The sequence below is a fragment of the Rhodnius prolixus genome, unplaced genomic scaffold, assembly GCF_049639745.1.
Source record: "Rhodnius prolixus isolate KJV_2025 unplaced genomic scaffold, Rpr scaffold_7, whole genome shotgun sequence".
In the NCBI taxonomy this organism is placed as follows: domain Eukaryota; kingdom Metazoa; phylum Arthropoda; class Insecta; order Hemiptera; family Reduviidae; genus Rhodnius; species Rhodnius prolixus.
Window position 1 is genome coordinate 4,029,900 of NW_027411582.1, and position 144,179 is coordinate 4,174,078.

Sequence of the window (144,179 nt, forward strand, 5' to 3'; positions counted from 1 at the left end):
GCGAAACACCAGTGTTCCGCGGAACATCGGTTAAGAACCACTGGTATAAATAAATAACGTGGCAGACGTGAATGTCGGTTATCCAGTGATGGCCGCCATTAGTCACCCAGTTGGTCACGTGGCCAACGGCGCCTCAGCCGTCTTCGAGGAGGATTGGAGGGTAGCAAGTTTGCAGCTAAAGGGTTGGAATGAAATGAGAGTTTTTGGTGAAAATTTTTAAAATCGGATTTTGGCAAGTTCTCGGAGATCGAGTGGAATTTGGAGATCTGTATGTATTGTGTGTGGTTGCTAACATAGAATGGAGCGTCTACTATGCGGCGGAGTATTTTGGATTGGAGTGTTTGCACAGTCTATTGATGTTGGATTTTTTTAGCTGTTCCTTAAAGTTCAAGTCCTTAAGTTCATATTGGTGTGAGCAGAGAGCTGTATAGAGTCGTCGTTTGTTCGGTAGTGAGAGTTTTGAGCGTTTGTCGAGTAGTCTGTGGCTAAAAGTTTGCATGGTTTGTTTAGTTCGGTATGGGGGTTCCAGGTAAGTCTCTTGTCTAGGTACATTCCAAGGTACCGCACATGGTCGGCTGGTGGGATAGGTGTATGATGTAAGAAGACTGGTGGTGGAGTTTGTCGTTTGAGTGTGTGTAGACTATATATTTAGACTTGGTTGGGTTAATTTTTATACGCCAACCAAGGTTCTATTGAGTGAAGGTGGGACTGTAGTGAGCGTACTGCGAGGATAGGGTCAGAGTGTGTGGAGAGAATGGCAGTGTCGTCAGCGAAGGTGTAATGCACTCTGTATGAATTTAAAACAAAATATCTGCTGCCAACATACACACAGAGATGTGACCTGCGAAGCTAAGATGTATTGTGGTACTGGGTTCGATTCCCTCAGTCTTAGGCCTTGGATTTTATTTAATGGTCAATAAAAGAAATTTACAGTAGAGTAAGCTTGCTAGTTGCCTCCGTCCACGACACCTAATTGGTAGTTGGACGTAAAGCTCGCCTGAAAAAATAGGCGATTACTTTACTTTTTTCACACAGAGTTCCTTTAACTTCCCTTTTTCTACAAACTTAACAATAAATAATAACTAATAATTGGTAATAAATCAATAACCTCATGTGGCCCTTTACAAAAAAAGGTTGCCCACCCCTGCTTTTACTTATGGTAGACAAAAATAATTGAATAATTTTCCTCAATTTGGAAGTCACCCTTTACTACATGGAAATCACTGATCCAAGTGTTACCAGTTTACTAACGCTAGCAACTATTGGAAAATTCGATAAAATGTAAAGATCAGTGATATCCAGCTTCAACGTGGATCTCGTTCAACGTGGAGATGTTTGATCTCCTCAAGGAGTCATTGTGTTACATACAAATTCACAGGAAAGGAGTGCTGGAAACAATGTACCGAAACTTATGTTAAAAAATCTAGAAGATTGGGCATTTATTATTCAATACATAATATATAAACTATTATTTGTCTGTGGGAATGGGGGGGGGCAAGCCCTACAATCCACTTTTAGGTGGCATATATAATATCGAACGTGATTCATAAAAAGAGTCGATGTGTGAGAATTGTCGCGTTTGGTTGGTTGGACAAAAGTTGAATGGTATTTGCGATCATGTTGAGACATGTTTTTCAGCCAATATTCTTGTTGTTATATGTATTAGATAAACACTAATGATGCTGAGGCAGCCAGCTTGTTACCCGACTGTTACCTTCCCAACAACAACAACAACAACTACAATAGTCGCGCACACAATAAAGGGCGCACATCGTTATCCTCACGCCCAGCTTGACTCCTCCTCAATCTCTCTCCCCACTGTCAACTAATGAGGACTCCTTGGCTTCCCTTTTAACCTTCACTTCACGCCTATCAGTGTGCGTTTGTCCAAATGTTTGTAGTATTTCCTGTTTATTAATTATTTAAATTATTAAAACTAGTTTTGGATTTGCAGTTTTCCGGCTTGGGACTTCAGCGATGAAAGTTCAGATCTGTCTTCCGCAGAAAATTCTTCTTTCTTACAATTCCATCTCCTGTGTTCAACAAGTGAGCGAGTATGGTACCTATTAGCTGTTAAATGTCAATAAGAATTAAATTTGGCCTAAATGCTAAAGGGGTTGACAAATAGCTGAGAGGAAAAGCCAGGTTTATTGGTCGATTTCACATTTTTTAGTTATTTTTTGAAAAAAAAAAAAAAAATTAATTACGTAAAATTTCCGGTAAGAAGAGGAAGTCCTGTGAGTGTTCACACCACGATTTCCTCTTTGAGGCAAATTTCTGCTAAATTTTTTTTTTTTGGACATCCCATGAAGGGAGTAGAGGAAGGATTGAAAAATCGCTTTGCATGAGTGTGAAGAGATATAGGTTTCCGGCGGATATAGGACGTAAAGAGTGGAAAAGCGCGGTGGCCCTCCTCTCTAGTTGGGTGAAAATGAGAATCTCCTAGTGGGGGCGGCACATAAAGAGAAAAGCGCACTGATGCTGTGCACAGTAGCCACCACAGACCGGCGGTGAAATGTTTGTGTTAATTACAGGAACAAACAAAGCTGAATTAACCCGGCTCGCTCCTGTTTGTTCGTTGGGAGCCCTATCCCGCCTCCATATTGCCCTTATCTCGGTTGGCAAAACGTTTGTAAAAAGGTATCTCTCCTCCACTGACTGCCGCCTCCAGAACAATGATGTTCATTGTCATTGTCATTGCAGCCTCCGCCGCCAACTCTATCTCCAAACTTCCAACTAGGAAATACTCGACGGCCATATTCAAATTATTGCATTTAACAATTCTGTATTGTTCTTCATGGTTTTCAAAAAACTAAAAAACAACTGAAGCTGTACTCCTGCAATTTACTCTTAGTATAATTATTAGTGAGAAAAGAGATTAACTTACTGGTCTCCCCACGCGGAGATTCTGTGTTCGTGTCCAGCTTCCAGCTCATTTGTTTTTTCTCTCATTTTGCCTTTTCTAACGAGAGAACACAGGGGAAATAAGCTCCGGGCGCCAATGATCACATGTTGACGTAAATTAATAACAAAATAATTGATTTTTTTTTTTTTTAAATATTTTATTGGAATTCACAACTGCAACGATTGTTGCAACAAGCAAATGTGGTACCTGATAACAAAAAATATCACGTTAAAATCACGAGTGGAGAAGGTGTCACTCCAGTAACGTGCTCTTGCTATACTGCTCTCACGATAAGAGTAGATCACGACGAGGCCATCTTCTCTTCAATCTCCTTAGAGGATTACCTGGTAATGGGGGAGGAAGATAGGTGTTCTATGAGAGGGTTAGGATGAGCTCAGCTGTAGAGGAATGAAATTTGAGAAAACGAGTGTTAGAAAGATCTTTAATGAAAGGGATTTTGAGGTCATTATGGATAGATACATACTCGTGGAACGGAGCGTTAAGAAGTTTTCTAAGTATTTATGACTGTAATGTCAGGAATTTAATTTATAAATTTGGACTTTCACTGAATTTGTGTTATAGTTATTTGTGCCCCATTAAAATATAGTTATACAGAGAATTGGTTTGGGAGGACAAATCTACTAAGATACACCGGGGTTATCCGACAAGCCTCAGCGAACCCTACAACTCAAGATTGTTACCAGTATCGGTTGACATTGTCAGACGTATTTACGATCAATGCTACCGAATGGTAATCTACAGTAGTGATTTTGGTCAGAAGTTTGATCATATCCAACGTAATCCAAAGTAATTGCCTATTTTTTCAGGCGGGCTTTACGTCCAATCCCAAATTAGGTGTCGTGGACGGAGGCGACTAACAAACATACTTTACTGTAAATTTCTCATATTAACCATTAAATAAAATCCAAGACTTAGACCGGGAGAATCGAACCCACTAAACCAACAATACATGTTAGCATTGCGGGTCTAGCCTATAACCGCCTGACACACTTTACTATAAATTTCTCATATTAATCATTAAATAAAATCCAAGACTTAGAGATAGAGAATCGAACCCACTAAATCAACAATACATCTTAGCTTTGCGGGTCTACCTATAACCGCTCGGCTACCGTGGCGCCCCGTAATACTATTAAACTAGTACCGAGACTACCCTATTTGTGTTACCGATTTCTACCAAAATGAATCAATGATAGTGTGGGATGAAATTGATTTTCAATTTTGAATATTATTACATTTATTTCATTACTGTTATGAAAGGGGAAAAAAACACACGAATCATTACCAAACATTTTAAAAATGTTTCGGGAAAACGGTTTAAAATCGTACCATGGTTTTTATGTGAACATATTGTCGCTGCTAATGAAGTGTAAAACCATTTCCTTTCCTACGACCAATCAGCGTGGTACATCCTGTTTATAGACCAACAGGGTTTATACATTGGCAGTTAAAAAGAAAAAAAACACTGCTACTCCATTTTTATTCCCGCTATATTACTGAACAGGCAATGCTCCCACTATTGTGCCGGCAAAATGTCCCGTGGGAGTTGAACAAAAAAAAAAGAAGATAGAAGATAACTGTTGTACATTTACGTTGTTTTGAGTTTTTAAAGCAGCAGTTTAGGGGGTCATGTTAGCAGTTAAGTACGTAATGTATATTCCTTGCTTGCACTTCCGCTTTTGGTTGTTGTTGTGGTTGTGGTTGATAATACTATCATGTTATCCCTTGCTTTCTGACCTTCATTTTGGCTCATTTTTTGTATTGCCTTATTTACTTACCATTTTTAAAAAAATTCTCCTGCAATCAAGAGATTCTGATCATGTCTCTAACTTCCTTTTTATTGATATAATCGTAACAAAGGGAGGCAAAGCTAACCGTCTATAAAAGCATATTGAGGCCAGTGGTTACGTATGCCAGTGAAACGTGGGTGTTGACCAAGGAGGTTGGAAAATTGATTAATTCCTGGGAGAGGAAGATTCTGAGGAAAATTTTTGGCCCCGTGAAAGAAGGGGAAAGGTACAGAATCAGGAAAAACGAAGAAATATGAGAGCTGTACCAGGAGCAGGATTTGGTAGGTTTCATTAAGAGGGGAAGATTGAGATGGCTAGGCCATTTGGTAAGAATGGAAGATTCCCGAATTCCCAGGCAGATAATGAATGGACACCCAGGGGGGGGGGCGAGAAAAAGAGGAAGGCCGAGGATTAGGTGGCTGGATGATGTAGAGGAAGATGTTTGGAGTCTGGGAGTGAGGACATGGAGGAGAGTTTCCTTAGTGAGAGAGGAGTGGGGAAAGGTGTTAGAGGAGGCCAAGGTCCTTCGAGGACCGTAGAGCCAGAGGAAGAAGAAGAATCGTAACAAAATCTCCAAATAAAGGTTTGTACGGAAGTAATTTTTTTTTTTTTTGTCCCTTAAATAAGAACAGAATCCTCCTAGTTGACGGTTCTTCGGTTAGAGATTCCCGTTTGCTTCAGATGGTATTGGACCCCACACAATTTATCGTACGATCTATTGTACAACAATCGATCTGAGTAATAATCGACAACAAGCATTGTGGTACAACGTGCTGTAAGATGCGATCGAATAGTCCTCCTGCAAAATGGAGCTGCCACCAAAATCTGTTGTACAAAGAATTGCGGCGTATGTAGGCAGTTTGTTGGTAGGTTATTTAGTGTTAGGTTATCTTTCGTCTTTGTTTTATTTAAATTTCATGAATTAAACTGAATTTAAATTTAAAGAAATTGGAAATAATTAACTTAGTCAAAGTTTGTTTTTTTGGGTTATGGTGGACACGTGCACAGTTTGTGATAATCACTTTTACAGCATTAAAAAGAGATATTTACGGTGGAGACACAAAATCGGAATTCCGCTCGATTGCAATAACTTCTTTGGCCATATCAGATAGAATAAGAGAATGTGAAAAGTAACCATTAAAAAAAAAAGGATAGAACTGCCTTCCTGTGTTCTCTGTTCGATGTGTAACGTATTCGATAGTTTATATCGATTCTTTTGATCACAGCAAAAGCGCTTTCATATGTTCTATTGTTTTCTATTATCTAATACAATTATCAAACTTTTTGGACTAACCAAATGTGCTATCTCGATTTTAATGAATATGCTTCCAGACCGCAAGTAACCTGGATAATCCAATATGGCTGACAAAAAAAAATATATATGAATATAATAAAAGGGAAGGGAATAAACATGTTGTTCTTTTTTTTAGACGCAGGAATGAGAGTGGGGGGCAAAAAAGTTAAGTTGCTAACAAAATCCGTACAATCCTGGCAAACAATTATATCTCCCTTAGGGATTCGCTCTCTGGGATATATTGTGGGAAATATATGACACCAATATCTGTATTTTTTATTTTATTATATTTTATACTTTTTTTTTTTTTATTTAACACTGGTTTAACATTCTGTGTTAGTGTATGCAATGTGAATAAGCGATATAGCAAGAGAGCTTGCTAGTGGCCATCTGTGGAAACAGGAAACTCTACAGCATCCAGGGATTCCGGATTGGCAAGCATGATGTTTACTGCGCCATTCAATAATTGATACCATCATTTCTATTTATGGTTTAGCGCACCACCCCACTGCCCAGGGTTCAGGTTGGTTTGGACGAAGGCGAGGCGTCTGCTTGCTATAGCAACCTTATCTCTTTCTCTCTCTCACCGCCTCCGCACCGCCTCCGAGTTCTCTGTCATATCGCCGTTGTCAAACCAATAACTGCTATGTGAAAAAAAGTATAACTTTTTGAAATATTGAATAAAAACGTTCACCTGTAAAATTTTATATGAAGCAGATTTTTGAAAACTAATTTAAATTAAAGTTATTTGTGTTATTCGTTATTTTATTTGATTTTTAGGTATTCAAATGTAATTATTTATTTATTATTACCAAAGTAATTGCCTATTTTTCAGGCGGGCTTTACGTCCATCTACCAAATTAGGTGTCATGGACGGAGGCGCCTAGCAAACATACTTTACTAAATTCCTCATATTAAACATTAAATAAAATCCAAGCCTAGAGACAGGGAAACCACTAAACCAACAATACATTTTAGCATTGCGGGTCTAGCCTATAACCGCCTAACATACTTTTACTATAAATTTCTTTTATTAACCATTAAATACAATCCAAGATTTAGAGATAGGGCATCGAACCCGCTAAACCAACAATACATCTTAGCTTTGCGGGTCTAGCCTATAACCGCCTGACATACTTTACTATAAATTTCTCATATTAACCATTAAATACAATCCAAGATTTAGAGATAGGGCATCGAACCCGCTAAACCAACAATACATTTTAGCATTGCGGGTCTAGCCTATAACCGCCTAACATACTTTACTATAAATTCCTCATATTAACACATAAATAAAATCCAAGGCCTATAGACCGGGAATCGAACCCACTAAACCAACAATACATCTTAGCTATGCGGGTCTAGCCTATAACCGCCTGACATACTTTACTATAAATTTCTCATATTAACCATTAAATACAATCCAAGATTTAGAGATAGGGCATCGAACCCGCTAAACCAACAATACATCTTAGCTTTGCGGGTCTAGCCTATAACCGCCTAACATACTTTACTACAAATTTCTCATATTAAACATTAAATAAAATCCAAGACCTAGACCGGGAATCGACCCCACTAAACCAACAATACATCTTTGCATTGCGGGTCTAGCCTTTAACCGCCTGACATACTTTACTATAAATTCCTCATATTAACACATAAATAAAATCCAAGGCCTATAGACCGGGAATCGAACCCACTAAACCAACAATACTTCTTAGCTTTGCGGATCTAGCCTTTAACCGCCTAACATACTTTACTATAAATTTCTCATATTAACCATTAAATACAATCCAAGATTTAGAGATAGGGCATCGAACCCGCTAAACCAACAATACATCTTAGCTTTGCGGATCTAGCCTATAACCGCCTAACAGACTTTACTATAAATTCCTCATATTAACCATTAAATAAAATCCAAGGCCTAGACCAGGGGAATCGAACCCACTAAACCAACAATACATCTTAGCTTTGCGGATCTAGCCTATAACCGCCTAACAGACTTTACTATAAATTCCTCATATTAACCATTAAATAAAATCCAAGGCCTAGACCGGGGGAATCGAACCCACTAAACCAACAATACATCTTAGCTTTGCGGGTCTAGCCTATAACCGCTCGGCTACCGTGGCGCCTTTATTTATTAAAACCAAATTAGAGTAATTAGTGCACCTAGCAAATTATAAATGGCCCATTATAGGCACGTAGCAGGTATTAGGTAAAGAAACATGTCTAATTTACATTAGTATTTTATCACTGTTTAATGAAAAACTGGCATTAATCAGACTAATACTTTAAACACTCATAAAATGGATGGTAGTAACGGTCAATAAACGGTTTAAGTTCCTGTAACTGATTGAACTTAGATCGAGTTGTTTCTACAATTGGGCCGTCTTGTTGAAGGTTCAGGATACTCTCGAGGAAGACGCCTTTCTTGAGGAAGTATTATATAATCATGTGGATGGCCGAAGTTTGAAACACATTTCCACTATTAGACCTGTTTAAAAATCCCTCTGATATCATTCACAGTGGGATCATCCCTTTTCTTTTTACCAGGTTCTGGTAGAATGAAAATTGGTGGTTAGATGCTCAGTTCACCGTATGAATGCTTAGAGTCTCATATCAGTCTTATTTTATACGAAAATTTGGTTTGTAAAACTAGTCCTAATAGTCCAATATGTTGGTATCTCCAAAATAGGCACGTAGCAGTTATTGTTTTGACAACGACAATATGTTCTTGCTTCCTCCTTTCCCCCACCAGCACACAACCCACTCTATGATCCAATAAAAACTCATGGTATCCATTAATTAGCCGGCCATGATTGAATATGATTGGCTCGGTAGGTTTTTGTCTTTGTGTATGGCTCTAAAAGATCAATTTTTTATCCCCTCCTCTTCTTCATCCCCTCCTTTACTCACACTCACACAATGGCAGGGTACATTCTCATTGGAGGTTCTCTGATCTATATTCACTCAAAACGCTAACACTAACAAAGCAAAAAAAGAAACTAATGTGTTCACTCTCATGACTTCCTTTTACCACTATTTACGTAATTACGTTGCAGTTTACCCTGATTAGTGACGTTTTTATTATTACTAATAATTTATTACGTATAATCTTACAAGTTATTGAAATGATCGATTCATTGATTCAATTATGGACTTAATATGTGTGTTCAGCATGACTAAAAATTTGAATGTGAGGGAAGATTGATTCAAGAAAAGCCCCTGATGCAAATTACGATAAAAGAAAAATAGAGGGCCCCCACTAAATTCATTTTCTTCAAACTGAAATTAAATTTTAAAAAATATCTATAATGTAATTATTCGATACAATTTTAACTAGATCGATATGTTGTACGTTAAAGATGAACTAATAGCTGATAAGCAATTTGAAATATAACAGATCCTACGGTGCTTTAACAGCAGACCAAATGACCACCAATAACAGGCTCGGCTGTTAGCCCAGTCATCTCATGTACTATATATATAATCTGTTATCTGACCGCCAGTAATTAACAACATCTACCGGCTGCTGTTAACCCACCTTGTCAACAATACATGCTGTTAGCTATTCACCATGCTATTTTATCTTTTACTCTCTTAATGTATGCACATAAATACATTTAAATATATTCTCTGCTGTGCAGTAAATTTATTTAAAATTAAAAATTTTGTAAAATTTTGGACTCACACGACTTTTTTTTGTGTTACTGTCAAAGTTTCTGTAACTAACAAGACAAACCTTCTTCAAACAACAGTAGTTAATTCTTCTTAGCAACATTATAGTCCATTAAAAATGTACTCCCAATTATAATTTTACCATTTCAGGACAATGTTCGGCTCTCAGTCTTTTACATTACAAAATGGCTTGATAAATTCTGACTTTGCAATAAGTCCAAAAAGTACTACTTATGGAATGGAATTTTCTCTTATCTCTGATATTTTTTCTTTTCTTTTTTAAGAAAATGCCTCCTCTTTCTTTAAACTTTGAATTTACAGCAAAAGTTTTTCTTTAAAATAATTTTTCCGGAGCTTTAAGCATTTATGAGGTACTTTATAATGCTTACAACTCGAGCATTGAACTGAGAGTAAGTCATGACACTATTCTTCATAGAATTTTGTTTTTTTTTTTTCTAAAACATGGAACTTTTAAAGGCATCTCCACTGATATCACTTGGTTGAATTGTAGCGGAAAGAGGTGGTCACATTTGTACAGGGGGCACACCTTTGAACAGTTTTATTTTCTCGTCAAATATTCAAAACATTTATGATTGGTAATTTTCTCCATTATGTTGGTGGTAGACCTGTTGTATAATTGGCAGAGTTTCCCCTTCGTTTTCATTGTTTGGTAAAGTCCAGAATTGAGGAATGTTATATTTTGTAAGGTGGAAGTAAAAAAATTTTTGTTGCAGCTTTAAAAGTGTATTGTGAAGATTTGTAGTGGACAAGGTGTAAGTATTGTTAGTCCTTATTAACATCTGGGATTCGTATTTTTAAATCTAGTATTTACAAAAAGTGTTGGATATTATATTTTCTTTTATGGAAGGAGAGGGGCACACATTTCAAATTCAAAAAAACCGAGACCGAGATATCTCGACGAGACCGAGACCGAGACGACACTTGAGCAACCGAGATCGAGACATGATATATATCTCGTCGATAAATCTCGGTCTCGTCTCGGTTTTTCAAATATTAATTTTTAGCTACAAAATTATAAAATTGTGTTCTTTATTAATAAATAATCATTACGGGTATTGAATTAATTATTAAAAGATACGACTTTATTATATATGTTCGCTATTACTACATCTATTTGACTTCGAATTACATAAGTAAAGTAAGCAAAGTAAAGTAATCGCCTATTTTTTCAGGCGGGGCTTTACGTCCAACTACCAATTAGGTGTCGCGGACGGAGGCGACTAGCAAACATACTTTTACTGTAAATTTCTCATATTAACCATTAAATAAAATCCAAGGCCTAAGACCGGAAATCGAACCCAGTACCACAATACACATTAGCTTCGCAGGTCTCGCAGCGCTCGGCTACCGTGGCGGCCCCCTTCGAATTACCTAATTTTTACATAAATTCACTAAATTTCACTATTCATATCATTCATTCATTCAATTTCATAAATTTCACTATTAATAATCTAATACTTTGAACTTTGATATTATTTGAATTATATTTTAGAATTTTGGAATTAGTGAATTTGAAAAAAAAGACTATCTATGCACCTAAAAAATATTGCCACAAATTTTCGTTTTTAAGATACACCTTGCCCAAGCATTGATACATAAAAGAGCTTTTACTGAGTCAGAAGTTAGAGAAGATCTTCTATTGGTCATTATCATCGCAGCTTGCGAAAATAATCTTTCCGATGGCACTGAAGTTGCACAGATACTAAAAATATCTTTTGCCATTCTAGACAAATTTTTGAAGGAATTCTCAAGTGTTTTCCACCATTCTAAAATGTCAACGTCTACTGGTGCTTGGTCTAATTTGGTGTAATTAATTATTTCTGTCTTCCATGCTTCGGTGACATTTGCTGATTTTTGAGCAAATGGTGCAAAAATATTGATGCAGTCGTCGTCGTCGTCGTCAAAAGGTGAAGGTCATCAGATTCTTTATCTTCACCAACAGCCATAACTAATGGAGCGGGAAGTTTGTATTTTTTATTTCACGAATCGACTTGTTATAGGAGGCAGATATGTTATTTGGGTCTTTCATTTGGCGCGTTTTTAACATCTTTTTGAAATTATATAAAGATATATAACAGTAATAGTAACATATGATGCATTGAAGTGTAAGTAGTTGTCTTCTTTTACACACATTTTCATTACCAATATATAAATTAAAATAATTATTAGAAAATAATAACATTTTTTGAAAAGATTATTAATAGCAAACCGCTTTTAATGCTTAAACAAAAATTCAAAAAAACCGAGACCGAGATATCTCGACGAGACCGAGACCGAGACTTGAGCGACCGAGACCGAGACCGAGATCGAGACTGCATAAAGTCTCGCCTCGTCTCGGTCTCGTGCAGCACTATTCAAACTTCGTAAACCCATTGGCTACAACATCCCCGAACTGAGAGACATTCTTGATTTTTTGAACTAGATTTCAGTGGTTTAAAAGAGAAAGTAATTCTATTAGTCGAGAGAAATAACTGATAGAAGGTAGATTCAGAGTAAAGTAAATATCATTTCTTTATATTTTATATTGTGTTCAAAGCTACCCCACCAGATGGGGCAGATATTAACATTTGGCACAAAAAATCTTTAAATTAAAAAAATATAGATATGTATGTAAAGTAATTATTGATATAGATCTGTTACAGAAGACTTGAAAGTTGTAGAAAACAAAATAAAAAGGTTCAATAATTCGATTCTGTGCGCACTCTGTAACAGAAAATGTAAATGTCCCAGTTCTTTTCTGGTCCAGACGAACAATCATTAAAAGGCACTTCATTAAGGGAATGTCCCATGTTAAACCAACTCTTTCTAGTTTGTTTCTTAACGGTTATGTGGTTAATTTCGTGCTTTACCCCCCCCCCCCCATTGCCTTTCTTGTCTCTTTCTTTTTTAAACAACCCAAAGATTGGATTTCCAAAATGGAGTAATTGAAAACTTGATCCTTAAAATTACTATTCACTAATTCAATTATATTACATAATCCCTGGGATTTGGTTTAGGGTTATTATTATTAGGGAATACTCCCTTCACAAAACTACCCTTATTTATTATTTTTTGTTTTGGGTGCTTTTTATCCCCCTACCCTGGTTGCGTTTGAATTAATTTCTATAAATCTGACAGGTGGTAAAGTGATTCGAGTAAGAGGGGAAAGGGGAATTACGTGAGGGTTCCGATCATCTTGCACTGTGGTCGGGGCCAGCAAGTAAGTGATATCAACGTTTGTAATCAGCTTCCTTGTTTTAGGGGACGCTTTGGTCACGTGACTTCTTCTCTTACTTCCTCACCGGACGAACGTCCAGTATATCCCCACCCTTACTTCCCCTAATCTAGACACTAGTGGATTTGACAAGAGTAATTCTATACCGGGGGAGGGGCACTTTCCACCCTCGCAACTGTAATTGATTCACTTCCGGTATTCTTTATAAATATAAAATCTGATTAAGGACGTTTTTTCTTATTTATATCGCTAGAGTGCGTAACTTTTAGATTTTCTGCAATGCTCTGAATTGCTAGATATATTTATCTAATTTGGAAAACTGCACATTACACGGAAATGACACTTTAGTGGAAATCTACCCCCCTTCTCACCTGGAAAACGAATTTTCCTTCAAAAAAAATTATTATATGTTCTTTAAAGAAATTCGTTAGAAATATTTTCAATAAAATCTCCATATATCTTCAAGATTATTGCCCCTTAAAAATAATTCTATTAAATTTTCTTTATCTTTTATTGATAATGATGTAGCTTTTCCTAAATTTTCTTCATAGAAGGGGGTTTCAAATCCAATTATCATTTTTTTGTTTTCGGGTTTTGGGAAAATACTCCATGAAAGACAATTTTAATCCTGTTAAATGTGCTATTATATTTTCTCGTATATCTTGAGACAGACTAACCTTATTACTCTGTACATATTAACAACTTTACTGTTTTAATATTATTAATTAAAATAATTTTTATGAATTATAGAAAAAAAGCGTTTCTATGATATTTTTATGATTTAATTTTTAATGTCCGCCATTACTGATTATTTTTTCGTGAACCACCAACCAGCAACTCGCGTACCACCAGTGGTTGGGAAACGCTGTTCTAGATAAATCCTATTGAAGTATCTTTGTTATCTGTTTCAGGTAAGTTGGCTTAGAAAAGTACGTATTCAATAATACGCTGATATGTAAGTAGGCATTTTTTTTGTAATTAAGACGGATATACAACCACTTACATACACAACAACTAATAAAAACCATTTTTGCAGACTCAGTTTGACGTCTAACTACCAAATTAGGTGTCGTGGACGGAGGCGAATAGCAAACATACTTTACTATAAATTCCTCATATTAACCATTAAATAAAATCCAAAACTTTGAGATAGGGAATCGAACCCACTAAACCAACAATACATCTTAGCTTTGCGGGTCTAGCCTATAACCGCCTGACATACTTTGCTATAAATTTCTCATATTAACCATTAAATAAAATCCAAGACCTAGACCAGGGGAATCGAATCCACTAAACCAACAATACATCTGAGCATTGCGGGTCTAGCCTATAACCGCCTGACATACTTTACTATAAATTTCTCATATTAAACATTAAATAAAATCCAACGCCTAGACCGGGGGAATCGAACCCACTAAACCAACAATACATCTTAGCTTTGCGGGTCTAGCCTATAACCGCCTGACATACTTTACTATAAATTTCTCATATTAAACATTAAATAAAATCCAACGCCTAGACCGGGGGAATCGAACCCACTAAACCAACAATACATCTTAGCGTTGCGGGTCTAGCCTATAACAGCCTGACATACTTTACTGTAAATTCCTCATAAAAATATATAAATAAAACTTTAGCCTGGATTTCTTTCCCCTTTTCTTTAATTCAATTTAAATTTAATCAACTTAGAAATTTCTTTGATATTTCCCCCCCCCCTCGAAATTGAGGTTAATTCAATCAACAGGATATCAATTGAATTTAAACAGTCGGTAGGAAGTAAATAGTATGTTCAAAATTCAGCAGGAGTAGCACAATCAGATCATTAAAAGTTTAATAGCAGGTGATTAATTGGTCTCATGGAAAATTAAAGGACATTAAATCTGGGATTGAAAGTGAACCTCCACTCCCTCGCCGAATAGTAAACATTGTTTCCCTGTGGTTGATTTGGAAGGGACTTTGTACGGTGGGTGGGGGCGGAATTTGGGGCTCGCAATTCTCATTCTGTATAGAAGCGATAATGAATAGAGTAGCTGGTAAACTGGACAAGCAGGTAGTATGTGCGCTAGATACTGTATTAAACACTGCGGAGAGTATGAACCGTGTATGTATATCAAGGCTGGGTCCCTCCAAATATCCCTTTGGGGGCCCTAACACCGGATGTGTGTGTGTGTTATGATATTGGGTCTACACTGGTAATGACTGGTAGAGGTATTGGAAATTTATCAAGCCTTTGGTTGGTACGTATATACCTGGGGTATATCCGTTACCCAAATTTCACGCACACCTAGTTGGTATACCTAATTTCTCTGCTTCCTCTGTCGGGGCCCCCACCATAAACCATAATGTTGGTCTCCTGTAGATTCTCCACAGTTAGTCACAGGCACGCATACAAACAGAGTTCTCCGCTCCCACAAACACTCTACAGGTTCTCTGCGGTTCATAATTACCAACCAGTATTGCCAATTAAGTTTGATATCGTCAATAAATCATGCGTCAAACCAGGTTCACCACCCCTTAGCTCATTTCCGTTTTCACGTACATACACAGCCGCACTAACAGTGCTTTAAATATTAATGCTAATTACTGGTGTCGCTACTGTTGCTCAATTCAATCTCTCTCTCTCTCTCTGGTCCTCCTTGCCGCCTCCAAATCAAACTATAACCTAGTGCGCCACTCACTTGTTTCCGCCCCCCACAATAACAACGTGCTTTCCCTCTACGCCCCACTCTAATTTCTGCTTTTTAGTCTATAAGGAGTAATTGGATGGTATGAGTTACCCCGGGTGCTATTGTCAAATCACCGCCTTCTCCGTTCCAAAACCCTAATTGCCAATTAATTTTATTTGACAATTAGCCGACGTGATATTTTATTTTTCATTAATTTAAAAAATTGAAAATGGGGACAATTATATTAAAATAGCATGCGTTGACATAAGGCTATATTTAACGGACATCCCCTTTGGCCCTAACTTAAGGGAGAGGGATTCTCCCCTTGCTGCGTATCCTATGGTCAACCCTCCGCTGCTTCTGCTTCTTCTTACATCATTAAATGTTAACCAGGAAGGTCTGTTTACTTCCACAAGAAGAAGCGATTGAACCAGTCAAAAATATATATACATATGTATGATTGCTGTAAAGTTTTTTTGAAGTCACACATCATTAGGTAGGTTCCTCCATTGGGAATTGAGTTGCGATTCATGTGCGAGGACCATCTGTGCACTTCACGTAACGGTCCGACATTATGTCGTGATGGCTTTAGGTTGGATAATTGACACTAATATTGGAGTTGAAACGGCCGACACTGATCTATACAGCACAGTTTTAATGGCCGTAATATCTCTCTTTGCATGTCATGGACTTTGCCGGCTTCCTCCTCTCTTTTACGTAATGCCTGGAACCTTTTCCCATTTAATGGCAATGTGGAATCCCACCCTATCTGGTAAATATGGATTATTGCAAAATTATACGATGTACGAGTCGTATTTTCAATTATTTCCTATATGACTGTGGCAAGTTTTACGAAATTGAGTTCCTTCTAGAAACCGTGGGGGCAGTGCATCTCTTATGCAACGGAAATCAACATACATGAAACGCTCGAAGATTAACCTTTTTTTACTGGGTCTTACAAAAGAGGAAACTATGGATCTTTGGAGATTTAAGCATAAGAGTCATTCCACGTCAAATCAACACAAAAAAAGACCTCACCATCTCGGATTTTCTTGAAATTTGGCACATGTGTACTATTGGTATAGACTTGGAAAAAAAATGAAATTTTACTGTGATATGTCAACTGGTTTATGAGTTACAGTGATGTAAAGTTGCCATAAACGGGCTGAAAAATAGGGAACACCGGTTGTTTGAGTTACTGTAGAAACTTTTCTAATTGAGCTACAGACTTGGGATTGGTGTCACTTTATAGCATATATAATGCCCTTTCCTGTGATATGCGACACCATATGGGTTAGGATAAATAAATGTTTTAAATAGATTATAATCATATTGGTACTGTAAAAGCAATAAGCCGTTCACTCAAATGAAGAAAAATTTAGTTATCAAGTCAGCTGTGCAGTGTATAATTTTGCTCGACTGTTTTGTTGTAACCCTGGCTGGTTCCCGACTTTCACCTGAGGTAGATTACTTCGTTATTGAGATTACGACTTCCGCCCCACACTAAACTTCCTAACTGAGAGAAGTTACAAAGAGAATCCGGTGTTTTCTACTTAAAGTTCCTCGTTTAGCTTTGAGAAGGTGAGAAAAGAAAAGCAAATAACAAAAAAAAAAACAATTTGAACAAGACGTAGAGCATTGGGCGACCAGCGTGTCCAAAAGATAAATGGCCTCAGGAAGAAGAAGAAGGACTTGGTGTCCTGCTCCCTTGGGGATAGATCCACCTTGCCCTTTACACACGACGACGGCGACGGCGCAGTAATCATCCTAACCCAACACCCCCCAATGTTGCCAACCGCCCCAGCATCATCATTATCCTTAACCGATATCACATTTTCATCTCTCTCTCGAATACTCTTTGAACAAAAATAATTTTCTCTATAAGGTCCTTGGAGGGGAGGGAAGGGACGGCGCCCTGTTTGATAGCAGAGGCACTGTTAGACCGATAATGAGGCAGATTTGCCCAGGCAATTTGCCCATGCTTCTCCACTTACATGATATATAGTATAGGACCAGGATACAGGAGGACTGTATAACTAGTGTTGCCAACCTAACACTTTGCTATATCTATCATGTTTCCACTGGTATAACACCCCCCACACAACACGTAATATTGGCTATGGTGGTAATTCTGGCTCCAGGATACGAAGAGTGAAATCTATTAAAATAACCCCCCCAATTTTTTTTCGGGCGTATATCCCAATTAATTAAAGTATAGCGTCCTGGAAAAAATTTATTAATTATTAAAAATGAATATAATTACAAATCAAGGACTTGAAGGGTATTTTTAAAGCTTTATTGTAAAGTTACTACCTCTCTTACTCGTACTTCACTAACTGGGCGGAAATGAAGCGATCAGATTGAATTTCCGGAAGTGCCATTTTGAAAAGATTTTACTGTTTGGCCACTTTTCAGAGAAAACAGAAAAAACGATTACAAAGATTTTTCTTTAAATTTAGGAGTACCTACTAATTGCTAATTCTGAAGCTTTAGAAATTTTTCTTTGATACAATTTCCCCACTTTAAAAGTGCCATTAAAAGGAACCCTTGTTACTGTCTAAACCGGAAGTTCCCCTTTTTTCCCCCCCCCCCCAAAGGATTGGTAAAGTTGCCCCCGGATACGGCTCCCAGGATGGGTATTAACTTTTTAACATTTTTCTAAAAAAAAAAATTAAACCGTTTCAGTGCAGTTTATTGTTGTAAACATTTTATTATATGGATTTACGATTTTTGTAATGATTAAGGTTTATAAATATCTTTTGTAATTCAGGCGCCACGTTAGCCGAGCGGTTAAAGGCTAGGCCCGCAATGCTGAGATGTATTGTTGGTTTAGTGGGTTCAATTCCCGGTTTCTAGGCCTTGGATTTTATTTAATGGTTAATATGAGAAATTTATAGTAAAGTGTGTTAGGCGGTTATAGGCTAGGCCCGCAATGCTGAGATGTATTGTTGGTTTAGTGGGTTCAATTCCCGGTTTCTAGGCCTTGGATTTTATTTAATGGTTAATATGAGAAATTTATAGTAAAGTATGTTAGGCGGTTATAGGCTAGGCCCGCAATGCTGAGATGTATTGTTGGTTTAGTGGGTTCGATTCTCTATCTCTAAGTCTTGGATTTTATTTAATGTTTAATATGAGAAATTTATAGTAAAGTATGTTAGGCGGTTATAGGCTAGACCCGCAAAGCTAAGATGTATTGTTGGTTTGGTGGGTTCCCAGTCTAGTGTTGGATTTTATTTAACGGTTAATATGAGGAATTTACAGTAGAGTAAGCTTGCTAGTCGCCTCCGTCCACGACACCTAATTGGTAGTTGGGCGTAAAACCGGCCTGAAAAAATAGGCAAAAAAAGAATCTTTTGAAATTTTGGAAGTTTCGAATTTGATTTATTTATTTATTTATTGTAAAAAGGATGTCGTTTGAGTTTGCAACAGTATTTTAGTTTTTATTTTGATGAAAGCCTTCTTTCAAAGTAGGCTGAAGAAAAATTAATTGTAAGTAGAATTTGTGTATTATTTATACATCAAAATTTGGAAACTAAATTAATTATATTATCAAATTAAATTTGTAAATGCAGGAAGGAAGAATTAGAAATAATAATTAATTTGTTTCAAACATCCCGATTTTCGTCCTGCAATTTTTCTTTTTTTTTCTACAATTTTTCACTTTTTCCTTCACTACTAAGTAAGAGGAAGTACCTATAGTAATAGCGCTGATAATCGATTTTGATTTTTCACCGGAAATAATCACGTTTTGTGGTTCTCTTGTAAGTATGTTACGTATGTAACCGAACTTTGTTGTTCCGAGCTAGTAGTTCTAGGTTCGGCTGGAATAAGTGCCGGGTCATGTGGGTGGGGGATTGAAGGAAATGAGAAAGCTGATCATCTGGCCAGGAATGGACAAATAACCCTCCTTTCATCGGCCTAGTGTCTGTCCTTTTTTTTTTTTGGAGGCGATCATGACAAGCTTTTGGTCAAATTTGATCAATCCAAAGTACAAAACTTGTTTTAACAGTATTTATACGATTTTCCCCAAAAAATCGTCTACAACAGATTTTTGTTTAGACATTTTTTTCTAGTTGTATAACTGTTTTTTTCCGGAAAATTCGATTTATGGTGCGGATTCTTCCTTCTGAGGTACAATTGAGGTTTAATGCTCGGTCCCTCTAATAAGGAAGTGATATTAAAATTGAGTTTGAAAAAAATTCTTCAAACGGAAGTAGCTTTTCACTGAATTTTCCTTGGCTTTTCTGTTACTTTTCGTATATACTCATGGATTTATGCCTTTTTATTGGTTCATTTCTCTAAAAAAAAAATGTCCTTTTTAGTGCCGCACTCCGGAAATGGTTATACAGACTTCTCCAGTAAGGTTACATTTCAGTGTAACTTACGCTTACAAACTTGGAATAATCTTGGTAAGCAATGTAAACAATGATTCCAAAATTTGGTGGAATTTTGAAAGAAATGCCTGAGATGGAACCGTGCTTAGCAAGCAGTATTCACACCAGCTTTTATCAATTTAATGTTAAGAGAAATTAAAAGAAAAAAAAAAAATTATATTGAAGAATAGCAGCAGCGATCTCACAACAGTGAATTAACGAGGCCTGTATAGATTTGAGCCTGTATTAGCTATTGAATATTAATGAGTAGGTTTAGTTAACAGAATGGTGAACTGCTCCTGGAGATTAGAGAACATCCTAAAACAGCCTGCCTGGACCACCACATCGCAAACATTTTCCTTCCTCCCCACTTCCTTTGTCCGGAAGTTTCCCCCACTTTCTGCGTGTTCCAACTTGCAAGCCTTAACTTCCCTTTTTTCAGGCCGAACAACAGAACAACACCAGCTCTTTCAGACACCCCCACTACTTGCTTAATTATTTACACATCTGTTATTTATTAATGAAATATTAGGTAGGCATTTGCATTTCCATTACCAGCTGGCTGTGTGGCAGTTGATCAGCTGATTTGGCTCTCTAGTCACCAGTTTGGGAATTGTCACTTATTTCTAACTAAAGCTAAGCAATAAATTTTTTTTTTACTTCCGCTTTTGTAATCTTGCGAATTAGTTATTTTCACCGGAAATACAGTTCAAAGGTTCCCTAATTACGTTAAAAATGTTTATACGCTTTGGTGATCGATATACAGGGTGAACCAGTAATGTCTTACAGGCCAGTAATGTAGTACATCTAAAGTGGAGTTCAATGACGTATTAGCCAACTTCGTACTCTCTACCGTTCTTGAGTGACGTCACTTAATTTAGTACTTGTTTAAAATATTTTCTAACATTTTCTCAAGTACTTCAGAGAGATCAGAAGTAAAAGTTTTAAGTACTACGTATTTGTAACCTTTGACTTCCTTATTTTAAGTCAGCCTACTTAAAAACTGACTACTGGTCCATCTTAAAGAGTTTTCAATTAATTAAACAACTTGATAAACTAACACTCTTGAGTGCTCGTGAACACGTTTTCTTGTAAAAACAAGACGTAATTTTATCTTACGAAGATAAAGGGAATCCTGTAAAATGATGGAAAGCCCACATTAGACAAGGAAACTTTTACTAAAAAGTGGCCAGCACCTAGGTCTGATAATGATCACGTAAGGGCCTAATGAGTTTTCTTCAAAAAATTTAGATTACTTTTATTTTCCCAGTATCCAGGAGGAAGATTGAGGCTGTTTGGAGAATAACTTATGCTTCGAAATGGTGTCAGTTTTTAGGAAAATCTATCTGTCTTTCTAACCGTGCAAACAGAATCGAATTCGGACTAAAACTTTCTGAGTAATAACAGTTTTATTGCCAAAAAAAAAGTAATGATTTTAGAAAAAAAAAAATTAAAATGACGTCACTCAAGAGAGTGAAAAATATGAAGTTGGCCAATACGTCATTGAACTCCACTTACACACAGTAGGCCTATGGACATTACTTACTGGTTCAGCCTGTATACACCTCGTATGTAAATCGCGCTTGTTCTTAACAGAATTGTCCTTTAAACTCAATAGAAGTACACAGGAAATACGTACTAAGTAGCACATTTTGCTCCACTTCCGATACTAAGGGTTTCAGTTTGCACTTTACAAAAATTAGTTATATTATTTTTATATTACCATTTTTTTTGTAACATTAACAATTTCAGTTATTTCTGAAAAAAAAAAAAAACAAAACGTAAAAACGTTTAAAATCCACGTTTTCATTGATTGCTATCGATTTGGAATTTTCATAGGAAATAACTGTTTTCCGATTTCCCAGAATTTGGTACTGTCTGTGTATGAAGCAAAAATTCTGAAAAAACTAATTAGACCGGAAGTTTTAAAATTTTGGGTTGGTCCTAACTGGGGGGGGGGGGTGATCTGAACTACGTCATCTTTCATTTGTAATAATTTCCTGGAAAACTCGATTAAGATCTTGGGAAATTTGGGAAATCGATCATTTTAGTAAGTATACGATTTTTGGGCCCTTAAATATGGTGATTTAGCTGGGAATATAGTTTATTCTTGAACCTACAATATGGAGGAGGATAACTGCTCGCCTGTTTAAAAGAGTTTTATAAATAATCGATTAGATTAAGGGAAAAATCGGAAGCCCAAAACCAAAAAAATTTAATCTTATTTTTAATTTAATCTTTATTTTCTCATTGTTACAAAAAGAGGAGTCTGGATTGGGTTTGGAAGCTGTCTTAAAGGACTTAATCTACATTAAGACCTCGGCCATTTACTTTGACAACGCGCTGGGGGCTTAACGTCAACCCCTGAGCCGCTATACCCCTTTTTCAAGTGTTGTTGACATCCTTTTACAACATCGATTGTCACTTAACAGCAAACAATTAAGCCGATCGATTGTGTTTATCCTAGCTGTCAGCAGCCTTTGCTGTTCCCCCCCCCCCCCCTACAAACTTTAAACTTGCTTCTCTTCCCAACGTAAAACAGGAAGGAAGGACAGAGGGCATGGTTTCTTTTTAACTGTTCCATATAACCTTATTCAAAACATTTCCATTAAATTAGTCGGCCATGTTTTTTTTTTACTATAATAATAAAATTAACAATAAAAAATAAACGCGCACACGACTTGCTTTCATCGTAATTTACTTTTATTTTTTTTGACTTCAACATGTACAAACATGTTTAAACATGTATACACACATTGTGAACAAAATTAATTAAAAAAACAAAAAAAAAGCAAGAATTTTATAGAAACATTACGTAATTGGTTTAAAAGATTATTATTTCTGTTATTATTATTATAATTAGGTTAAAAATATTAATTAATTAATTTAGAAATCAGGTATTTTCATATTAAATTTCCTTAATTAAAGATGAATTAGTATTCAAAAATTTAAAATAAACAACTGCCATTTAATTAAAATAATTTATTAATTGTCAATGAAATGTGGAATAATTAATTGTTTTTTATTAAATTTTAGCTTTAAACAATTATTTTTCCTCAAAAAATTTATGTACGTACGTTTTGTGAGTCTGTCAAATTGTGGTTGGGAGCGCTGAAGCAGTATTAATGTTGGAATAATATCAGCTGTAGCTCTGTCAGTGTGTCAGTCCGTGAACGAGGTACAACGAAATTAAAATTTGCTGACGTAGATGTTTAAAAAAAAAAAAAATAATTAAATATTTCCATGTGGGAATAATTTATTAAAAATTTAGAATTTGATTAAATTTTATGGAAAAAGTTGTAGGTATCTGTATTGATCTTGAAGTGACAATCTTTGATCTTTGGTTTAGCATGTTGAAACTTGCGTTTCAAAAAAAGAAATTGCAATACCAATTATTATTAGCTGTAGTTTTCTCAATAATATTAACTTTATTTCCAATTGGTACCTGGAGCAGTTACAGAATCTATCCCAAAAAGTTCTAGAATCTGCCGTCATTCGCTACATTAGTTGACGCTTATTAGCTACAGCGATTGTTCTTCATCAGTGTTCCGGTTGTTTCATAAATTATCCCCCAGGATTAAAAAAAAGTTAACATTGGCGATTTCTTTTCACGGAATAATGATTAATCACTTGTGATTTTTCTTTTCCAAAATATTCATCCGGTCTTCCTGTTTATTAATAAGTTAATTGTAAATTCAAAATAAATTTAACTTAAACAATTATAAGAATTGTAGATGTATTGTTGGTTTAGTGGGTTCGATTCCCAGCCCCTGGTCGTTAAATTTTATTTAATGGTTAATATGAGAATTTTGCAGTAAAGTATGTTAGGCGGTTATAGGCTAGACCCGCAATGCTAAGATGTATTGTTGGTTTAGTGGGTTCGATTCCCAGCCCCTGGTCGTTAAATTTTATTTAATGGTTAATATGAGAAATTTGCAGTAAAGTATGTTAGGCGGTTGTAGGCTAGACCCGCAATGCTAAGATGTATTGTTGGTTTAGTGGGTTCGATTCCCTATCTCTAAGTCTTGGATTTTATTTAATGTTTAATATGAGAAATTTATAGTAAAGTATGTTAGGCGGTTATAGGCTAGACCCGCAAAGCTAAGATGTATTGTTGGTTTAGTGGGTTCGATTCCCTATCTCTAAGTCTTGGATTTTATTTAATGTTTAATATGAGAAATTTATAGTAAAGTATGTTAGGCGGTTATAGGCTAGACCCGCAATGCTAAGATGTATTGTTGGTTTAGTGGGTTCGATTCCCTATCTCTAAGTCTTGGATTTTATTTAATGTTTAATATGAGAAATTTATAGTAAAGTATGTTAGGCGGTTATAGGCTAGACCCAAAAAGCTAAGATGTATTGTTGGTTTAGTGGGTTCGATTCCCTATCTCTAAGTCTTGGATTTTATTTAATGTTTAATATGAGAAATTTATAGTAAAGTATGTTAGGCGGTTATAGGCTAGACCCGCAATGCTAAGATGTATTGTTGGTTTAGTGGGTTCGATTCCCTATCTCTAAGTCTTGGATTTTATTTAATGTTTAATATGAGAAATTTATAGTAAAGTATGTTAGGCGGTTATAGGCTAGACCCGCAATGCTAAGATGTATTGTTGGTTTAGTGGGTTCGATTCCCTATCTCTAAGTCTTGGATTTTATTTAATGTTTAATATGAGAAATTTATAGTAAAGTATGTTAGGCGGTTATAGGCTAGACCCGCAATGCTAAGATGTATTGTTGGTTTAGTGGGTTCGATTCCCTATCTCTAAGTCTTGGATTTTATTTAATGTTTAATATGAGAAATTTATAGTAAAGTATGTTAGGCGGTTATAGGCTAGACCCGCAATGCTAAGATGTATTGTTGGTTTAGTGGGTTCGATTCCCTATCTCTAAGTCTTGGATTTTATTTAATGTTTAATATGAGAAATTTATAGTAAAGTATGTTAGGCGGTTATAGGCTAGACCCGCAATGCTAAGATGTATTGTTGGTTTAGTGGGTTCGATTCCCTATCTCTAAGTCTTGGATTTTATTTAATGTTTAATATGAGAAATTTATAGTAAAGTATGTTAGGCGGTTATAGGCTAGACCCGCAAAGCTAAGATGTATTGTTGGTTTAGTGGGTTCGATTCCCTATCTCTAAGTCTTGGATTTTATTTAATGTTTAATATGAGAAATTTATAGTAAAGTATGTTAGGCGGTTATAGGCTAGACCCGCAATGCTAAGATGTATTGTTGGTTTAGTGGGTTCGATTCCCTATCTCTAAGTCTTGGATTTTATTTAATGTTTAATATGAGAAATTTATAGTAAAGTATGTTAGGCGGTTATAGGCTAGACCCAAAAAGCTAAGATGTATTGTTGGTTTAGTGGGTTTAATTCCCTATCTCTAAGTCTTGGATTTTATTTAATAATGGTTAATATGAGGAATTTACAGTAAAGTATGTTTGCTAATCGCCTCCGTCCACGACACCTAATTGGTAGTAGGGCGTAAAGCCGGCCTGAAAAAATAAGCAATTATAAGAATTGTTGAAAGATAAAGGCATTGTGAAGCATAAATTTATTTTCTTGAATCATAAATAATTTTTTCCTAACTTGAAGGTGACTTTTTAAAGACTCCCGCCCGGAAATAAAGAGTCATTAGATGACGACAGTACAAACCGGAAACACAAACTTAACTTACACCGTCATGTCTCATTATTACTAGATCTCAGTTTGATTCGAACAAAATAAAATTGATGTGGCAATAATTTGGGCATTGTACAAAAAAAAAAATAACCAATCAATTCGTAGAATTTATACCAGATCATGATGAGGAAGATAAAACTGGATACGCCTGTCTGTTTTGGGGGTAAAAAAAAAATCAGTGTGGGGAGTTTCCTCCATTTGGCACCATCCATCATATTTGGGTGCGGACATCCCTCTGGCAGTGTGATCCAATTAAATAGGGTGTGTTTGTCATGTCAGTCCGTTGTTTTGTATTTCTTTGTGGGGAGGCTGCAGTGCAATCTCTGTTGGATGCCCTTCTGCATTAACCATGATGGGTATCAAACCCAAAAAGTCATTCTGCCAAAACTAGATCGATGTAATAATCGTTTTGTATATTTTATCGATCTTAATGAATCTTGGAAACAATTATTGTTTTAGGTATTTAAATACAGAATAGTTTTAAACCATGCTCTTTACAAAAAATAAACTATTTCCGCGTAATTCATATAAAATCTGACTTCCGGTCAAATTTTACAAAATAGGGGAGAAGGAGGTACCTTGGAACAGTTTGAATTTCTCGCCAAATATTTAAAACATTTATGATTGGTAATTTTCTCCATATTTGGTGGTAGACCTGTTGTATAATTGACAGAGTTTCCCTTCGTTTTCATTGTTTGGTAAAGTCCAGAATTGAGGAAAGTTATATTTTGTAAGGTGGAAGTAAGATTTTTGCTGTAGTTTTGGAAGTGTATTGTGAAGATTTGTAGTGGACAAGGTGTCAGTATTGATAGTCCATATTAACATCTGGGATTCGTATTCTTAAATCTAGTATTTACAAAAAGTCTGTTGTGCTTGCACAAAAAGTGTTGGATATTATATTTTCTTTTATGGAAGGAGAGGGGGGCACATTTCAACATCACCAGTAAAAATGTGCCGCCCTACCGAGCTCTGCAAGTTTGTGACTTTTTTTTTTTGGTTTATGCGCAGAGAAAGGGAAAGTGGTTCGAACCTTTTACATTAAGAAGCCCAACAAACCGAATATTTTGGTTCAAACTTCCTAAACCCATCACTACTTCGGGTACAACATCCCGGAAGTGAGTCATTCTTGATTTTTGGGACTAGATTTCAGTGGTTTAAAAGAGAAAGTAATGTAGTAGTGAGAGAAATAACTGATAGAAGGTAGATTCAGAGTAAGGTAATATCATTTCTTTCTATTTTATATTGTGTTCAAAGGTTTACCCCCCCGTCAGTGGGGCAGATATTTGTCACAAAAAATGTTTAAATTAAAAAAATATACGAGATATGTATGTTTTTTGATATAGATCAGTTACAGAAGACTTGAAAGTTGTAGAAAACAAAATAAAAAGGTTCAATAATACGATTCTGTGCGCGCTCTGTAACAGAAAATGTAAATTCTGTTCAAATATGCCCACCTCTCACACCGCAGCTTTCTCTTGTAAATTTTTTTTACTTTCGTAAATAAGTTCAAAGTAACGCCTTGCTTCCAAAATTCGTAAGGAATTGTGAAAATGAATCAATTTTTTTTAAAAAAGAAACAAGTTTTTAGAATTTTTATAAAACAATATTTATTTTTAACATAAATTTTTTTGGTATTTCGGATTTAATTGTTAAATTAGGGTGGCTACCCTGGTACATACAGAGATAAAATAGGAAGTTTTCTTTTGAGGAAATTGTTCTTATCATTAACATTATTTTTCTTTATTTTACATATGATATACATTTAATTATTTTCATGTGTTTTTCTTTTTTTTTTTTTGGTTGGCTGTGTTGGGCTTAATAGCGTACCGAGTAAACAATTTAAAATGAAAATTAAAACACTGGAAAAACATTTTTAGCCAAGAAAATGTAATTTCCGTTTTCCAATAACCTCTTGCGCTATTTTGGCTTTATATACGTCTTTGATCATTTTCTCCTATACTGAAAATAACGTGCATCGCAGGTCTACTAAATTTTCTGAGATACTGGTACTACTTGCTACATTTTATTATTTGTAGTGTTGGTAATACTGTACTTTAACTCTTAACTAAACACCGTTATTCAAATGTGAGAATTATTGCAATTACACGAGAACTGCCTTTTTTTATTTAGTCGTAGATATTACGATTTATAATGGTATAATAAATTAAAACCTGTGGTCAGTAAAAAAACTATAGTTTCATTATTATTTTTAGTAAGTATTTCCTAATTCAGATCCCTAAAATGGATAATGGATAGTGAAGGTCGTGGATATTATTCTACCACTCTCAGTAAGAAAGCGAGGATGAGGTGACTGGTGTCTAGTATTTCAAACGAAATCTAGAATTTCAGACGAAGAAGATGGAACTGTTTGGGTGTGGAAAAATGAACTAAATAATAATAAAGTATAGCATTTCTCGAGTATTTCCGGTATAGAGAAATCAACGCTTGTGAAGTTATGGGGACAAAAAGTTACACCGTTACCAAGTAGTCAATGCTATATTGAAAGCATATTTTGCTTTTTTCTTTCAACGCTTGTGAAGTTATGGGGACAAAATGTTACACCGTTACCAAGTAGTCAATGCAATATTGAAAGCATATTTTGCTTTTTTCTTTCAACGCTTGAAGTTATGGGACAAAATGTTACACCGTTACCAAGTAGTCAATGCTATATTGAAAGCATATTTTGCTTTTTTCTTTCAACGCTTGTGAAGTTATGGGGACAAAATGTTACACCGTTACCAAGTAGTCAATGCAATATTGAAAGCATATTTTGCTTTTTTCTTTCAACGCTTGTGAAGTTATGGGGACAAAATGTTACACCGTTACCAAGTAGTCAATGCAATATTGAAAGCATATTTTGCTTTTTTCTTTCAACGCTTGTGAAGTTATGGGGACAAAATGTTACACCGTTACCAAGTAGTCAATGCTATATTGAAAGCATATTTTGCTTTTTTCTTTCAACGCTTGTGAAGTTATGGGGACAAAATGTTACACCGTTACCAAGTAGTCAATGCAATATTGAAAGCATATTTTGCTTTTTTTCTTTCAACGCTTGAAGTTATGGGACAAAATGTTACACCGTTACCAAGTAGTCAATGCTATATTGAAAGCATATTTTGCTTTTTTCTTTCAACGCTTGTGAAGTTATGGGGACAAAATGTTACACCGTTACCAAGTAGTCAATGCAATATTGAAAGCATATTTTGCTTTTTTCTTTCAACGCTTGAAGTTATGGGGACAAAATGTTACACCGTTACCAAGTAGTCAATGCTATATTGAAAGCATATTTTGCTTTTTTCTTTCAACGCTTGTGAAGTTATGGGGACAAAATGTTACACCGTTACCAAGTAGTCAATGCAATATTGAAAGCATATTTTGCTTTTTTCTTTCAACGCTTGAAGTTATGGGACAAAATGTTACACCGTTACCAAGTAGTCAATGCAATATTGAAAGCATATTTTGCTTTTTTCTTTCAACGCTTGAAGTTATGGGACAAAATGTTACACCGTTACCAAGTAGTCAATGCTATATTGAAAGCATATTTTGCTTTTTCTTTTCCAGTGGGATGGGCATACATTTTTGCTGATTAATTAATAGCGCAAAAGGTTAATTTTAATTGAAAATAATTAAATCATTCTTGGAGAGGGGGAAAAAATTAAAAAATGGACATTCATTCATTTTTAAATACTATATTTTTTAATTTTCAGTTTTTCAGAAATAAATATTGAGTATTCCATTTTTTTTTAATTTTAATTTTTAATTTTTTTACAAAATTTACATAAAACATAACAATATGATTGGAGAACATTTCCAGGGAATTAATTCCCTTTTTGGAAAAGATTTGCCGTGAAGGGAGGGGGGAGAAAGACAAATCTTAAATTATTTTGACAAAATATTTACACAGGGCTTTTGTTTGTTTGGGGTTTTTAATATATAATCGTAAATAAATTTTTAAAAATAGATACAATTTAAATTAATCACACTGTACATAAGTTATATCGATTTAAAATTCTCTGTACATCGATTTTTTTAAAATACATTTTATGTAAGAACAGATTGTTAATTTGGAAAAAGGGTTTATATACATTTTGGGGATCGGGGTATTTTTGTCGATTGTTTTAAAGTTTTGTTTATTATTCTAAAAGATAATTACTTTTATTTATTGTATTTTTTGGAAGCTTTCACATTGAAATAAAGTTGGTTAAAAAAAAATTAAGTTGCGTACTTTGCGAGAAGTGAATATGGGTTTTCCTGTTACTTCCGCTTCCTGCTCGCAAAATGAAAGAATTGTGGTCCATTCATCAGATTCTTACTGAATTGTTTGACTTCTAAGAGCTGCAAAGCTAAGATGTATTGATGGTTTAGTGGGTTTCGATTCCGCTGGTCTATGTCTTGGATTTTATTTAATGGTTAATATGAGAAATTTATTGTAATGTATGTTAGGCGGTTATAGGCTAGACCCGCAATGCTAAGATGTATTGTTGGTTTAGTGGGTTCGATTCCCTATCTCTAAGTCTTGGGTTTTATTTAATGGTTAATATGAGAAATTTATAGTAATGTATGTTAGGCGGTTATAGGCTAGACCCGCAAAGCTAAGATGTATTGTTGGTTTAGTGGGTTCGATTCCCTATCTCTAAGTCATGGATTTTATTTAATGTTTAATATGAGAAATTTATAGTAAAGTATGTTAGGCGGTTATAGGCTAGACCCGCAAAGCTAAGATGTATTGTTGGTTCAGTGGGTTCGATTCTCCTAATCTAGGCCTTGGATTTTATTTAATGGTTAATATGAGAAATTTATAGTAAAGTATGTTTGTCTCCGTCCACGACACCTATTGGTAATTGGACGTTTTAAATTAAATAATAATAAACATTTAATAGCATCAATAAAAAATTTAAAAATAATTATTAAACTGAAGGAGTAAAAAATATCAATCTCTGTTAGCGGCCACAGAAAGTCGTCAAACCCAAAGCCATTTGTAGCTGCACAAATCAAAGTTTTGTCTTGAGACTTTAAAGTTCAATGTAAAAGCTTCTTTTACAGACAATCTTTAAATTTTAAAAAGTTTACCCCCTATCCTCCACAAAAATAGCTGTTAACTGCTTTCTTATTGGTTTAGAAAGATTCATGAAGACTTCAATGAAATGAATGGAAAATTACGCGTGAAAAAGGCGGATTATTTATTTTTTTTGGCGGTAACTGAACGGGCGGGGGCCTCTAGATTAAAAAACTTCATAAATTAATCTAAAAGATTTTTTTAATTTAGATCTTTAAGATTCTGTTTCTTTTTCTCAATTTTATCTGTAGTTTTGTTTTAAATACAGACATTATTTGTACATATAATTTTTTTAAACCTTCGCCATCTTCTTTTTTCAATAACTTTATTTGGGGCTTAAAAGCCTGCAATTCTATTGGATACAAATAAATAATTCGATCACTTTATTTTTATAATGATTTTTTTTCGGCTAATATTTAAGTCTTAAAATTAAAGGTGATTTAGATCACGATTTATTTATTTTTTGATATGTTAACGTTTTTCCCTTTCGTTTCAATTAATTTTATCGATAAAGGGAGAAATTGGCTAGCCCTATATAGGGCATGGTCTCAGACTATGCCTTACTCTCTCGTTGCGAACGCTCCTGCCAGGTGGCGCTGTAGCCTAGAAGAACTACTCTCACGCATTATGCCCTAGACCATGATGTCCGCCCAAATGATGGAAATAACCATAACCTTGGCTACTGAACGGCGGTGGATAATGCGGTGGATAGCCTAAAGGATGTGGGAAAAATCCTGGCGCTCCGCCAGCACCAGGCGGCGCCACAGTTGGACTGTTCACATCCATCCCGGGATTCTGTTTCTTCCATTTGGTCCGGCGATTTTGAAACCAGATTTTCACCTGGGTTTCGGTTAACGATAACGATAGCGCTAGATTCAGTCGTTCGCAGACGGACAGATAACGGGTGGTTTTGAATTTATTCTCCAAAGCCACTAATTGTTCATAGGTGAACGCGGTACGTGCACGTCTCGGTTTGCCGCCGCTTCCTTTTGAGTCCTTCTTCTTCCGTTTTGGATCCTTGTCGTCGGACCCAAGGTCACTGCCTCCTTCGCCGCTACAGTCTTCATCGTCTCCTCCGCCAGGATCAGAGTATTGGCCTCCACCTTCTCTACCTGTTAACATAAAAGAAGATAATTCTTTATAATTATCACGTTGACAAAAAAAGAATCTATTTTGAGGTATTATACGACTTCCTTTTTGCAATTTATGAGGTCCCTAGTTATACTTTTCTTAAATAATTAACGGTAAAGTTAGCAGCTTCATTATTTATACAACCAACTGTTTTCAAGACAAACGCATTACCACTAATTTAAGAATTAAAGGGATGTACTTAAGTGACAATTTAGTGTAATGCCGAACGCAGAAGATCACAATTTTTGGTCCTCTACCATTTTTGACGATCATTTCCGCAAATTAGAGCTTCAGTTAAACATAAATCTTTAGATCAGTAGCTGTAAAAACAAAAAACGTTGCGTAAATTTAAAACCATTTTTGGATGGTTACAGTGTGAATGACTTACACACAAAAGAATACATGAAGCTCGTATATTCCCAGTTTCCAGCTATAGAGAATAAAGGAGTTTTGTAATCTGTGAGCTGTGTGTGAGTGTGTAAAAAGGGACAGAGATAGTGCGTAGTTTAATGCTACATTACCGGTCCGAGATAACCCTATTTGTTGCCTAATGTACGCTACCTGAAGCGTTACATTGCTGCCATTATTTTTACTCCCAAACTTGGGCTACGCTCCAAAATATCATTTGCACCTCTATTACGTCACATAACTTCTGCGGCCCCCCCACCACTCTGTTAAATTAATTTTATTTCTCCTCTCTCTCCCTCTCTATTAATAAGAGAAAAGTATTGCGATTTGACTTTGTATTTCTCAGAGAAAGTTCAAATTTTGATTGGTCGTTTAGTACACAATCAACCGGAAATCACTACTACTGTACATCAGTTTTGCTCACAAATGACGTATACCATTTTCTGTAACCATGGGTACAAATTGATTGGTTACCCATAGTGCAATAACTCATCCGGGAAAATTAATTTTAGGGCTCACTTCCGTTTGAATATCAAATTACCGTTCAACACAAGCTGTACTAATTTAGGACTCAGAGTTAAATCTCGCTTTATAAGTAATAAATATCCAACACTTTACTTGAGCAGTGCGTTGCTCCCCTTCTGATAGTGTTCTCTCGTTACTGACCCTTCACTTTTCCTTCACCGCTTGGTCAGCTACCAAAAAAAAAAAAAAAGTCGCTAAGAAGAAATTATTATTAAAAACATTTTTCAGTTAGGCGCCACAGTAGCCGAGCGGTTATAGGCTAGACCCGCAAATCTGTATTGTTGGTTTAGTGGGTTCGATTCCCTATCTCTAAGTCTTGGATTTTATTTAATGGTTAATATGAGAAATTTCAGTAAAGTATGTTAGGCAGTTATAGGCTAGGCCCGCAAAGCTAAGATGTATTGTTGGTTTAGTGGGTTCGATTCCCTATCTCTAAGTCTTGGGTTTTATTTAATGGTTAATATGAGAAATTTCAGTAAAGTATGTTAGGCAGTTATAGGCTAGACCCGCAATGCTAAGATGTATTGTTGGTTTAGTGGGTTCGATTCCCTATTTCTGAGTCTTGGATATTATTTAATGTTTAATATGAGAAATTTATAGTAAAGTATGTTAGGCGGTTATAGGCTAGACCCGCAAAGCTAAGATGTATTGCTGGTTTAGTGGATTCGATTCCCTACCACTAAGTTTTGGATTTTATTTAATGTTTAATATGAGAAATTTATAGTAATGTATGTTAGGCGGTTATAGGCTAGACCCGCAATGCTAAGATGTATTGTTGGTTTAGTGGGTTCGATTCCCTGTGTCTAGGCCTTGGATTTTATTTAATGGTTAATGTGAGAAATTGGCAGTAAAGTGTGTTTGCTAGTCGCCTCCGTCCACGACACCTAATTTGGAGGTTAGACGTACAGCTCACCTAAAAAAAATAGGCAATTACTTTACATTATTCAGTTTAAAAACCCCGTAAATTACGCAGGAAATGTAACCTTAAACAAAGAAGTCTTCCTCAGCCTCAAATTCCGGAACCACGTGAATACGAATTTTCTCTAGTAAAAATGATGGAAATCATCAAAAATCTGAAGGCAGATATATCATATTTACCACGTAGATAGGTCCCAAGCTCACGGCTAATTTGTCAAAAACGTGTTTTCGTTCTCAGGAGATCTCTAACCGGCTATTTACGGTGAATCATGGATAATTGAAAATCTGAACGATTACAATACTTTCACTTACAGGTTGGAAGGGAAAGTAAAAATGGCAATAAATATTTTCATGTTGTGTTATTTATTCTTGGCAATAACAATTAAAGTAAATAAATTTTTTAAAAAATTGAATAAATAACTTCGTTTTATAAAAAGCAAAACTGTTAATTACAGAAGGTAAACAAGTTTGTAAAAGATGTAAATTGCATGCTTGTAATCTGTAAAATCGCTTTTTAATAATTAGCTAAGTACAGTGGAACTGGTAATGAATGAGTTAACATCCGGAGCCTTTGTGGAGAGCTGTGGGGGTGGTGGTGGTGGAGCCGGAGGCTTTTGTAAAGGTTTTAAGTAAGGAAATGGACGCAGGGTTGAGGAGAAAGAGGCGGCGGCGGGGATACTTGAACGGCACTTAGTGCTTTAAATTCTTAACGGCTACATCAGCACACAGCCGTGGCGTCCGCTCGGCCTGGAGGAACAAAGGCGGGCAGCAACCAAAAGCGGGGCTAGATAGATAGAGCAGTGGTGGTGGGGGAACTACTTGGTTGGAGGCGGCAATATACACCAGCGTTCTTTGGGCGGGTGGTAAACACAGGTTCTCCCCCTCTGGAGTAGGTTGTCCATGTGTATAGAGCGAGCGGTGGTGGTGGTGGAGGTGGAGCTGAGGCAGCAAGGACTCCCTGTGTCTGGTTGCCAGGCACAGGCTTGCTGGAGGCGGTGCTCCTCAACCGCCTCCCCAACTAAACTACACACGCACACTTACTTTACCCCAGCCAAATTAAATGTTAATTTATTCAGTGTAGTTAATTGAGGTAGTTAACTGTAGACATAACCGCCTACTACAGTCTAACCCCCCCCACCCAAGTTCACTTCCGCCCCATCTATAGCTAACTCTCCTGCCACTTTTCCCCGGCTAATTTCGTTAAAGTACGTTCAAGATCGTCAACTGGGTAAGCACGCCACACCGTTTTTAGCTTATATTCCTTTTCATTTACACACAAAAAAAAATTGCAAGTACTTATTCCCACAAAACTCACTCTTCGCTGCAGTTCTACCTGATGCATTTTCTGAAAACACGGAAATATTAAATTGTTCCCTTCATCACACAGTCTGTAGCAGTTGATCTAGCTGGAGATCCTTTATCCTGGGGTTACGCATCTGGACCACTGATACAACCAGCAAAGAAACAGTATCTTTACAGTGATATTCTCCAGTTAGACCCTACAAAAAATAGTGATCAATTTGAACAACACAGAACAAATCTCTGCGTCTTCAGTTTGAATCTCTTACACTAGAAAATTGAGCCTCCCACTAAGTTGCAGCAGTTTCTGTCAATGTGCCAGAAAACCACAGAGGCGAGTTCTAGGGTGAAACACTTTCACAAAGTGAAAGCCCAGCTTAAGTTTTCTAACTTAATTTTATGTAGGATATATTCTTCCTACTCCAAGACCTGCGAAGCTAAGATGTATTGTTGGTTTAGTGGGTTCGATTCCTGGTGTCTAGTTGTTTTAGTGGGTTCGATTCCCGGTCATTAAGCTTTGGATTTTATTTAATGGTTAATATGAGGAATTTATAGTAAAGTATGTTTGCTAGTCGCCTCCGTCCACGACACCTAATTGGTAGTTGGACGCAAAGCCTCGCCTGAAAAAAAATAGGTAATTACTTTACTGTACTTACTACTTCTGACTCCATTAAAAGACCCCCGGGCGGTGTCTCAAATCAAGGAATTTTCCCCTAAATGTTGATCCAAAAGAATTTCCATCACTGGGTTTTCTGGATATTCGACTTACAGGTGCCAGACGAGACGCTACTTGTCAACATTTGGTGCTAGATTCGAAATCTCTACATTAAACTGATGAATCTGCAAGTGATGCTGGAAACCGGTACAATAAATAATAAATACTAGCCAGCTCAGCTGATCCTGACCACATTTCCAAGATATTGTTGCTTGCATCGAAATGGTCTCGAAACTACTTTCTTAAAACTTTCTTGAACCCAGATGGCACTCCCAAAGTTTAGAACCACTGCCTCATAGATAGGGACTTAATACGAGCAAAAAAAGACCAATATCTGATGTGGGTACACATCCAAATGCACTTTTTACTAACAATCTGGAAGTTATATTGAATGCATTTCGTTGTAAACACAGAATTTTCAAAATATAATTCTTTCTTTCATCCTCAGAATACTTAGAAAGAGGGAGGGAAACAAATATCGATTCTACAAAGTGTGGTACATTATTGAATGTTGCGGATGTTGAATTTTATGCGAATCCGGTATATTAAGCCATACATTTAACTTAATAATGTAAAGTACCGTACATTATTCTGAATTAGTGCTTTAGTGGGTGGCGAACCCAGTCCTTGTTAGATTGGTCCCTTAACCAGAGTTAAGCGTGGAATTTAGTTTTAAAAAACCTCCCCCACAGTGTGCGGAATTAAAATCAGACAATGACTGTAGTATACACGTCGAACGCAAGGCAAAACAACCAAAAGTTTACAACGTCATGATATTCACTGCAAGCGACTTTTTCTGCAATCTGTCTCTGGGGGCTTACAGATTACAGAGAGCATTCTGTGCTCATTCAAAATCTTGCACTGCTTTCACGTATGCATTGCTCTAATTAACTAGAGACCGCAAGAGCTTTTACAAGGAAGAGAAAAGAGCTATTAAATTCTGTGCAAAATGAAAACATGCTGTGAACCTCTATCTAAAAAGTAAAAACGGGCATTGCACAAGGGTTTTGAGAGCTTCTATTTGTGTGATTCCCCCAATCTCTAATGCGGAGACCAAACATGTACCAACCACTTATCATTTGGCTGACTCCCACCGCAGTTCTATTGGGTAAGATAAAGGAAACATCCCACCAAATAATATTCTTATTTGTATTTTATTAAAATTTCGAGTAAGACTAACTTGGAACCCTCACACGAGACTCAAACGAATTGACCTTAATCTGAGGTATAAAATGTTGAAAAGACTACTCGAAAAACGTTTCAAAACTGACCCTGACGAACAAACGAACACTTGCCGCTCTACTTGCCCCAATATGGACGTACGGAATACAACTCTACGGAAGCGCTAAAATATCGAACATCAACCGACTTCAAACCTTACAATCTAAAATCCTGAGAACAATAGTTAACGCTCCCTTCTACGTCTCCAATCACACAATACACTCTGGTCTAAATATTCCTCTCGTCCCAATCTCGATACACAAAACTCCACTCAAATCTATAGACAGTCACTACAACCCTCTGATCCACAACATGTCTACCACAACACTTCCTTCAAATCCACACAGCGCAGACTAAAGCGGCGGTGGCCACGCGATCATCTCAACGCCGACCTTCTAGGATGGATGCTGCGTAAGCTTGCCAATCTGGCGAACTAAATGGCTTCCATCACTGGATGGTCGTCGTTCACTCCACTCAAGTCTCTTGGCGCACATGTATGTACACACAAATATTTATGCGTGCATGTATATTTACACCATCCCTCATCTCTCATCACTTTTGCTTGTTGTACTGCATACAGTTGCAAAATAAATAAACAAATAAAAAAAAATCGAGTTTTTTTATAGTTAATGGCAATATTTTTCACAACGAGTATACACGTCGAACGCGCCGTAACAGAGATTTGAATCAATGAGGTTCATAGAGATCATACTTGAGAGTAGAAGTAAGACGAAATCGTGTTAGCCAGGTAACGCCAGGTATTTCGTACATATTTAAACGTTTATTGTTTCATCTAATCCGATATCTAATTAGAAATAATCAAGTATTTGCTGGTAAAAAAAATTTGACTTCCGGAAGTAAACAGAGGGAAAGGAGGAAACGGCAAGTTAGCGAACAATGGCGTTACTAAGGCAGCCAAACTGTCGCTCTTTACCCCTCTCACTCTGTCCCTGTCTCTCTCTCTCCCACCCTGCCCTAAAATACTCTCACAACAAAACCACTTCAAGTCTCTACGTCACTTAATTAGCTTTAATTAACAACAGAGTGGGGGTAATTAAGGAGGTCTTTGCGCGCTGTAAGGTTAGTTAGTGAGCAAAGCGTTACGCTTGTATATTTAGGTATGTGCCAGCATAAGAACGGAGAGGCGATTAAATAGCGAGCGTCGCTATCTACAGCCCTTCCGCTATGGCAACCCTATACACAGACACACACACACACACACACACTAACAACAGTAACTTGTATTCTCTTCCAGAGTAATCCCTAAGGGAGTTTCCGCTAACCAAGATAACAGTACACTGATCCCTATTACCTCCTTGCAACAGATTATTATACTCCAGTTCTTGTACATTTGACGCTCTTGTACTGGCGGCTACACACATGCTAATAAATAAATTGCTTCTAATCGTAAACACATATTACCCACACTGTTGCCTTTATATATTGCATATACATCTGGAGGACATAGAATTTAATTAGTTACTAAATTTTTACTTCCTTTTAATCTAAGAGACGATATTATAGTTCGAAAAGATTTTCGATTCGGTGATTTCACTAGAAAGAAATAGTTTTTAACAAGATTTTTGGCGTTTATTTGTGCTACAATCAGCGCTTTAGCGCTATAAGTAACAGTGATAACAATAGAGTAACAAATGATAAGCTAACGAGTGGAGAGTAGTTACCGCAGTGGTAACACTCCAGAAACATTAGACTGTTAGTACCACTCTCTTCACTTGAGAGGAGATCACGAGGCTCCACTGTCTCTTAAGACGTCTTGCCCGGGTTATCAGGAAGAGTTTTAGAAGAAAGATTTTGAGCTAGAGGATCTATAAGAGATTGCAGACTGAAGTGGAGTTTTCTGTGTCGTGTTTTCAGCGACTTATGTGGTTAAAAGGAATGTTAAGGTCACAGGGTGTATAGTCCAGGTTGGGAGAACATAAAATGGAGCGTTTACAGCAGTTCGAAGTATTTCAAGATTGAAAGAGATTGAATCTTTTGGAGACTGGAGCGTTTGGTTTGAACCCCACAGCTCTATTCCATACGTCCAGATTGGTTTTCAAAATAGAAGTATGAATCAGTCTTTTTGTTGTCCAGAGAGAGTTTCGATCAATCGTCTAAGAGTCTTTTATGTTGAAGATAGCGTCTGTTTAGTTCTGTTTTCTTTTAACTCTAATGTGGAGGGTTTTTAACAAGAAAAATCAATTTTAAAAAAATGCTACAAATACTGATTTAAGATTTGCTTAAGTCCCATTAAAGGAGCTCAGTTAAAGATAAATCCATTTCGATCTATAGAGATTAGTGTTTAGGCAAGAGATCCAGAATTACGCTAAGTTATCTTAAGACATGGATGGCCAATTTTTCCTTTTAAAGGGCTTGTTATAAGAAAATCTAGAAAATGTATTGCCACTTTATAAATTTGCAGTTAGCCGTTCAAGTTTCCTTGAAAAATCCATTTTTCCGAGAGAGCTTAAAGCTTTTTTTAAAAAAGCTCTAAGAAAAAAATCATTTATGGTTCGTAAATATATATCACAATAGGAAATGCAAGTTCTGTTACCTAAATTATTAAGCCTAAAATGAATTAATTTCAATGGGAAGGGAAACTTATTACTTTTCTTACTTCATAAACTGGTAAAATGAGGCATGGCCATTGGCACAATTTTCAATTTAGAATTTGCACCAGAAGTCTCCGTTTTATGATCTCCGGAATAAACTGAACTGTGCATGTCCGCCTGAGCAGAAGTCTTATCCAACGTAACAACGTTTAAAGACGACCCCAGCCATAGGCTGTGCACAATATAAGTGCATATAAGTGCACAATAAGTCAACCAGCGGAAGTGTACTAAATCTTACGTACTAGTTTTTCTGAAGTTTTCTTTTCAGAATCTAAAACCTTTATTTCAAACATTTTTTCCCCGGAAAATTCATTTAAGGGATACTTTTTGGGGGGAAAACCTCAATGGATCTTTTCTTTTAAAATGATACTTCAGGGTCATATTTACGTTCTCATCAATTTCATAATCCCAAAAGTAATTGGCTATTTTTTTAGGCCGGCTTTACGTCCAACTTCCAAATTAGGTGTCGAGGACGGAGGCGACTAGCAAACATACTTTACTATAAATTTCTCATATTAACCATTAAATAAAATCCAAGGCCTAGAGATAGGGAATCGAACCCACTAAACCAACAATACATCTTAGCATTGCGGGTTTAGCCTATAACCGCCAAACATACTTTACTATAAATTTCTCATATTAACCATTAAATAAAATCCAAGGCCTAGAGACAGGGAATCGAACCCACTAAACCAACAATACATCTTAGCATTGCGGGTCTAGCCTATAACCGCTCGGCTACCGTGGTGCCTCCATAATTGATTATATTTTTATAAATTTCAATCGTAATTCCAAATTTTAGGCCATTTCCTCTATCTTTGCTAGTGCTGCACGAGAAACGAGACAAACCTCGGTCTCGGTCTCGGTACCGACATCGAGACATGATATATATCTCGTCGAGAAATCTCGGTCTCGTCTCGGTTTTTCAAATATTAATTTTTAGCTACAAAATTATAAAATTGTGTTCTTTATTAATAAATAATCATTACGGGTATTGAATTAGTTATTAAAAGATACGATTTTATTATATATGTTCAATTTTACTACATCTATTTGACTTCGAATTACATAAGTAAAGTAAGTAAAGTAAAGTAATCGCCTATTTTTTCAGGCGGGGCTTTACGTCCAACTACCAATTAGGTGTCGCGGACGGAGGCGACTAGCAAACATACTTTTACTGTAAATTTCTCATATTAACCATTAAATAAAATCCAAGGCCTAAGACCGGAAATCGAACCCAGTACCACAATACACATTAGCTTTGCAGGTCTCGCAGCGCTCGGCTACCGTGGCGGCCCCCTTCGAATTACCTAATTTTTACATAAATTCACTAAATTTCACTATTCATATCATTCATTCATTCAATTTCATAAATTTCACTATTAATAATCTAATACTTTGAACTTTGATATTATTTGAATTATATTTTAGAATTTTGGAATTAGTGAATTTGAAAAAAAAGACTATCTATGCACCTAAAAAATATTGCCACAAATTTTCGTTTTTAAGATACACTTTGCCCAAGCATTGATACATAAAAGAGCTTTTACTGAGTCAGAAGTTAGAGAAGATCTTCTATTGGTCATTATCATCGCAGCTTGCGAAAATAATCTTTCCGATGGCACTGAAGTTGCACAGACACCAAAAATATCTTTCGCCATTCTAGACAAATTTTTGAAGGAATTCTCAAGTGTTTTCCACCATTCTAAAATGTCAACGTCTACTGGTGCTTGGTCTAATTTGGTGTAATTAATTATTTCTGTCTTCCATGCTTCAGTGATATTTGCTGATTTTTGAGCAAATGGTGCAAAAATATTGATGCAGTCGTCGTCGTCGTCAAAAGGTGAATCATCAGATTCTTTATCTTCACCAACAGCCATAACTAATAGGGCGGGAAGTTTGTTGGGAGGTGTATTTTTTATTTCACGAATCGACTTGATATAGCAGGCAGATATGTTATTTGGGTCTTTCATTTGGCGCGTTTTTAACATCTTTTTGAAATTATATAAAGATATATAACAGTAATAGTAATATATGATGCATTGAAGTGTAAGTAGTTGTCTTCTTTTACACACATTTTCATTACCAATATATAAATTAAAATAATTATTAGAAAATAATAACATTTTTAGAAAAGATTATTAATAGCAAACCGCTTTTAATACTTAAACAAAAATTCAAAAAACCGAGACCGAGACCGAGACTTGAGCGACCGAGACCGAGACCGAGATCGAGACTGCATAAAGTCTCGCCTCGTCTCGGTCTCGTGCAGCACTAATCTTTGCAGGAAATGTACTTCTGTTGACCGCGGTCAGAGAAAAATCTAGAGGGCCGTTCACACTAAATTATTTTTTTCATTTTTAATTTAGTATTGGCGTCAATCCAAACATTATAGAATAATAAAAATATAAACAGGAATTCGCCATATTTCTTTGATCTTTAAACGATATTTATAATCGATTAATTGATTACTTCGCGATAAAAGGTGAAGAAATAGAAAAAAAAACTACCTTCTTTTGGCCACAATAAAGGATGTTTACTGTAAACAGGAAAGTAATTTTTAGAATTATCAGGATAAAAAAGAAAAAGGAAATGTCCAATATTAAGAGCTAACTGAAGATGCCAGGAGTTTAAAGGGGGCCGGCTGTGCAGTAAAAATAAACTAAAACAGTTGTGAAAACATGGAGCTCTCGATTTGTATCAAATCTTTGGTCATCAATGAAGTAAGTCAGATTTATCTTACTTTATTTACTGTCGGTGATTTTGAAGCAATTGCGATCGGGTCAAGGTTTAGGGGAATTAGATTTCCACAGTGTGTTTTTCCGGTTTACCGAAAAAAAAAATGCGCGAATAGCTCACCTTACATCCGGAATATACAGCACAAAAAGAACGAGGAAAGAGCGAAAGAACTTCCCGGTAAAACTACTTTTACGTACTCAGGGGGGTCCTGAAAACGGATACTTCCGCTGTAAACTCAAAAATTACCATATGCTTTTCTTAGTTTGTAAAAAGGAAAATAAACAAAATGGTTATTTTCCGCGTTTATTTATGCTACAATCAGCGCTGTAAGTAACAGTGATACAATAGAGTAACAAATGATAAGGTAACGAGTGGAGAGAAGTTACCTAGTGGTAACACTCCCAAAAACATTAGACTGTTAGTACCACTCTCTTCACTGGAGAGGAGATCACGAGGCTCCACTGCCTCTTAAGACGTCTTGTCCAGGTTATCAGGAAAAGTTCTTGAAGAAAGATTTTGAGCTAGAGGATCTATATGAGATTGCAGGCTGAAGTAGAGTTTTCTGTATCGTGTTTTCTGTGACTTGGGAGTGACAAAAGGAATGTTAATGTCACTGGTTGTATAGTCCCAGGTTGGGAGACATAAAATGGAGCGTTTACGGCAGTTCGAAGTATTTTAAGATTGAAGGGACTGAATCCTTTGGAGATTGGAGCGTTTGGTTTGAACCACATAGCTCTATTCCATACGCCCAGATGGATTTCAAAATAGAAGTATAAATCAGTCTTTTGTTGCCCAGAGAGAGTTTTGATCTATCGTCTAAGAGTCTTTTAAGTAGCCGATAGCGTCTGTTTAGTTCTGTTCTTTTAAGTTCAGTGTGGGGGTTTTTTAACAAGAAAAATCTATATTAAAACAAAAATGCTAGAAATAATAATGATTTAAGATGTGCTTAAGTCCATTAAAGGAGCTCAGTTAAAGATAAATCCGTTTCGATCTATACGGATTAGTGTTTAGACATAAAGATCCAGAATTACGCCATGTTATCTTAGTAGACATGGATGGCCAATTTTTCCTTTTAACACAGGTGGACGCAGATTGAAGGAGATTCGAATCCTTAGGAGATTGGAGCGTTTGGTTTGAACCTAACAGCTCTATTTCTATACGCCCAGATGGGTTTTAAAATAGTAGTATAAATTAGTCTGCTGTTGTCCAGAGAGAGTTTTGATCTATCGACTGAGAGTCTTTTAAGGGGCCGTACTTAAATTACGTAACGAACGCAAGGGGGGAGGGGGGTAAGGCTCGATTGTTACCATTCGTTATGGTTCGGGGGAGGGGGTTTTTTAATGCTTGTACGTAATTTTTCCAATTGAATCTATAATTTTTTGGTCATTAATGGAAAAATACTAACGATATTTTTCGCGCCAAATTCTACTATAGCCAACCTTCATACTAAGTGATAATGTAATTAAATAAGTAATAAATAAAAAATATATGTTTGATTTTAATTAAATACTATGCAATGACGATATTCCATAACAAAAAATTACGTACATTTGGCTAGGGGGGGAGGGGAGGTTGACATTTTGTTACGATCTGTTACATCGGGGGGGGAGGGATTAAAAAGCTCTTTAAATTGCGTTACGTAATTTAAGTACGGCCCCTAAGTAGTCGATAGCGTCTGTTTAGTTCTGTTCTTTTTAGTCTAGTGTGGGGGATCCAAGATAGTAATAAATATGATAATAATAATTTATTGAAAATGTTGAGTACATGTTGAGACATATGCATGATATGTCGTATGTACATATCAGCCGAGTTCAGCATGACAGATTTGATAAAGTTAGATTAAAGTACATACATACAATATGAAAGTAAATTTACAATTCAATGGAACAGAAAAAGAAAACAATCTTTCGAACTAGATAAACACTTTATAACTACAGTAAAATAATATGACAGAAACAAAACTAATCATTTATTAAAAATTTCCTCAACATTAATGCATTGCTGAAAAACTGAAATATGTTTTCTAAGTGATCGTAATTATTTATATTTAATAAAGAGGCCACATGTAAATTTTTATATAAACTCAAATATTTTTTCCTATAGAATTTATAGAAAGGGCAGTTTAAGAAAATGTGCTTTAAGGTTTCTTTCTCCTTGTAACACAGGACATACACCTCTTCCTCTCCTATGACGTGTTTATTCTTATTTACATAAAATGTTAGCAAAAAGGAGGAACTAACTCTCAGCTGGCTAATTAATCTGCTTTTATTGAAGGGTACATTTAATAAGAGGTATGAGGGCGGAGAAGTGCAAGAAGTCGCCTATTAATTCTTTATATATTGTCGAGTAACTGGAATTTTGCACCCTTTCATAATCGGCCTGAAATAGCGACAATTTGTATTTTTCTATTATTTGACCCATGGTATTCTTTAAAACAATCAGGGGATCCAAGATAGTCTTCGGTCCTAAGTAAAGCCCAAGGTAGTAAAATGTAAAGTTTTGAGCTTCGTGCGGGATTAAAAAGTCAATTTCTTTAAAGATATCAGAAAGCTTTTCTGAACTGCAAGGCTTCTGGAACATGCTTTTTTTCAGTATTCAGGCATGATGAGCTTAATTGCAATTGGTTTCACCATTGGGCAGCCGTTGTACTTGAGGCTTCGTATCGTGATAACTCCTTGTCCATGCTAAAAACGTTCAGGCATTCAAATTTTCTTTTCCTCCTTTAAAACAAAAAAAGAAAACCTCTATTCAAAATGGAAAAAGAAAAATCAAAGCGGTAAACAAGAGGTTTCCCTCATCCCAGATGTGTGCAGATTATATATTTAGATGGAGATAATTATAAATATAGGATGTGAAAGAACGGTTAGCAGTCAGCTCTGTCGAGCTTCAAGTGTTGTCAAGTTGTCAGAATTAATGATAGACTCGTTTAGAAACATGTGCAACCCAGGTGGGTTTATATATATAATATTTCCTATCTTTCAGAATATATAACTATCTCTGTCCTAATATTTTTTTACTTTTTATTTTTATCCCCAAAAATATTTGTGAGACATCTTTACTGTTCCTAATTGTTTTAAACGCCTTTGATGTAAAAAAAAAAGCTAAAAAGCACCGACCTGTAGTTTTTTTTAAAAATGTTTCTATCCCCCCGTTCAACTAATTTGTGATGCACGCTTATTAGTAACGGTTATTAATGCGGTTGACAAGCGTTCGAAAAATGATGACGCACCGTTAGGCGTGGTGAGCGAGATTAGGAAAGGAGACCCCCCCCCCCGATATAGCCGATCTACACTCAGGGTCTCTGGGAGTCTCAGGCCTCAGGAGTTTTTTTTTTTTATGGTAGGGGGGGTTTATTTTCGTATATCTAGCGTAATTAGGGGCTCTAATTTAGAGGCACTTATTGCTTCACCGGTTTTAGAGCACGTCAATTAATTATTTATGTCGAAAAGAAAAAATAATAATAGTAGTTATTTGTAAACTCTTGAGATTCTTGTTTATAGCAGCTTTCTTGAGAGAGTTAGCAAATTTGAGATTATAAATTCTCACCAGAAGTGACCGTTTTTGAGATCGCAGGAAGCCGTTTGTCTGTCTATCTGTTTTCACCGTAAAAAATCAAAATTTCCACGATCTTTTTTGAGGCACACATCCACACTTTTCTCTTTGTTCCTTTCACCGAAAAATTGACATTACGAGGAAATTAATAATGTGAAATCTGTGAAAAGTCAGTTACGCAAACATCTTAGTGTTCGTTGTTCATTATTTGGTGGTGACTGATTCATAGTTTCAATTGGATGAAAAAAATAAATGCCAGTTTTCAGTCGTGATACATTTATTATAGCCAAGCTTTCGACCTAGGGGTCTAGGTCCACCTTCAGGGCTAGTTTACAAAGTAATATGTTTACATTACAGGGTTGGTGTGTCTTCTGTCTTGTCTGTTCATGGACTTATATTACTTTGTAAACTAGCCCTGAAGATGGACCTAGTCCCTAGGTCGAAAGCTCGGCAGAATAAATGTATCACGACTGAATCTGGCAGTTATTTCTTTCATCCTATCTTAGTTTTCTGCCTTTACGCCCCCCTCTGCTCGGGGTAGGGTTTATTATTAAAAACAAAACCAAAAAATCCATACGGTCTTGAAGCTTGAATAAATGCACGCAACTTTTTCTGTAATTGGGTGTGACTCCTCGATTCATTTATCATTTAAAATTTTTTATTTAATTATTTATTTACAACCTGTACATATACATAATACATCAAGTAAATATGTTCTTAATTGAGTTAGGCTCAGATTGTAGGCTGAATCCTGGAGGATCCAGCGCCACATGTGTGGAAGGCATGCTGAGAGGAGCCAGCCTTTGCTGGAACTCTCTAGAGGTTGGAAGGCTTGTAAAAGGTCGCGGGGCTAGGCGTCGTGGAGGACTGTAAAGATGGATTGTTGTGGATAGGGCTTGTGCTGTTGGGATTAGGATGTATGGAAATTAAGAAAGCTGAGAATGGATTAGGTCATTGACAAAAGGAGGATATTGAGTTCTTGTATGGAGGGCTGAAATTGCGATACATAATAAGGAGAGCTTTTGACGATATGCCGAAGGGACTTTAGATTGAAAGAATTAGATTCTTTGGATGTTTGGAAGGTTTCGCAGAGCCCCACCAAAGCTCAGCTCCGTAGGTCCAGATGGGTCTTAGTAGTGTCTTGTATAGGAGTCAGTTTTGTTCTGTACATTCATGGCTGATCTCCGCCCAAAGCAGTCTTCGTAGTTGTCCGTATCGTCTAATGCTCTTTCGTTTGGAATAAGGCAGATTTGTTGTAGGACAGGGGTCGGCAACCCGCGGCACGCGAGCCGCATGTGGCTCTTTTATCCAAATTGTGTGGCTCTTCAGCCTGTCCAAAATATATTGTATTTTTTAATTTTATTGAAACAAATGGAAATTTCATTTATTAAAGTAAAGATATTTTTTCAAAAATTTTTTTAAATGTGATAGGTTTGAAATTGAATAGAATTATATTAAAATACAGTACGTAATATATAGGACTGCCGCCATTTTCATTCAAACACAGGTTTAGTTATTATTTATTTGTTTATTTACTTTGCAATATGTGAAAATAAATATATAAAACATTTAAATGTTATTGAATATCATAAAATAATAATTTCTGAATACAAATGATCTAAAGAGTCTTTTACACCATCATCCTTGCGGCTCTTAGTAAGATTTATTAAAATTATTTAAGGAGAAATGGCTCTTTACTTAAAATAGGTTGCCGAACTCTGTTGTAGGATAAAGGATAGAAAAGTTATGGCCGTTTTTATGGGTGAAAAACGCGAATATCGTCGGAAAAGTTGAAAAAATGTTAAATATCTTGGACACTATTGAGAATTGGAAACTCGTAGTTACCAATCAGATACAAATTTGACAATATACTGTACCCAATTGTTGAGTGAAGCTAACCAAATTCACAGGTCAATAAAACTAGTATAAATCAAAGTTGTGCTTTTATTTCCGTTGAAAAATTCACCTACTTCCTCTTAGCTCGTAGTAAGACCAAAGTAATTGCGCTATCCAAGGCTGAGTAGGTTGACTTTACTGTAATTACTCTTCAGTTAAGTAAATTACTTCGTGCCTTCACTTAAGACGATTAAAGATTAATTTCAAGGTATTAATTTTTAATATTATGTAAATAGTTCGATGTATTTCCCCTTCTTTTTTCCTCTCCCATTCTCTTCCTGTTTCCGGTCTAGCGGTTGGTAGGTAGAGATATAGGCAGTTAGGCGGGTAATATTAGCGGTAAAAGGATATCACGGTGAGGGAGTTTAGATAGCGTTGAGGATGTAAAACTAAGAGTAGAAGGGAGGGTGGAGGGAAATGATGATGATGGCGGAGTTGTGGTGGAAAACAAAGGAGCCTGTGTCAACAGTAGATACGGTGACCATGGCAACCAGCATCCACCTCCATGATCGTGCTTTACCCGGTGGCTGGCAAGTTGCTTTCTGTCTCGTTTCTCTCTGGTGACATTACGCTCAGAGGTACAAAAATCAGATTGTTTTGTTGTCTTCATTTTGTATTTCCTCCAGCTATGATGAAACAGTAAGTATTACGATCGTTTACGATTTTCTATTTAGCCTTTTCCGGAAATAGGCGTTTGGTAGTTCTCCAAAACTTAACATAGAATAAAAAAAATAATCTATGGTTTTCCTATTTAATTCATGTTGATCTATTATTAAAAACATTTGTCCAGCAAAAATACATTAAAGACATTTCTGGAGTTCCTGTTTTTGGCCATTGAGAGGCGAAAAAGTTTATAAGCTATCTGCCCAAACTTACTGTGTGGCATTACTCGAGCATGGCCGAACGGCCATGAGCATGATTGTAGGCCATTTCACTGGTCATTGTAGACTGAATAAACTCATGGATCGCACAGAACTTTTGATCAAAGCCTATCTTGGAAAAACCATGTTTCCCCAATTCTCTCGTCGTTCCATCCATATCCTTAAGCAGTTTAATAGTTCCTGTTCCCTTTTTCCAATTAAGACCCGGCAACTCCTAGTTTCCTCTCTTATATTCCCCCATTTCGACTATGGTTGTTTAGTGTATGGCGGTCTTTCTGATGATGTTGAAGCTAAGCTCAAGCGCCTCATGAACTGCTTCATAAGATTTATTTTCAGCATTTCCAGAGACTCTCGCATTTCGCCGCTGCTACGATGAGTTGAAGTGGCTTTTTCCTGTCTATCGCCGCCAATATTTTTTGGTTTCTTTCCTTTTTCAAGTCACCCTGTCTCAAAGGCCTCCCTATATTTTTCAACTCCTTAAGTTTAAATCCTCGATCCATTCCCGTAATACTAGATCTCACTCATCCGATCTCTATATTCCCTCTCACCGTACCTCATCCTTTGACAAGTCCTTCCTTATACGTGCTATCTCTCTCTGGAACTCGTTGCCATCATCTGTTCGCCATGCTCCTACCCTATCTATCTTTAAATCCCGTCTATTCAGTTATCTCCATTCTATTCAGCTTCCTCCGAAATTCTAATTGTTTTAATTTATTTCCTTAATTTCTGCTGTTATTTTTATTTTCACTTTTTGTAAATACTTATTTATTTATTTATTTTCTGTATAATCACAGGCCAAACTGTTAAGGCCTCTATTTGTACCTGTGATTATTCTTAGGGGACAATTGTCCCAGAATAATAAATTTCTTTTCTATTCTATTCTAAAAAGATCTGACAGAGTACAGACAACCTCTGCAAGGAAGAAGTTAAAACGTATTGTGCGAGTTTACAGGACTAATTTGGCTCACAATTCGGCTCCACCATTCGGCTCCACAATTCGGCTCCACAGGGAAGGTTGTGTGGGATCAAGTGATCGATTATTCGTTGGGGTTTTGGTTGCAGAGGTATCTGACGATTTACGCCGCCTGTATGAAGACGCCATTCCACAGAAACGCCCAAATCGACGACATGGAATTATCTCTCTCCAAAATTACAGTAATCAAACATGTTTTAATGTCTAGGCCCCCCAAAAAACGTGCATCAGGATATCCTTCCTCATCCTGCCCATTCCCCTTAAAGCGCCCATTTCCTCTTTTCCTTCTTCTTCTTCTTCGCTTCCTGTCTAATTCTGTGGTCCATTATGAGTTGAATTGTTTGAGAGTTTTGGTAAAAATTCTGCAATTTCAATGTGGTTACACAATAATTGGTAGACATTTTTTAATTGAATACTTCACTATCTTGGATTGTACAACAAAGTCTTCTGAATGACGTGACACTTCAGTTTCCGGTTTTTACAGATTATCTTATGAGCCTAGAACTAACAGTTCCGGACACTAATCACCTTAAAATTTCCTCCCGTCGGATTTTACCAAATAAATGGCTAGTGAAAACTGTATTGTAGGGGAAAAACTAGTAGAAAATTTTTACTAAAGAGATAAAACACTGCTTGAACAGTCACTTCCAGGAAGAGTGGCCGGAAATGAGTTGAAGTATGGAGTACTGGAATTCAGAGTGGTGTTTTTAAACGAGATAACACTCGCTTTTAGGAGTAATTCATGGAACCCAACCCTCCACAGGCTGAATTATCTCTTAAGTCCCGAGTCAAGCCAAAAAGTCCTCCTCGGCTGTGAACCGATCCCGTTAACAACAACAATTAGGAAAGTTGTAGAGGTTGGGGGGGGTCCAGTTAATTGGGAGTAACATTGGACAGCGGTTAAACTGTTCATTTCGACTGTTTTAACAGTTTGGCCAACCATTCACCTTTATAGCCGCTAAATATCCCTTGATTTTACCATTATAAGGGGGATTGATTATGTCCTCTTCAAGAAGAAGAAATCATGGATATATTTCAAAATATAGATGCCACAGAAATTTATTTTTAATAAATAGAAATTAATCAGTGGGCCTTGGAAATATGGTGGGGTAAATGTCTTTTCTTGTCACAAATGTAAGGAATTAAATTCTTTTTAAACAGCTTTTATACTGATAAAGTTTTCTTAATGACTTCCAAGGAAACGGCTGATAAATTGACTTAAAAAGTAGAATTGAGAAAGTAGAGAGCCTTAGAAAAAAAGTAACTTAAGTAAAAAATACGCTTTTAGTGAATTCCTCTCCACCGACCCAACACAAAAAGACCGACTCCGCATAAGGGACTACACATTTGAAAATGTAGTTGAGTTTGTTTACCTGGGATCTCTTGTGACAGCGGATAATGGACGTCTCCCAAGAAATAGGAAGGAGGTTGTTGTCGGCTAACTGGTCGGCCTAAATAAGCACCTTAAAAGTAAATTGCTGACAAAAGGCACCCAAACTTAGGCTGTACCAAGACCCTCATTCGGCCTGTCTTGGCATACGCCTCAGAAACCTGGACCATTTCCAAAGACAGACGAACACCTGCAAACGAGAGAAAACTACTGCGCAAAATCTAAGGCCCAGTACCAGTGAAGGCACGACCTGGCGACGTAGGAAGAATAGAGAGTTATATGAGATCTAATGAAGGAACCCCCCCCCCCCCCAGTAGTAGCCTGGATTAAATTAAACCGGCTGAGATGGGCGCAGGTCATGTGGCGAGGCTGAGTGCCGATGAGATTCCCTCCAAACTGCTGTGCGGGACCCCGGTTAGGAGACGGAGGGTAGGTAGACCTAGACTGCGTTGGAATGATGGAGTTGCCCAGGACGCGAGGAATATCCTCAGACTGCGGTAACTGGATGGCGGCCGCTAGAGATAGAGACGACTGGCGGAAGCATATTGAGGAGGCCAAGACCCACATCACTGGGTTGTAGAGCCAGGAAAGAAGAAGAAGAAGAAGAAGAGGAGAGCCCTAGGCAAATAAACTTAAGTGAAAACTACGCTTTTCGGGAATCACCCTAACCTCTACCGGAAATGGCAACGTGCCTTGCGAATTTTTAGATTGTCCGTTCGGTATAAAACTAGCTGATCACCTTATCAAGAGTTTGCACGGAAATGATGGGTAACAGTTGGTAATACGTATCCAGCAACGAATCACCAATACTTGAATTTGGTTACAAAAAAGCTGTGACTGTGTCATGGACACGGCCGTGTGTTGTACGTGAATACGTTTACGTAACGGGTTATATTATTTATATAAAATATTTTTATTTATGTATTTAGGATGAAATCAAGGAAACAAATAATTACTGTGTTACAATATAACTTTATTAATTATAGGTCTGGGATACGAAAAGTTTTTCTTTTGTTAGCTTCAATGAGCGCAGAAACCGTAGACGATCACACACATCACACTTATGTCCGAATGGATTGTTGACAAACGTCGTAGTGAAACTAGCACTAGCTGCTGCCCAATGTATCTTCATAATCGACGATCGAACACAATCTATGCCTATACAGTCCGCTGTCGATGTAGAAGCGATTTCATCATCCACTTGCATATTTTCAACCGGCCCCAGCTGCAGATGTACTGGACACCGTCGCGTTGACCCGCTCGGCCGCATTCATTCTTTTACGTTCCTAGGCGCAGCTTGAATCGGTCAAATGGGGTTTTATTAATTACCATTCGATTGTTCTTGAGAAGCCCTTTCCAACCTATATACGATCTCTGTATTTGGTTTTTGGCTTTTCGACGCGTATAGGCCGACATTATATATTTTTGATAATATTTTTTTTATTCTAACACCTTATTATATTCACTGTCACTATTTTACACTAATGTTTTATATACAATCGATAGATTGTGACGAAAGCTGACGATTAAAACTTAAACGAACATCGTAGCTTCTCGGAGTCAAAAATTATACTAATTGAAAAATCTCGATATGCAGCAAAATGATCACAAAATGGCGGCGCTTCCCCCACCACCGCGCGCGATGCGTCACAGTCCTCGCTTATCGTAATGAATTCTTTGATCCTTCGGCTATCCAGTGGTCTAATTTAATTTTGGATGTAGACGATAGATTTGAAACTATAATGCCCAAACTGTATCCCCCGATTTTGTTATCATTATGGTTTTTTGGATTGCCTCCATATGATAGCAAATTTAAAGACGTATTCACGTCAAAAAAAAAAGACACACTTTCTTTTGTGGTGATTTCCGATAACTGGCGATTTAGAAACTATCCTGTTTCTCTCTTTTTCGCCATAGCCAGGAAACTGACTGAAGAAATACTCTTCGACTTCCTTAATTGGATATAAAAAAAACTTTCCTTCCTGTCGGCAGAGTCATTTAGTGGAAGTCAGATTGGTTGTTGACAACCATTGTGGTAGTAAAACCAGTAAAGTCTTTGTTAGAAGCCAGCTCTTCTTCTTGTGAGTCGGCTGAGATTTCTTCAAGTGTAAAAGTAGAGCTACAGCTAAAATGAGGCCCCCGGAAAAAGGAATTTGTTTCCTCCTTCTCCAACTTCCTGTCTACTCTTCTTCTACTTCCTCCGAAACAATTAAAGGGAAAAACCTCTAACCGGATCCGTGTATAAAGTTAGATTGAGAAAGGAACTTCCTCTTTGGTTGTAGTATATATTTACTTCCGGTACGGTAAACACTGGTTTAACCTACTTTATGGTTTTCCTGTTTTACAAAAATCTTTTCACAGCTTTATTTATCAAGATAATTTTTTTTTAAAGAATTTCTCTTATTTCTTCCAAAAGTCAGGTAAAATGATCGTGAATTTTTTTTTGTTGAAAACATCGATATTTTCTCATAATTTCGTCCCTTGAGTTTGAATTTTTATTACTTGTTTTGTTAAATTCAATCAATGATTTCCGATATTTCAGTCAAAACCTATCGATCAGACTTGTCTGGAACACAATGAGTACTGCAATTTACGATTTTCTTGAATTTTCCAGAATAACACCAATTCCACCAAAAATTTATCGATTTTGAAAGTCGATTGATATCGAACATAGTGAAAAAAATAAAAATTAAAATTTATTCAAAAAAAATAAATTTATTACATAATGGTTACATAATAACGAAGATGACGTAATAATTACGTCAGTATTACATCTTGATTTTTCTCGCAAAAATATTCACTATGATTTTATTTTATAAAGAATAGTTAAAGAGAAAAATACTGGATAACTACTCACTTTCTCTTACGTCGATTCTCATCGATTTTTTTTAAAGAAATCGATTTCGAAGTCATTTATTTTTTTTAATAGGATGAAAAAATAATTGCCATTTCAGTCGTGATACATTTACTCGTATTCTGCCGAGCTTTCAACCTAGAGACTAGGTCATCTTCAGGGCTAGTTTACCATGAATGACAAGTCCATGAACAGACAAGACAGAAGACATACCAACCCTGTAATGTAAAAAAATATTACTTTATATTACTTTATAACTTTATATAACTTTATATATTACTTTATATAACTTTATAAGCTTACTGTTATATAGTCCCCTAGGTGGAAAGCTCGGCAGAATAAATGTATCACGACTGAAATGGCAATTATTTTTTCATCCTATTGAAACTATGAATCAGTCACCAAAAATAATAAACAACTATTTTTTTTACTAATTTTACAGTTTTTTTGTAAAAACGGAACTTAAAATAACACCTTACAGGGTAGCCAACATAATTCCTACCTGTGAACTGCTCTTAAGCAAATTTTTATGAAAAAAAAAATGATTAACGTTAAGGTTTTGTGAGTGAAATGAATGGAGATGCTGATTTTCAGCTTTAAGAGATGCTGGTTTTCTTGAAAATTCGATTTTAAAGAGAATAATTTCATGTATATGATGTTATACGAGGTGTGTTCAAAAAGTAACGGGAATTTTCGTTTTTTGAAAAAAATATTTATTTATTCATCTACATTAATATTGTCGCCTTCAAAGTAGTCCCCTTCGCATACAATACACTTGTGCCAGCGCTTTTTCCAATCCTCGAAACACTTCTGAAACTCGATCTTTGTGATAGCTTTCAGCTCTTTCAGCGATTCGCTTTTAATGTCATCTATGCTTGTAAAACGACGGCCTTTTAATGTTCTCTTTATGTTTGGAAATAGAAAAAAGTCACATGGAGCCATGTCTGGCGAATATGGAGGCTGGGGCATCGTTAAAGTTTTGTTTTTGGCCAAAAATTCACGAACAAGCAATGAAGTGTGAGCAGGTGCATTATCGTGGTGCAAAATCCATGAATTGTTTTGCCACAAATCCGGGCGTTTTTTTCGGATTGCTTCACGCAAACGGCGTTGAACTTGTAGGTAGTACTCCTTATTGATTGTTTGACCTTGTGGCAAGAATTCATGATGCACTATGCCATTAAAATCGAAGAACACAGTGAGCATAACCTTCACATTCGACCGCACTTGTCGAGCCTTTTTCGGTCTTGGCGATCCAGAATGCCTCCACTGGGACGATTGAGCCTTAGTTTCGACATCATATCCGTAAACCCATGTTTCGTCACCTGTTATAACACGTTTCAGTAGATCCGCATCGTTGTCGACTTCATTGAGTGACTCTTGATCAACTTCCATTCTCCGCTGTTTTTGTTCGAAATTCAACAATTTTGGAACAAATTTTGCTGCCACACGTTTCATACCCAAAACATCCGAAAAAATTTCATGGCATGAGCCAATTGATATGGCAACATCATCAGCGACTTCTCTGATTGTGATTCGGCGATCGTTCATAACCATTTCTTTCACTTTTTTCACGTTTTCATCGGTTGTTGATGTGCTTGGACGTCCAGGTCGTTCGTCATCTTCAACGTTTTCGCGGCCATCTTGGAAACGCTTATACCACTCGTAAATCCTTGTTTTACTCATAGCAGACTCACCATATGTCTTTATTAACATTTCACACACTTTATTACACTTTATTTCATTTTTTACGAAAAATTTAATACAAATTCTTTGATCCATTTTTTTTAACAAACAAAAATCGCCAAGCTCGAAAAACACGTCTAACCTTAACGGCTGCCACTTAAGAAGTAAACAATGAATATTACTGAAAATTCTATCGTACTTCAGGGGCATGTGTACCAACATAATAAAAAAAAAAATTTACAATCAGACTCTCCAAACCCGCGAAATTTAAAAATTCCCGTTACTTTTTGAACACACCTCGTATAGTAGATGAGGTGACGACATACGAGGAGTTAAGGATGAAAAAATTAATGCTAGTTTCAGTCATTATAAACTTTATTCTGCCGCGAGCTTTCGACCTAAGGGACTAGGTCATCTTCAGGGCTGTGGAACATATTTTGCAGTGTGTTAACAATTATATTACCAATTAATTATATTACAATGAATATGTATAATGTAACAAAAATTTACAAAAATATTTACCTAATTTACAATATACTGTATTACATAATTAGATAGTTGGTGTGTCTTCTGTCTCGTCTGTTCATGGATTGAATGTGATCGGTCTGTGTGTGATTGTGTTTGGTTGTAAAGAAGTCAGTGTTGCCAATTGTCCAAGTATTTTGTAGTTAAGTTGGCGTATATGTTGTTTAAATTGTTCCTGTCTGTTTAGAAATTTAGACTGTTTTCCGTCTTAGATACGTATATCATTTCTAGCACTTTCCTTACACAGCACAGAAAATCATCACACTATCGATTTCCCAAACACAAAGATACTTAAATCAGAAACCAACACATCAAAAAAAGGAAAGTGCTAGAAATGATATACATAACTAAGACAGAAAACAGTTTAAACTTCAAAACAGACACGAACAATTTAAACAACATTTACGCAAACTTAGTACAAAATACTTGACAATTGGCAACACTGACTTCCACACAATCTAACACATATCACACACAGACCGATCACATTCAGTCCCATGAACAGACAAGACAGAAGACACACCAACCCTTTAATGATGTAAAAATATTACATTGTCAATTAGCCCTGAAGATGACCTAGTCCCTAAGGGGTCGAAAACTCGGCAGAATAAATGTATCACGACTGAAATGGCAATTATTTTTTCATCCTATTGAAACTATGAATCAGTCACCAAAAAGAATGAACAGTAATCACAAGACGAAGAGTTAAGGTTGAGATTTTTTTTTGGACGCTGAACTATATTTACAGCGCATGTTCTATACATAAGTACAAATTGCCGATGTATGAACCGGAAAAGGACTCAAAAATATCGTAATATCAATGAAGCTCTAAAGCAGGGGTTCTTAACCGGTGTTCTGCGAATATGGTCCAAGTGTTCCGTGAACTTTCAATTTTAAATGTATTGAAATTTAGAAACTTAGAAAAGATACGAAAACAAAAAATTGTTCCTTTTTTTCAATTTGAATTTAATTTTAAGTTCTTGCTAAATACTGAATTTCAAATTATTTAATGTTAGTGTTTCGCGAGAAAAATATATACATATAATTGTGTTCCGCGTCTATGAAAAGATTAAGACCCTCTGATATAAAGGGTTGAAAATTTTTTGGGTCATGAAATTCTGTAAAATTATAGCCGTTCTATATCTCCCACTGTGAACCACGTATTCGTATGAAATTTTGTTCTCTAGTACACTTTCGTTTTCTCAATTATAAACTATAGTTATTTTGCTCAAAGATCTATAAATGTAGAAGATATAAAGGGTTGAAAATTTTTTGGGTCATGAAATTCTGTAAAATTTTGGCCGTTCTATATCTCCCACTGTGAACCACGTACTCGTATGAAATTTTGTTCTCTATTACACTTTGTTTTTCTCAATTATAAACTATAGTTATTTGGTGTACAGATCTATAAATGTAGAAGATATAAAGGGTTGAAAATTTTTTGGGTCATGAAATTCTGTAAAATTATGGCCTTTCTATATCTCCCACTGTGAACCACGTATTCGTATGAAATTTTGTTCTCGTGTACACTTTGTTTTTCTCAATTATAAACTATAGTTATTTTGGGCTCAAATCTATAAATGTAGAAGATATAAAGGGTTGAAAATTTTTTGGGTCATGAAATTCTGTAAAATTATGGCCGTTCTATATCTCCCACTGTGAACCACGTATTCGTATGAAATTTTGTTCTCGTGTACACTTTGTTTTTCTCAATTATAAACTATAGTTATTTTGTACACAGATCTATAAATGTAGAAGATATAAAGGGTTGAAAATTTTTTGGGTCATGAAATTCTGTAAAATTATGGCCTTTCTATATCTCCCACTGTGAACCAAGTATTCGTATGAAATTTTGTTCTCGTGTACACTTTGTTTTTCTCAATTATAAACTATAGTTATTTTGTGCTCAAATCTATAAATGTAGAAGATATAAAGGGTTGAAAATTTTTTGGGTCATGAAATTCTGTAAAATTATGGCCGTTCTATATCTCCCACTGTGAACCACGTAATCGTATGAAATTTTGTTTTCGTGTACACTTTGTTTTTCTCAATTATAAACTATAGTTATTTTGTGCTCAAATCTATAAATGTAGAAGATATAAAGGGTTGAAAACTTTTTGGGTCATGAAATTCTGTAAAATTTTGGCCGTTCTATATCTCCCACTGTGAACCACGTACTCGTATGAAATTTTGATCTCGTGAACACTTTGTTTTTCTCAATCATAAACTATAGTTATTTTGTGCTCAAATCTATAAATGTAGAAGATATAAAGGGTTGAAAACTTTTTGGGTCATAAAATTCTGTAAAATTATGGCCGTTCTATATCTCCCATTGTGAACCACGTACTCGTATGAAATTATGTTCTCATGTACACTTTGTTTCTCTCAATTATAAACTATAGTTATTTTGTGCACAGATCTATAAATGTAGAAGATATAAAGGGTTGAAAATTTTTTGGGTCATGAAATTCTGTAAAATTATGGCCGTTCTATATCTCCCACTGTGAACCACGTATTCGTATGTTTTGTTCTCGTGTACACTTTGTTTTTCTCAAATATAAACTATAGTTATTTTGTGCACAGATCTATAAATGTAGAAGATATAAAGGGTTGAAAATTTATTGGGTCATGAAATTCTGTAAAATTATGGCCTTTCTATATCTCTCACTGTGAACCACGTATTCGTATGAAATTTTGTTCTCGTGTACACTTTGTTTTTCTCAATTATAAACTATAGTTATTTTGTGCTCAAATCTATAAATGTAGAAGATATAAAGAGTTGAAAATTTTTTGGGTCATGAAATTCTGTAAAATTATAGCCTTTCTATATCTCCCACTGTGAACCACGTATTCGGATGAAATTTTGTTCTCGTGTACACTTTGTTTTTCTCAATTATAAACTATAGTTATTTTGTGCTCAAATCTATAAATGTAGAAGATATAAAGGGTTGAAAATTTTTTGGGTCATGAAATTCTGTAAAATTATGGCCGTTCTATATCTCCCACTGTGGACCACGTATTCGTATGAAATTTTGTTCTCGTGTACACTTTGTTTTTCTCAATTATAAACTATAGTTATTTTGTGCACAGATCTATAAGTGTAGAAGATATAAAGGGTTGAAAATTTTTTGGGTCATGAAATTCTGTAAAATTATGGCCTTTCTATATCTCCCACTGTGAACCACGTATTCGTATGAAATTTTGTTCTCGTGTACACTTTGTTTTTCTCAATTATAAACTATAGTTATTTTGTGCTCAAATCTATAAATGTAGAAGATATAAAGGGTTGAAAATTTTTTGGCTCATGAAGTTCTGTAAAATTATGGCCGTTGTATATCTCCCACTGTGAACCACGTATTCGTATGAAACTTTGTTCTCGTGTACACTTTGTTTTTCTCAATTATAAACTATAGTTATTTTGTGCTCAAATCTATAAATGTAGAAGATATAAAGGGTTAATAACTTTTTGGGTCATGAAATTCTGTAAAATTTTGGCCGTTCTATATCTCCCACTGTGAACCACGTACTCGTATGAAATTTTGATCCCGTGTACACTTTGTTTTTCTCAATTATAAACTATAGTTATTTTGTGCTCAAATCTATAAATGTAGAAGATATAAAGGGTTGAAAACTTTTTGGGTCATGAAATTCTGTAAAATTATGGCCGTTCTATATCTCCCACTGTGAACCACGTACTCGTATGAAATTATGTTCTCATGTACACTTTGTTTTTCTCAATTATAAACTATAGTTATTTTGTGCACAGATCTATAAATGTATAAGATATAAAGGGTTGAAAATTTTTTGGGTCATGAAATTCTGTAAAATTATGGCCGTTCTATATCTCCCACTGTGAACCACGTACTCGTATGAAATTATGTTCTCATGTACACTTTGTTTTTCTCAATTATAAACTATAGTTATTTTGTGCACAGATCTATAAATGTAGAAGATATAAAGGGTTGAAAATTTTTTGGGTCATGAAATTCTGTAAAATTATGGCCGTTCTATATCTCCCACTGTGAACCACGTATTCGTATGTTTTTTTCTCGTGTACACTTTGTTTTCCTCAATTATAAACTATAGTTATTTTGTGCACAGATCTATAAATGTAGAAGATATAAAGGGTTGAAAATTTATTGGGTCATGAAATTCTGTAAAATTATGGCCTTTCTATATCTCCCACTGTGAACCACGTATTCGTATGAAATTTTGTTCTCGTGTACACTTTGTTTTTCTCAATTATAAACTATAGTTATTTTGTGCTCAAATCTATAAATGTAGAAGATATAAAGGGTTGAAAATTTTTTGGGTCATGAAATTCTGTAAGATTATGGCCGTTCTATATCTCCCACTGTGAACCACGTATTCGTATGAAATTTTCTTCTCGTGTACACTTTGTTTTTCTCAATTATAAACTATAGTTATTTTGTGCTCAAATCTATAAATGTAGAAGATATAAAGGGTTGAAAACTTTTTGGGACATGAAATTCTGTAAAATTATGGCCGTTCTATATCTCCCACTGTGAACCACGTACTCGTATGAAATTTTGTTCTCGTGTACACTTTGTTTTTCTCAATTATAAACTATAGTTATTTTGTGCACAGATCTATAAATGTAGAAGATATATAAGGTTGAAAATTTTTTGGGTCATGAAATTCTGTAAAATTATGGCCTTTCTATATCTCCCACTGTGAACCACGTATTCGTATGAAATTTTGTTCTCGTGTACACTTTGTTTTTCTCAATTATAAACTATAGTTATTTTGTGCTCAAATCTATAAATGTAGAAGATATAAAGGGTTGAAAATTTTTTGGGTCATGAAATTCTGTAAAATTATGGCCGTTCTATATCTCCCACTGTGGACCACGTATTCGTATGAAATTTTGTTCTCGTGTACACTTTGTTTTTCTCAATTATAAACTATAGTTATTTTGTGCACAGATCTCTAAATGTAGAAGATATAAAGGGTTGAAAATTTTTTGGGTCATGAAATTCTGTAAAATAATGGCCTTTCTATATCTCCCACTGTGAACCACGAATTCGTATGAAATTTTGTTCTCGTGTACACTTTGTTTTTCTCAATTATAAACTATAGTTATTTTGTACACAGATCTATAAATGTAGAAGATATAAAGGGTTGAAAATTTTTTGGGTCATGAAATTCTGTAAAATTATGGCCTTTCTATATCTCCCACTGTGAACCAAGTATTCGTATGAAATTTTGTTCTCGTGTACACTTTGTTTTTCTCAATTATAAACTATAGTTATTTTGTGCTCAAATCTATAAATGTAGAAGATATAAAGGGTTGAAAATTTTTTGGGTCATGAAATTCTGTAAAATTATGGCCGTTCTATATCTCCCACTGTGAACCACGTAATCGTATGAAATTTTGTTTTCGTGTACACTTTGTTTTTCTCAATTATAAACTATAGTTATTTTGTGCTCAAATCTATAAATGTAGAAGATATAAAGGGTTGAAAACTTTTTGGGTCATGAAATTCTGTAAAATTTTGGCCGTTCTATATCTCCCACTGTGAACCACGTACTCGTATGAAATTTTGATCTCGTGAACACTTTGTTTTTCTCAATCATAAACTATAGTTATTTTGTGCTCAAATCTATAAATGTAGAAGATATAAAGGGTTGAAAACTTTTTGGGTCATAAAATTCTGTAAAATTATGGCCGTTCTATATCTCCCATTGTGAACCACGTACTCGTATGAAATTATGTTCTCATGTACACTTTGTTTCTCTCAATTATAAACTATAGTTATTTTGTGCACAGATCTATAAATGTAGAAGATATAAAGGGTTGAAAATTTTTTGGGTCATGAAATTCTGTAAAATTATGGCCGTTCTATATCTCCCACTGTGAACCACGTATTCGTATGTTTTGTTCTCGTGTACACTTTGTTTTTCTCAAATATAAACTATAGTTATTTTGTGCACAGATCTATAAATGTAGAAGATATAAAGGGTTGAAAATTTATTGGGTCATGAAATTCTGTAAAATTATGGCCTTTCTATATCTCTCACTGTGAACCACGTATTCGTATGAAATTTTGTTCTCGTGTACACTTTGTTTTTCTCAATTATAAACTATAGTTATTTTGTGCTCAAATCTATAAATGTAGAAGATATAAAGAGTTGAAAATTTTTTGGGTCATGAAATTCTGTAAAATTATAGCCTTTCTATATCTCCCACTGTGAACCACGTATTCGGATGAAATTTTGTTCTCGTGTACACTTTGTTTTTCTCAATTATAAACTATAGTTATTTTGTGCTCAAATCTATAAATGTAGAAGATATAAAGGGTTGAAAATTTTTTGGGTCATGAAATTCTGTAAAATTATGGCCGTTCTATATCTCCCACTGTGGACCACGTATTCGTATGAAATTTTGTTCTCGTGTACACTTTGTTTTTCTCAATTATAAACTATAGTTATTTTGTGCACAGATCTATAAGTGTAGAAGATATAAAGGGTTGAAAATTTTTTGGGTCATGAAATTCTGTAAAATTATGGCCTTTCTATATCTCCCACTGTGAACCACGTATTCGTATGAAATTTTGTTCTCGTGTACACTTTGTTTTTCTCAATTATAAACTATAGTTATTTTGTGCTCAAATCTATAAATGTAGAAGATATAAAGGGTTGAAAATTTTTTGGCTCATGAAGTTCTGTAAAATTATGGCCGTTGTATATCTCCCACTGTGAACCACGTATTCGTATGAAACTTTGTTCTCGTGTACACTTTGTTTTTCTCAATTATAAACTATAGTTATTTTGTGCTCAAATCTATAAATGTAGAAGATATAAAGGGTTAATAACTTTTTGGGTCATGAAATTCTGTAAAATTTTGGCCGTTCTATATCTCCCACTGTGAACCACGTACTCGTATGAAATTTTGATCCCGTGTACACTTTGTTTTTCTCAATTATAAACTATAGTTATTTTGTGCTCAAATCTATAAATGTAGAAGATATAAAGGGTTGAAAACTTTTTGGGTCATGAAATTCTGTAAAATTATGGCCGTTCTATATCTCCCACTGTGAACCACGTACTCGTATGAAATTATGTTCTCATGTACACTTTGTTTTTCTCAATTATAAACTATAGTTATTTTGTGCACAGATCTATAAATGTATAAGATATAAAGGGTTGAAAATTTTTTGGGTCATGAAATTCTGTAAAATTATGGCCGTTCTATATCTCCCACTGTGAACCACGTACTCGTATGAAATTATGTTCTCATGTACACTTTGTTTTTCTCAATTATAAACTATAGTTATTTTGTGCACAGATCTATAAATGTAGAAGATATAAAGGGTTGAAAATTTTTTGGGTCATGAAATTCTGTAAAATTATGGCCGTTCTATATCTCCCACTGTGAACCACGTATTCGTATGTTTTTTTCTCGTGTACACTTTGTTTTCCTCAATTATAAACTATAGTTATTTTGTGCACAGATCTATAAATGTAGAAGATATAAAGGGTTGAAAATTTATTGGGTCATGAAATTCTGTAAAATTATGGCCTTTCTATATCTCCCACTGTGAACCACGTATTCGTATGAAATTTTGTTCTCGTGTACACTTTGTTTTTCTCAATTATAAACTATAGTTATTTTGTGCTCAAATCTATAAATGTAGAAGATATAAAGGGTTGAAAATTTTTTGGGTCATGAAATTCTGTAAGATTATGGCCGTTCTATATCTCCCACTGTGAACCACGTATTCGTATGAAATTTTCTTCTCGTGTACACTTTGTTTTTCTCAATTATAAACTATAGTTATTTTGTGCTCAAATCTATAAATGTAGAAGATATAAAGGGTTGAAAACTTTTTGGGACATGAAATTCTGTAAAATTATGGCCGTTCTATATCTCCCACTGTGAACCACGTACTCGTATGAAATTTTGTTCTCGTGTACACTTTGTTTTTCTCAATTATAAACTATAGTTATTTTGTGCACAGATCTATAAATGTAGAAGATATATAAGGTTGAAAATTTTTTGGGTCATGAAATTCTGTAAAATTATGGCCTTTCTATATCTCCCACTGTGAACCACGTATTCGTATGAAATTTTGTTCTCGTGTACACTTTGTTTTTCTCAATTATAAACTATAGTTATTTTGTGCTCAAATCTATAAATGTAGAAGATATAAAGGGTTGAAAATTTTTTGGGTCATGAAATTCTGTAAAATTATGGCCGTTCTATATCTCCCACTGTGGACCACGTATTCGTATGAAATTTTGTTCTCGTGTACACTTTGTTTTTCTCAATTATAAACTATAGTTATTTTGTGCACAGATCTCTAAATGTAGAAGATATAAAGGGTTGAAAATTTTTTGGGTCATGAAATTCTGTAAAATAATGGCCTTTCTATATCTCCCACTGTGAACCACGAATTCGTATGAAATTTTGTTCTCGTGTACACTTTGTTTTTCTCAATTATAAACTATAGTTATTTTGTGCTCAAATCTATAAATGTAGAAGATATAAAGGGTTGAAAATTTTTTGGGTCATGAAATTCTGTAAAATTATGGCCGTTCTATATCTCCCACTGTGATCCACGTATTCGTATGAAATTTTGTTCTCGTGCACACTTTGTTTTTCTCAATTATAAACTGTAGTTATTTTGTGCTCAAATCTATAAATGTAGAAGATATAAAGGGTTGAAAACTTTTTGGGTCATGAAATTCTGTAAAATTATGGCCGTTCTATATCTCCCACTGTGAACCACGTACTCGTATGAAATTTTGTTCTCGTGTACACTTTGTTTTTCTCAATCATAAACTATAGTTATTTTGTGCACAGATCTATAAATGTAGAAGATATAAAGGGTTGAAAATTTTTTGGGTCATGAAATTCTGTAAAATTATGGCCTTTCTATATCTCCCACTGTGAACCACGTATTCGTATGAAATTTTGTTCTCGTGTACACTTTGTTTTTCTCAATTATAAACTATAGTTATTTTGTGCTCAAATCTATAAATGTAGAAGATATAAAGGGTTGAAAACTTTTTGGGTCATGAAATTCTGTAAAATTATGGCCGTTCTATATCTCCCACTGTGAACCACGTATTCGTATGAAATTTGGTTCTCGTGTACACTTTGTTTTTCTCAATTATAAACTATAGTTATTTTGTGCACAGATCTATAAATGTAGAAGATATAAAGGGTTGAAAATTTTTTGGGTCATGAAATTCTGTAAAATTATGGCCGTTCTATATCTCCCACTGTGAACCACGTATTCGTATGAAATTTTGTTCTCGTGTACACTTTGTTTTTCTCAATTATAAACTATAGTTATTTTGTGCTCAAATCTATAAATGTAGAAGATATAAAGGGTTGAAAAATTTTTGGGTCATGAAATTCTGTAAAATTATGGCCGTTCTATATCTCCCACTGTGAACCACGTACTCGTATGAAATTTTGTTCTCGTGTACACTTTGTTTTTCTCAATCATAAACTATAGTTATTTTGTGCACAGATCTATAAATGTAGAAGATATAAAGGGTTGAAAATTTTTTGGGTCATGAAATTCTGTAAAATTATGGCCTTTCTATATCTCCCACTGTGAACCACGAATTCGTATGAAATTTTGTTCTCGTGTACACTTTGTTTTTCTCAATTATAAACTATAGTTATTTTGTGCTCAAATCTATAAATGTAGAAGATATAAAGGGTTGAAAATTTTTTGGGTCATTAAATTCTGTAAAATTATGGCCGTTCTATATCTCCCACTGTGAACCACGTATTCGTATGAAATTTTGTTCTCGTGTACACTTTGTTTTTCTCAATTATAAACTATAGTTATTTTGTGCACAGATCTATAAATGTAGAAGATATATAAGGTTGAAAATTTTTTGGGTCATGAAATTCTGTAAAATTATGGCCTTTCTATATCTCCCACTGTGAACCACGTATTCGTATGAAATTTTGTTCTCGTGTACACTTTGTTTTTCTCAATTATAAACTATAGTTATTTTGTGCTCAAATCTATAAATGTAGAAGATATAAAGGGTTGAAAATTTTTTGGGTCATGAAATTCTGTAAAATTATGGCCGTTCTATATCTCCCACTGTGGACCACGTATTCGTATGAAATTTTGTTCTCGTGTACACTTTGTTTTTCTCAATTATAAACTATAGTTATTTTGTGCACAGATCTCTAAATGTAGAAGATATAAAGGGTTGAAAATTTTTTGGGTCATGAAATTCTGTAAAATAATGGCCTTTCTATATCTCCCACTGTGAACCACGAATTCGTATGAAATTTTGTTCTCGTGTACACTTTGTTTTTCTCAATTATAAACTATAGTTATTTTGTGCTCAAATCTATAAATGTAGAAGATATAAAGGGTTGAAAATTTTTTGGGTCATGAAATTCTGTAAAATTATGGCCGTTCTATATCTCCCACTGTGATCCACGTATTCGTATGAAATTTTGTTCTCGTGCACACTTTGTTTTTCTCAATTATAAACTGTAGTTATTTTGTGCTCAAATCTATAAATGTAGAAGATATAAAGGGTTGAAAACTTTTTGGGTCATGAAATTCTGTAAAATTATGGCCGTTCTATATCTCCCACTGTGAACCACGTACTCGTATGAAATTTTGTTCTCGTGTACACTTTGTTTTTCTCAATCATAAACTATAGTTATTTTGTGCACAGATCTATAAATGTAGAAGATATAAAGGGTTGAACATTTTTTGGGTCATGAAATTCTGTAAAATTATGGCCTTTCTATATCTCCCACTGTGAACCACGTATTCGTATGAAATTTTGTTCTCGTGTACACTTTGTTTTTCTCAATTATAAACTATAGTTATTTTGTGCTCAAATCTATAAATGTAGAAGATATAAAAGGTTGAAAACTTTTTGGGTCATGAAATTCTGTAAAATTATGGCCGTTCTATATCTCCCACTGTGAACCACGTATTCGTATGAAATTTGGTTCTCGTGTACACTTTGTTTTTCTCAATTATAAACTATAGTTATTTTGTGCACAGATCTATAAATGTAGAAGATATAAAGGGTTGAAAATTTTTTGGGTCATGAAATTCTGTAAAATTATGGCCGTTCTATATCTCCCACTGTGAACCACGTATTCGTATGAAATTTTGTTCTCGTGTACACTTTGTTTTTCTCAATTATAAACTATAGTTATTTTGTGCTCAAATCTATAAATGTAGAAGATATAAAGGGTTGAAAAATTTTTCGGTCATGAAATTCTGTAAAATTATGGCCGTTCTATATCTCCCACTGTGAACCACGTACTCGTATGAAATTTTGTTCTCGTGTACACTTTGTTTTTCTCAATCATAAACTATAGTTATTTTGTGCACAGATCTATAAATGTAGAAGATATAAAGGGTTGAAAATTTTTTGGGTCATGAAATTCTGTAAAATTATGGCCTTTCTATATCTCCCACTGTGAACCACGAATTCGTATGAAATTTTGTTCTCGTGTACACTTTGTTTTTCTCAATTATAAACTATAGTTATTTTGTGCTCAAATCTATAAATGTAGAAGATATAAAGGGTTGAAAATTTTTTGGGTCATTAAATTCTGTAAAATTATGGCCGTTCTATATCTCCCACTGTGAACCACGTATTCGTATGAAATTTTGTTCTCGTGTACACTTTGTTTTTCTCAATTATAAACTATAGTTATTTTGTGCACAGATCTATAAATGTAGAAGATATAAAGGGTTGAAAATTTTTTGGGTCATGAAATTCTGTAAAATTTTGGCCGTTCTATATTTCCCACTGTGAACCACGTATTCGTATGAAATTTTGTTCCCGTGTACACTTTGTTTTTCTCAATTATAAACTATAGTTATTTTGTGCACAGATCTATAAATGTAGAAGATATAAAGGGTTGAAAATTTTTTGGGTCATTAAATTCTGTAAAATTTTGGCCGTTCTATATCTCCCACAGTGAACCACGTATTCATATGAAATTTTGTTCTCGTGTACTCTTTGTTTTTCTCAATTATAAACTATAGTTATTTTGTGCACAGATCTATAAATGTAGATGATATAAAGGGTTGAAAATTTTTTGGGTCATGTAATTGTGTAAAATTATGGCCGTTCTACATCTCTTACTGTGATCCACGTATTCGTATGAAATTTTGTTCTCTTGTACTCTTCGTTTTTCTCTATTATAAACTATAGTTATTTTGTGCTCAAATCTATAAATGTAGAAGTTATAAAGGGTTGAAAATTTTTTGGGTCATGAAATTCTGTAAAATTTTGGCCGTTCTACATCTCCCACTGTGAACCACGTATTCGTATGTTTTGTTCTCGTGTACACTTTGTTTTTCTCAAATATAAACTATAGTTATTTTGTGCACAGATCTATAAATGTAGAAGTTATAAAGGGTTGAAAATTTTTTGGGTCATGAAATTCTGTAAAATTATGGCCGTTCTACATCTCCCACTGTGATCCACGTATTCGTATGAAATTTTGTTCTCGTGTACACTTTGTTTTTCTCAATTATAAACTATAGTTATTTTGTGCACAGATCTATAAATGTAGAAGATATAAAGGGTTGAGAATTTTTTGGGTCATGAAATTCTGTAACATTTTGGCCGTTCTATATCTCCCACAGTGAACCACGTATTCATATGAAATTTTGTTCTTGTGTACACTTTGTTTTTCTCAATTATAAACTATAGTTATTTTGTGCACAGATCTATAAATGTAGAAGATATAAAGGGTTGAAAATTTTTTGGGTCATGAAATTCTGTAAAATTATGGCCGTTCTACATCTCCCACTGTGATCCACGTATTCGTATGAAATTTTGTTCTCGTGTACACTTTGTTTTTCTCAATTATAAACTATAGTTATTTTGTGCTCAAATCTATAAATGTAGAAGTTATAAAGGGTTGAAAATTTTTTGGGTCATGAAATTCTTGAAAATTATGGCCGTTCTACATCTCCCACTGTGATCCACGTATTCGTATGAAATTTTGTTCTCGTGTACACTTTGGTTTTCTCAATTATAAACTATAGTTATTTTGTGCACAGATCTATAAATGTAGAAGATATAAAGGGTTGAAAATTTTTTGGGTCATGAAATTCTGTAAAATTATGGCCGTTCTATATCTCCCACTGTGAACCACGTATTCGTATAAAATTTTGTTCTCGTGTACACTTTGTTTTTCTCAATTATAAACTATAGTTATTTTGTGCACAGATCTATAAATGTAGAAGATATAAACGGTTGAAAATTTTTTGGGTCATGAAATTCTGTAAAATTTTGGCCGTTCTATATCTCCCACAGTGAACCACGTATTCATATGAAATTTTGTTCTCGTGTACTTTTTGTTTTGCTCAATTATAAACTATAGTTATTTTGTGCACAGATCTATAAATGTAGAAGATATAAAGGGTTGAAAATTTTTTGGGTCATGAAATTCTGTAAAATTATGGCCGTTCTACATCTCCCACTGTGATCCACGTATTCGTATGAAATTTTGTTCTCGTGTACACTTTGTTTTTCTCAATTATAAACTATAGTTATTTTGTGCACAGATCTATAAATGTAGAAGATATAAAGCAGTGGTTCTTTTCTGGTGTTCCGCGAATTTGGTCGAAGTGCTCCGCGAAATTTCAATTTTAAATGTACATATTGAAATTTAGAAACTTCTTGAAAATTCTTGCTAAATACTGAATTTAAATTATTTAATGTTAGTGTTCCGCGAGAAAAATATATAGATATAATTGTGTTCCGCGTCTATGAAAAGGTTAAGAACCACTGCTCTAAAGAAATGGCTTTGCACAGTACTGCCTTGAATGGTGCTAGCCTATTGAGTGAAATGCTGTAATAAACTTAAACGCAAGCTTCCCTCTCCCACTATTTAAAAGGATAAAAAAGTAATGCGTTGAAAAAAAAAAAGTGAATCTGGATTTGTATTTGACGATGTGGAAGCCTATAAACAGGGATGTACGGTAATCCCAATGCATTGAGTCGTCCTGTAGAACTTGGTTCACATACCAGAAGTGTGGGTGTACGAGTTTGATATTTTGCCCGCCTTATTGGAGAAGAACTAACCTCAGCGGCGGGAAATCTCCTTTCTGTTTTCTTCTTTCACCTTGGATTTTCCGGCCACCCCACACCGCCTAGTTTTCGACTTAACTACCTTCAATTTCCATGGAAAACTTCGTCAGCGGTTGTTTTTCTTTAATCAACTAAGTCCTAGGAAAAGATCTCAGCGCTAACAACTACTATGAGTTTTTCTTGGCTCAAGAATATCCAGTTTCTTCTTCACCTTAACCGTGAACGACCCTGAATCTCTTCCAAGTCTCTTCCTAGGTCTTCTTGCAAGGCAGCCTATCCAGCCGAACTAACCAAGCAAATATTGCCGAGTATTGGACAAAACACTGAGACAAAACTTTCCAATCACTAGTGGATAATATTTGGGCCTTTTATTTCACAAATATAAAAATAAAAAAAAGTAACTCACCTACCCCCCACCCTTCACTAGGATTTAGTCCCTCCCACACCATTTTACTACGTCACACACTACATCCTGTTCAGTCAACATGTCGGTTAAATGATCAAAGGTAGATCTAATAACCGAATAATTACGGAACTCTCTAAAGCCAGCCTAGTAGAGCGCCTAGCGGCCGGAAATTGCAACCCTACTGCCTCGTATTTACTAATCTACACTCACAACAAATATATCAGCATACAAATCTACAAAACACTGATTTAAAAGAAATAATTAAAAAAGAAAAAAAAAGTCTGGCGTAATACTCTCAAGACTTCCTCCCATATACCAAAGTTCTGTCTCACAAAATTCTCTTCAAAAGTACGAACATTTGAGTTAACTATATTTATTTCTTACCAACATTTTACTCAGTAACGAAACCGGAAATCACACGCACAGCCAGTTTAGCAAACAATCGTAAGTAAAATGAACCCTATTAAATAATAATTTGTAATCAAAAAAATTGAAATAAAATATAACTCAGGTTATTTCTTAATTTTTTTACACCTAATCTCATGTTAATTCAGTGTTGTAAGCTCAATAACCTCCCTTAAAATTCTTTAGACTTAAATTTTGAGTTAATCTTCAGAATGGTTTGTAAAAAAGAAATTCAGTATTCGATTCTTGAGGGAAATGTCCAGCTGCTGATTGGTTACGCTCGTGTTGGCCTCAAGAAGTAAAAACTCCGCTTCACACTGCTGTACAATAAATAACTAAAGAGTAAAGCAAAGTAATGCCTATTTTTTCAGGCCGGCTTTACGTTCAACTAACTCTAATTAGGTGTCGTGGACGGAGGCGACTAGCAAACATACTTTACTGTAAATTTCTCATATTAACCATTAAATAAAATACAAGACTTAGAGATAGGGAATCGAACCCACTAAACCAACAATACATCTTAGCTTTGCGGGTCTAGCCTATAACCGCCTGCCATACTTTACTATAAATTCCTCATATTAACCATTAAATAAAATACAAGGTCTAGAGACCGGGGGAATCGAACCCACTAAACCAACAATACACCTTAGCTTTGCGGGTCTAGTCTCTTAACCACTCGGCTATCGTGGCCGTTGGGTGTGCCATTGTTAGGATAATATATTCAACCAATCGTACTGAATATCTGTAAAATAGTAGATAAGATACTAATTATTACAAAACACAATTAACGTAGTTTATAAGTTATGTATATATTTCTATTTATGAAGAGGTAGGCAAGCCAAAAGGAGTCTTTTAAAAAACTGAAACCAAGTATAAGTTTATAGGGGCGGGGAAAGGAGGGTATATACCGACAAATTTGTGTTGGCAGCACTGTAATAAATCAAACAAGAATTGTATACAGAAGCACCCCTGCTAAAACGGCCTCTCTTTTTTTGAACGTTATGTAACCTTCAGCTACATCTTCATATATTATTTATGAGCACTTTCTCTAGATCCCTGCCCCAATGAAGTAACATTTTCATCAGAATGGGCTGCCCCCCCACTCTTTGCCAAACTCTACGTTTCCCCAACTAACAGAATATTTAAAATGGTCCATTAAAGAGGAGAGAAAAAGTAACCTAACCAAATTTAGATGTTTTTTTTTAATACTTAATATACTTTTCATGGTTATGGGAAAAAAGAAAAACTGGTTGTGTACTCTCATTCGATTTTCTATTATCACAGTGTGCGTAAAACTTTATTGAAACTTGGAATTCTTACTAAACAGTAGTTGACTTCAATATTATACAGGGTGAACCAGTAAGTGATGTCCGCAGGCCTACTTTGTGTAGTACATCTAAAGTGGAGTTCAATGTCGTATTGGCCAACTTCATATTTTCCACTCTTCTTGAGTGACGTCACTTAATTTAGTACTTGTATTTATATTATCCTAACATTTTCTCAAGTATTTCAGAGAGAGATCAGAAGTAAATGTTTATAGTGCAATTTGTAATCATTAACTTTCTTATTTTAAGACAATCTACTTTAAAAAATTGACTACTGGTGCCATCTAAAACGAGTTTTCAATGAATTAAACAACTTGATAAACTAACACTGCTGTGTCTTGCTCGTGAACTCGCTGCAGCAGATCATCCAAAATAAATTCCTCAGACTTGCAACAACCTTCCCTCCGCTACAGGCCGTATTATAGACTTAAACTCTAACACCAACACGGACTATGTAGAACACTACATTAAGTACCTCGCTACTGGTTTCTTCAGTAAGTGTGAATCAAGTGACAACCACCTATGCAGACTAATAGGGGACTATAGTTTGGACACGGTGCACAGGCACACAGGAGAGTTTAAGGACTCCCTGAAGTAAAACTTTCCTTGGTGGCTGAGGGTTTTTCATTGTTTTTTCCCTTCATTACTTACTTTTGTACTATATTCTGTAACAATTTATCTAATTAGCTGGAGGTTATAGTATTTATACTGGCACTCCTTATTTATATACCTTCAATTGTTAAATAAAGTTTATTCTATTCTATTCTACGTTTTTTGCAAAAACAAGACATAATTTCTCATAAGAAGATAAAAGAAATCCTGGAAAATGATATTCCGCGTTTGAAAGCCCACATTAGACCAGGAAACTTTTATTAAAAAGTGCCGCCAGCACCTAGGTCTGATAATGATCCCCTCATAAGGGCCTAATGAGTTTTCTTCTAAAATTTTCAATTACTTGTATTTTTCCAGTATCCAGGAAGAAGATTGAGGCTGTTTGGAGAATAACTTATGCTTCAAAATGGTGTCAATTTTATGGTGAAAATTTATCTGTCTTTCTAACCGTGACATCCAAAATCGAATTTGGACTGAAACTTTTCTGAGTAATAACATTTTTATTGGGAAAAAAGTAATGATTTTAGAAAAAATTTAAAGTGACGTCACTCGAGAACAGTGGAAAATATGAAGTTGGCCAATACGCCATTGAACTCCACTTTAGATGTACTACACACAGTAACCCTGCGGACCTTACTTAATGGTTCCTGTATAGAGATTTGTTGTTTATACTTTAAATGTTCAATACGTGATGTGTATACATTATACAGGAAATGGGGTCATACATGGAAACTCTACCATCCCCCCTTCGCTTTAATCGAATTTTCCTGGAGAAAAACTTGTTAGTGAAAGTCGTAGGTGTTGTTTTCTAGAAAATCTAAGGAAAGTGAAAAATGTAAAAAGTATAGTGGCACTTCCTTCCAGTTTGGACGTTTTTTTTTTTATTATTTTAATTACTTACTATCAGGTCTGATGATGGCACTAAAACCGGATATCAAATTTGAACTTCCTGTGATTTATACTGATCGCACTCTCTGTCGACAAACACAGGAACTAATTTGTGAAAATTTTGGACTCAGGGGATCTCAAAAAGCATACTTCCGCTGAAAACTTAATTTCAAAGATTTAGTAACGATGCAATACTTCCTTTTTAATCTTAGTTCAGTAAGTGGCAATAAACATTAATGAGAACGCTTTGGATAATTTGATTTTTTCTCCAGCTCCAGTAATGTTGCAAGTTTTACCTTAAAAAAGAACAAAAAAAAAAATCTATTTTTAAATCATCCATTACATTGTTTAGTATGAAAACATGAACAGGAATAAACATGATTAAGTGTGGAAGAAAATGATTAGAACCGGAAGGGATATCCTACTGGGCAGTAGTAGGGTGTGCGAATGATTGGGGACACGTGTGCCCGCCAGGGGGTCGACACAGTCTGCACCCCATTGTGAGCATCAACATGTTGTCAAACAAATGTGGGTCCCCCATTCATTGTGGTATACTCGCAAGTATTTCGCTGTTTCTTAGAGGGGGCGGGGGACAAGTTATTTGATTGTGTTTAACAGGTTTCAGCCTGTTCATCATGATTCAGCATTTTCAATTTTCTATCAAAATTTTAGGTATCCACCAAAAAATGTATAGTTCTACAGCTGAGTTTCCCGGAAACAGGTACCTACAAAGCAGTTCAATAGATTCTTACTTCCGGCCAAGTAATTTGCTTCATACTTGGAATTTCCGGAACATATATTTCCTTTCAGAATTTTCCTAAATACCAAGGTTTTCCTTCAATCAAAATACGATATTTCTTTTAATTTCAGGACCAATCCCGGTTATTCCTCTTCTCTCAGTCCGTAACCGTGGAAACCTACTCGGACGCCATCTATCCTCTTTTCCATGGGTCTGCCCTTTCTTCTTCATCTTCTTAGCCATTCTTCCGTCTTCCATTTTCCTTTTTATATGGTTGTACCATGTAAGTTTCTTTTCCTTCACATTCTGTAGCATAATTTTTTTTTAATGTTCATTTTCTTTTCTTATTTCTTTGTTTCCAACTCTTTCTAGCCTTGGACATTCTATGCTGCTCTACTCCAGTAATCCATTTCGATAGCTAGAAGCTATTTCCTTAAAGACTTAATCAAGGTTCAAGTCTCGGTAGGACAGTTGTATAAGGGTTGATCATCAAAAAGTGCACGAAAAAGCTGTAACGTTGAAAAACACCCAACTTTGACAAATTTTTTTTCTCTTTTTCTATAAAAGATAAAATTCCCAAATTTTCTTTAAAATATAGGGAAAATCCTCCTTTAAGACTGTAATTTTTCTTTTTTTTTTTTTTGTAACAACAAATAGATTAAATAGATTTCGAGAAAAAAGATGCTGAAAATGGGCAAAAACGGCATTTTCAGTAAATGTTCTTGTTGTTGTTACCTTTTCTGTAAACAACGTAGTGCCTAAACGCGTGAACCGATTTTCATGAATGAGGGGTCATTCGATTCAGAATTTCATGTAGATGATCCTTTTGGGGGTCTCGACGCTGTACATCGAATGTGAGTGGAGTTAGCCCAATGTATGTGAGGCCCCCTCCAAAATTATTATTACTATAATAACTCAGTAAATCTTAGCCCGAACTTGATGGAATTTTGGCAGGATGAATACTAGAATACTTTATACCAAACAAGTATTACACATTTGTCTTTTTGGTACTATTTAGAATATTGCCGCTCCATAAATCGGGGGTTCAGAATATGTCGATTACTTTACATTTCTTTGCAATACATCATCTTTACTTTGAAGCATCCTTACAGATGGCAGATTTTCCACAACCCTGGTGTCTTCTATAGAAAGATCTTCTCCGCTTGTCCGTCGTCTTATACTCCGGTTTTTGCTAAGTTTACCTTTTTTTTTTAATATCTCTATTAACTTGTGTATCTTATATTCCAAGGTAATCTTTTTATTGTAGGTTCTCCGGGTTCACTATAATATTTTATTCTTGTTGAAAATGTGGTTAGTTTCGGTTAAGCTGGGTAATATCCGCCGTAGAGTGGTGGTTTACTGGTTACTGGAGAATAAATTAAGTTTAATTCGGATATACCCTTGGATACTCGGATATTAAACACAGAGCTGAGCAGAGAATTTCCGGGAAATCAGCTGTTTTATGTGAATATCAAGTTCAAATCGGAAGTATACCATTCTGAATTAATTCTAACAGTACTGTTGAAGTTTTAATTACCTTTAGAAATGTATGACTGTCTTTCAGTACTGTAAAGTCTCGAACAAACATACTAACAAATCACATACTTCAAACGGAACAAACAAAAAGAAGAAGGAAGTGTTCTTCATTAAGGAACCTAAATTTTGTGAACGGTCTAATCAAATTAAGCGTATTTGAAATGGTTCCGGAAGAATGATATAAAAGACGTAGTGATTTGTTTTAAAAAGGCGTAACCGTTGTGGTTAGCTGAAACTAACTGGGCTGGCTTCTATGCGTACAAACAGACAGACCTAGCCACGGCCACCTAAATATAATCCCCTCGTTTGTCACGCATTTACAGACTTACAGCGCTAAACATCTTGTCTTTATTGCTCAAAAAAGTAAAAAGAACGACAAATCTGATGTAAACATTCTTAAGACTCAATACAATAAGCAAGAATCGTCTCAAATTTCTATTTCTAGAGTTTTCAGCTGTAGAATTATTAGAGAAGCTCTAAATTTGTGATATTTCCAGTAAAAGGTGGAAAATCTTCAATACCTTTTCTTACAAGCGATGAGAGAAATTAAAGATATTGGAAGAATTTGGCTCAGTGTACACGAGCTGCCGAAAAGCCCTACAGGCACAACAAGATGAACACCTCCAACAATAATACGTCACAAACGATCAAGGGTCCTACAGTGGTGTGAAAAACTATTTGGGTTTACCAAACTCACAGACAAACTTATAGGCTAGACCCGCAATGCTAAGATGTATTGTTGGTTTAGTGGGTTCGATTCCCTATCTCTAGGTCTTGGATTTTATTTAATGGTTAATATGAGAAATTTATAGTAAAGTATGTTAGGCGGTTATAGGCTAGACCCGCAATGCTAAGATGTATTGTTGGTTTAGTGGGTTCGATTCCCTATCTCTAGGTCTTGGATTTTATTTAATGGTTAATATGAGAAATTTATAGTAAAGTATGTTAGGCGGTTATAGGCTAGACCAGCAATGCTAAGATGTATTGTTGGTTTAGTGGGTTCGATTCTCAGTCTAGGTCTTGGATTTTATTTAATAATTAATATAAGGAATTTATAGCAAAGCATGTTAAGCGGTTATAGGCTAGACCCGCAAAGCTAAGATGTATTGTTGGATTAGTGGGTTCGATTCCCTATCTCTAGGTCTTGGATTTTATTTAATAGTTAACATGAGGGATTTATGGTAAAGTACGTTAGTCGCCTCCGTCCGCAACACCTAATTTGGTAGTTGGACGTAAAGCCCCGCCTAAAAAATAGGCAATTACTTTATTTTATTATATTTGAGAATGACAGTACATTATCCTGTGGGGTCTTAAAATTAACGATGGCCGATACATTTTTAGAAATCGCTAAATTAATAAATGCTACCCAAAAATAAAATTATCAAACAGTTTAGCGCCTTTAAATGCATTACCTAAGACAATTAAGTAGCATTATAAAATCTGGATGGAATTAAGTTCATGACTTTGTAAGTTTTATAAAAGAGCTTTCTGTGGTGGTGGTGATGGTTGGTGATAGTGGAAGGGAGGCAGGGTGGTGACCGAGACTTGGCTTAGGCGCTTAATGAAGCGTAAAAACATCTTCAGTTTTAAGCACAAAAACTAAATAAAGTTTCCCATTAAAGCAGGGGTAGGGGCCCCAGCAGGGTTTTCGTCAAGTTAAAGCATGCTTATCAAAGCATAACCTGACTTAATCAAGCATATGATTAATCTCTTATTGGCTACTTTATTTTCTCTGGAATAAATTCTAAAGTTTTGCATATTTTTTTTTTAAAAATCTTTGTTTTTTAAATTAAATTTTATTTTTGGTTCGTTTAATTTTTGTTATTGAAAAATTGATTTATTATTAATATTTTTATTATAATTAAGTAATTAAGTTGAAGAAAAAAATTTAAATTGGCATTCCGACATTGCTGATTTAGCTTGAAGTGATGTTTCCTGCAAGATCTACGGTTCTAATGAGCATCAAATCTGTTGCCAAAACTCTGAATAAGAAGAACATCAATTTACCGGAAGTCCAACTGCGCAGTAAAGCCTTTTTCGCGTATCACTTCCTTTGCCTGAAGTGATTATATGGGGTTGATTTAGAGATTATGAAGCTTTTGGTTTTGTTGGCGGAAGATACCCAGTTCGAACAGCTTTTTTTTTTTTTTTTTTTTTAAATAGCGCTATGGGCCTTGGAGACCCTTGGCTTCCTCGATAACTTCCTTCCAAACCTCTCTGTCTTGCGCCTTGACTCGCCATCTCCTAATACCTAGTCTGCGGACCATCCTCCAACCATCTCATTCTAGGCCTGCCCCTCCTCAATCTTCTACCACCTGGCTGACCATCCATTGCATTCTTCAGCATTCTTTCTACATGTTCAGGAGACCCTTGGCTTCCTCGACAACTTCCTTCCAAACCTCTCTGTCTTGCGCCTTGACTCGCCATCTCCTAAAACCCAATCATCGGATATCCTCCACCACATCTCATTCTCGGCCTGCCCTCTCAATCTTCTACCACCTGGATGACCATCCATTGCATTCTTCGGCATTCTCTCTTTTCCCATTCTTTCGACATGCCCAGCAGACCCTTGGCTTCCTCGACGATCTCCTTCCAAGCCATCGCCATCTCCTAATACCTAGTCTGCGGACATCCTCCTTCACACCCTCGCAACCATCTCATTCTCGGCCTGCCCCTCCTCAATCTTCTACCACCTGGAATGACCATCCACTGCTTTCTTGGGTATTCTCTCTTTTCCCATTCTTTCTACATGCCCCAATCCACCCCAGTCTCACTGGCTTTTACCATTCACCACTATATCTGGTTCACGGTATACAGCTCCCTCAGTTCTGAGTTGAATTTTCATTTTCAATCCGTCACCACTTCTCACGAGACCAAACACTTTTCTCAAAACTTTTCTTACCCAGGTAATTTAATCTTTTCTCCGGCTCTTTCTTTAAAAAACTCAGCTTTCTGCTGCTTAGGTGTCTTATTACGGTTTTGTAAATATTTAACTTGATTTCTCTCAAAACCGTCTTGCTTTTTTAAAACAGCTGTGAAGTGCTGCATAGTAGCACCTATTTCCTGTCATCAACCTTGCTCCAATCTCCTGAGGCACTTCATTTTTTTTGCAGTGATTATTGTACTAAACTGGTCCTTGCTCTTGAAGGTGTATTCATCTACAGTTACGAGCGTTTTGCCTATTTAGTCTTCTACTGGAGACTACATATTCCTTTTTTTTCGAAATTAATCTCCAGTCTCAATTACTTTACATCCGCCAAAATGTCTGAACTTTGGAAGACTTGAGAACTATCACTTTGTTTAGCAACTATGTATTTGACAGGAAGTAAAGATTTCAGGAGGGTTCTGTGACGTCACGCTTCCTTCTAGAGTATTTTTTTTGAAAACAGTGAATTTGTATATTTAAAGTCCAGCTATCTATTTAGTTTTAAAAATTCCAAGTCTCAAAATACTTTGTAATGACTTAACTTGTTAAGAGAGAAAGGAACAAATCTAAATCCATTTTCAAAGAATTCCCACCAAAACGGTCCCCCCCAAAATCAGGCTCCCCCCACTCATTTATCTGTTAAACGCCCAATAATTGGCCTTTATTTATAGCTACCAATTTACACGTATTAACTAATTATAGCTCTCATTGCATTGCAATTAATACAGTAAACAATAATTAGGCCATTAAATTTGATTCGTTTCCAACATTAATGCGATTGTTAATTTTAAAGTTTTATCATTTCCAAATAAAACATAATTATAATTACAAAACTTAAATTGTTTATTTAATATTAATAAAAGTTAGACTCTCAGTTGTTATTTAATTGAAGCTTTAATTAAAGCAGTAGCTCTTGTTTTACAGTTGTTTAATAAAAAAAAAAAGTTACATTACAGTTCATTATTAAATTATACTAATTAAAGTCATGTATTAGTCAAATTATAAGCCTTTATGATTTATGCCTATCATTTAATTAGTAACAAAGAAATTATGTCGTCATTTATGATGTAATTACAGAAAAAAAACAAAAAACTTTTTCTTATTGCCGTAAGAGCGGGCTTATTAATGAATACAGTTTTTCCGACGAAGTTATACACAGTTTGGAGGGGGGTCTTATATGCGAATTGGCATGGGTCAAATGTTTTCCGTCTGCCGGTTGGCTTCTATTTTGCTGTTGTGTTTTCTTGAATTAATTAATGGCGATTGATCAAGTAATCTGGGTATTATAGGAGGACAATCCGGCTTTTTCCACTGAAAAAAAACCTTTCAGATCCTGGGATTTGTCCGATAGCTGGAACTGCTGGAGCGGAGTTGCTGTTGGGTCTCGCCTGGTCATCTTCATCTTTTTTTTTACAGATTCAGTTTAGGACATAGGCGGCACCCCGTTTGATTTTAAAAGATAACTGGACGTAATCAAACTTCTTTTAGATTTACGTCTTAAGATGGAAAAGCTGTGTTGAAGAAGTGGTCATTAGAGGTACACTCAGGGCATGCTTTACTCGTCTGAAAAACCTTAAGATCAGTCTGGGAAATTGATAACTGTAACAGATCATCTGAGGACTGCCTCTGAGGGTCTTAGTTAAATAAGATAAATTCTGGAAAATGATAGGTTTTGCGCTCTCAGAGAAGAACCCTGAAGAACGTGATGGAACTTGCAAATTTTATATGGAAATGGAAGAAACTCCATTTCACATCAAGCGACCCTGGGCAACTCTACTAGTATTATAGGAGGACAATACGGCTTTTCCTCAGCAACCCTCTCGCTGGTCCTAGGATTTGTCCAACATCTAGAACTGTTAGGGGATGCTGTAGAGTTTCGCCAGGCACCAGAAAGGGGCAGATCATAATCCGCTAACAGAGAGAGAAAGAAAAGAAGCCATGAACCTAAGTCTATCGTGTGAGAAATGATTGGTTATAAGTGGCTTTAACTTTACTTTACTTTACTTCAACTTAACTTTAGCCTATACTTATTTTTTATTAAAATTTTTATAAGCGTTTTCTACATGGAAGAAATATGAGACTCATGATGAGCGGTTTTTCGAAATTACCTCCTGCAAGGCTAAAATAAACTATATCGAACTTTGAACTAACGTCAACTGGGGGTTTTTCCTCGTTTTATCAATGGTTTTGGGGTCATACCGAGCGCATAACAGTGAAGTTCAATAAAAAAGATAAGCACGATCCTACACCTATTTTGATTGGTTTCCCGGCTATATAGATTTGGCGAATAGAATTCATTAGATCCCTCAATCAGCCTCGTTAGAATCTCCAACAGTTTCGATACTCTGATTGATTTCAGTAGATTGATTAATTTATGGATTCGCTTCCAGAAATTTTTCTCTTGATGATATTGTCAAAGCGCATTGACAATTTTGCTTGAAGATTCCTCCGAGATCGTGGCTCCCTCCCTGATAATGATCTCAAAGTAGATCTGAATCAATTAGTTGATTATTAGTTGATTGATTCGACCAGCGTACCTAAATTGTCGGATACCTTTAACCCAGACTTGCTTTAAAAAAAAAAAGTTAATAACCCACATCTCGTTTTCCGTTTTTAGGAGCTTCTTACAGCTCTCCTGTCCGGTGATGCGACATTGTTGTCTCCGGGCGCCGATGATCTCGGATGTTGCCTTAAATTTACAGAAAAATAAAATAAAAGCCATATCACAGAAGAAAAGGAAGCTGTCTGATTAAATTCTTCGTCTAGAAAAAGTGAAAAAAAACACCTTAAGTTCGATATTTTATTCTGCCCTTTCAAGGGCTTATTTCGAAAAAAGAACCCTTTACAAGTGCCCTCATATTTTTTTCATTTTTTTAATTAAAAAAAACCTAAAAATTTCATGATTCAGGGACATATTAACAGTAGCTGTTACATGAAAGCAATTGTTTTGATAGCTTTTCGACTAAAAATGTATTTGGTCTCTTAGGAGTTAGTTGTTGCCTTAATTTCGATCTAGAATAAACAGTGCTGAGGGTTTCTACAAGGGCGCCCTACCCTTGTTAGTCACCTTTCTTTTTAGAAAGACTTGAAAAAACAAAAAAAAAATGAAAGTAGACTATTTATTGATAAGAATTAACTCTAAATCGCATCGAACACTGATAAAAATTGTGATTAATGTTCCACAATGCTGGATAATGGACTTTGATTTCCGATCCGTTTAGGGTTTCAATAAACATCGATAAAATCAAAGAAAATATGCACTGATTGATTCCAAATCACAACGAACCTAATTAGAAAACTTCTCCTTTGTTTTCCATTAAAAGAAAATTTTTAGAAAATATTGGATTTACCCAAAATACTTCTCACAAAAGAAGATACTTTTCTGGACCCTCTTAAACGTTATCAGTTAATTTTAACCCTGATTTGTGTGCCTGAATAGTCTGAATCCGAAATATATCGACATTAAACACAATAACGATAGTCTTCTTTCTCCTTTTAAGTTGCTAATCAACCTGAAAAGTAAGTGTTATCTATAATCTAACACCTTGCTTCAGATAACAGATGATTATTTTAGCTTATCTTTGAATTCACTGAGTGTAATCTCATTTTGAACACCCCATACTTCTTTAGCACCTTTACTTGAGTCAATAAAAATAAATGATTTACACGTATCCATTAATTACCTTATCTTTGATTTTCTTTCGCATTGAATTCACAATCAACATGACAAGATCTATTGGCTAAAATATGAGGTAAAGTGGAAATGGTTATTTCATCGTGAAAATTCTGCTTTCTCATGAAAAAATTTCCCTGAATTGAACTACCTTTAAAGAAAAAAACAAAAAAAAAACTGTTGTCTTGAGTGTTTATTTATTACCTGAATAATCGGATATCTCATGAGGCCTCCAATGATGCGTTTGATGTTGGAATTTAGGTAGTTCCTGTTGGGCTGGAGTTGTAGCACCCGATTTACCAGTAAATTTATTCGGATCCAATATATTATCTACAGAGAATGGTAAACTTCTAGTCGGTTGTCTGGATGATCGATTGTTCGTATTATCCTCATCACCTTCATCGTCCGTACTACCACTGGTTGTCGTCAATGGTATACTACCGTTTGCACTACCCGTATTACCGGACAATCTGGACAATAATCCACGATTTGTCAGATCTACCGGCGAGCCAACGTCCAATAGTGCTTCTGAAGAATCTTCTGAGGTAACCGGTGATGCTGGAGATGATGACGGGACGACACCACCACCACCATTGCCGGTCGTTGTAACAACAAGGGCACTTTGATGATGCGGTTGTTGTTGTTGTTGTTGTGGTTGCTGAGTACCCAACTGTGGTTGTCCATTATTAATTCTACAAACTGAGCTAGAAATATTGTTGCCACCATTCAACGATGCCACGGTTTGTTCCTCACGTAACATCATAACAGCATCTTTTGTTGGGGAGGGAAGGTTTTTTTTTTTTTTTTTTTTTTTAGCACGTAACCACTTCCGCTTAAGTTATATTTTTTGCTTTTATTTTCACCGGAAGTCTACAAAATTAACTCACAACACCATTGTTAATTTGATTGATTTCTTTTTTTTTTTAACAATCACCTTCCGGCTATTTAAATGATAAAAACACGCACTAGTTCACTTTATCACATTTCACGAATTTTTCGTATTTTCTTGAAAATGATTTTCACCATAGTTTTTAACCCTTTAAAAAAAAAGCTATTCCACGGCAGCCTCCCGAATAACAAAAGAAAACTATTGTTCTTTACTTTGGGTGTTTTTTTTAGCCTTTCACGCTTAATCCCAAATTTTTTTGAAATCCTTAAATTGAATGCTTATTTTGAGCATTTTTATTATTATATAATTTTTAATAGGCTAAAATCGGGCCTTGTTTCTAGGCTTATATTATTTATTTTTCCAAAGATTGTCACCCATGATAATTTTTTAAAAAAAAAAATCTTAACGAACTGATAAAACCGATTAAAACTAACGTTTCGTTTCCGTTCACTGACGACAAACTAGTGACGATAGTCACGTCGTTTAAAGCACTTTCCCCGTGCGACCTATAACATGAACTTTTTGGGGGTAACTTAAAAGAGGGAAATGAGTTAAAGTAATATCATTTCGCTACTGGCCAGCTTTGGCCCCTAAGTATCCCTACCCCTCACAGCTGATTCAATGATCCCAGTCGTCGGTGTGACCGTGTAGGTTCGTATAGTAGTGTGCGTGGTTTTTGGTTTGGCGCGGCGGTACACTGTATGGGTGAATGAGAGAGTACGCGTAGGGGATAAGAGTGAGATGATGATATGGAGCCGGTGTGGTCCCTGTGGTGGGGGAACTATTTCCGCTCTCTCCCCCCACCCCGGGCGTATCACTAATGGCTAGGCCACACCCACACTTGTTCTTATTGGACCGAGACTACAACACTTATATACGCCCTCAAAACTCTGCCTCCCCCCTTATTTTCGAGAGGGACCTCGAAATACTCCCCTACCTCCACAGTAACTTATTTTCTCCTCGTCAAGTTTTGGCTAGATACACACACACACACACACTCACGTAGGAAATATACACACGAACACATAGACAAATGCTGCTGGCTGCCCTTTTTTTGTCTATGTGTTCACAGCAGGACGGAAGGGCGGAGTTATCTTTAAGAGAAGGTGATGACAGCATGAAATCGCTGAGGGGTTTTTCCTTCATCCACCCTTTATGGTACACTGGAGGGGATGGCGCTGTTGCCCTACCTTTCCCCCTACGGGATTCTTGTTAAAGGGTTTAGCCAGAGAAAAACCTTCCTAGGTTTATATTTTTGTACTAAGCGGATGGAGGGGGAAGAACGCTTTGTGTACCTGCTGGAATTGTAACAGCTATTTCTCTTGGTTTGATCCTTCTCTAATTCGTGCTAGCCTAGGCCCCAATGTTCTTAGGGCCTGGATTTTTTTTCCTCCTTTCTTTAAGGAAAAACTAGGCACGGTCAAACTCACCCCTACCCCTCCCAAAAAGAGAGGGGAAATCGCCCCATCCAAGCTTAGTTCTTATCTGGACCGCATTAACAAGTATTTCACACAATTCTCCTTATGTGAGTTTCCTTCATCCTTCATCCCCTCTTCGGTTTTCTCTCTCTGCCGGCTCATTCCTCACTAAACTGGAGGTCTTTAAACTAGGCTGCCTTGGAAAAACAAGCGCTCATTGGGGAGTTTGCGCCCTTCCCCCCCCTGCTTGTAGTGTACATTCAGACCAAACCAAAGTAATTACCTGCTTATTTAAGCTCTAGAAGAGGTGGCTAAGTATTCTTTAACTTTGGCCAATTTTCTCCTTTTAGCTTATTTATTTGTTGACTTTGTGTTTTTACTTCTTCTTTTTTCTTGTTTTTTATCATCTTCATCTTTTTCTGGTATGAAGAACTATTTGATGTTTTACAAAATTCTTTTTGAATTAAGGGTGAAGCGCTAAAAAATCGAACATCAAGCGACTTCAAACCTCACAGTCTAAAATTCTAAGAACAATAGTTAACGCTCCCTTCTACGTCTCCAATCATACTGTACACTCTGATCTAAATATTCCTCTCGTCTCTGGAAATAGCCCCAATCTAGGATACACAAAACTCCACTCAAATCTACACAGTCACTGCAAACCTCTGATCCCACAACATGTCTACCACAACACTTCCTTTACAGCGCTGTCTAAAGCGGCGGTGGCCACACGATAGCGCTCAACATATAACGCCAGATCTCCTAGGATGGTTGCTGTGTAAGCTTGCCAATATGGCGAACTAAATGGCTTCCATCACTGGATGGTCGTCGTTCACTCCACTCACGCCCTTGGATAACCATGTATAACTTCATTTATTATTTTTTATTTTATTTATTTATTTTTTCCGTCGCATCAACAGCGAGGTTATTAGCGCCTCACACTCTTTCCTTTCTACTCGAACTAGAATGGCGCTTGCCCAAAATACCCAGCATCCGAAACAATGGTCCAAGGCGGAGGGAGCTAAGGAGGTATGGTATGATGGTCTTGACTTACTCTCTTTACCATCGTATCCGACGACGGGGAAAAGTCAGTCTAACATTTCGCGCCATTCTCTAGCCCATAGCAGGGGATTGCTTAGGAAATCATTTTACTTAAGCACTAATTAAATAAATACATTCATACAAGAAAATACATTCATACCAGAAAATACATTCATACCAGAAAATACATTCATACCAGAAAATACATTCATACCAGAAAATACATTCATACCAGAAAATACATTCATACCAGAAAATACATTCATACCAGAAAATACATTCATAATAGAAAATACATTCATACCAGAAAATACATTCATACCAGAAAATACATTCATACCAGAAAATACATTCATAATAGAAAATACATTCATACCAATAAGTACATTTCTAATAATATATACATTTACACCAGCAAGTACGTACCAGCTCCTACATTCATACCTATAAATTTCATTTATTATTATTATTTTTTTTAATTATTTAAGGCGCGTCAACAGCTGAGGTTATTGGCGCCCGGAGGTTTTTTCAGTGCACTGCCGGCCTCTGGACAGTGTTCTCTCGTTACAGACAACACTGTCCATCACCGGACACTGAGCTGTAAGAAGCTCCTAGGAAGAGAAAATCTAAGGGTCAGCTGCTGGATTCGAACCCGGGGACCTCCACCGCGAGAGAGTCCAGTATTCTAACCTCATAGCTAATCCCTTCCCTTTCATTTATTATTATTATTATTTTTTTTTTTTTGCGCATCAACAGCTGAGGTTATTAGCGCCCGGAGCATTTTCCAGTGCACTGCCGGCCTCCGGACAGTGTTCTCTCGTTACAGACAACACTGTCCATCACCGGACAGTGAGCTGTAAGAAGCTCCTAGGAAGAGAAAATCTAAGGGTCAGCTGCTGGATTCGAACCCGGGACCTCCGCGTGGGAGTCCAGTATGCTAACCTCATAGCTAATCCCTTTCCTTATTATTATTATTGTTATTATTATTATTATTATTATTATTATGCATGAGCATCCGTGATTAATGACATTAGTCATTTAAATGTAATAAGTTGGAATTATAATTAATAAAAAGAATACATATAAGAAGGTCACAACAATAACCTTCTTCGGCACTTCAAGTCCAAGTAGAGGAGAGATGTAAGTCTAGTTTCGACTTCTTTATTAAGGCCTTTTCATACTTTATACATGTATTTATATTTATTTTAACATCAGAATTTCAGATTTTTCTTCAATTTTTCACGAAAATTTTAAAGAATTTCTTCTTTGTATTGTTTCAGAGAAGGGTCATCTTGATTATTTGTTTGGTTCTTGACAGATTCTTGGTATATATTTGTTGGTAGGTTCTAATATTGTCTTCTTGCTCGTCTAGATTCTGTTGGTACTTTAATAGAAGAGCTTACAATCAGATATTGTGAGTGAGCTAAAAAAATCCTTCAAAAAAAACTTGACTCTAGATCCTATTGATAAACGTACAACTTTCAGGATGAATTGATTGCTTCCAGTTATAGTATTCCATAAGGATAAAAATAGAAAAAGGATTTGGGTTTTTTTGGGGGGGGGGTAATATTTTCCAATAGGATGAAAAAATCAATGCCAGTTTCAGTCATTATAAACTTTATTGTAGCCGAGCTTTCGACCTAGGGGCTAGGTCATCTTCAGGGCTAATTTTTTTTTTTTATTTATTTATTTATTTATTTCATACTGCTTTTGGGGCTTATCCCCTTAGCATGGAGTTTGACATTGATACATAAATACAATAAATCGATACAATGATACATAAATGGTAGATATAAATACGCAAAAAAATAAATTTAAATTCGTAAAAACAAAATTATATGAACATCCCAAGAGCTTTTCTTTTCCTTTCTGTCTTAAATCAGACCTTAACTTTCAATAGCTTTCTTAGCTTTTTAAAAGTTACCACTCATTTAGTAAAAAACTTCTTATTTGTAAAGATAATTTAACGTAATCACATATAGCATTGATTTGATTTACAGAGTTAATGGAAAATAGGTTTACATAGTTTTCTGAGTCAGGTAAAGCTGTTACAATATAGTTGTTTAATTTATGTGATCGGAAAGGCTCGAAGACCTGGCAGGAGAAAAGGAAGTGCAGCAAGGAGTCTGAAAGGTTATTTTTACATAGAGTACATATATTGGAGCTATCAAAGACATAAGTACAAGAGTTGAAATAGATTTTTGTTTTATTGAGGTCAGCTAATCTAAGCTGGGATATTAAGTGAATTTTTTTGATGGAAATAAGCCAAGATAGATGCAGTTCATTGCTGCCCAGACTACTTATGTGACGGTACAAAATATTATACTTACACCGGTCAATTACATAGGCGATATCCCTACTTAAACAGTCATTCCAAAGTTGTTTTTCTAAATTTTTAATTTGAGATTTAAGAATAACGGGATCTCCCTGCATGAAATCTAAAGCCCCTATGGAACTTAAAATTGATTTAAACTGGGTGACCCAGTTGTATTGAATTTTATTAAACGGAAGAGTTTCCCTAGCGAGAAGAGCGTCAAAGCAGATACGAGGCAATCGTGTTGGGGGCATCCCAAGTATATTTACTGCAAGGGTAACCATACTTTTAAATATTCTAACTTTTAAAGGGACAAGTCCATATTCCAGACGCACAATACTATTTGGCGTAAATTTACTGACATTATAAATTTCAGCTGTACTTTCTCAATTTCATCAAAGTAGTTAAATGCCCACAATTCTCCGGCATATAACAAAGTAGACCTAATTAAAGCGTGCAATAATTTATCTCTAACTTTTGTGTCTGGGGTACGGGATTTTATCAAAAGTTTGTGTACACGGGTTATTGCCAAGTTACCTTTTGCGGTGAAATACTTACAAGCTTGAAAAAACTTACCCATTGCACTTAATGGCAATCCCAAGTAATTCACTGAATCTCTATCGGTTCACCAGCGAGAAACACTCCCCGAAACTTCTTCGGGCGGGTACTTTTAGAGAAATAGACAATTTTAGTTTTAGAAGAATTAACATAAAGGGAATTTTCATTACAATATTTTTCTAGAATTGAGAGTTTTTCAATTACATCTGGTAAGGCACTCGCGAATAACACGATATCGTCTCTTCAGGGCAAATTTACAATGTAATATTTTACAGGGACTGATGTCCATGAACAGACACACCAACCCTCTAATGATGAAAAACAGTATATTGTAAATTAGCCCTGAAGATGGACCTAGTCCTTAGGTCGAAAGCTCGGCATAATAAAGTTTATAATGACTGAAACTGTCATTAATTTTTTCACCCTATTGAAACTTCATAGTTTTCAGTCACCAAAAATAATGAACAGTAATATTTTCCATATTTTTTTTTAAGGATGCTGGAAATATACAATCTCTACCATCTCGAGATGACCCCCAGGCCAGACAACTACTTCTAAATACAGTTGCAGTCACTTTAGGTAAAATATTTTTATTTAAAAATCTTCCAAAACGGGATGTCAGTTTTGGATGCGATTTCTTTAACAACAATGAGAGAATGTGGACAAAAAAAAAGTACGTAATAAACAGGAAATATAATTGAGACAGTAAGGATAGGCAACTTAAACAAAAAAAAAAAAAAAAAATGAGATCATTAGTTATGAAATAAGAAACTGTACCGCATACGGTTCTCCCTAAAGAGGACACAATTCGAGACCTCAATCCATTATTGGATATATAACACAAAATAGGGAAGTGTAAGCAAATAATCTCCCTAGGGTACGATATTACATATCGAAAGAGAGACAAAAAAAAAAAATAGGGTGTGGTAACACTGCTAGTCAGTTCCAGAATTGCCATCTGGTATCGTTTAAAATATTCAACCTTTCATCGTTGGGAGTTCTCATTGTGTTGTTATTTAGATACCCCTCCTAGAATACAGGGATGGGGATAAAGTTGGGTGGGTAAGTGAGTACCACAATGATAATGAGTGTTTAGTCACGCGATATTGAGGGATAACCCCTAAAGGATGGAAAGTTCTTGCAGAGACCCTGGTGGTTTTTAATGTCCCAAGAGGTAACTTCCACCACTCCGGCAACAAACTCTCCTCTGGGAGTTCCAACTCTTGTGCGCAACAGAATAATGTCCAAACTGTAGGGGGAGGTTGGATAAGGGACCCGCACTCTGGCATACATATGTGTGTATAACAAACTGATTACTTCTAATGTGGTCTTCTAAGTTTTGTACGTAGTTTAACAGCCCTGGCAACAGCTTTAATAATTAAGCTTTACATTAGAGTTGACGGGAGCGTTTTTAAAACCAAATGTTGTTGTTGGTTGAGTGGTTTTCCTTGTTTTATGTCTATACATTATGTCTGTACATTACTTTTGGGAACTATTGTTTCTTTTAGTGGGATAAAATGTCTTAGACTTTGCTGTTAGCCAAATGGACCAAGCCACCAGGATCCAAAGGGTCCATTGTCACTTAAGGGAGGAGTTATTCTAGTCTGAAGGGCCTAACTCAAGCATCATTGTTTTCTCTTCTTCCTAAAAAAAAGGACCCACATGCGGTCTAGAGTCTGCTAGGAGTATTGTCTTTGTCTTGACCAAGAAGGAGGATGACTCCGTATATCGCGTGCTGGCCCTCATTAGCTACCTCTACAGTTTAAAAGCCGCGGATTACCGTTTCTAATCAAGGTTGATTGCATATCCTCGCATACCCTTATGCAGGATGCCTTATGGCCATCAAAAGCCATACTGTCCCTTCTTCGTTCCATCCCAACCAGCTCTTGCAGCACTGTTTTCTCTTCTTCCTAAAAAGGACCTACATGCGGTTCAGAGTCAGCTAGGAGTATTGTCTTTCCGTTTCTAAACAAGTGTATGTTCCGAGGGGAAGGTTGGAGCTGAGGCCATGGTAGCCTCAACTATGGGATTAATTGCCAAGGCGTGCCGGCAATCAATGCCGCGGAAGAGCCCCTGGCATGGAAGACCTCCCCCATAAGGTGGTCGCCACATATTGCCAACCTGCGAAAGGAATGTATCAAACGAAGAAGAAGAGCACAACGTGCCGAACACCGGCCGGATGCATCTATTCGTCGAGTGGAATATAAGGCTGCTAAGCGAGAATTGAGACGTGCAATCTTCAGGAGCAAGGCACGAAGCTGGGAAAAGTTGAGGGACGAGTGCATATCCTCGCATATCCTAATGCAGGATGCCTTATGGCTATCAATTGCCATACTATACCTTCTTCGATCTATCCCAACCAGCTCTTGCAGCTCTGTTTTCTCTTCTACCCTGAAAGGACCTACATGCGGTCCAGAGACTGCTAGGAGTATTGTCTTTGTCTTGACCAAGAAGGGGGATGACTCTGAACGCGTGCTGGCCCTCAGTAACTAACTCTTCAGTTTAAAAGGACCAAGGGCCGCAGGTTTCCGTTTCTAATCAAGGTTGATTGCATATCCTAATGCAGAATGTCTTATGGCCATCAAGAGCCATACTATCCCTTCTTCGTTCCATCCCAACCAGCTCTTGCAGCACTGTTTTGTCTTCTTCCTTAAAAGGACCTACATGCGGTTCAGAGACAGCTAGGAGTATTGTCTTTCCGTTTCTAAACAAGGTTAAGTGCATATCCTCGCATATCCTAATGCAGGATGCCTTATGGCTATCAAGAGCCATACTATCCCTTCTTCGATCTATCCCAAACAGCTCTTGCAGCTCTGTTTTCTCTTCTACCCTGAAAGGACCTACATGCAGTCCAGAGACTGCTAGGAGTATTGTCGTTGTCTTGACCAAGAAGCGGGATGACTCTGTAGCAACGCATGCTGACCGTTAGTAACTAACTCTTCAGTTTAAAAGCACCAAAAGCCGCGGGTTACCGTTTCTAACCAAGGTTGATTGCATATCCCAATGCAGAATGTCTTATGGCCATCAAGAGCCATATTATCCCTTCTTCGTTCCATCCCAACCAGCTTTTGCAGCACTGTTCTCTCTTCTACCCTGAAAGGACGTGCATGCGGTCCAGAGACTGCTAGGGGTATTGTCGTTGTCTTGACCAAGAAGGGGGATGACTCTGAATAACGCTTGCTGGCCCTCAGTAAACTGAGGACAATACTCCTAGCTGAATCTGAACCGCATGTAGGTCCTTTTTAAACAGTGCTGCAAGAGCTGGTTGGGATGGCACGAAGAAGGGATAGTAAACTGACTCTTCAGTTTAAAAGGACCAAGGGCCGCAGGTTTCCGTTTCTAATCAAGGTTGATTGCATATCCTCGTACATCCTAACACAGGATGTCTTATGGCCACCCAAGAGCTCTCCCAGGTTCAAAATTGAGGTATCAAGTGGGATACCTCAGGCTTTGAAACAATCTTCTCCAAATATTACTCCCCTCTACTTCTGCGACGTATAGTAACATGAACCCAACCGTAAATCTTAGTCTTATAATCCACACCCACCCCCCACAATTTTAAGCAAAATTAGAAAAAAAAATATATTTCAGTGTTGCCACCATATTTTCCCCTAGTTAAAAAGATCATTTTCTCCGGGCTGTTAAACATAGACAAAACACGGTTCGTTAATAAAGCGAAATTAGATTGCAAGCCTGATTTGATAGAATTATAGTGAGCATATTTCAAACGGAGTTGTTTGGGGGAGGGGGTGTGTTGGAGTAGTTGTTATATGGTATGTGTAAGTGGAGATAGAGAACCCCAGGATGGATCCCCTCCATGGATGCTGTATAATAGATGAGTTAAGAAGGAGCAATTCGGCAAGAGAGAGAGAACTGCCTCTAGCCAGAACCTCGACCCGAAGGGGGTTGCTCGCGCGTTAATAGAACAACCGTCCTCTTTAGAAAAGGCGTTCGGCACAGGCCGGCCGCAAATCTAATTTCAAAGTCTAACACGGGGGTAACTAACTGGTCAATTACATGACGTTGTCATGGAATAGGGGGTGGAAGGATGCAGTTACGGCAGAATGTGCCATAGAGAGTCTGCACAAAGAGTTGTCTGATATGTGTGCCCATCTGTTATGAGTTCGCTACCAATCTCCCTCCAAACCGTTGGTACACGTTCATCCTGTTACACAACACAGACTTGGAAAACTGATGTTAACAGTTCCCTAAATCGGCCCCCTACTACTGCTGTAAAGTAGGTGGGGGTACTAACTGGTGGCAAAGTCCCCGGAGGTTGCTGTTATATGGACTTTTTTTTTCTTTTTTTTAATGTTCATCTCTAGAGGATGCTGGAGACTTGCAGCAACAAAAAATAATCTGGTGTGAAACACTCATAGAACTTAGGTACCCATAAGGCTGCCGCTTAAAACGGCCATGGTAGAGTATAAAAGCAAGTGCTTCATTCCTGGAGAGATCTTGGCGTAAAGTACGAAGTTTAGAAGCACAGTGTGCATTAGAGACTTCCTTGCATTCGGAAAATAGATGAAATTAACATGCACTCCTTTGAATCTATTGTGGCTCCCACCACTCTAGAGCTCGCCCTCCAGACTTGTCCTTTTAATCAGACTTTTAATGCTGGAGAGCAACTCTTGGATAAAGCTCTCAAGGCCTTGGTTTTTCTCTCCCCGAGAAGTAACATCCTTCAACACAATACGTGCACTGCCCGTTTTTCCACCTCCTTCTCCACCTGACAGAACCTACAGAGGCTATCATATGACAGGACCACAGAATAGAATAGATTAAATTAGGGCGGCCTCAAGGCCTTCGCCACTGTGACCTCTTTGGATCTATTGTGGCTCCCCTCACTCTAAAACTTGCCCTCCAGACCTGTCCCTTTGATCAGACTCTTAATTCAGGGCAAACCTCTCAAGGCCTTGGTTTTTCTCACCCCGAAAAGTAACATTCTTAGCCACAGGAGCCCCTCACACTGGACACAACACGTGCAGTGCCGTTTCCTCCTCCTCCTCCACCTGACAGAACCTACAAAAGACTATCATCTGACAGGCCCATGCGATGTTTTCTGTTTTCTGAGCCTGCAGTGGCCACAGTTAATAGGCCTACAATTATCCTTATATCCCCATGCGGACCTTGACGGATTAATTCTGCAGTCAGCCTTGGCCAATAGCCCATGATGAACTCCTTTGCCTGCCTCTGCCCTGTGTTGGCAAAAGTTTTGGTTGTTTTCAAGAAATAAATGAAGTTAAACTTGAAAAAAAAAAAACAACTTTTTTGACGGAATTAAGACTTTCAAAAAAATCATACTTTATCTAGGAAGTAAATAAATAAGCGTGTTCTTTAAAAGTTTCTATTTCCGGAAGCTCATACCAAAACAGAGTAATAGCGTAGTTGAAGGGGATTTCTCTTTAATTGGGAGTTCAAAGAATTAAAAATAAAAATTTCTTCATTGTTCTGGATTTAATGACATCATTGAATAACTGTGGATGGCTATGATAAAAAAAAAAACTCCTATCAACTACTTTAAAAAGAGAAAGCTGATTGGAGAATACAAAAAAGAGTGTTGGGGGGGTCCAATCATTAGAAGTCGGTCCAGGTGTCTGCTGCCTCTTTATAAGGCTGGTTTGTCTATATGTGCATGCTATTTTTTTTTACGCTTGTTTGCGTTTTCACTAGCGTTTTGTGTCCTTTCTGCTACAGGATCAGACCAAGCAGAAAGTGCTTGCTAACTTAGCTGACTGGGCTCGTTAAGTTTTCTATCCTAACAAAGTCACAGGATACTGCAGACAAATCTCTCTCTCTTCCGTACTGGATACACTAACTAACTATTACAAAAGCTTGTATACATCCTCCCACAAGCTGTGTGGAGAAGGTCTCTCCCTAATTGCTATGATTGCATTGTCCCAGCAACCTGGGGGCTATATATAGTCAATTCCTACGACTACCTACACATTTAGCAGACAAAGACCTATGTTCTATATATATATATATATATATATATATATATATATATATATATATATAGGGAGCAGTACCTAGATTGTCAAGCCAACACTCACACAGACAGACAGACAGACACAAAGATCTGTGATAATAGAAAGGTGGTATATAACCTGTTACGTCATCAAGGCATTAATGCTTCAAAGGATCTATTCATCAGCGGAATTTCCGTTTTGCGCTCTTCACTGATTACCTCTTTGAATATCTTCATCCAGTTCAACTTTCATCAATAATATTGTCAATTGTATTTCACTTCTTGATGTTCTTCCACACTTTGAGGTAAAATCTGATGTCCAAAATAGATTGGATACACCCAAACAAATTAGGCCAAATTTTTACTTAATTTTTGCCAATAGGCTGTTGTGAAAAAAACATGATTTTTTTTTATTTTTTCGTTTTTTTTTATTACGCCTAATTTCAAGAGAACTATTAAAAGTTACGTAGTAATATCATTGGAGAAAGACTGTATTAAGTAATTTATGGGCATTTTAATCAATGTCTAAGGGCAAAAAATCATGTAGAAGGAGAATTTCTCTTTCCAGAAGCTTTTCCGCAAAAAAAAGAAAAGTTTAAAGAAAATTCGAAATTTTGTTTTTTTTTTTACAGATTTCTGTTTTTTTGGTACGCTTTTTGGGCTTTACTTAGGACCGAAGACTTTCTTGGAACCCCCCCCCCCCCCACTAGACTTAAGAGAACAGAACTGAACAGACGCTATCGACTACTTAAAAGACTCTTAGACGATAGATCAAAACTCTTTCTGGACTACAAAAGACTAATTTATACTTCTATTTTGAAAACCCATCTGGGCGTATGGAATAGAGCTGTGAGGTTCAAACCAAACGCTCCAATCTCCAAAAGATTCAGTCTCTTTCAATCTTGAAATACTTCGAACTGCTGTAAACGCTCCATTTTATGTTCTCCCAACCTGGAGACCATACACCCTGTGACCTTAACATTCCTTTTATCCACACAAGTCGCTGAAAACACGATACAGAAAAAACTCCACTTCAGCTTGCAATCTCATATAAATCCTCTAGCTCACAAAATCTTTCTTCTAGAAATCTTCCTGACAACCCGGACAAGACGCCTTAAAAGACTGTGTAGCCTCGTGATCCTCCTCTCTAGTGAAGAGAGTGGTACTAACAGTCTAATGTTTTTGGAGTGTTACCACTTGGGGTAACTACTCTCCACTCGTTTACTTCTACCTGCAACCACAAGAGCAAATCCTCTTGCTCTTCAAGAACTCTTCCTGATAACCCGGACAAGACGCCTTAAAAGACTGTGTGGCCTCATGATTTCCTCTCTAGTGAAGAAAGTGGTACTAACAGTCTAATGTTTTGGGAGTGTTACCACTTCGGTAACTTCTCCACTCGTATACCTCTGTAATTCATAGTTCTGTTATCACTGTTACTTATAGCGATAACGCGCTGATTGTAGCGAAAATAAACGCCAAAAAAAAAAAAACAGTTTATTTGCATGAAATCAAAACCTTTATAAAAGTAATAATTATTTGAGAATATAGTTAATTTGCCTCTTTTTATAGTTTTATTGTGAATAATCACATAGTGTATCTGTATTTTTACTAACACTGTATGTAAATAAAATTCTATTTACAATATATTATACAAATTAAATTGAGAGTTATGTAAATATTTACCCAGGAATGGGTGCGGTTGTGAAAGTGTTTATTACTTCAGTAAGAAGAAAAATTAATATGGAAAATGATTTTTCAAATTGAATTTCCCTGATTTTAGTTTTCTTTTTTGATTGAAAAAGTACGCATTTATTCAATAAACAATTATGCGTGAGTCTAATTTCTATGAAAGAGTGCGCGCATGACAATTAAACTAAAAAAAAAAAATACCAACTTCCGGTAAAAGAAAATCTGTTAATTAAATTAATTGGTAGACCCTTTTAATAAAATTGGTGTGCGGCTAGTGATGGAGGTGGGGGGGGGGGGGTATTAGCCCGGTGAGTTGTTTTATATATACATCCGGTTCGACAGGACAGGAAATTAGATCCTTTTTCTAAGAGAAAGTGTGTAAAACTGGTGAAAAGCCTGGAAGCTTTTCCAAAAAAAAAAAAAACCGCACCCATTCCTGGGTTTATGTGTTTTGTAGGGTTTTTGGGTGTGTGTGTGTGTGTGTTTGTCTGTGTGTGTAGGGTATTAAATCCCTTGATTTCATCATGGGTTTTTACCCATTTTACCCTTGTGGACGTTCCCTAGCCACACTTAAATACAGGCACTGACGAAAGTCCCTCTTTTACCGCACATTGTTTGCACTCACTCTATCTCTGTCTAACTTACATATACATTTATACGTTTATGTACATATATACACATATATATATATATACAAACAATAATATATACACGTATATACATACACATAAAGTTGAAAATTAATTAGTAAAACTTTTTGTGTTAACCCCTAAAAGAGGGATGAAGGGGGATGAGGGGATGGGAGAGGGTTTGTGAGTTTTTGAAACTCAATTTCATTTCCCGCACTTTTACATCTCCCCCCGCGAAAACTCTCTGTCATTTCTCTCACACTTCTGCCGTCGTCTCTCTCTGACCAAGTTTTCCGTTTCACTGATTACTACGCTCATACTTATATCTCTTAAATTTCATACATTTTCCTTTAATTATTAACAAGAAAAAAAAAAAAAATTCTGGCTGTGATTTTCGAGCTCCTAAATCACAAAAATTTCCCTCAAAAATTAGGAATTTTAAACTACATTTAATATACAATTAGGGGGATTTTAAAAAAAAATACTCGTAAATAAAATAGAACGATTTAGAAAAGCGCACTGGCTATTCTTCACTAACAAGAGGGTGTGGGGTTACAGTGCACGTGCACGTGCCTCTTAACACCTGCATCACACGTGTCCAACATTTCTAAAAGACACACACCAGGGGCGGTCCAACTGTGTTGAACATTAACTAAAAAATCCCGGTCATTAAGTGAACGAACCCCGGGGCGTTGGAGATGGTGTTCACTGGTCCCAGTCAAGTGGCTTGTAACCTTCTTCTATCTGTGGCTAAATTTTGGAACATGGGCTATTCATCATTGACTCCATTCACAGCCTCACGATAATCTGTACCAGCACAAGATATCGTCTATGATGACGGTGGTCGGTCGACTCAAAGTGCATCAATTTGAATTCATTTTTATCTTTTACTAATTTTACCAGGGTTCAAAGTTCAGTAAAAAAAAAAAAAAAATGGCTGACGTTCAGCGTCCCCTTGAACACATCCGGTGATGTCAACACTGCTCTTGGCTCCGACCAATGGACGTGATAGTGTTGAGCACAGGTTGCAGCACTGTACATTATGGATCTAAAGCGCAATTTAAGGAAATCGTCCGTACAGAAAGTGCCCCATTACAGCAAGACGTATTCTTGTGTGATAATCATGTAGGCCAGAATATTTTATTGCAGAAGAATTAGTAGTCAGGACTATCTTTTTTTTTTATACAGGGTGTACACGGAAGAGTGGTCGAAACTTGGGGAAGAGATTCAACAGCTCAAATGCAACAAAAAATATTCTCTTCACTTTGGCGCGATTCTCAATAGTGTCCAAGATATTTGCATTTTTAACTTTTCCGTCGATATTCGCGTTTTTCGCCATAAAAACGGCCGTAACTTTTCTATCCTTTATCCTACAACAAATCTGCTTATTCCAAACGAAAGAGCATTAAATTTCCTATAAATCTGCTCAATATAGAGCCTCATAACGTTTCTTATAACAATGAAATTTTTGCTTTAATGTCTAAAAAATTCGTTCTCGATGATTTTTGTTAAATTTTTCAACTGCATTCTTTCAATGATTAATGAATCAAGGGGTCTCATAATTTCAGAAAAAGTTGCGCATTTATTGAGCTTCAAGACCTTATGGATTTTTTTGGTTTTTAATAAAACCCTACCCCAAACAGAGGGGTGTAAATGCAGAAAACTGGGATTTTGCGAACTGACTTTTCACTACTAATTTACTCAAATGTCAATTTTTGGAGAAGGAACAAAAAGAAAAGTAACCATTTTAGTTTTTAACAATTATTATTTAATAAAACGGAAGTAAAAAATAAAGTAGCAATAAAACGCAGTAGTTGACTATAATTGTTTATGCAACTCATTTTAATGACATAATGGAGTTTTTTTTAATCAAAATTAATTAATAATAATTCAAAAATAAAATGGTTATTTTCTTTTTTGTTCCTTCTCCAAGAATTGATTGGTTTTGAATTATTATTAATTAACTTTGATGAAAAAAAACCTCCATTTTGTCGTTAAAATATGTTGCACAAACAATTGTAGTCAAGAAACTAAAAATTTGCCACAATTCTTTCCCACTTCCTTGTTTGAATAGTTCGAACGATTTTTGTAGCAATTTTAACTAGACATCTGCCTACTGAACTTTTTCACTTCTGTTTTATTGCTACTATATTTTTTACTTCCGTTTTATAAAATAATAATTGTTCTTTATTAATAAATGCGCAACTTTTTCTGAAAGTATGTGACTCCTTGATTCATTAACCATTGAGAAAAAGCAGTTGAAAATTTTAACAACGAAATTTTTAGACCTTAAAGTAAAAATGTAATTGTTATAAGAATCGTTTTGAGGCTCTGTACCAAGCAAATTTATAGGAAATTTAATGCTCTTTCGTTTGGAATAAGCAGATTTGTTATAGGATAAAGGATAGAAAAGTTACGGCCGTTTTTATGGAGAAAAACGCGAGTATGGTCGGAAAAGTTAAAAATGCAAATATCTTGGACACTATTGAGAATCGGGCCAAAGTGAACAGAATATTTTTTGTTGCATTTGAGCTGCTAAATCACCTCCCGAAGTTGCGACCACTCCTCCGTATACACCCTGTATAGAATAATTCTTAGTTTCAAGAACATTTAATTACGTAGAAGGCGCCACGGTAGCCGAGCGGTTATAGACTAGACCCGCAAAACTAAGATGTATTGTTGGTTTAGTGGGTTCGAGTCCTTATCTCTAAGTCTTGGATTTTATTTAATGGTTAATATGAGAAATTTATAGTAAAGTATGTTGGGCGGTTATAGACTAGACCCGCAAAGCTAAGATGTATTGTTGGTTTAGTGGGTTCGATTCCCTATCTCTAAGTCTTGGATTTTATTTAATGGTTAATATGAGAAATTTATAGTAAAGTATGTTAGGCGATTGTAGGCTAGACCCGCAAAGCTAAGATGTATTGTTGGTTTAGTGGGTTCGATTCCCTAACTCTAAGTCTTGGATTTTATTTAATGGTTAATATGAGAAATTTATAGTAGAGTATGTTAGGCGGTTATAGGCTAGACCCGCAATGCTAAGATGTATTGTTGGTTTAGTGGGTTCGAGTCCTTATCTCTAAGTCTTGGATTTTATTTAATGGTTAATATGAGAAATTTATAGTAGAGTATGTTAGGCGGTTATAGACTAGACCCGCAATGCTAAGATGTATTGTTGGTTTAGTGGGTTCGATTCCCCGGTCTCTAGGCCTTGGATTTTATTTAATGGTTAATATGAGAAATTTATAGTAAAGTATGTTTGCCAGTCCACGACACCTAATTTGGTAGCTGGACGTAAAGCCCGCCTGAAAAAATAGTCAATTACTTACTTACGTAGATTGTTGTAACAGGAAGCGACGTGAGATTTTTAGTTACGTTTCTGCAGTTTCTGGGTTACCATTGTTGTAACAAATGAAGCTGGAGCACTTTATTATCTAATTAAGTTGAGAGAACAGTTTTATTGGCAACAGTTTTATTTGAGACATGGATTTAAGTTAAATTTACTAAACTTTTTTGTGTATTCCACGATTTTGTCTCAACACATCTTTACTTCAGGTGATCCTATTTCAAAAATTGTTTACAATAACTTTTGGTTTCTTTTTGCAGAAATTAATTAAACAAAATATACTTATTACATATATGTATATTTATGTAAACAACTTGTTGCATAAATTACATTATTAGTTGTATGTTTTCATTAATCAAATACATAACAAAATATCCAGTTATAAAATTAATACACTATTACTAATATAACATTTGCTTAATAAATATTTTGTACATTGAAATCGAATTTTACCATAGTGTTTATACATACGTACATAACGCTAGTGCATATAATAAATCTATTTATGTTTTGTTCGTACCAAACAGTTTGTTGTACATATTCGTATAACTTGTTGCGCCCCACAGTATATAGAGCAGTGATTTTGACTGGGTTTTAGTAAATAAATTAGCTAACATAATTACTAAATTTTCATTATATATTAAAATAAATCAACTATATACAAACATGCATGATGTATGTTTATGTGCATACATGTTTATTATATGTATATATAATAATATTAAATTATTGAGAAACAACAGACCATTGAGTTGAAGGTGGGGGGCATTTATTGCAAACTATTGCCAATAAAGGCATTATTATTATTATTTGAACGGAAATAATTGTAAATGGTGGGGGTAGGAAGTAGATGAATATATTCACAATTTGAAGTTTTCATATACAATGACGTCAATTTCCTGTTTGTACACAAACAGTAACAATAAACGTGCAAATAAGCAGGGGAAAATTGATAATTAAATTAATTTTCTGAATGAATAATTGAATTCTTTGATGGACTTTTTTTTGCAAGAATTATAAGGGAAACTGAAAAAGCGGAAGTGGGTTTAAAAACAAAAAAACAAAAGTTTGGTTTGTTTTTAACAGAACAATATGGCGCACTTAACCGCAATCTAGTAATTGAACTTATGGTTTTGCATTTCCCCCAATAACTCAAATGAAAGCTGTGCATACTTCAAATTTTTTCCGGGAGGAATGTTACAAATAAAAAATTGGATATGTCCACGTTATGTGGTAGAAAGGGAAACGAATGTTTGACGACTTATACAGGTATTTAGATGCACCATTTCGCTACGAAGACATAGTATTCTCCGCCAACATCTATGTGCTTAAGTCTATAACAGAGCTAGCAATGAAATATGTGAATGTATTTAAAAGTTATAGCCGATTAGAATGAATGAAAGAAAATTATTAGAGAAGGATTACGGTGATTTTAATTTCGGTTAAGCTATAAGGATGGCAGGAATATAGAGTACTAAGTTTGTATGTAAATAGTAGAGGGATGAATGTGTGAAGCGAATATATTTATAAGTAAGAATGGAGAGTGAGTGATATTCTAGTGATAAGCACCTAGACGATGCTGGCTGTATGGCGGAAGCCAATGCCAAAAGAAAAGCCCCCCAAAAAATGGAAAAGTACAGTCAGCTTAAAGAAAACTGTCAGGTGTTATTTTCCAGAAAATTTAAACAAACTGAAAGCACTTCCGGTGGCTGATTTAGCCTAAAAGCTAACCGTAAGGTCAGATAGTGGTTCCTAAACCGGACGTATTTGACGCTATTTACGTTCGTTTTTTTATTTACGCTGACACAGGCGGAAATACGTGAAAACTGCTTTTTTTTTTTGGAGGAAGGGATTCAGATGACCTCAAAAGAAAATATTTCCGGAGAAAACCTTTGAGAATTGTACGAGAATTGGCAGAGGAAGACGCGTGAATTTTCAGGTCAAATCTTCTTCTTCTTAAAAGGATGCTGTTTCATGATTCGTTTCTCTAATAAAGGAAGCAAACACGTTATCAACATTAAACAATTTTCACGTCATTATTTTTCTGATTAGAGTTTGCGGTGGCCACCTTTGATGTCCAACCATTTGGTTGATCTAATTCGTCCATATCCAGCACAAGTGCACTAATTAGTAGGACAAGTGCCAAACACTCTTGAACGTACCATTAAATATCATTAATGACCAACAACAATAATTATGTTGTCCATTGGCTAGTCGTGGCGCTTAGTTAGGGCGGCAAACATCAAATGAAAATTAGTTTTTCTTCCTGTTTGCTGCGAGTAAATGAGATCGAGTGGAGGTTTCCGGTCTAGAGGTTGAGTTTTGACTTTCTGATATTTAGTTAAAGAAAAGTTGGATTAATAAACTGGATTGATTGATTGTGGATTGCCAAAATGGATTTCCAAGGATGCCAGGAAAGGCTGGTACTATAGATCTTTGAGGGATACTCTCTGCCAAGTTCTTTCCCGTAAAGAACCGCTCAACTTACTTCCTGTGCAGAAGGAAGTCAGGATAAGCTAGATTGTTGCTCTGGTTACAGGGTATTGTCTATTAACCAGTTAAGCGGTGGAATTTAGTTTTAAAAAACCTCCCACACAGTGTGCGGAATTAAAATCAGACAATGACGTGGTATACACGTCGAACGCAGCAGGGCAAACAAGCAAAAGTTTACAACGTCATAATAGTCACTGCAAGCAGCACTTTTTCTGCAATCTCTCTCTGGGGGCTTACAGATTACAGAGCATTCTGAGCTCTTTCAAAATCTTGCACCGCTTCAAGTATGCATTGCTCTAGTTAACTAGGGACGCACAAGAGCTTTTACAAGGAAGAGAAAAGAGCTATTGAATTCTGTGCCAAAATGAAATCATGCTCTGAATCTCTATCTAAAAGGTAAAAACGGGCATTGCACAAGGGTTTTGAGAGCTTCTATTTGTGTGAGGTAATTCCCCCCAATCTCTAATGCGGAGACCAAACATGTACCAACCACTTGGTCATTTGGCTGACACCCACCGCAGTTCTGTTGGTTAAGATAAAGGAAACATCCCACCAAATAATATTCTTATTGTATTTTATTAAAATTTCGAGTTTTTGTAGTTTTTTTTGTCTAGTGCATAGTGTCGTTTTTTTGTAGTCTTTTTATATTTTCACAACGAGTATACACGTCGAACGCACACCGTAATAGAGATTTGGTTTGACGTGTATACACATCAAATGCGCTTAACTGGTTAGGGAAGCATGAATGGGCCTAGTAGCGGATCCGGTATGTAGCTTCGTTCAATTTCCTTGGAGAATGAAGCACCCTACCGATCACTATTGCACCTGTAATTCGAACGGGGAGGTCGAATTCATTACTCGCCTCTGCTCTGGCGTCCTGTACTAATACAGGGACGTTCTGAGATGTTCTCTCCGTGTGGAGGGGGGCATAACAGGCCCATTTATGGCCTAACGGTTCATTTTACTTCCTTATAGCGGAAGTGGCCAAGTCTTCATTTGAATAAACTGTATACCTACCAATCGCTTATTACTGTTGAGCTGGTAAAACTATTGGAAGTTTAACGGAAGTTCTTGGACCGGAAGCAGCACTTTCTTGATGGATTTTCCCGTTTTTTTTTTTTTAAATTATTTACTCGCAAGGGGTTCCGGTGTTTTCCCCGTGAACTTTCTACATAGATCACGTAGTTCTTGTGAAGATGATAATGAGAGATTGTTTGTTACGAGTGAAAGAATCACTTTCTGTTTGAAGAATAGCGAAAAACAGTGGCAGACATACTACATAGTTTCTATTGCCCACAACCCATCTGGGGGGTCTATTTGTCCCCAGACTTTGTTCAAACAACAGCCCAACAGAAGCCCCCCAGTAGACATTTCCGTGGAGCTTAGGGGGCCCAGTTCCCCTAACCACTTCCAAAAAAAGAACAACTTGTCTAAGTTTACTCTTGAAAGCTTCACATTACAGCTCCCCCCCCTTTCCACCACCGGATGCTGTGATGGTCCCTAGTGACCAGCGGACACACATACACACACAAGGATATATGTTACAGTAATTTCTTGGGAACCTCCATGATTCGAAACCAAATAGATTCATTTGAGCCCATCATTTCCCATTGCCTTCTAGAGTAAAGTACTTAGCCTTAATTAACAGTAAATAATGGCCAGCCTGAGAACACTTTAATCTTAAATAATAACACCCATCTTCCGCCACCAGTCCCCCAGCAACCACACCCAGCATCGCTGTTTATAAACTTATTATATAATTAATTGAATTGAGTTTATCTTTCTGAACACCAGATAGCACCACAAACCTTTACTTCCGCTGTGAATAACTTTAATGTAATTATTATTACTCTAAACTACGTAAAGTTGAAGTTTAACATTGGCTGCTGAACATTGAAAGTTGGACTTGGCTGAACACTGTGTCTCCATGAACAAGGGTAACTTCCTCTTTAAAGAAACCCCCCTCAAGAGGGGGTTAATACTTCTTGTAAAAATAAATAAATAAAAATAATATATAAACAACGAGAGGATAAGATTAGTTCAGTTGTTAGCTTACTGGATCCCTATGCGAAGACGTCATTGATTCTAATCCAACTACCGGCCGCTAAATCTCCATTCTCTAGGAGTTTTTTTTACAGCTGACTGTCCAGGTCAGATAGAATACAGATCTAGGTAGTGTTGTTCAAGAGCTGAGCTATAAGGCTATAAGGTTCGAGCTTTGAGCGCTCGAGCTCTCAGGGCTCAGCGGGTGGCTCGAGTCAGAGCTCGAGCTGAAGTCTTATAGAGAGCTCGGTGAGCCCCCAAAGCTCGAGCTTTTTTTCTTATAGTTTTTTATATGAAGCATTTTATTTGTCCTAATTAACCAAATTCATTTCTTAAAATAAAATCAAGTTATAGCAGTTAATGAGTTTTTCAAACATATTTTTTGTATAAATGAATACAATAATTTTTAAAATGTTCTTTGTTCACTGGATTACTCCGTCCATTTCTTAAGAATTTAAAAAGGCTCGCTCTTTGTGAGAGCCTTCAACTCCAGGTCTGTGAGCCTCCTCCAGCTTAAGCTTCACGGCTCCAGCTTCGAGGGCTATATGGCTGGAGCTCTGAAGGTTCAAGCCGTAAAGGCTAGAGTCGAAGCTAGACACGGTTGAGCCTTCAGCTCGAACCTCAACTGAACAACACTAAATCTGGGTGACCTCAGATGATGTCGCTCCTTGAATTAAAGAAACATAGTTATTTATTTAACAAGTGTGGAAAGTAGTACTTTTCCTCACACGAGGCAGGGTTTGCACGCAAGAGCGAGCGAAGCGAGGCGAGTGCAAGTGCAGATTGCCGAGTGTGAGGAAAATACTTTACACTCGAGTTAAATATTATATTTTTTCTGCAACCATTAGGGTTATTAACTAAAAAAAAAAAAAAAACTAAACAGGAATCACTAGAATCCATTTTAAATTTCTATAAGGTAACACTTTAACCTTTTTGACTGTTATAATTAAAAATATCTAATTATTTATTAAAGTATTATTTTTATTTCTATATTCCTTTCAATTTTTATTTATTTTTTTTAATATTCGTTTTTTGTTTATTTAGATAAAATATATTTAAATAAGCTTATTAAAGTTTTACAGAAAATATTTAATAACAAAACTTCTTATATCAGGGAAGCACAATAAAGTTTTTTCACTCACTAGTGAGGAAAGTGGACACTAATGGGAATTTTTCCCCACTAGTGAAGTAAAGTTGGGCATTACACAGCTGATTTTAATTGAGTAACGAGAACATTCCTACATGGTTGCAGAAAAAAGAAAATTTGTAGAGACTAGAAAAATTAGCAGAAATAAAAAGAAAAAAAAATTACTCACTTCCGGTAGTCGATTTCAGTAAAAATTGGGTATACGTTTACAATTACTAGGCGTTATGAGAATTAAAGAGGCATTTTTTGTTTTAGTTAGAATTTGACAAACTGTCTAACCTCAAATTAAATGTGTTAACTAAAACCAATTACATTGGTTAATTTTAGAAAAATAAGATTAGGTGTAAAATTATTTTCGTGAGAAGGGATAAGATAACAGTTCTGCTGAGGAGAAATTAGGCTAGCTGCTAGCTAACTAGACGGACGTGCGACAACCGTTCCTCTGAAGTAATTTGTCACCTGTCTATTGGCTGTCTGTCAGCTCCGTTTCCCCCCACCCACTACTAATTAATAATTCTCCTTTCCGTTTCACTAATTGTATTTCTTATTTTTGTTTCATTTTTAGTATTTTAGTAAGAAAAAGAGAAAAGATCATGGCTGCCATGTAAAATTGAAATTTGATTTTCTATTTTTAAAATTTTCTAATTAGTTTGAGCACAAGGCTTCTCCTGGCTTGGCTACAGCCAGCTGGGAATGGATGTAGGGAGGAGTGCTCCAGACAACTGAACACACTCAATTACTGAACACTCTTTGTGCTCTAGAACATATTTTCTGGCCCAGTATTCTATTTGCAACAACATTTGCAGACCGATAGAAGCAACTTAAATTAGGTAGTAACCTGAATTAGGTAGTAACCTGAAGTAGGTAGTAACCTGAATTAGGTAGTAACCTGAATTAGATAGTAACCTGAATTAGGTAGTAATCTGAATTAGTTCTTTGGTAACACTACAAAAGGCTGAACTATTCAGTCCACTTTTCTCACCATAGGAGGAGATCATGACGCCAATGTCTTGTCGGGTTATCCATCAGGTAGAGTTGTAAAAGAAATATTTTGTGCTAGGTGTTATTGCGTGTGACTGCAGGTCGAAGTGAGGGGGAATTTCCTATGTCAGGGGTTTTGGCAACTTTAAAGATAAAAAGGAATGTCATAGTTCAGGGGTTCGAGACTTAAAAAGGAGCATTTACTATATGGATGGAAGTAATTTAGATTTTAAAGAGATTCAATTCTTTGGAATTCATTGCGTTTATTTGAACCCAATTATTCAAATTTTTTGAGGTATATGATTAGGTGCAAAAACCTGGAGTTTCCTTAAAAATCTTGATACTCCCACATTCTGGAGAGAAATATCGCCGAGTAAAATAAAGTAATTGCCTACTTTTTCAGGCAGGCTTTACGTCCAACTACCAATTATGTGACAGTGGACGGAGGCGACTAGCAAACATACTTTACTACAAATTTCTCATATTAACCATTAAATAAAATCCAAGACTTAGAGATAGGGAATCGAACCCACTATACTAACAATACATCTTAGCATTGCGGGTCTAGCCTATAACCGCCTAACATACTTTACTGTAAATTTCTCATATTAACCATTAAATAAAATCCAAGACTTAGAGATAGGGAATCGAACCCACTAAACCAACAATACATCTTAGCTTTGCGGGTCTAGCCTATAACCGCCTTACATACTCTACTATAAATTTCTCATATTAACCATTAAATAAAATCCAAGACTTAGAGTTAGGGAATCGAACCCACTAAACCAACAATACATCTTAGCATTGCAGGTCAAGCCTATAACCGCCTAACATACTTTACTATAAATTTCTCATATTAACCATTAAATAAAATCCAAGACGCTAGAGATAGGGAATCGAACCCACTAAACCAACAATACATCTTAGCTTTGCGGGTCTAGCCTATAACCGTTCGGCTTCCGGTGGCGCCTTCCTCAGAGACGAGAAAAGGGGGGTTTCCTGTACAAGGTTTTCTGTGTAAGTGGTCAGTATCACACATAGGACCATCACAGGACCGGGAAAATTTAGACAAATTTAGCTAACGGCCATATTTTTAGCCACTAATTTTTTTTTTTTTGAAAAAAGTTTCCCCAAGAAAATGCAATTAATTCTTGGAAAAAAGGAGTGAGTAGATTTGACCCTAAAGTAGTGCACTTTTCTTCTTTTTTCCCCTAAATCGTAGTTGTTCCCTTTGGGTAGGACTGTTAAGGAGGCAGAATCTACCCACAAAAATTTGTGAGATTGGAGAAAATTTCCCAACCAGTGTAAGGGAAAGTTGTTGTGACTGATTCATTCCGGATTTATCCGGAATTTTCACCGGAAGTAGTTCAGCCTTTTTTCTGTTGCAAAAAAAACCTTGATGCCATAAAAGGCGCTTATGAAAAGAGAGAGAGGAGAACTGCTAAAGGAGAAGAGATAAAAGTGCGCCATTCTGGTTTAGTATGAGCGGAAGTTAAGGAGAAAGTAGGAAATAAAGTAAGTTGTACAAATTTAAAAACGGAAGTGGGTTGTGAAAGTAAGCGAGCGTGAAAACGGGCACTAGTCTTCATAATGGATGTGCCACGATTACCACCAGAAGACAGAAGAGAACCAGTGATAGTAAGTACTCGTATCTACAGTCTACCGTCAAGATGGTATCCATTTTGATTGTTGGCTCGCCTAAGAGCTTCAGACTATAGTGCCTTAGTGTACGCTCTGGGTGCTTACTATCTAGGCGGTCTGATCTAAACTGTAATAATACCTCTCCTTCCAACACTCCGGAAAGTAATGTAGTAGCCCCCACCCCACTTGACTAGCCCATGTTTGTTACCATGACGACCATTACAACCCCATACTCCCGCCTGTGGGTGGCAAGTATGCTCGGCAATCTAGTAAAAAAAAAGAAAAGGTTGTGCAGAGGAAGATGGACTTCCATTTAGAGGCGGTTAAGTCGCTGCCCCCATCAGTTTATATCTACCTGGTCCCACCTCCAGGTAGTTGTCGTTAAACGCTAACTTTTCACCCGGTTTTCCTCCTTCTATTTCCGCGCAACACTCACATGACTTCCTGTTCCTCTCATTAACTAAAAATAATTATGAAAGTGATTAAAACATTTCTCCAGCCACTGAGATATTTATTACCATCAAGACCTAAAAAGCAAGACTCATTCCCACAGATAAATCGAGCAACTAACAAGTGAACAACAATGATCCGTTGTGATCACTCACCTGACTTTATCTAAGTCCACTAACTTACAAATTATCTTTAAGCTTCCAACATTTAAGTCACATTCAGGATGAACCAGTAAGTAATGTCCATAGGCCTACTGTGTGTAGCACATCTAAAGGGTGCGGATTATATCTACACAGGATCTACAAAAGGTCCTCTCCTCTTTGCGTACATTGCAATGAGGAGGAGGATTTCAAACATATAATAATGATATGTCCACGTTAAGTGGTAGAAAGGAAACGAATGTTTGACGACATATACAGGTATTTAGATGCACCAAGACATAATAATATTCTCCACCTACATACGAGTATATGTGCTTAAGTCTATAGCAGAGCTAGCAATGAAATATGAATGTATTTAAAAGTTATAGAATGAATGCAAGAAAATGATTACAGAAGGAGTACTTGATTTTAATTTCGGTTAAGCTATAAGGGATGGCCAGGAATATACGTAGAGTACTGATCCATCCATTAGTTGTAAGTTTGTATGTAAATAGTTGTATATAGTAGAGGGATGAATGTGTGAAGCGAATGCATTTATAAGGTAAGAATGGAGAGTGAGTGATATTCTAGTGATAAGCACCTCCTAGACGATGCTGGCTGTATGGCGGAAGCCAATGCCTCCAAAAAAGGCAAAAAACAAACAATTTTTGTAAGAACTTCTTTCAAGTGGTCACAAAGTGATCTCAAAAATCAGTAAAAAGGAAGTCTTGTGAGTGTGCAGATGAGAAAAAAATTTGTAAATTGCTAAACGTTAGATTAATTAAGTTAAACAAAAACGTCATTACTTTGTATTTAAAATGGTTGTGAAAAAAAGTCTGAACAACTAACTGGTGCGTACTTTTCCTATTATTAAATGGGATGAATTTGTTTTTAATGTTGGAGCAGAACATGTTGGAACATGTTTAACCAGGAATTACAAAAAAAAAAAAAAAAATAGAGAATGAGGGTAAAGAAATTACTTGGTTGTAACAAAATTATTCATTGGACGAGTGTATGTATATACTCGGTGTTATTACGAGTAGCGAGCGAATCGTTTTTGCGGTGGTTAGACTAGGGCTAAAGCATTATCACAGCAGTTTTAAACCAAATATAAATATTTGAGAAGGCTATGATGGTGGTACGCTCGGTTAGGGAGTGTTTTTCAAGTGTGTGTGTGTGTGTGTGTGTGCCCTATGGAGGAGTTAGGAGGAACTCCTGGGAGAAGGCGGCAGTAGCCAAGAGGGTCTAACCCTGCTCTTGATATGGTCATTATCCCACCACAACCTAGGAGAGAGGCAGCAGCATCAGGACCAAACTCAGGGATTGGGCTATACTCTCTCTCTCTGTCTTGTGTATGGGGGCAATGTTGCTGGATATCCAGTGGGGGGGATCTACATCGGGGCTTGGCTTCATCAATGTTCCATGGAAAACTGGCTGCTCTCTCTCCATTCTCTCCTCTCACCAGACTGGAAAAGCCTTCCCACTTCCTCCGTTCCCATGTCTACATGGACCGCACTTGGTTTTTAGGCGATTCCAAGACTGGGGAGGGCTGCAATCTCGCATCACATCAAATATACAGTGTTTGTGAAGTACTGGATTGCCACTACATTTTTCATGCGACTCCTAATACAAACTAGTATATAGCAGCAGAGTGTGAAAGAAACGTTAAGACCCCCCCCCACCCACCACCATCTGTGTGCTATCATTTTGGAGAGAAAAGCCCTTCCAAGAGAGAGGAAGGAAAACTCGACAACGAAGTTGAGGAAATTGTTCCCCACCCAACACAGCTAAGAGGAGGATGTAGCCGGAAGGTCATGAACATATTCTTGCTCCACCACTAAACGCACATGTTTACAAACTCATGCATATTTTTTTCCCGCGACCTTTGAATAGACTCCCATGAATAGGCTAAAAGCTTAGGCCGTTTTTCTATCCGGCCATCAACAATTTAACCATATGAGGCAAGCTGTTCGTTCTGTTTAACTCGCAGCTAAGCCTTTCCGTATCTTGGCATAAAACACTTTTTAATTACTCGGTGACTTGAGACCTGCAAAGCTAATATGCATTGTGGTACTGGGTTCGATTCCCTATCTCTGAGTCTTGAATTTTATTTAATGTTAAATATGAGGAATTTATATTAAAGTATGTTAGGCGGTTATAGACTAGACCCGCAAAGCTAATAAGCATTGTGGTACTGGGTTCGATTCCCTATCTCTGAGTCTTGAATTTTATTTAATGTTAAATATGAGGAATTTATATTAAAGTATGTTAGGCGGTTATAGACTAGACCCGCAAAGCTAAGATGTATTGTTGGTTTAGTGGGTTCGATTCCCTATCTCTAAGTCTTGGATTTTATTTAATTGTTAATATAAGAACTTTGTAGTAAAGTATGTTTGCTAGTCGCCCCCGACCACGACACCTAATTGGTAGTTGGATAATTTTTCGTCTCTGAAAACTACTAAATGATTACTTCCGGTGAAAGAAATAAATAAAAAGAAAAAAATCGTTCTTAATATTTCGTCCCACAGGCAGATTTAGAGAGTACAAAATTTAAAAGCTAAAGAAGCGGCAGCGGGGGCGGGGAGAGTATATGCACACCCCCACACAGACACAAATATTGCAGAGGAAGTTTATGTGTATTATTGTGGGGGGGGGGCGGCCAGAAGTTTCAGATTATTCAAACACCAGTGGGCTGTGGGGGTTTCCGGGAGTTGGTTATTGACCCATAAAAAAGCTTTTAACTCATGTGAACTTTTAGAATCCAGGGGGGGGAGGTCGTCGTCACGTCAGAAATTTCTCACCACCCGTGGGGGGTGCGCGACTGGGCTATGAAGTCAAAGCAGTGGGGCGAACCCCTCCTGGGAAATCTTACCTGCATGTACCTGCCTGTCTGTCTGCATGCGTGCGCACATATTAGCCGTTTATTTTACCACTCGTTAGTCTGGCCGCCATTTTTCATTTTTGTTTTTGATATTTCTGTATCAATTTTCTTCTAAGCGACTGTTATTGGAGCTATTAGCTATTCGTTTGGGAAAAACTATTCACTAGTTTTCTTTCTGTATAACACACGACAAATTATCGAGATTTTTCCGAAAATACCCGTTTTTTAGAGATTTTTTAGGGTTCAATTTTTTTTTTTTTACAATTTAGAAAATGAAAAATGTTATAAAGTTCAAATTTGAGATAACTGCTATATTTGCCACTCTCTATAAATAGTTTTTAAACAAAATCAATCAATCAAAAGTGATACTTCAATGAATCGATTTATCAAATTTTTTTTTGTTTTTTTAAATCGAGTTTTTATTGTAAACGGCTCCTAATATTTTCTATAAACTTAGAGTTGCCAGGAAAATTCTATTAACCAATTAAGCTGTTCGACGTGTATACTCGTAGTGAAAAAATATAAAATTGCCATTAACTACAAAAAACACAGAATTTTGGAGGGGATGTTTCCTTTATCTTACCCAATAGAACTGCGGTGGGAGTCAGCCAAATGACCAAGTGGTTGGTACATGTTTGGGTCTCCGCATTAGAGATTGGGGGAATTACGCACATAAATAGAAGCTCTTAACCCCTTGTGCAATGGCGTTTTTTTTTACCTTAGATAGAGATTCAGACCTCAGTACGAGCATTAGATTAGATTAAATTAGGGAGGCCTTAAGGGCTACGCCACCGCGACCCCTATGGACCTATTGTGGCTCCCCGGCTTTAGAGCTCACCCTCTAGACCCCAGACTCTTAATTCTGGAGAGTGGCTCCTGGGTAAAGCTCTCAGGCCTTGGTTTTTCCTCCTCGAGAAGTAACATCCTTAGCCATACAAGCCCTTCACACTGACACAACACGAGCAGGGCCGTTTCCTCTTCTTCCTGACAGAACCTACAAAGGTTATCATCTGCTAGGCCCATGCGATGCATATCTTTTCTAAGCCTGCAGTAGCCAGTTAGTAGACCTACAATTATCCTTATAGCTCCACGGCCTTGACGCAGTACGAGCATGATTTCATTTTGGCACAGAATTCAAAGCTCTTTTCTTCCTCTTTGTAAAAGCTTTTGCGCCTCTAGTTAACTATGTGCAATGCATACTTGAAGAAGCGGTGCAAGATTTTTTTGAAATGAGCACAGAATGCTTCTGATAATCTGTAAGCCCCAGAGAGAGATTGCAGAAAAAGTGCTGCTGCTTGCAGTGCGACTATTACGGACGTTGCAAACCTTTTTTGGTTCTTTTGCCCTGAGCGTTCGACGTGTATACCACGTCATTGTCGAGATTTTAATTCAGCACACTGTGGTAGGTTTTTTTTTAAAAAAAAAACTAAATTCCACCGCTTAACTGATTTAGGGCACTTCAGTGCGATAGAAGATAGTTGGACATCCTCTAAAGTGTCATTTGAGTGTAATGTACGAGCTTAACACCGGAAATATTATTAAATATTAAATTAAAAAATTGGAGAAAATTAGTTAGTAGAAATGGGCTTTTCGGTAAATGAACTTTTATATCTATTTTCTTTGAAAAATTTTAAATACCATTAAAGTGATCACGTATAATATTGAATCAGCTACTTTTTCGTGAAAATTGTGAAGTATCAAGAAAAATGTAATTACGTCACTGTCATCGTGTTTTTTTTTTTTTTTTTGGAAGTTTCAATATTTTTTACCGGAAATAGACATTGAGGTAGGCGCCACGGTAGCCAAGCGGTTAAGAGGCGAGACCTGCGACGCTAATATGTATTGTGGTACTGGGTTCGATTCCCGGTTTTAGGCCTTGGATTTTATTTAATGGTTAATATGAGAAATTTATAGTAAAGTATGTTAGGCGGTTATAGGCTAGACCCGCAATGCTAAGATGTATTGTTGGTTTAGTGGGTTCGATTCCCTATCTCTAAGTCTTGGATTTTATTTAATGGTTAATATGAGAAATTTATAGTAAAGTATGTTAGGCGGTTATAGGCTAGACCCGCAATGCTAAGATGTATTGTTGGTTTAGTGGGTTCGATTCCCTATCTCTAAGTCTTGGATTTTATTTAATGGTTAATATGGGAAATTTATGGTAAAGTATGTTAGGTGGTTAAAGGCTAGACCCGCAAAGCTAAGATGTATTGTTGGTTTAGTGGATACGATTTCCGGTCTTAGGCCTTGGATTTTATTTAATGGTTAATATGAGTAATTTACAGTTAAGTATGTTTGCTAGTCGCCTCCGTCCAACCTAATTGGTAGTTGGACGTAAAGCCCGCCTGAAAAAATAGGCAATTACTTTACTTTACTTTACTAGACGTTGAGGCGTCAAGTGGATCTATGGAATCAGTCATCACTTTTACTAAAAAAACACAATTAATTTTAAAATTAGTCCAACAATATAAATAAATTCAATCCAATTTCTAAATATATATGTACCTTATTTAATAAATAATAAAATACATAGAAATGAAGTCTAAGGATCTAAGAGGCTGTGAGACAGCTGAGGTAAAACTAATTGTAAGTTTTAGTTGTTTAAGAAATCTCGTACATACGGGGGGAGTGGGACATGGACGACGGAAATGTTCAACTTGTCATAATAAAACAGTAGTTTAGTAGTTTTGGACTGTAACTAACACTGGGGCTGTAATAACTTCACTTTGCGCTGTATATTCAATTCTAAATCACTTGAAAACTATTTGTCAAGAAATAGGGCCCCTAATGTTATATAGTAGTGTAAGGGAGGAACAGTTGGGCCAAAGCCAAGCCCTGAGGCTGAGCAGATCTTCGTGTAGTCGCCCCTATCAACTCACAGACAAACAGACGTTAACTCTTCTCATTCATTTAGTGTCCCCTAAATTTATTTTTATGTATTTATTTATTATGTCTTCTATAAATATATTTTTAAATTAATGTATTTATTTATTTATTTTAAGACAAGAAAACACAAAAATTTAGTGTAAAAACTTAATCGAAATTCTTCTACTTTAATCCTCGACCGTATAACTTGCAAATTATCCATTTTTACGGGGGCAGTTCTTAAGTGAAATGGTGGCAGTTCTGGACCAATCAGGAAATTGCCTCTTAGGTCAGATATTCAGTTTAGAAATAACGATTCTTTTCGCCAACGTTTCTAATTGTATTTAGTTCAAAAAATCATCGATATAATAATTTAATAATTACTTCGTGGTAAAATAGAGCTCCAACATAAGTTTAAAACACCACTCAAAACAATGAGAATTGGGTAGTTCTTTGTAAGATGGACATTCCCAGTGGAAAACCTCTCTGGATGTAGGGTTCTCCGAAATAGGACCCTTCTGGGGTTCTATCTAAAGACAATTCATTTCCTGTGTGATTCAGGCGAACACTATGGGTAAATTGGGGCGGGGGTGGAACTTTTTGTCTTGTATTTTTTTTACTAGTTCCTCGAGGATCATCATCCCTGGTATCCCTGGATCTATTTCGCTTTGCAATTCATTACACAAGATTTTTTCTGCGTCTACAAAAAGACAAAAAAACTCCTAATCATTTATTAATTATTTGGGCTAAATATTTGACCTGATTGCACAAAAACCTTGAGATCCTTGCTGAATAGCCTAGGCCAGTGATGGCGAACCTATACTGACCCACAATTGCTAGGCAACCATTTGTTTATTTACGCGGGTTGATTTAGATTTTCTAATTGTGTGGATAATTTATATTCTATCTGTATTTTTTTTCAATCACGCATTGACACAAAAGCAATTTAAATGCTATCCTATAACCTTTGGTTTGATCATTACAGTTCTAAAACGCAAATGACGACAAATGCTTTTATAGTACCTTAACAAAAACTTACAGTTTAAAATGTTAAGTATAAGGGTTGATTAAACGCCAAAAGGTACACAAATCAGCGAGTACCCAACATTTCATTAATACTTCATTAATAGTCAAGTAATTCTACTGCATTAATTTTCATTAATAAGTTATTTTTTAGAATTTATTAGATGTCACAGACCTTATGCTGGCCATTTTCATCTACAAAATATATGTTCAAGTAGCACTGTAGATTGACTGTAATATCTATTTATCTATAATAATCAAACTATTAATCACAGGTTAAAAAGAAAAACCTTATAAAAAATAAAAAAAAATTATGAGGCTAAAAAATTCAAAACCTTGTTTAAAAAAATGCTTACACCAACATACATCAATGATTTTGTTTATTTTATTTATTTATTTTTATTTTTAAATAAAAATCGTCGGTTTAAGTTCATTCTTCGATTAAAGTAATTGTTATTTTATGTAGTAGTCCAAACGTTTATAATAATAGGTAATAATTATCTGGCTTTATCGCAAATAATATAGTTTTCTTCAATTACATTCTCCATCTAGGTATTCATTCCACAATGTTGTATATATGTAATATAAAGTAAATAAGATATGCATATTTTTAGGACATCTAATTATTCCTGTATTTTTTACTATATCGTAAGTAAAATAAGGGGGTCTAAATTAAATTACAATTGAGAAATGAATAATTATTGTTGAATAATCTACTTGTTACTAACTGTGTATTATTTGTGCTCACGAATATTTCGGTAAGACGAATTCAAGACAGTAGCCGACTCTAACTTTGTCTTTTTCTACTTTAACATGCATGTACATATATGTGATTTATCATAAATATAACAAAAAATATTATAAATGAAGTGGCCAGCATAAGGGTCTGTGACATCTAATAAATTCTAAAAAATAACTTATTAATGAAAATTAATGCAGTAGAATTACTTGACTATTAATGAAGTATTAATGAAATGTTGGGTACTCGCTGATTTGTGTACCTTTTGGCGTTTAATCAACCCTTATACTTAACATTTTAAACTGTAAGTTTTTGTTAAGGAGATTTTTGTACCTTTTGGATAGATTTTCCTTTTTGTCTATTTTAGAAAGTTACATATCTTCTTTACAGATTTTTTTAAAATTTGGAATAAGCAATGCTATCATTATAATCTGATAAGGTGTTAAGTCGGAACCGTAACTACCACTGGAGAGATCTTTTTATAGAAAGATTATAGTTGCGTTCCCCCAAACCATCCTCAATAACAATTTTTTTGAAAAAGCGTTTTGAATAACATAGGAAGGTATTTGTGCGTAAATAGCAAAATTAAACTGCGATTTCAGTACTTCCTTTTAAGAGGAGTAAGAAAAATAAACTACGATTGCATTACTTCTCCCTAAAAGGCAAAGAGGAAAGATTTTTTAATCGAACGACAATTCATTGATTTAAATCGGTTCACTCATTGATAATTTAAACGATTGCAGTACTTCCTCTTAGTAGGTGTAAGAGCAAGATGGCACTACACAGCCACGTAGAGGAGCTTTAACCACTTATTCAGGCTGAATTTTATCAAAATCGGACTAAGCGTTATAGAAATATTGGTAATAATAGTTTTAGAAAGGGTCTTATTTGGGTGGGGCGAACTCCCCTCCTTATGAGGCTCGGCGTCGAGACTTTTAAAGTGCAAATCTGTACAAAATTTCGATTCGAATGACACTTCATTCATGAAAATCGGATCACGTGTCGATAATTTGCAACGATTGCTATACTTCCCCTTAAAAAGTGTAAGAGCTGATCGTCGCTTTAATGTTACGTAGGGGAGCCCTTACCCTATCACCCTACCAAATTTTATCAAAATCGGGCCAAGATTTACAGAGTAATTAGTAATAATAATTTTGGAGGGGGCCTTACATAAAGGGGGCTAACTCCTCTCCCATTCGATGTACAGCATCGAGACCCCCAAAAGGCACATCTACATAAAATTCCGAATCGAATGACACCTCATTCATGAAAATCGGTTCTCGCGTTTAGGCGCTACGTTGTTTACAAAAAAGGTAACAACAACAACAACAAGAACAACAACAAGAACAAGAACATTTTTTGAAAAAGCCGTTTTTGCTCATTTTCGGCAACTTTTTTCTCGAAACCTATTAGATCTGGGTGGTTGCAAAAAAATTACAGTTATAAAGGAGGGTTTGGAGTAAGATTTAAAGAAAATTTGGGAATTTTATCTTTTATAGAAAAAGAGAAAAAAATTGTCAAAGTTGGGTGTTTTTCAACGTTACGCTTTTTCGTGCAGTTTTTGATGGTCAACCCTTATACAACTGTCCTACCGGACAGTTTTAATTTGAAATAAAGCAAAAGTGTTTACAAAATATCAAATAAAATGTATAATTTTACTCATATTTTGTTTGTTCAAAAAAAAAAATCGACAACCCAAAGCAAATAACCATATTTAGATTTTTCTTCAGATAAAACACTCTTTTGTTCAGGTTTTGTTCAGTTATGTTTTGTAAAAAGAGACTTCCATAGCACTTGTTTCGTCCCGTTTTACCCTGTTAAGCCAACTGAATTTTAAAGATGTTTAGTTTTGAAAATATTCAATTTAAAATTTGTAAACTTAACTCTTGTGCAAATGGGCATTAGTGACCCAAGAGCTAGTACTAAAAAAAAAAAATGAACAAAATTTGACCCACGTCTCAAAAAGATGCCTAGGCCTTCTAAATCCTTCCGTAATAATCTCCTCTAAACAATAATAATAATAAAATTTCTTAGCCGCCACGGTAGCCGAGCGGTTAGAGGCGTGACCTGTAAAGCTAATATGTATTGTTGGTTTAGTGGGTTCGATTCCCTATCTCTAGGTCTTGGATTTTATTTAATGGTTAATATGAGAAATTTATAGTAAAGTATGTCAAGCGGTTATAGGATAGACCCGCAATGCTAAGATGTATTGTTGGTTTAGTAGGTTCGATTCCCTATCTCTAGGCCTTGGATTTTATTTAATAGTTAATATGAGAAATTTATAGTAAAGTATGTCAAGCGGTTATAGGATAGACCCGCAATGCTAATATGTATTGTTGGTTTAGTGGGTTCGATTCCCTATCTCTAGGTCTTGGATTTTATTTAATGGTTAATATGAGAAATTTATAGTAAAGTATGTCAAGCGGTTATAGGATAGACCCGCAATGCTAAGATGTATTGTTGGTTTAGTGGGTTCGATTCCCTATCTCTAGGACTTGGATTTTATTTAATGGTTAATATGAGAAATTTATAGTAAAGTATGTCAAGCGGTTATAGGATAGACCCGCAATGCTAATATGTATTGTTGGTTTAGTGGGTTCGATTCCCTATCTCTAGGTCTTGGATTTTATTTAATGGTTAATATGAGAAATTTATAGTAAAGTATGTCAAGCGGTTATAGGATAGACCCGCAATGCTAAGATGTATTGTTGGTTTAGTGGGTTCGATTCCCTATCTCTAGGCCTTGGATTTTATTTAATAGTTAATATGAGAAATTTATAGTAGAGTATGTAAGGCGGTTATAGGCTAGACCCGCAAAGCTAAGATGTATTGTTGGTTTAGTGGGTTCGATTCCCTATCTCTAAGTCTTGGATTTTATTTAATGGTTAATATGAGAAATTTACAGTAAAGTATGTTAGGCGGTTATAGGCTAGACCCGCAATGCTAAGATGTATTGTTAGTTTAGTGGGTTCGATTCCCTACCTCTAGGTCTTGGATTTTATTTAATGGTTAATATGAGAAATTTATAGTAAAGTATGTTTGCTAGTCGCCTCCGTCCACTGTCACATAATTGGTAGTTGGACGTAAAGCCTGCCTGAAAAAGTAGGCAATTACTTTATTTTACTTTTACTTTCAATGAAATTTCTTAAATAAGGAATCCGACTAATAAGACAGACGAGTCTTTCTAAATAACCAACGAGAAACTGTGGTCCAGTTAAGATGACATTAATTTGAAAGAAAATATTTAATTAAATAAAGGAACATGTTGTATACAACCGGAAGTGAAGTTAGGATTGGTATAACCAGTTAAAATATTGTGAAGATCTATTTCTGGTTGAAGAAGAGGAGTACAGCAGTCGGTGAGTGAGACAGAGAGAGTGAAGAGACAAGAAATAGAAGCTTTGGAGGTGTATGAAGCTCCGCCCCCTTGTTAAATTGCAATAGCCGGGCTGGCAGAGATCTATGGCCAGAGCCAAGTGTTGTCTAGAGCTCGCACTAATAAGCATTTAAGTATTTCTAGATGAGCCGCAAGATATTATCATCACTAACTTGGCACTCTGCCTCCCCCTCTTCACCAACCCAACTCACACACTGACAGTTCTCTATTATTACAAACCTACACACTCAGCAGGCGCTCTAAACACACACATTGCTACAATTTATTTAGACAAATAGTCGCTAGTAATAATAGTGTGTTGGTCTCTTATATTCGGATGAAATACTTCACGAATTAAAATTAAATTTATCGTTTAATATATTGGTTCGAAAGCAGTCTCTATTTGGTCTCTATTTGTGTAGAAATTTAAATATGTTATGATTTTGTTTAAAAAATAAAATTCGCGTAAAACAAAATTGCTTAATTATACAGGGTGGTCCATTTAAAACGCACCAGCTGCTAATAACTTTTTAGGAAAGCGGAATTTCGAAAAAACCCACGAAGTAAACTATATGTTTTTTTTTATTTATCGGGTGTGTGCATTAATTTTAAGGATTTTCTAAGAGATGGCGTTGCTAGTATTGAATTGCATCAGATTAAAGTTTAATTAACTTCATTATGAAGCGTCATTGTTGCGCTTTATTTTTCAGTATATGTCATATCGCTGTTGTGTAAACAACTTTTTTTTTAACCTTATAACATGTCAACTTTTGTACCAACAAAACGCAATTTGCGGGAAGCTTTACTTTTCTGTTTCAATTGGAAGAAAAAAGCAGCTGAAAGTCACCGATTGTTGTGTGAAGTTTATGGTGAACATGCTCCATCGCAACAAACGTGTGAGTACTGGTTTCGACGCTTTAAAAGTGGGGATTTCGATGTGGATGACAAAGAACGTCCAGGCCAACCAAAAAAATTCGAAGATGATGAATTAGAGGCATTACTCGATAAAGACTCGTGTCAAACGCAAGCAGAACTTGCAGAATTATTGGAAGTTGATCGAGCAACAATTTCGAGACGCTTAAAAGAATTGGGAATGATTCAAAAGCAAGGAAATTGGGTGCCACATGAATTGAAGCCGAGAGACGTCGAAAGGCGATTTTGCATGTCGGAAATCCTGCTTGAACGCCACAAAAAGAAGTCGTTTTTGCATCTTATCGTCACTGGTGATGAAAAATGGATTCACTACGACAACCCGAAGCGTAAAAAATCATGGGGTAAGCCCGGACATGCAACAACATGGACGGCCAAGCCAAATATTCCATGGCGCCAAGGTAATGCTGTGTATTTGGTGGGATCAGAAGGGTGTCATCCACTATGAGCTGCTGAAACCAGGCCAAACTATAACATGCGAGTTCTACAGACAACAATTGATGCGTTTGAAGCAAGCATTGGCAGAAAAACGGCCAGAATATGCGTCCAGGCACGAGTCTGCAATTTTCCATCATGACAATGCTCGGCCACATGTTGCTAAACCGGTTAAAACGTATTTGGAAAACAGTGGATGGGAAGTTCTGCCTCACCCGCCTTATAGCCCAGACCTGGCCCCTTCCGACTACCACTTGTTTCGATCGATGCAGAATGCTCTTTCTGGAATACGCTTCACTTCTGAACAGGGTATCACAAATTGGCTTGATTCTTTCTTGGCTTCAAAAGACGAACAGTTCTTTTGGGATGGAATCCATAATTTGCCCGAAAGATGGGAAAAAGTAGTGGCTAGCGATGGACAATACTTTGAATAGAATATTTTGTACCAATTTTTTATAAAAAAGCTCCAATTTCACAAAAAAAAATCCTTAAAATTAATGCACACTCCTATAGTTTTCAAATTTTTCAACCCCGATGCTGTATCTTTATTTTTGACGGAGTTATGGGCAAAAACCCGATTGGGGGTTTCATGAGGACCACTAATTTTGACAATGATTATGAAAACTACATAAAAAATTGTGAAAAATGCCGTTAACCCCATTTCGATATCCCTAATATTAGTGGAAATATTTAAGATCAAAGTTACAATTTTATCTTCTTCGAGAACGGTTTTTCCAATCCGATTTTCCACCAGAGATACACCAGTTTTGGGGAGGTCCTCTGGCTGCGGAAAAATTGCCATTTGTGACGCAAAGAACAAAAGATAATAATAATAATTGAAGATTGTTTTAATCATTGTCAAAACTAGTGGTCCTTATAAAATAACCCAATAACTCCGCCAAAAATAAAGATACAGCATCGGGGGTGGAAAATTTGAAAACTAAAACCAAAAAAAACAAACAGTTTACTTCGTGGGTTTTTTCGAAATTCCGCTTTCCTAAAAAGTTATTAGCAGCTGGTGCGTTTTAAATGGATTACCCAGTATAAAACCCCCAGCGGTTTTTTTTTATAGAAGAAGGCATTGTCTAGACCAGGGATGGCGAACCTTTTTGAGACGTGGGTCAAATTTTGTTCATTTTTTTTTAGTACTAGATCTTGGGTCACTAATGCCCATTTGCATAAGAGTTAAGTTTAAAAATTTTAAACTGAATATGTTCAAAACTAAACATCTTTAAAATTCAATTGGCTTAACGGGTAAATCGGGACGAAACAAGTGGCTATGGAAGTCTCTTTTTATAAACATAACCTTTACAAAAGTGTGTTTTATCTGAAGTAAAATCTAAATATGGTTATTTTCTTTGAGCTGTCCGATTTTTTTTAACAAAAACAAAATATGAGTAAAATTATTCAATTTTATTTGATATTTTGTAAACACTTTTGCTTTATTTCAAATACTACAAAAGCATTTGTCGTCATTTGCGCTTTTAGAACTGTAATGATCAAACTAAAGGTTTATAGATAGCATTTAAATTGCTTTTGTGTCAACGCGTGATTGAAAAAAATACAGATAGAATATAAATTATCCACAACAATTAGAAATATCTCAATCAACCCGCGTAAACCAACAAATGGTTGCCTAGCAATTGTGGGTCAGTGAAAAAGCTAGCGCGGGTCATAGGTTCGCCATCATTGGCCTAGGCCGTAGCCGGAACAAGATAGTATTTCCTTTCGAGGCGTCTTGTAAGAGATAGTGGAAATTTTAAATACATATTCTTCTTTGATTTCCCTGATAATGATATAATTATCTAGTTTAATTATTCAAAACAAAAAATTTCCCCGAGAAAATATAAGAAAATTTTCAAATTAAGTAACGAGGCTGCGTATTTTTTTAAAAAAAATTTTCTTTCTTTTCCGGTAAGATGAATGGAAGAAAAATCAAGGCATGGTCTCGCGCGCAGTTTTTTTATTTTTTTCCCCCCCTTAGAAGAGGGCTGGAACTTATGTGGAAGTGTGTGGAGTGGGAGAACGAAGGGAAGATGGGTGACGAAGTCTGCGAACGTTTAATTACTAATTAAATGAAGAAATGATGGCGTTAAAGGAAGCGGAAGAAGATTCCTTGGCTGGGAGTGTGACGTAGAAAGAAAGAGACTCGTCAAGAGTTGATTGTTTTTTAAAAAGAAGGCCCCCACCCGCCCCCACCCACGGCTCGGCGAGTTACTCATCTCAGTGGAAAGCAAAGAAAAAAAAAAGCGAAGAAAAATTAAGGCCACACTTTTCAGGGCCCTCAGTGGAAGGGAAGGAAAACCTCTCCACCCACTTCATTGCTCGTTTAGTCTTCATTTTTTAATTACCAATCTTAAGTCGACTTTTCCTTTTGTTTTCTTTCTCCCCGTTGCCCTATTATATTTTCCCCCCATACCCCCAACTTCTCATTCTGATAATAATGAAGAAAATTGCCATAGAGGGTGCTCCCTCAAACTTTCCCTGGGTCCTTCACTTTTTTTCCTTCCTTTTCCTTGAGAGAAAATTGGCTCCTTAATTGATTCCACATAAAAAGAAAAAGATGGAGCGACTAATGAGAAAACGGAAGAAGGAAGTGTGGTAAAAGGAAGATGGAGGCGGAAAACAAAAAAATTAAAAAAAAAAATAGATAAATTTTTTTTCCTTTTTTGTTTGACTTAAAATTTCATTTTTCTTTAAGTGATTCAATTTCTAATCAACTTTTTCTGAGCTTTGGGTGCAGCTAGAGAGGGGATGAAGAACTGATGGCTGAGCGAGGGTGCGATAAGTAAAACAAAAGACAAAATAATAATTAAGTTTTTTTAAAAAAAAGAATAAAAGATGGAAAAATTTTTAAAAGTTGATAATTAATTTTTACTTTCATTTTCTAGATAAAGAGGTATTCGCGTATTCACCGAAAGTATTATTGAGGTCACCTGAGCCTATAAAAAAAAAAAGTAAAGTAATTGCCTATTTTTTCAGGCGGGGCTTAACGTCCAACTACCAAATTAGGTGTCCTGAACGGAGGTGACTAACAAACATACTTTACTATAAATTCCCCATATTAACCATTAAATAAAATCCAAGGCCTAGTCCAGGGGAATCGGACCCACTAAACCAACAATACATCTTAGCTTTGCGGGTCTAGCCTATAACCGCCAAACATACTTTACTATTAATTTCTCTCATTAACCATTAAATAAAATCCAAGGCCTAGAGATAGGGAATCGAACCCACTAAACCAACAATACATCTTAGCTTTGCGGGTCTAGCCTATAACCGCCAAACATACTTTACTATTAATTTCTCTCATTAACCATTAAATAAAATCCAAGGCCTAGAGATAGGGAATCGAACCCACTAAACCAACATTACATCTTAGCTTTGCGGGTCTAGCCTATAACTCCCTAACATACTTTACTATAAATTTCTATATTAACCATTAAATAAAATCCAAGACTTAGAGATAGGGAATCGAACCCACTAAACCAACAATACATCTTAGCTTTGCGGGTCTAGCCTATAACTCCCTAACATACTTTACTATAAATTTCTATATTAACCATTAAATAAAATCCAAGACTTAGAGATAGGGAATCGAACCCACTAAACCAACAATACATCTTAGCTTTGCGGGTCTAGCCTATAACCGCCTAACATACTTTACTATAAATTTCTCATATTAACCATTAAATAAAATCCAAGACTTAGAGATAGGGAATCGAACCCACTAAACCAACAATACATCTTAGCATTGCGGGTCTAGCCTATAACCGCCTAACATACTTTACTATAAATTTCTCATATTAACCATTAAATAAAATCCAAGACTTAGAGATAGGGAATCGAACCCACTAAACCAACAATACATCTTAGCTTTGCGGGTCTAGCCTATAACCGCCTAACATACTTTACTATAAATTTCTCATATTAACCATTAAATAAAATCCAAGACTTAGAGATAGGGAATCGAACCCACTAAACCAACAATACATCTTAGCATTGCGGGTCTAGCCTATAACCGCCTAACATACTTTACTATAAATTTCTCATATTAATCATTAAATAAAATCCAAGACTTAGAGATAGGGAATCGAACCCACTAAACCAACAATACATCTTAGCATTGCGGGTCTAGTCTACATTTATTGGGAAAATTATCTCAAAGGGGAAAATCGATTAAATTAAATCGATTGATTTCTTGGAAGAAAGAGGAGAATATTCAGACTACAATCCTACTCAAAGTACCATTTCAGTGTATTGTTTATGGTTTTGGGTTGTAAGCTAAGTTTACAAACAGAAATAGTAACATATTAGTTAGACCGGAAACGGATTTTAACTGGGGCACTCTTTTAACTTATAGTAAAACAAGAGACATGTACGTGTTTCAGAAATTAAAAATAAAACCTCAAATCCAACAAAACTGCCCAATTATCCGCTCTTTGGGGTAAGACCGTAAAACATTTTTCTATTTGTTTATGAGAACGTTCGTTGTAAAATACGTACGAATCGTTATTTAAAAAATAAAATAAAATAAAAGACGTCACTTACGTATTTTTATGAATGGTTGAATATCTTATAAAAAAACGATTTACACATTTAGAGTTCGCTAATTCAAAGCTGCTACCTATCAAATATGGCCGACCCCAACATTTTACAACGAATTAAAATGTCCGACGATCTGTCTAGTTTAGTACACAATTTAATATACAGATTTCGCCTCAGCGCTCCAAAACTGTAGTTAACTTCACTTATAAATTCTAAACAATATTATAAAGTTAGAAGTTGTTTACACAGATCGCACACAGTTGTCAAAACAGTAAATAAAAACAGTCGTAAAATCTAGGAATTTATTTCTTTCGTCAACGTAAATTTCATTTTAACAGTTAGGGCGTTTAAATAATTATTTTTAATATTTTAATAATTGTAATAAATTTTATAAATAAGATTTTCGATTTTTTAGTTTTCTTTAGAAATATCCGTTTAAAGGACCCCCTGAATACGAAAAAGCGCTTCCTCAGTACAACCCATTGTGGCTGGGAGACCTGCGCTTACAGTTCTTCGAGTTTTGGACTTACTAGGGGCTTACAAGTGAAATACAAATCCATCCAACTGGACTTTTCTAATCAAGAGGAAAACATGTACACACGTACTCGAGTTATTGCTGGTGTAAATGTCCGCTAGACTCGACCTAGGCCGGAAGTTCATGCCGTGTTCATTAATCTTGTCTTATGTTCTTTAGTGGTCCCAAGGGCTAAACATAAGGTACTCATTGAGAGTCCTCTTGGGAGATATTCCACTGTCTTTCAGGCCGAGGTCTTTGCCATTACAGTCTGCGCTGGGGAAAATCTGCGAATGGGTCTCAGAAATAGGGAGATTTGCATTTTTTCGGACAGTCAAGCGGCACTGAAGGCCCTCTCTTCCTTAGAACTACCTCTTCCCTGGTCTGGGAATGTAAAAAGGCCCTAGATCAACTGGCTCGGCACAACAAAGTCCGATTGGAATGGGTGCCGGGCCATATGGCGATCAAGGGGAATGAAATAGCTGATCAGTTGGCCAGGAATGGAGCTAGTACTCCTTTCACTGGTCCGGAACCAGTACTGGGGATCACTAAGGGTGCAGTTCGTGAGGCTCTCAGAGATTGGATCTGGAGAGAACTGGGTGATGCTTCCTGAGGTCTCTAAACACAGCAAGAGAGTCATCAGCCCTTGTTGTGCAAACAAAGAACTAAAGTGACTCCAGGTTAGGGAGTCAGAAATCAGATTACTCCTGATTACAAGCCTATTCACAGGGCACGTATAGGTTCAGAAAGCACCTGCACAAGACAGGGGCTTATTAGCTGGGGAACCGCTGTGCAGATTGTGGCAGGAAGAGGAAGAAACGGCCTCTCACCTGTTATTCGATTGCGTTGCAATTGAGAGACTGCGCTACGGACATCTTTGGAACTTTGAGGCCAAAGGAGATAATAGAGCAGAAAGGAACTATTTAGTAGGGAAAGCTCTCGACCTTTTTAGAAGAAGAGGTTTCACCTATTAGACTTGAGGAGAAGGCACAATAAGCTTCTTGTGGCTGCAGTGCCGTGGGAATAGGGTCCCGCACCGTCATTTCAAAATCTAAAAAATCTAAATCTAGTGGTCCCAAAAAAATATCTCCGAAGAGTGTCCAAACAGTAGGTGGTCCACTCACTGTGGAGATGCTGACCAAAGTAGAGGGTATGTTATCGCATATCTGGTCTTTACAGGTGTGGGGAAAAAGGATGGTACTTGATGATACGAGGAGATGCAAATACACCTTGAGAGGGAACCCTAAACATCCTGAAAGATAACCTCTCTCCACCTAACCCTACAACCCTACAATGTGAACCATATGGTGGGTTTCCCCTGGCTGGGGTGGGAGAATACAGGACCCTATCCTAAGTTCTAATCTCGAAACTAACCTAATAAAATCTTTTTAAGGGAAATAAAAATAATTGTTTTTTTTCTCACTAATAAATATAATAATTAATAAAATTAAATTAAAATTTAATGGCTGGCTCACTTTACAAGCATCGCTGAGCACAGGTATGTTAAATGAAAATATAATATTTAATGCAAGGAAAACAAACTCATGGAAAATAATTTACGATTTTACAGCGGACAGTTGGCAACACTGTTTACACTGCTATAGCATTAATCTATCTAATTACGGGCTTATTAAATATAGCAATACTAATAGCAATAAATCATAAAGTTTACTCTACCCATTAATTAGTTTGTTATCGCTTTAATAAACTATTCCAATTAACTCTTATAAATAAAATAGTTATGACAGTGGCTGTTTAAAGTTTATGCCTCGTCAAAAGTGTGGCCATTAAAAAAGTTTTATTTTCAATAAACTAATTACTCTATACGCTTCAATAAACATTTCTATAAAACTGATTAGATATTTTGTTTTTTAATTAGTGTTACTCTTAAATTCATAATTTTACTCGTAATACATATTAAATTAATACTCGTAATTAAATTGTTTATTTTAACAAGCGACGGACCTTCTTTTTTTGACGTGAATACGTCTTTAAATTTGCTATCATATGGAGGCAACCAAAAAACCTAATGATAACTAAATCGGGGGATACAGTTTGGCATTATAGTTTCGAGTCTATCGTCTACATTCAAAATTAAATTAGACCACTGGATAGCTAAAGGATCATCAGAATTCATTACGATAAGCGAGAACTGTGACGCATCGCACGCGGTGGAGGGGAAAGCGCCGCCATTTTAAGATCCTTTTGCTGCGTATCGAGATTTGCAAATGGTACAACTTTTGACTCGGAGAAGCTATAATGTTCGTTTAAGTTTTAATCGTCAGCTGTCGTCACAATCTATCTATTGTATATAAAACATTAGTGTAAAATAGTGACAGTGAATATAATAAGGTGTTATAATAAAAAAAAAAATTATCAAAAATATATAATGTCGGCGTATACGCGTCGAAAAGCCAAAACCAAATACAGAGATCGTATACGGTTGGAAAGGGCTTCTCAAGAACCATCAAATGGTACTAATAAAACACCAATATGACCGAGTCAAGCTGTGCCGGGAACGTAAAAGAATGAATCCGGCCGAGCGGATCAACGACGACGGTGTCAGTACATCTGCAGCTGGGGCTATACATCGACAACGGATTGTATAGGCATAGATTGTGTTCGATAGTCGATTTGTTTCCTTGATTTCATCCTAAATACATAAATAAAAATATTTTATATAAAAAATATAACCCGTTACGTAAACGTATTCACGTACAACACACGGCCGTGTCCATGACACAGCCACAGTTGGTTTTTTTTAAGTCGATTTCAGCAACGGTTAACGAAAGTTAGGACCGTAACAAAGGACAAAAATAATTGCCCTTTAAAGTGAACCTGTCCAGCCTGTTTTTTCCACCAGTTTTAGCCTTAATCGAATTTCCCGGGATACATTTTCCAAATAAAAGTCCTGGATCTGCAAATATTACATCAAGTTAAGGACAATTGCAACTGTTTAGAGGCACTTCCGGTGATAGAATTTATTTTAGATTCGTAGATTTGCTTGGATATTTGATTCTTATTATTATTATACAGGTGGCACAGGATAGTACAATAGAATGGCACTATAAAGGAAGTCCAAACACCCAACCCTTCTCAGGAAGTGACTTTCTTCCAATTTTCCCGAAAAAAAAAACGTAAAAACTACTCATAAAAGGAATAACTTCCTGTAGGCCTATTTTGACCAAACCTTTGGGTCATCCTTTGAGAGCACCTAAGATAAGATTCCAATAGGGCGGCCCTTAAGGCCTATACCACCCTTTGGATCTATTGTGGCTTTTGGAAGCACCTAAGCGCTATTATCATTCAACTCTCTGAGAATTTGCTTTTTTTTTGAGTTACCATGGATAGAAAGACAGACAGACAGACAGGAAGGCCAATTTGTACAAACCACTTATTAAAACTGTCCGGTAGGACAGTTGTATAAGGGTTGATCGTCAAAAAATGCATGAAAAAGCGTAACGTTGAAAAACACCCAACTTTGACAATTTTTTTCTCTTTTTCTATAAAAGATAAAATTCCCAAATTTCCTTTAAAATAAAGGGCAAACCCTCCTTTATAACTGTAATTTTTTTGCAACCACCCAGATCTAATAGGTTTCGAGAAAAAAGTTGCCGAAAATGAGCAAAAACCGCTTTTTCAAAAAATCTTCTTGTTCTTCTTCTTCTTCTTCTTGTTGTTACCTTTTTTGTAAACAACGTAGCGCCTAAACGCGTGAACCGATTTTCATGAATGAGGTGTCATTCGATTCGGAATTTTATGTAGATGTGCCTTTTGGGGGTCTCGACGCTGTACATCGAATGGTAGAGGAGTTAGTCCCCTTTATGTAAGGCCCCCTCCAAAATTATTATTACTAATTACTCTGTAAATCTTGGCCCGATTTTGATAAAATTTGGTAGGATGTTAGGGTTAGGGCTCCCCTACGTAACAATAAAGCGACGATCTGCTCTTGCACTTGTTAAGGGGAAGTATAGCAATCGTTTCAAATTATCGAAACGTGAACCGATTTTCATGAATGAAGTGTCATTGGAATCGAAATTTTTTACAGATTTGCGCTTTAAAAGTCTCGACGCCGTGCCTCATAAGGAGGGGAGCTTGCCCCACCCAAGTAAGGCCCTTTCTAACACTATTATTACCAATATTTCTATAACCCTTAGTCCGATTTTGATAAAATTTAGCACGAAGAAACGGTTAAAGCTCCTCTACGTGGCTGTGAAGTGCCATCATGCTCTTACTCCTACTAAGAGGAAGTACTACAATCGTCGAAATTATCAATGAGTGAACCGATTTACATCAATGAATTGTCGTTCGATTCAAATTCTTTGTCTCGTTGCCTTTTAGGGAGAAGTACTGTATTCGCAGTTTATTTTTCTTACTCCTCTTAAAAGGAAGTACTGAAATCGCAGTTTAATTTTGCTATTTACGCAGAAATACCTTCCTATGTTATTCAAAACGCTTTTTCAAAATAATTGTTATTGAGGATGGTTTGGGGATCGCAACTATAATCATTTTTTAAAAAGATCTCTCCAGTGGTAGTTACGGTTCCGACTTAACACCTTATCAGGTTATAATGATAGAATTGCTTATTCCAAATTTTAAAAAAAAATCTGTAAAGCAGATATGTAACTTTACAAAATAGATAAAAAGGAAAATCTATCCAAAAGGTACAAAAATCTCCTTAACAAAAACTTACAGTTTAAAATTTTAAGTGTAAGGGTTGATTAAACGCCAAAAGGTACACAAATCAGCAAGTACCCAACATTTCATTAATACTTCATTGATATCATTTAAGTAATTTTACTACATTAATTGTCATTAATATTTTTTAGAATTTATTAGATGTCACAGACCCTTATGCTGGCCACTTCGTTTATATTATTTTTTTGTTATAATTTTGATAAAATGTATAATATATCTTCGTTATTAAATAGGTACTTTATTTTAACTCTACTCCAAATTATTCTTCTGATTTCTCTTTAATATGCCCTTTATTCTGAGTAGTCACATATACATGCATGTTAAAGTAGAAAAAGACAAAGTTAGAGTCAGCTACTGTTTAAATTTGAATCACGGAGGATCTAAAACAATATTTCAGTCTTGAATTCGTCTTACCGAAATATTCGTGAGCACAAATAACACACAGTTAATAACAAGTAGATTAATCACCAATAATTATTCATTTCTCAATTGTAATTTACTTTAGTCCCCCTAATTTTACTTATAGTAAAATACTGGAATAATTAGCTGTCCTAAAAATATGCATATTTAATTTATTTTGTATTACATATATACAACATTGTGGGAAGAATACCTAGATTGAGACTTTAATTGAAGAAAACTATATTATTTGCGATAAAGCCAGATTAATAATAAATAATACAGTCAATCAATCTAAGTTAAATGGTGTGCTACTTGAACAAATATTTTGTAGATGAAAATGGCCAGCATAAGGGTCTGTGACATCTAATAAATTTTAAAAAATATTAATGACAAGTTAATGCAGTAAAATTCGTACTGAAAACGGAAATATCTTTTGAAAACTCCAAAGCGGGAATTTCTAGCAAAGAAAAGAAAATCATAAAAAATGTATTTTCCATCAAAATCATCAATACTAATCAATCAATCACATCTATTCATCAATATTAGCCAATAATTCTTCAGCTAAACCATCAGCAACTTCTTCTAAGGATTCATCTTCAGTTCTATCCATCGGATTTTCCTCTGCACCAACTTGGAAATTGTGCGGATTTATGTAAGTAGTATAGCCTTCCTCTCCTGGTAGATAGTCTTCATCTTTTGGAACCGGAACTGGAAGCTCTGGCGGTCTGCCAAGTTTTGCTGGTCTTACGTAGTGTAGACTCACTGATGGTGGTGGGCTTTTGGTCTTGTCCATCTTTGTTGGGCTCGTTTCAAAATAATTTTGAAGACAGTCTTGAAATTCCTGGGAAAATTGATAGAAAATTTAGAGATATTGGGTGGTAATGGAAAGATGGAAGCGATATCTCTGAACGATTTTCTTTAAAAAAAAATTTTTAGCCTCCATTTTGTCCAGTTGAGACCTGTAAAGTTAAGATGTATTGTTGGTTTAGTGGGTTTGATTCCTGGTCTAGGTCTTGGATTTTATTTAATGGTTAATTTGAGAAATTTATTAGTAAAGTATGTTAGGGGGATATAGGCTAGACCCGCAATGCTAAGATGTATTGTTGGTTTAGTGGGTTCGATTCCCCTGGTCTAGGTCTTGGATTTTATTTAATGGTTAATTTGAGAAATTTATTAGTAAAGTATGTTAGGCGATTGTAGGCTAGACCCGCAATGCTAAGATGTATTGTTGGTTTAGTAGGTTCGATTCCCCTGGTCTAGGTCTTGGATTTTATTTAATGGTTAATTTGAGAAATTTATTAGTAAAGTATGTTAGGCGATTGTAGGCTAGACCCGCAATGCTAAGATGTATTGTTGGTTTAGTGGGTTCGATTCCCCTGGTCTAGGTCTTGGATTTTATTTAATGGTTAATTTGAGAAATTTATTAGTAAAGTATGTTAGGCGATTGTAGGCTAGACCCGCAATGCTAAGATGTATTGTTGGTTTAGTGGGTTCGATTCCCCTGGTCTAGGCTTTGGATTTTATTTAATGGTTAATATGAGAAATTTATAGTATAGTATGTTAGGCGATTATAGGCTAGACCCACAAAGCTAAGATGTATTGTTGGTTTAGTGGGTTCGATTCCCCTGGTCTAGGTCTTGGATTTTATTTAATGGTTAATTTGAGAAATTTACAGTAAAGTATGTTAGGCGGTTATAGGCTAGACCCGCAAAGCTAAGATGTATTGTTGGTTTAGTGGGTTTGATTCCTGGTCTAGGTCTTGGATTTTATTATTTAATGGTTAATATGAGGAATTTATAGTAAAGTAGGTTAGGCGGTTATAGACTAGACCCGCAAAGCTAAGATGTATTGTTGGTTAGTGGGTTCGATTCCCTATCTCTAAGTCTTGGATTTTATTTAATGGTTAATTTGAGAAATTTATTAGTAAAGTATGTTAGGCGATTGTAGGCTAGACCCGCAATGCTAAGATGTATTGTTGGTTTAGTGGGTTCGATTCTCTATCTCTAGGTCTTGGATTTTATTTAATGGTTAATCTGAGAAATTTATAGTAAAGTATGTTAGGCGGTTATTAAAACTGTCCGGTAGGACAGTTGTATAAGGGTGGATCATCAAAAACTGCACGAAAAAGCGTAACGTTGAAAAACACCCAACTTAGACAATTTTTTTCTCTTTTTCTATAAAAGATAAAATTCCCAAATTTTCTTTAAATTATAGGGCAAACCCTCCTTTATAACTGTAATTTTTTTGCAACAACCCATATCTAATAGGTTTCGAGAAAAAAGTTGCCAAAAATGAGCAAAAACGGCTTTTTCAAAAAATGTTCTTGTTCTTGTTCTTGTTCTTCTTGTTCTTCTTGTTGTTGTTGTTCTTGTTGTTGTTACCTTTTTTGTAAACAACGTAGCGCCTAAACGCGTGAACCGATTTTCATGAATGAGGTGTCATTCGATTCGGAATTTTATGTAGATGTGCGGTCTCGACGCTGTACATCGAATGGGAGAGGAGTTAGCCCCCTTTATGTAAGGCCCCCTCCATAATTATTATTACTAATTACTCTGTATATCTTGGTCCGATTTTGATAAAATTTGGTAGGATGATAGGGTTAGGGCTCCCCTACGTAACATTAAAGCGGCGATCTGCTCTTACACTTGTTAAGGGGAAGTATAGCAATCGTTGCAAATTATCGACACGTGAACCGATTTGCATGAATGAAGGGTCATTCGAATCGAAATTCTGTACAGATTTGCACTTTAAAAGTCTCGACGCCGTGCCTCATAAGGAGGGGAGTTTGCACCACCCAAATAAGGCCCTTTCTAAAACTATTATTACCAATATTTCTATAACGCTTAGTCCGATTTTGATAAAATTCAGCTCGAATAAGTGGTTAAAGCTCCTCTACGTTGCTGATGCTCTTGCACCTACTAAGAGGAAGTACTGCAATCATTTAAATTATCAATGAGTGAACCGATTTAAATCAATGAATTGTCGTTCGATTAAAAGATCTTTGCCTCTTTGCCTTTTAGGAAGAAGTACTGCAATCGTAGTTTATTTTTCTTACTCCTCTTAAAAAGAAGTACTGAAATCGCAGTTTAATTTTGCTATTTACGTACAAATACCTTCCTATGTTATTCAAAACGCTTTTTCAAAAAAATTGTTATTGAGGATGGTTTGAGGGAACGCAACTATAATCATTCTTTAAAAAGATCTCTCCATTGGTAGTTACGGTTCCGACTTAACACCTTATCAGATTATAATGATAGAATTGTTTATTCCAAATTTTAAAAAAATCTGTAAAGAAGATATGTAACTTTGTAAAATAAACAAAAAGGAAAATCTATCCAAAAGGTACAAAAATCTCCTTAACAAAAACTTACAGTTTAAAATGTTAAGTATAAGGGTTGATTAAACGCCAAAAGATACACAAATCAGCGAGTACCCAACAATTCATTAATACTTCATTAATAGTTAAGTAATTCTACTGCATTAATTTTCATTAATAAGTTATTTTTTAGAATTTATTAGATGTCACAGACCCTTATGCTGGCCACTTCATTTATAATATTTTTTTGTTATAATTATGATAAATCACATAAATATGTACATGCATGTTAAAGTAGAAAAAGACAAAGTTAGAGTAGGCTACTGTCTTGAATTCGTCTTACCGAAATATTCGTGAGCACAAATAACACACAGTTAATAACAAGTAGATTATTCAACAACAATTATTCATTTCTCAATTGTAATTTAATTTAGTCCCCCTAATTTTACTTATAGTAAAATACTGGAATAATTAGCTGTCCTAAAAATATGCATATCTTATTTACTTTATATTACTTATATACAACATTGTGGGATGAATACCTAGATTGAGAATGTAATTGAAGAAAACTATATTATTTGCGATAAAGCCAGATAATTATTATCTAATATTATAAACGTTTGACTACTACATAAAATAACAATTACTTTAATCAAAGAATGAACTTAAACCGACGATTTTTATTTAAAAATAAAAATAAATAAATAAAATAAACAAAATCATTGATGAATGTTGGTGTAAGTTTTTTATAAAAAAAAGTTTTGTATTTTTTAGCCTCATAATTTTTTTTTTATTTTTTATAACGTTTTTCTTTTTAACCTGTAATTAATAGTTTCATTATTATAGATAACTAGATATTACAGTCAATCTACAGTGCTACTTGAACATATATTTTGTAGACGAAAATGGCCAGCATAAGGGTCTGTGACATCTAATAAATTCTAAAAAATAACTTATTAATGAAAATTAATGCAGTAGAATTACTTAACTATTAATGAAGTATTAATGAAATGTTGGGTACTCGCTGATTTGTGTACCTTTTGGCGTTTAATCAACCCTTATACTTAACATTTTAAACTGTAAGTTTTTGTTAAGGAGATAGGCTAGACCGCAATGCTAAGATGTATTTGTTGGTTTAGTGGGTTCGATTCCCTATCTCTAAGTCTTGGATTTTATTTAATGGTTAATATGAAAAATTTATAGTAAAGTATGTTTGCTAGTCGCCTCCGTCTATGACACCTAATTTGGTAGTTGGACGTGAAGCCTGCCTGGAAAAAAGTAGGCGATTACTTTACTTTTCGTCTAGTTTCAAAATGAAAGTTTTCCTGGTCAATTAGATTAAAGAGATGCTTGGAAGAGAGGGGGTATTCCGCTCGCTAAAGTACCATTTTAGTCATTTGCGTGTTGGAAATTCCAAAATTATCAGAAGTAGTCCTAAATTTTTTTTCTAAACTTCGTATTTATATGAAATGATTGTAAGTAATTTCTCTGAGAAAATTCGTTTTAGGTCATTTCTGTGTTACAAAGTTCCTGTAAGAGAAATAGCAGTAAGAGAAAATCGTGTGAGTCTTCGCACCTGGATTTTTCTCTTTTCTGAATTGAGAAAAAGAAGAGAAAAAAAACCCCTCTCACGATTTTGTAGATTGTGCAGATTGGACATTTTACCTTTGCTGTAAGATTGTGCTTATCTAAAATACTTGGAACATCTCCGACCAAACCGAAACCATATTCAACTCCAAAATCTTCAGCATCTTTGTTCTCAGCATTGACCAAACTGTTCAGCAGATCTTGTCCAAGACGGCAAGTTGGTGCTGCTGAGCAGATATTCTGGAAAATGAAGAAAATAATTTTTTTTTTTTTAAATGGCCAAGACTTTCTCTTATAGTAGTTTTTTTTATGTAAGCAAATGTTTTTGAAAACTTGGATGATCTCCTTATTGTTTGAAAGAACATCAAGCCACAGTTTCACCATAACTCCAATCAATAACTTTGTGAATATCCATAAAATTATCGACAACAAAAATAAAAACTCAGAAAAACCTGTTTGAAAGTTTCATTTTCGGTTAGAAAAATATTTTTCCAACTTGGGATTCCGTTTAGACGTTTCATACTCATAAAAAATATTCTGAAATGGCCATTGAGAGGAGAGCTTAAACCCCACCACCAGCCCTTATGACGTCACATAAATTTTTCTGGTAAAATGAATGACGTAAAAGTGAAAGTGTTGCGTTGTGCGTGGAATTGATTCTGAATTTAAAGAAAATCATCCAAATGACTTTAGAGGGGAAAAAACTGACAAATCTGTATAATATATTGAAGAAAAATGACATTTCCGGTCTACCAATTAACTTCAAAATTTTCTTTTGGATATTTTCAGAAAATTCTAAACTTCGTGTGTACTTAGCTTGCTCAAAGCTCTATAAAATTGATTGATTGCATTTTAAGACAGTTCTTCATACGGAAATAGACGTACACTTCCGCTTTGGGCCAGGTAATTTTAGTGTAAAGTGCAATGATTTGGTTTTATAGAAGGCGGAGATTGTTCTAAGTTAGAACCTTGAGATCAGAGTAGTAATAGAAAGGCCTCACACCGGATAGTAGTAGCCGTATTCTAACGGAAATTCTATCCGATAACTGTTCACTTAACGGTTAAAACAATTATTAAAAAATTTTCCAAAAAAACTTACGAATATTGTTGTTAAAATACTGAGCTGTATCAGCGCATACATCGTATTAGACCCCCCAGTAATAGACTGATTCAATTTACTCATGTTCACGATCTCACTTGCCAAGCAACATGTGCTTAGAATAGCTAACCATTAGACTCATTTGTTCTATGCAAATCTTTTGTATGCGTTTAGAATTTCCTAGCCTTCGTCTAGTATTACGGTTTTTTTTTAATTTTACCTTGAAATCATTTTGCGAAAATTAGTCTCGCTTGTTGCATCTCCTAATCAAATAGTTATGTCTAGGAATTTATAGTTATGTAAATAGGGGCACTTTCATGAAAAAGGGTGGGCACAGCTTTGTACCAAAAGATATGTTTCATAAAAAAAAAAAAAAAAAAAAAAAAAAGTAAAGAATTGCCTATTTTTTCAGGTGTCCAACTACCAAATTAGGTGTCGTGGACGGAGGCGACTAGCAAACATACTTTACTATAAATTCCTCATATTAACCATTAAATAAAATCCAAGGGCTAGACCGGGGGAATCGAACCCACTAAACCAACAATACATATTAGCTTTGCGGGTCTAGCCTATAACCGCCTAACATACTTTACTATAAATACCTTATATTAACCATTAAATAAAATCCAAGGCCTAGACCGGGGGAATCGAACCCACTAAACCAACAATACATCTTAGCATTGCGGGTCTAGCCTATAACCGCCTAACATACTTTACTATAAATTCCTTATATTAACCATTAAATAAAATCCAAGGCCTAGACCGGGGGAATCGAACCCACTAAACCAACAATACATCTTAGCATTGCGGGTCTAGCCTATAACCGCCTAACATACTTTACTATAAATTCCTTATATTAACCATTAAATAAAATCCAAGGCCTAGACCGGGGGAATCGAACCCACTAAACCAACAATACATCTTAGCATTGCGGGTCTAGCCTATAACCGCCTAACATACTTTACTATAAATTCCTTATATTAACCATTAAATAAAATTCAAGGCCTAGACCGGGGGAATCGAACCCACTAAACCAACAATACATCTTAGCATTGCGGGTCTAGCCTATAACCGCCTAACATACTTTACTATAAATTCCTTATATTAACCATTAAATAAAATCCAAGGCCTAGACCGGGGGAATCGAACCCACTAAACCAACAATACATCTTAGCATTGCGGGTCTAGCCTATAACCGCCTAACATACTTTACTATAAATTCCTTATATTAACCATTAAATAAAATCCAAGGCCTAGACCGGGGGAATCGAACCCACTAAACCAACAATACATCTTAGCATTGCGGGTCTAGCCTATAACCACCTAACATACTTTACTATAAATTCCTTATATTAACCATTAAATAAAATTCAAGGCCTAGAGACCGGGGAATCGAACCTACTAAACCAACAATACATCTTAGCATTGCGGGTCTAGCCTATAACCGCCTAACATACTTTACTGTAAATTTCTTTTATTAACTATTAAATAAAATCCAAGGCCTAGACCAGTTAGTAGTGCTAGACGTAAATCTCTGTATAGATTAACTAGATAATTTACCACTGACGATGGATGTAAGATTTAACAAACCAAGTGGGGATAACAAAAAAAACATGGCGTGCTACGATAAAATCAATGATATTATATTGGTCGTGGACAGGGGCAGAAGTTCACACTATATTTCACATTTTTTCTAATAAATTAGAATTCGAACTGGAGACCCCCCTCTCACTTACAAATCCACACTTCCTAACCACTACAACTCGGTCCTTGTCCAATTAAATCCAATCAAAGAACTGCAACAAACTTTGGTTGCAAAAACTGACATTGCCAGATTTGCGTCACTTTTAAAAAAATAATAAAATTGATTAAAAGTGGTTTAACTATAGGAGAAATTTGGACGGTTGACTGACGTTGTAAGGAGGAGGGGAACACATGTTCCGACTGGAAGCCTTCCTTACAGGAGAGCATGTTTATCTAGGAGCTCCCATAATTTAGAGCTATTTCTCTCTTCTTCTCCTCCTGCTGTTGAAAAATAACTCCCATATTACAAAATCTAGTTTAGTTTTAATTTATCTTGTGCCGGTTTGACGCTAGAGAGCTCTGACATAAACATTACACCATCATGTCATTCTGTCTGTATATATCGTATATTCTCAAATACAAGCACACCGCTGCTCACTGAACTACTTAATTAGGAGGAGGTATCCACCCCCCGCATCCCCTCCAATTCCTCCCCCTAGAAATCCCCCTTCTACGATATAGGCCGGCCCACCCACTTCACCACCCGGAAGTGTAACTTTTTTTGGGGAGGCAAAATTATTACTAATTTTAAACCAGTAAATTAACTGGCAAACTAGTCAAATAACTATCTTTAAACTAATCTAAGTTAATTATATTTTCCCCCACATTTCCCTTTGCCCCCCCCATCATCCGGGGGGGAGTTTACGAAACTAATGACCTAAAACTAATGTCCAAATCTGTCTCTTGGAAATTATCATTTCCATTTCAAAAGCTTATGACATTTTTGTTTTTGTGGTTGACGTAATTATAATTGAAACTTCCGGTCCTTTACTTTACTTCTTTTTTTTCGACTTCAGGAGACCTCAAAACGGATGTTTCTTGGGGGGGAGGAACACAATTATGAAAATTTGATACAGCCCCATTGCTTCCAGTTGACATTGACTTTAACTCTTGACTACGACGTACATAGATCAGTGTTGGACGCTGATTAAAAATACAATTTAATTGATCAATTATTTATTTTTTTTAAAAATGATTTAAGGCGCGTCAACATCTAAGGTTATTGGCGCCCGGAGCTTTTTTCTCTCGTTACAGATAACATTGTCCATCACCGGACAGTGAGCTGTAAGAAGCTCCTAGGAAGAAATAATCTAAGCTGGATTTGAACCTGAGACCTCCGCGTGGGGGAATCCAATACGCTAACCGCATAGCTAATCCCTTCCTTATTTTTTAAATATTAATCAGAATTTTATTGACGAAATTAATTTTAATATACTGGGTGACCAGAGTTATATGCTCCACCCACTTTTTTTTTAAACGGCGGGAAATTTCGAAAAAATAAAAAACATGTATTTAAACATTTTTAGTCTAGTTTATTTTCAGTGATTGACCCATTTTTTAAACCCTTGTATCTCGAGATACAGCATCCAACTTTTATTTTTCAAATGGAACGTTATATTTTTTTTTTGCATATTTTTGTAGTATTTGAGCTCATAAAAGAAACAAAAAAATTTTTTTTGAAATCGGTTAGGTTTTTCAAAAGTTATGGTAATTAAAAATATGAAAAACAAATTTCAGTTTACTGTCAAAATTACGTTATTTTTTTTAAAGAATCTGTTCGAACTGGGCACAATCAACGGATAGGCAAGCCAAAACTCTGGACTCCCACGCTTTGCTTGTAGCAGCACTCATGGTAACAAAGTCTAGATCTAGGCAGGCTAGAGTTATTCCACGTTCAGGCTGTTTTTTCTACAAACGTTTGGTGTGGAGTTTTAGGAAATCAACTAATCGGCCCATACTTCTACAGAGAGAACTTAACTGGTGCAAGGTATCTAACTTTTTTTTCAGAGACATTTTGCCAGTTCTGCTTGAAGATGTTTCTCTACAACGTCGGCTAGATATGTATTTTGAACAAGATGGTTGCCCGGCGAGAATGGTTCGAGGTTACCTGGACAGAAATTTCCATGAAAAGTGCTTGGGAACTCATTGTCCCATCCAATGGCCACCTCGATCTCTGGACTTAACCCCAATGGACTATTTTTTGTGGGGATATCTAAAAAATAAAGTGTACAGTAACCTTAATCCCGTGGCTTCAGTCGATGATCTGAAACGTCGAATAACTCTAGCCTGCCTAGATCTTGACTTCGCCACCATAAGTGCTGCTACTAGCAAAGCGTGGGAGTCCAGAGTTTTGGCTTGCCTATCCTTTGGTTGTGCCCAGTTTGAACAGATTCTTTAAAAAAAATAACGTAATTTTGACAATAAACTGAAATTTATTTTTCATATTTTAAATTACCATAACTTTTGAAAAACTTAACCGATTTCAAAAAATGTTTTTTTTTGTTGTTTTTAGGAGCTCAAATACTACAAAAATATGCACAAAAAATATAACGTTCCATTTGAAAAAACAAAGTTGAATGCTGTATCTCGAGATACAGGGGTTTCAAAAAATGGGTCAATCACTGAAAATAAACTAGACTAAAAATGATTAAATACGTGTTTTCTATTTTTTCGAAATTTCCCGCCGTTTAAAAAAAAAGTGGGTGGAGCATATAACTTTGGTCACCCTGTATATGACAATTAATTGTATATGACAATTAGATTCAGCTGCTGAGAAGGGGTGCTTCAGGGAGATACGTTGAGCCCTCTGCTATTTAATTTATTTATCCATGATATACGAGGGTCGTTTGAAAAGTCCGTGCAAAAATAAAAACTGCTTAATTTTTTGAGGTAAACCTTTTTTATTTTTCAACATAGTCTCCATTTAGGCTTATACACTTCGTCCAACGCTGCTCTAGTTTGTTGATCCCTTCCGAATAATAGGATTTGTCCAAGTCTGAAAAATAGCCATTCGTTTCTGCAATCACCTCCTCGTTTGAATAAAATCTTTTTCCCGCCAGCCATTTCTTCATATTGGGGAACAAATAGTAGTCCGAGGGAGCCAAGTCTGGAGAATAGGGGGGATGTGAAACGAGTTGGAACCCTATTTCCATTAATTTTGCGACCACAACTGCTGAGGTGTGAGCTGGTGCGTTGTCGTGAAGGAAAAGGACTTTTTGGTGGGCCAATCGTGGGCGTTTTTCTTGCAGCTCGGTTTTCAAACGGTCCAATAACGATGAATAATATGCACCTGTAATAGTTTTACCCTTTTCCAGATAGTCGATGAGGATTATTCCTTGCGAATCCCAAAAGACAGTCGCCATAATCTTTCCGGCCGAAGGAACGGTCTTCGCCTTTTTTGGCGCAGATTCCCCCTTGGTAACCCATTGTTTAGATTGTTCTTTGGTCTCAGGAGTGTCGTGATGTATCCATGTTTCATCCACAGTGACGAAACGACGCTTAAAGTCCTGCGGATTCTTCTGGAACAGCTGCCATGCAACCGTCCTTGCAACACTTCACACGATTTCGTTTTTGGTCAAGCGTGAGCAATCTCGGCACCCATCTTGCGGATAGCTTTGTCATGTCCAAATGTTGATGCAAAATATTATGTACACGTTCATTCGAGATGCCCACAGCACTAGCAATCTCACGCACCTTCACTTTTCTGTCATCCATCACCATATCATGGATTTTATCAATGATTTCTGGAGTAGTAACCTCAACAGGGCGTCCAGAACGTTCAGCGTCACTTGTGCCCATATGGCCACTCCGAAAATTTTGAAACCACTTATAAACTGTTCTAATCGAAGGTGCAGAGTCACCATAATGTTTATCAAGCTTCTCTTTAGTCTCCTGAGGCGTTTTTCCTTTCATAAAGTAGTGTTTAATCAACACACGAAATTCTTTTTCGTCCATTTTTTGAAAATCACTCGACTTCCTCGATTCAAACGAATGCCAAACACAAAGAAATAGACCGATCTGGCTGAAACTTGGTGTGTGTTCTTCCAAGAGATGCTACTAACTAAACATAACCTCGATACGCGCCAGTAGTGCTATCTCTCTGACTTTGCACGGACTTTTCAAACGACTCTCGTACATCTCACTGTCCGGTGATGCACAGTGTTGTCTGAAACAGAGAACACTGTCCGGAGGCCAGCAGTGCACTGAAAAAAGCTCCGGGCGCCAATAACCTGTTAGAATATTGACGCGCCCTTAAATCATTTTTTTTTTTTTAAATTAGCGAACTAAATTTCAAATTTAATCGTTAATCAAATCGATTTAATCATTCACTGTATGACTTTTCAACCAATGGTTCGGACCACTTTTTGGCGAGGCCACCTTTCTCAGTATCTCCAACAATATTGTTTCGATTTATTTTTTGAAGACTTAGATTTCACAAGCATGCGACTCACTAAAGAATTCATTTGAAGCTGATCTAATGGCGTAATTAAGCTTAAATGGCAGTTTGACTTCTAATTTTTTCTCGATTAATAGTTTGGTTCAGGGGTAATGTGTCGCAATCGATTAACATTATTATTAAACTGATCTCTTTTTTATTTTATTATGCAATTCTAAGTTACAAGAAAATTCAATTATATTCGTAAATTATGGTAAGTAAAGGTCATGTGTGTGTTCATAGGAGATTCTTTTTCATGAGAAAGTAAAGTGAAACTGTCGAATATTGGAAACTTATGAAAAATTTATTGAAAATTGAGATTGATTTTTTTTTCGAATAATTTGTCAGCATTTTAACTCAATATCTACGTAAAATTAATAT

General features: G+C 35.9%; 2 protein-coding genes across 2 annotated transcripts; both read right to left on the reverse strand.

The window, feature by feature from the left end:
- Positions 1 to 27,227: 27,227 nt before the first annotated feature.
- On the reverse strand, positions 27,228 to 84,472 carry slou (homeodomain transcription factor slouch). The gene is made up of 2 exons (XM_074113489.1): positions 82,821 to 84,472; positions 27,228 to 31,814 (listed from the first exon to the last, which is right to left on the reverse strand). Exons 1-2 carry the CDS (start codon positions 83,377 to 83,379, stop codon positions 31,321 to 31,323), a joined length of 1,053 nt encoding a protein of 350 aa, XP_073969590.1. The 5' UTR covers positions 83,380 to 84,472; the 3' UTR covers positions 27,228 to 31,320.
- A 47,759-nt stretch (positions 84,473 to 132,231) lies between these two features.
- LOC141446763 (uncharacterized) lies at positions 132,232 to 138,104 on the reverse strand. Its single transcript, XM_074113495.1, has 3 exons — positions 137,780 to 138,104; positions 136,759 to 136,920; positions 132,232 to 132,618 (listed from the first exon to the last, which is right to left on the reverse strand). Exons 1-3 carry the CDS (start codon positions 137,861 to 137,863, stop codon positions 132,307 to 132,309), a joined length of 558 nt encoding a protein of 185 aa, XP_073969596.1. The 5' UTR covers positions 137,864 to 138,104; the 3' UTR covers positions 132,232 to 132,306.
- Positions 138,105 to 144,179: the final 6,075 nt, after the last annotated feature.

Bases quoted from the DNA above. Each gene is read 5' to 3' on its own strand.
- slou (XM_074113489.1), bottom strand. From the start codon at position 83,379: ATGATGTTACGTGAGGAACAAACCGTGGCATCGTTGAATGGTGGCAAC. The intron at 31,815-82,820 runs GTAATAAATAAA...TTATGTTAACAG, and splicing joins TGAGATATCCGATTATTCAG to GTAGAGAAGGTGGAGGCCAA.
- LOC141446763 (XM_074113495.1), bottom strand. From the start codon at position 137,863: ATGAGTAAATTGAATCAGTCTATTACTGGGGGGTCTAATACGATGTAT. The intron at 136,921-137,779 runs GTAAGTTTTTTT...TTCATTTTCCAG, and splicing joins GTATTTTAACAACAATATTC to AATATCTGCTCAGCAGCACC. The intron at 132,619-136,758 runs GTAAAATGTCCA...CAATTTTCCCAG, and splicing joins AGCACAATCTTACAGCAAAG to GAATTTCAAGACTGTCTTCA.